Source organism: Aristolochia californica, unplaced genomic scaffold (assembly GCF_029961685.1).
Source record: "Aristolochia californica isolate CCGP_79_NKW_82.1479 unplaced genomic scaffold, dmAriCali1.0.hap1 SCAF_10, whole genome shotgun sequence".
NCBI lineage: Eukaryota > Viridiplantae > Streptophyta > Magnoliopsida > Piperales > Aristolochiaceae > Aristolochia > Aristolochia californica.
Window position 1 is genome coordinate 20106261 of NW_027181771.1, and position 144179 is coordinate 20250439.

Sequence of the window (144179 nt, forward strand, 5' to 3'; positions counted from 1 at the left end):
CGTTTACTTGATCATACAAGAGGTGGATTAGCACTTGAGCTTGCAAAATATTTGTTTACTTCAAGCTAGGATCTTTGACATTATCTCTCAGCTTGAAGAGGAGAATAGAAGGAGAAATATGAAGAATGAGCACATTAGAGATTGTTCAATTTATTGATTATCAAACAACACTTTGATCAACTTATTATAGGCAGTCTATTACTCAACATGACTCACTCACTCACTGTCAAAGCTAATATCTGCTATCTTCTACCAGCAGAACTCCGGCTTGATTATTACCTTGGATTATCCTCAGCTTATTACTTGGTGTATAACTTCCTTATTCAATGATAGACTTGATGTAGTTTATCTTATGTGTCCTTATATTTCTTAAGGACTTTTACTAACTAGTGGTTATCTGTTGCTATATAACTGCCTATTTGGTACATATTATTTGGGCCCATGCCCATTTCAGATGATGCTTGTGTCTCTTTAATTGAGATATTATTGTTGAAGAAAGGCTTATTGGTGGCTGATTTTCATCAACATTGGTGATGAAAAAGAAAGCACAAGGTGGCCCCAAAATATTATCTTTCGATGATTACCCTTTACCCCCTTATTTGGCATTTTTACTCCTACTATTTTAGAGTCGGTGCCTTGTGTTGGAACACCATGAAGGAGGAGCTTATTACTACACTTCTAAGCAATACTTATAAACCTACTACCTATAGAGGACAGGAGTGTTCCCAACATCTCGTGTGACTCAAATCTATTATCCACCCAAGAGGTGTTTTTTGAGCTACCCTGAGAAAGTGGGTAGACTCTGTGTCCCACAGTAGGGATACTTTTCTGCCTGTGAAATTGAACGGAAAGTATTTTAGACTATGACCATTTGACTGGAGTATGGAGTAATGTCTTTCAGCTGGAAGTGATTTTACTCTCTCTTATATTATGCCAGCTAGGTATCTTGATAAAGAACTGTCGGAAGATGGACTCAAGCCCACAAGCTCAAGGCTAGAATCCCACAAGTCAAAGGAGTGGCAAAGTGGTTATTTATTGTATATTCCATAAGGATGGCATGAAGATGTAAATACATTATTATGCACGTAATAACATTATTATTTTAGTTGTTTTTCTTCAATTTACTTTATTTTATTTCAGTTTTAGGCCACATGGGTATTTTTGGAATATTTTATTTATAGGGGTATTTCTATAATATTTTATCCCAAACCCTAACGGGGATCCTATTTAAGGGGTAAGAGTAATGAGAAATACAAGTATTGAGAATTAGGTTAAATCTAGCGTAAACAGGCTTGAGATCACCTTCTTGATCTCGAGGTTAGGGTTTTCCTAAAAAACTTACGTATTCTCTCATCATCCATTGATCTTCGTCTTCCCCATGTCTTCCTACTATCCCTACAGTAATTCATGGAAGACCCGTCACCCATGGCAGATCCCAGATCCTCCCAAAGAATCCTTGTGTCAGATCTGGGACCGTAACAATTGTTATCAGAGCGGGAGCGGGAACATAATGGGGGATGTATTCCCAAATTGGGAGAATGTACAAGCTCGCATGGAGAAGGTAGAAGCTCGCATGGACAAAATATGCAAAGAAGCAGGAGAACCACTAGAAGCACGAGCATTGTATGAAATTTTTATGGAATGTTGGACAAGTGAGCCACGCGTTGCCACGGAAAAGGTCACAAAGACCTAAAATTTCCGAGCAAGAGGTACGCAACGAAGAAAAAGCAACAAAAGAATTGAAAACTGGTGACGAGCCAAAAAAATTGAAAATTTCGTCACGTGTACCAGTCGAAATCCCTGCAGGGGCAACCTCAAATTTGTACGGGCGGAAAGGCCAGGTTTCAGAAAAATTCAAGATTTCCACCCAAGGAAATCCAAAGCCGACCAAGAACGATGCAGAGTTGGGGAAATCAGAGTGGTTTTCTGCAAAAATCTCTTTGGTACAAGCTGATTTGGGTTCAACCTCCCAAATCCCCTTCTCACGGCCAGCAGAATTTTTTTCCACATAGCAGACGAAAGCATTCCGATCTGTCTCGGTCACGGTGAATCAGTTAGGGCATCTCTCCTCTGTCTACGAACATCTACAAGCACCGGCAAACAAGAGTCCACAGGAAAAAGAGGAAGTGCCATCGTAAACAAATCTGGTGGGCTCTAGCTTTCAGATTCTCTTTCTCAGCCTCAACCTCGCCCTCAGAAGTCCAGTGGGGAACCGTCTTCAACGCCATTGGGGGTAAGCTTCGGAAACTTCCACAATTTTTAGACCAAAATAAGTTTTACAGGGCGTTTATGTGGCTCAGAGGGGCTGAGCAGCAGCAACGCTGCTCAAAAATTGGGGACAAAGGGTCTCTGGGTCGTGAAGAAGAGCATCGATGGCCAATTGAGAGAATTTCGGCTGGTGTGTATGAATTTTGACATAGAATTTTTCTGGGAATGCCGAGATTCCTAGATATTTTTTTCTAGAGACTGCTGAATTTTTTTTGTGAGGGGCTGTATTTTGCTGCTGATGCGAACAGTCCTTGTGCGTGTAATCCCCAGAAGGCTCTGAATCTTGTTCTTTGGGCAGCAAACTCTTTTGAAATACGTGTTGCTGGGAAATCCAGATTAGAGATGGTGTTGTATTTGCATGTGATAGCAACACTATCCTGCAGCTTGGGATAGTACAGTCAGGCTATCCCCTATCTTGGGCACTCAATTGAAAATCCCAACTTGCACGACGGTCAGTAGCATGCTCTTGCCAAATTTGCTGGCCATATGCAATTGGTTGACACTCATGCTATGGTCAGCCAACTTGCCAATTCCGTACAGTGTTATAAGATGGGCCTGGAAATCCAGCAGCAAGAATTGGGAGACACAGCTCCAAGGGTGGGGGAGACTTGCCGTGATGTAGTTGTGGCCCTTGTCCCCACACTTCAGTTTGATGAGGCCCAGAATTTATGCCAGACGACTCTTGATAGCCATAAAGATCATGGTACACCAGTCTCTCTTGCAGAGGCTGCTGATAGGAGGAGAAGGTGTAGCCATAAAGATCATGGTACACCAGTCTCTCTTGCAGAGGCTGCTGATAGGAGGAGAAGGTGTATGATTTGTGATACAAAAGAAGATCAGCCAAGCACACTTGCTGGGGTTGCAGCACAGATGAGTGTGCCAAGTGAGCATAGGAAAGTTTGGGACTCCTCATTGTCCTCATTAAAGTCAAGCAAAGTTAAAGGGGGCCATCATATCAACTGCAAGAAAGATTTACCGTGGAATTTTGCAAATGAAAGTGAATGTAAATATGATACAAACTTTGTCCAGAACTCTTTGGGTATGGTGAGGGATACATCAATATCAAATGTAAGTCCTGGAAGTCCGCAGCATATTACTTTTATGGTAGTTCATGGTGAGGGAAATACAGAGACTTCTTTTAAAGTTGTTGGTAATGCGGAAAGATCTTCCTTTGACTATCCAGTAGTCATGTTAATGCATATTGTTGATGATGTACAGCATGCACCGCTGCCAAAGATAGTTGAGGACTTGGGGGGCTCTATTACCTCTCATGGAAGTTCTTGCACCCATGTTATCACAGGAACAGTAAAAAGAACTATAACTTTCTGCACTGCCTTGTGTTCTGGTGCTTGGATAGTCTCATCTGACTGGTGGAAAACAAGCTTCCGGGAGGGGAGATCTATTGGTGAGTCATTGTTTGTCCTACAACATGAAGATTTTGAGCCTAAGTACAAGTCTGAGGTAGAGGATGCAGTTTTCAGAGCAGAAGCAAGCCGACATGCTTTGCTTAAGGGATATGATGTCTGCATAGACCACCATGTTCAGCCTCCAGTTGACACCTTAATGGCCAGTGTGGAATCTGCTAGTGGAAATGTTCTTTGTGGACTTGAAGACGTGAAAGAACCTGTGTGGACAATTTTCGTAGTGTGTGACTTGTTGTATGGTTTTTTTGTGGCTGGGTTGAACAGTAGGATGAAGGGTCCACTGGTGGCTGCTATTACAGTACTGCATGTGTCTGCTATTCGAAGTGCCTCAGTGGCGCCTGGAGAAATGAGGTGCTGCTCTACCAACTATTTGCGGTATTTCAGTGGATTCAAGAGTGCTGACTACTTCGCTTATGCAGATCGAGCAAATGTTTATTGGGCAGGATACTTCACAAGTAGACCAGCTATTAAGGGTTATATGAGAATGATGTGTGGCTACTACTTGGCTGCCAGTCAATTGGAGTTTCTTAAAGGGGGAGATGGTTCAGGGCTTTCAGGCCCTACAACAGCATCTCTGACTGATGCTCTGGCACTTGCTCAACATCATGATGGAGTCAGTGGAACTGAAAAGTAGCATGTGGCCATTGATTATGCAATTAGACTCTACACTGGCTATTCAGAGGCTGCAGAGTTGGTTGAGTCTTCACTCGCTTGCTTGACAGAGTTGAACAGGAGCTCTAGATGCAGAAACCCATCAACTAAATTTGCACAGTGGCCTCTTTTAAACATTAGCTATTGTCCTGCATCGGAGGCACAACTTGCCAATGGAAATGATCTGGTTGTTGTTGTCTAAAATTATCTTATATGGAAGAGAGCAGATATTGTTAGAATACCGATCACCAGTGCGTCAATTATTGTGAGTGATGCTGAGGGAAAATAAATTGAATCACAACTACTACCAATTGCTAATGTCGCATTGGGCATGCGGAACTTCTATGTCCAGGCACAGTTGGGTGTGTTGCCAATTGATATTCCCACGGATTGGCTTGCTTTTGCAGCAAGTGTACCTCCTCTAGGTTTCCGAACCTATGTTGTTTCAAGTTCCGAATGTAAAGGCCCAAAATCGATTCTATCAGAGGTTGAAATGTCTGTAGGAAATAACAGTGATTCTATACGTGTTGGGCAAGGACATCTAGTACTTACTTATGCTGTTGTTGATGGGAAACTAATCCAGTATCATCATACCACAAGCTCAGTGAAGGCATCTCTCTAGCAGTCTTATAAATATTATATAGGAGATGATGGCAGTGGTGCGGATCCTTAGGCTTCTGGTGCCTATATATTCTTCCCAAATGGGTTTGTTGCTATAAAACCGGAGCCAAAGGCAGGTTTAACTATTTTTCGGGGCACAGTTTTGGATGACGTGCGTTAGAGAATTAAACCATGGATATCACTGATCACACAAGTATACCAAGGGCATGACCATACTGAATTTGAGTTCCTTGTTGGGCCTCTACCAGCGGCTGATTTCATTGGCAAAGAAGTTGTTACTCAATTTAGGAAAACAATGATGACCAATAAAGTATTTTTCACAGATTCTAGTGGACATGATTTTATTAATAGGATTCGAGATTATATGCTAGCTTGGGGCCAGCAAGTATCCCTCGATTTGCCTTTTCGCACTACTTCTGAGCTTGAGGACAAACTCGTTCTTCCAGGGGGAGTGTAATGTTATGCACGCAATAAAATTATTATTTTAGTTGTTTTTCTTCAATTTACTTTATTTTATTTCATTTTTAGGCTATAGGAGTATTTTTGGAATATTTTATTTATAGGGGTATTTTTGTAATATTTTATCCCAAACCTTCTTGATCTCGAGGTTAGGGTTTTCCTAAAAAACCCACGTATTCTCTCATCCTCCATTGATCTTTGTCTTCCCCATGTCTTCCTACTATCCCTATAGTAAAGCATGGAAGACCCGTCACCAATGGCAGATCCCAGATTTTCCCAAAGAATCCTTGTATCAGATCTGGGACCGTAACATACATTGTCTTAATATGTCTTTTAATCTATTGAGTTATAACCCTAAGGGCTTTGTAACACTATAAATAAGAGCATAGGCTAAGAGGTAAGACATTCTAGCCTTTTCCTCTCTTTGAGAAATCTTCCAACCACCCTCTCTTCTCCCTTGACGCATTCTCTCCTTCCCTTAATCCAAACTCTCCTCTCTAACATCCTTCTCCTTTCTCCCTCTTCTCTCTCTGCTCTCCTTCTTCTTCCAAGTTAACCTAGAGTCATTCTCATGCGGTCCTAACTTCTACATGGCATCAGATCATGGAGGTTAGGATCCCTATTCAAGTAGTTATGTTATCCATTCAAGCAGTTGTTTATAGAAGGAGTTCTACCATGAAGAGATAGTGAAAATATGGTTTCAATTCTTTTTCCCTCTTCTTGAATTCTTGATTCACTTCAAGGCAAGATAATCTTCATAAACATTGTGAAGATCATCTTGTATGACTAAAAGGATGTTGTAGTCTTGATCATCTTGTAGAAAAATTACATGATTGATCAAAGGTTATTTTTTTCTGTTTGTTATTTGGATTCGGTTACCTTTATGTAACAGGAATCAAACATTGTTGATATGGGATTTCAGCATATGTTGTTGTCAATTCTATAATCTAACGTTACTCATGGGAGTGTGTTATGTTGTTGGATGACTGTTATGTGTTTGATGAAATTCCAACACTCACTTATCCCCATTATTTTTGCGTTTGAATTTCAAAAATTGAATCTTTTTTTGTGTTGAAGTATTCCCATGAGTTGGAATATATTTTGCCAAGAAATTTCTCTCGGTTTGCCAACAAAGGCCTTGTCTAAAGTTGCTCTCAGTTTTGTGGTTGAGTTTGGATTAAGGATAAGAGTTGCATCTATTCTCTTCTCTCTATTTTTTTGATAAATATAAGGGAAGTTGAGTAGTGGCTGGTTCTTATTATCACTTGACAAAAGCACCAATTTTTTCATGATTTGGTGCTTATTCTCGTGAAAATATTCTCTACTTATTTTTTTGTGTAATTTGGTCTGCGGGTGCTTCATATTACATTGTGTAATTGTTATTCGAGCCCCTTTGACAATTGACCTCTCTAGTTGATTTGCGTCAAACATGGAGAGTGGACATATGAGTAAGAAGAGTGACATACTCCGAATTACTATAATTCCACTAAGAGGTCTTTCCAATTACCATAGCTGGTCACAATTGATACGGAGGGTTCTCATTACTCGTGACCTTCTCAATCATGTTATCAAAATCCCTCCTTCGATTGATGAAGAAGATTAAGTCTACCATAACTGGGTCCAAAATGACAACATGGTTATTAATTGTCTTATTAACAGCATGGAAGAGCATGTCGCTAAAATTGTGGTCCACTTGGAAACTTCCAAGGATATTTGGGACACATGTGCTAAGCTCTATTCTAGTATATGATGTTTTCCAAAGTATGTTGGCTACCAAACAAGGAGATAATAATCATGAGTTTCTGGCCCGATTTTGTGGCCTTCTCCAAGAATGGAAAATTGCCCAACCATACTCTACTGACATTGTTGTTCAAGAAAAATAGCACGAGCCCCTGGCAATGGCTATTTGTCTTACCAATATTAAGTCGTATCTAGAGGTGGCTAAGATTTAGCTTCTTGGTTCCTCTGTTCTTCCCTCTTTTGATGACATCATTGCTACATTGTTATGGATTCCTGATCCATCTCCTCCTTCTCTGATTGATGCTCCATCAACTATGTTCTCTAGTAACCAAAGTACATCATCCCCATTTCGAGGACGCATCAGAAATACAAGAGGAGGCAGTAATAGAGGTGGTCGAATGGGCCCAACCAATTCTTGCACTGAGCCTCGATTGTGCACTTACTGTGGTGGTAAGAACCACCTTTTGGATTCATGCTGGAAACTTCATGGCAAGCCTGATTGGGTGACAGCCAATCCAGCCTCAATTAATGTTGAGAAAACAGAGGATAGGATCGATTCTCATTCCGAGAATGTGACTATTTCTGTGGAAGACTATGCTGTAATTCAAAAGCTGAAATCCTTATTGGATAAGTCCTCTACACCATAGGCCCTACTGCTGCCACTCCCTTTGCCTCAAGTATGCTCTCTTCTACTACAACCCCTTCCTCTTGGATCATTGACTCCGGGGCTTCCGAACATTTGTCAGGTAACAAACATGCTTCATTCATTGTGTCCATGTCTTCCTCATAAATTTTTCACTGTTGATAATGGTTCCCAAACCAAGGTGCTTGGCAAGGATTCCTCCTCTCTTACCGTGTCTATTCCTCTCCAAGATGTGTTATTTGTTCCTCGATTTCTGTTAAATTTTCTCTCTGTTAGTCAATTAACCAAACAATTAAATTATTCTTTCACCTTCTCACCATCTTCGTGTTTACTATTTTACTCTTCCACCAGTAGCTGCTATTTCATCCACTAATTCCGAGGCTCAATTGTGGCACAACCGTCTTGGTCATCCATCCACCTCATCACTTCGTTCTAAGTTTCATCTCTTAAATCTTTGTCTAATTTCAACTGTGACGCATGTCAATTAAGGAAGCATGTTAGGAGTACATATTCCCCTCATCTTACAACTACTAGTACTGCTCCATTTGTATTAATACATTCTGATGTATGGGGCCCTTTAAAGGTCTCTAACATTTCTCAGGTTCAATATTTTGTTACTTTTGTGGACGATTTTACCCGAGTGAATTGGTTCTTTTTGTTTAAAGAACAATCAGAAATTATTTCTATTTTTAAAAAATTTCATGCAATGGTTCTAAAGTAATTTTGAAAAAAAATCAAATCCTTAGATCCAATAATGCTATGGAATATTTTTCTAGTGAGTTTAAATTTTTTTTGTGATGGCAATGGGCTTCTTCTTCAAACATCATGTGCTTATACCCCTCAACAAAATGGTGTTGCTGAAAGAAAGAATAATCACCTCCTTGAAGTTGCTCGGGCCTCCTCTACTCCATGAAGGTATCCTACTTTTATTGGCCTCATGCTATTCTTACAACATGCTTTCTCATAAATAGGTCACCTTCATCAGTTCTTAGAAATCAAACTCCGCATTCTATTTTGTTTCATGGTGAAGGTTCATTTTCTCTTCCTATTAAAGTATTTAGTTGCACATGTTTTATTCATGGTACTTCACCACATAAAATTAAACTTGATACTCGGTCTTTGAGGTGTATTTTTTTTTGGGATATTCTCGAACTCAGAAAGGATATATTTTTTATAATCCTACACTTCTGAGGTTGATGATATCTTGGGATGTGACTTTCTTTTAAGACACTTCCTTCTTCTCCTCACATGAGGCTCCTCTAGGGTTTACATATCCTCCTACCACTCCATGCCCGCTTGTGCCATTTAATGACGATATTACTCAACCCCCTGAAGCACCAGCCGTCCCTTCACCTATGGAGTTGTCCGATCCACCTGAGGCAAGCATTTCTCCTCTTATGTTTGGGCCTGAATTTGATACTCGGCCTATTGCATTACGAAAGGAAACCCATTCTTGTACTACGTCTCATCCAATTACCTATTTTATGTCTTCTTATCGCTTATGTTTAGTTTCTTGCTTCTCTTTCATTTGTTTCCATACCACAAGCCTATCAGAAGGCCCTGAAGCAACCAGAATAGAAGGCGGCTATGGATGAAGAAATGTATGCATTATATGAAAATCAAAGGCTATACTTTCGACATTGGCATCGCTCCCAAAAGGTAAAAGACCGGTTGGTTGCAGTTGGGTTTTTTCGGTGAAACACAACCAAGATGGGTCAGTTGCTTGCCTTAAAGCACACCTTGTTGCAAAAGGTTATACTCAGTGCTATGGGATAGATTATGAAGAAACTTTCTCTTCGATTGAAAAACTGAACACGGTACGTATCATCCTCTCTATTGCTACTAACTCATCATGGCTAGTATATCAGCTCGATGTAAAAAATGCATTTTTGAATGGTGATATACACGAAAAAATTTATATGGTCCAACCACCAAGATATGTGGTTGAGGAGGCGTCCGTATGCCGGTTAAAGAAATTTTTATATGGCGTAAACAGTCCCCTCGGGCCTGGTTTGATAAATTCAGTCAAACGCTTCTACGATTTGGCTTTCATAGGTGCTCGGTTGATCACTCAATATATGTTAAAGATACTATCAAAGGGAAGATATTATTGGCCTTGTATGTTGATGATATTATCTTGATTAGGAATGATGCGCATAGTATACAAGAAGTGAAGAATATGATATGTCATGAGTTCAAGACTAAAGATTTGGGTAAGCTCATCTATTTTTTGGGTATAGAAGTCACCAGTTGATACACCTATGGATGCGAATGAAAAGTTGGGTGCCACAACTAGAGAAGATGTTGACATTGGAAAATATCAAACACTTGTGGGAAAATTGATCTATCTCATGATAACCAGGCCAGATATATCATATGTTGTGAGTGTGGTAAGTCAATTCATGAACAAACCACAAATTACTCACTGACAAGCATTGGAGAGAATACTACGATACTTAGAAGGTGCTCCACGAAGAGGATTGCTATATAGACATGGTCACTTCAATATAGAAAGCTTCTCAGATGTCGATTTGGCTGGATCATCCAATGATAGAAAATCTACGTCTAGGTATTGTACCCTTGTTGGGGGGAACTTGTTCACATGGAAAAGCAAAAAGCAAAACGTGGTTGCAAGATCTAGTGCCGAAGCAGCATACCGAGCTATGACCCACACTGTAAGTAAACTTTTATGGATAAAGACTCTTGTTACCAAATTGGAATTTTATAAAGAAGGCTCTATGGGCCTACATTGTGATAATCAATTAGCTATTCATATTACGTCAAATCCAGTCTTCCATGAAAGAACTAAACATATTGAAGTGGACTGTCATTTTCTCTTGAAGGAATAATTTCTCTTAAGTATGTTTCATCTCAAGAGCAATTAGTTGATATCCACACCAAACTGGTTACATCCAAAATTCTATCTTATATAGGTGGCAAGCTGGGTATTTATGATGTATTTTCTTCTCCAGCTTGAGGGAAAGTGTTTGAAGATGGGCTCAACCCCACAAGCACAAGGCTACAAGCCCACACGTCAAAGGAGTGGTAAAGTGGTTATTGATGGTATGTTCCATAAGGATGACATGAAGATGTAAATACATTGTCTTAGTATATCTTTTAATCCATTGAGTTGTAACGCTAAGGGCATTGTAACACTATAATAAGAGCATTGGCTAAGAGGTAAGGCATTCAAGCCTTCTCCTCTCTTTGAAAAATCGTCCAGCCACCTTCTCTTCTCCCTTGACGCATTCACTCCTTCCCTTAATCCAAACTCTCCTCTTTAATGTCCTTCTCCTTTCTCCTTCTTCTCTCTCTTCTCTCCTTCTTCTTCCACGTTAACCTAGAGTCATTCTCAAGGGGTCCTAACTTCTACTAGAACAAAGAGACCACCAGCTTGAGGGGGAGTATTGGAAGATATGATGCACTGCCATTTTATACAAGAAGATCCTATACACCATTTGTAGCAAGAAGGGTGTTTATGATGTTCTCTCACCCCTAGCTTGAGGGGGAGTGTTGGAATATGGGCTCAAGCCCACACAACCAATGAAGGTCCACACGTCCAAGTGTGTTAAAGATGGGTTCAAGCCCACATACCAAGGAGAAGGCACATAGGCCCACACAATGGTGGCATGATGAGAAATAAAGAATCATCTCATAAAGATGGCACTGATATAATTATTTTATGATTTATGTCTCTTATTCACTCTTTACTAGGGTGAAGGGTATTCTTGTAACATCAGTACTTTTGATATCTATAAATACAACTTAATGGGGACGGTCTGGACAAGTCCACAACCCTAATTCTCCAACCTCTTTCTTCTCAAAATTCGTTACTCTTCTTCTTCTCCTCCTAAACCTTCTCTCCACAATTCTCCTTCTTCTTCACACCCATCATGGAATCCTAAGTTTTAACACTATAGATAAAAAAATTATAAAGAAGCATGATAGGGTCTCTACTCTACTTGATAGCTAGTAGACCAGACATGATGTTTTAAGTTTGCATATGTACAAGATTTCAATCTAATCCTAGAGAATCACAAAATAGTGGCTATAAAAATAATCTTTAGATATTTACTTGGAACATCTAACTTAGGAATTTTTACTCAAATACCTCAATCATAGATTAAAATGGATGCTGATTTGACTAAATATAAAATTGATAGGAAGAGTACTAATGGTAATTTTCAATTGCTAGGTAATATGGTAGTTGCTAATTTCTAGGTAACATGTTATATTGTCCAAGAAACAACATTTTGTGGCATTACCAACTACCAAGGCTAAATCCATAGCAATCAAGAGTCTTTTTGCAAATCTCTTATGGGTGAAACAACGAATGGAAGAGTATGTTTTCAACAAAGTTGAAATGTATATATTTTGATGATATGAGTGTTATTAGCCTAAGTAAGAATTTGATTCACCACTCTAGATTAAAACATTTTGAAATTAGACACCACTTTATCAAAGAGCTGGTTTAGACCGGGATGGTAAAAATTGAATTGTTCTAACTGAAAATCAATTAGTGGATTTTTTAAAAAAACCTTTAGGACTTAATTGATTTTCAAATCTTAGAGAAGAATTGATGATGAGAAACCCTCCATCTACCTAGGTCAAGATTTATGATATTGAAATTTTTTATCCACTAAAATGTTTTGGAAGATATGATGTAATTAGGTTGTCATTGATGTAATTAGTTTATGTTTTTTTATCTATTGTTCACTCTTACTAGGGTGAAAGGCATAATTGTAATATTGTAAATAGAGTTTAAGGGATAGAGTTTGGAAACAAGTCTACAACCTCATTCTTCCTCCATTTTCTTCTCCAACGTGTGTTTTCTTCTTTCTCCATGATGTAATCCATGGAGTCCAGAAAATAAATATGGTATCAGAGCATGATTTTCATGACTCATAGCTATGGTGTTTTAGAATTCCAATCTTGCTATTGCTCGGATTATTACTGCTGCCAATTCCTCTACCCATATTGTGGGTTCTTTAATCCTATTGATCAGTTTAGACATTGCTGGGATTTTTTTGGTGATAATGAACTTTCTCCTGAATGCCTTGATGGAGCACAAAGATTCTTGGAATATGATAGAAGTTACATTGCTGGAATGCTCCTGAGTGTTGGAAAATGGGCTCTAGCCCACATGACCAAGGAAGACACACATATCTAAGAGTATTATAAGATGGGCCACACAACCAAGGAAGACCCACAAGATGGGTCCAATCCCATAAAAAGTAGGACCCACCATGATTACCACGAGCTGACATCTTTATCACATAAGTTGGAAGATCAAGGACTCACAAAGGCATTTTTATCTTATGGTCACATCTTAGAAGAGTTCTAGTTTGAGTTATGTTTTTCTTTGATCTATATTGAGTTTTTTAATTATGCTAGGACTTATCTTTAAGTGTTAGAGTTTGGGTGTAATTGAGACAAATGTAGTTTTATTGTAATTGGACTCTACTACCTACCACTATTATAAATAGAGGTTCATGTACTCTGATTATAATAAGTTGATGAAATATATAAAGTATTTCTCATTTTCATAAATTCAACATGGTATCAAAGTAGGTTCTGTGAGTTGACTTTGTCTACCCACAGAGGTAATGTGATCATTTTCTCTAAACTCTAAACCCTAAGTCTAGGTAGTATATCTTTTCAATCCCTACACCAGTTAGTTTTATTTGAATTTTCACCTCTATAATGAGCTTTTTATATTTTAATATGAAAATATATTTGAGTCTAATTTCCAAAGAAAAGAGAATTTTTCCAATCGAAGTTATCTACAGAGAGATATCGATATTTGAATGAGTGACGGTCAGATTACAAAAAGGTTCGAGCAGTATCAGAAAGCTTCCACTTCCGAGGTATTCTATGCAATCAAGAAAGAGACTTTTTATGGAGAATTATATATTAAAAAAAATATATGTAAGTCTATTTTCTTACCTATTCAACCAATTCTCTCTAGGATTTTTTTATTAGGAGATATTGATCTTGGAAGAGTTAATGGTCATTCTGGAAAAAAAAAGGATAAACAATACTTAGTTCGGCCAGATGATAGAGACTGAAATCTATCAGATTATCTATCTTCTGATAATTATATTTTATGAAGTTAAGTTATACTTGGATGAAAGGTATTTAATTCTAGTTTCAGACGAAAGGTATTCGCATTAGAAGAATCAAAGGTCATGCTAGTATTCTATTGCATGGAAAAATCCAAATTTAAGTCCATTGTTTTGCTTCACTTTTTGAGTTGATATATCAAGAAAATATCTCACTTATCCCTGGTTTGAGGGATTATCTATACATCTCTGTTATTTGGGCTTATGGCTACATCTATAATATTTGGTTCAAGCTGGGATCACTGGCATTACTTCCCAGCTTGAGGGGGAGAAGTAGAAGAAGTACAAGGAAGAGGTATTATATTCCATATGTTGTGGATAAGTTTTATGTGACCATAATATTCAAGAAATTTGGAGCACAAAAGATGAAGCTTATGTATCTAAGAAAAAAATTTATACTGGATTATGATTATTTCCTGGGTCCTTCTACAAGGTTTATTATTTTGGTTCGTGTTATATATGTTGGAAGATGGTCGTGTTACATTACAACTACTGCTATTATGTCTCTTTGGATGAGACATTATTATTGAAGAAGAGGTGGCCTCAGTACCTTTTCTCATACCATAATTTATTTGACTCTCAAAAATATCACGGTTGGGACACCATGAGAGTCGGTGCCCAGATTGGGACACCATGATAAATTTAACTCTCAAAATATCACGGTTGGTATACCATGAGAGTTGGTGTCCGGATTGGGACACCATTATAAATAAACCCACTACCCCCCTGTAATGGTTTTTATTACTCCTACCACTGGAGAGTCGTTGTCTTGTGGAGGGACATGGGGGTGGACACTTTAGAGCAATGCTGATAAACACACTACCTATAGAAGACGGAGTGTGCCCTACATCCAGCATTAGCACTAGAGTATGGAGCAATGTCTTCCCAGCTAGGAGTGATTTTTACTCTCACTTATATTATGCTAGCAGGGCCTCAGGGAATGACGTAACATCATGAAGGGGAGTATTGGAAGATGTGCCATTTTATACAAAAATATTCAATACGTCATTTGCAGCAAGCTGGGAGTTCATGTTATTCTCTCACCCCCCCAAATTGAGGGGAAGTGTTGGCAGACGGGCTCCAACCCACATGACCGAGGAAGGTCCACATATCTAAGAGTATTATAAGATGGGCCACATGACCAAGGAAGGCCTACAAGATGGGCCCAAACCCATAAGAAGTAGGACCCACCATGATTTCCACTAGTTGGCATCCTTATCACATAAGTTTGAAGATCAAGAAGGACTCACAAAGGCATCTTTATCTTATGGTCACATACTAGAAGAGTTCTATTTTGAGTTTTTTTTTCTTCTATCTATATTGAGTTATTTAATTATGCTAGGACTTATCTTTAATTGTTAGAGTTTGGGTGTAATTCGGACAAAGGTAGTTTTATTGTAATTGGACTCTACTACCTTCCTCTATTATAAATAGAGGCTCATGTACTCTGATTATAATAAGTTAATGAAGTCTATGAAGTATTTTTCTTTTCCATAAATTCAACACTGAGAAGGCTGATATTCTAGTTTTATGTGATCTGAAGCAGAGTTCAAGTGGAGCTCCTTGGTTCCCAGACTCCAGCATGGGTGCTTGATGACTTGCATAATTTAGTATATTTTATCACTTATGAACTTTAGTAAAATTTTATTTATTTTTATCAATTTTAGGCTTCACTGTTGTCATTTAATTTTATTTCAGATTTGAAGAAAAAAAGATTAAAAGTTCACACGTGCTATTTAAGAGATAAAGATCAAATTGACTTGATCTTTGAAAGATTACATCGGGGGGGGGGGGGGGGGGGGGGGGGGGGGGGGGGGTGGGGGGAGATTTACGTTGGTAGTTTTGGATTTATGAGAGTTTCATGTCTTTTGGTTATTTGACTTGGATTTGGCAAGCACAAAAAAAAAAAGATTATTCGGTTGAAGGGAGAGAAAAGGAGGGATTTAGAGGAGTTTTTCATGAAGCTGCGACAAAAACAAGGGACGACAAAAGGATTTTTTGGTACTATTTTTCTTCTATTCCCCTCAAAAAGAAAAGTTGGTGAGTTCGTTTATGTTGAATTTAATTTTTAGTATGAACTAATTTTCTTTATTCTAGGAAAATAATGTAATCTTGTTTCAAATTATGCTTGATTTTCTATGTTAATTTGAAGTAATTCTCTTCTATGTTTGTCTGATTTATTCTGGGCTTATTGCTTCTAATCGACTGGCCATTAATTAGATGATTTTGATCTTGCGATTTTCCATCGAAATAGGGAATTATAGGGAAGATTTTTGATATTTCAACATAGGTAAATATAGAGATTGAAAGGCTTGTATGAACCTATATAGTATTAAAATCGTTGATGTTAATGCTTTCTTGTTTTATTAATTTGCATACTCTTGTGTAAAATGATGAACAAGAATATTTCCAATTGACTATCGCAATAGGCTTTTGGATGAGTAGGATACTAGCTAACAAACAGAGAGAATTGAATTTAATTAGTTAGATGAGTAAAGCATAGTGAGAGATTAGGTGAAATTGATTTCCTAGAAGTTTTCTTTCTCATTAATTTTATCTTCGAACAATAGCTTTCTTTTCCTTTGAGTATTTTCTTTGAATTGATTTTATTTTAAACTGCAATTATAAAAATCTTAGTGACTTCTCTAAATAAATTCGAGATTAATATAATTTTGGTCTTTGTCAAAAGTAAGTAACCAACCCCTAAGGACGATATTTTTCTCATTACTTTTCTATAAAACTACGATATTGTGCACTTGCAATTTTGTATCGATGAAGTTTTTTGTGCTGTTGCTAAGGATTGATTTCTTCTTAGTTTTGCCAATATCTATACAAAGTAATATTGGTTTTAATTTAGAATTTTTTTTTTCTCCAGGTGTGTTTTTGATGTTGGATGCACCATACTAGAACTCGTGGCATTACTCCTTTTGATCCGGAGATTGAAAGAACTCTTAGATTATAAAAAAAGAAGAAATTACTAGCCATAGCTGATAGACAACATGATGCACATCCATGCCCCTTGAAGGATTATGTACGACCAGTTGTGAATGACAACTACTCGGGTATAAAATGCCAGACCATTAATGCCAACAATTTTGAGCTCAAACCAGCCTTAATTAGCATGGTGCAACAAGCCCAATTCAGCCGATCGGATGATTCCAATATTCATTTGGAGATGTTCTTAGAGATTTGTGACACTGTAAAGATCAATGGTGTTATTGAAGACACCATTAGACTGATATTATTTCCTTTTTCTTTGAGGGACAAGGCAAGATGTTGGTTAAAATCTCCACTACCGAGAAACATCACTAATTGGTAGGACATGGCTGAAAAGTTTCTTGCTAAATTCTTTCCACTAGCAAAAACAGCCCAACTCAGGAGTGAGATTGGTCAATTCAAGCAAAATGATTTCGAGTCACTCTATGAAGCATGGGAAAGGTACAAAGATTTGATTCGACTCTACCCTCAACATGGATTGCCGGATTGGTTGCAAGTTCTGATGTTTTATAATGGGTTAAATGGGCAAACTCGGACCATAGTTGATGTTGTTTCTGGTGTAAATTTGATGTCAAAGACAGCTGAAGTTGGTACCTCTCTTTTGGAAGAAATGTCCTCAAACAACTATCAATGGCCATCCAAAAGAACTATGGCTAAGAAAGTTGTTGGGATTCATGAATTGGAGCCGTTTGCTACCCTTTCTTCTCAAGTTGCTTCTCTATCTCATCAGATTTCAGTTTTGACAAACCAAAGGATACCACAAAGTGCAGAATATGTAGCAGCTATAGGTATGACAGTTCCGAGAAGCATTCCCCGATGAGCAATTGTTTGCATGTGAGATCAAGTTTCCTTGGTATGCTGATATTGTAAACTACCTAGCTTATGAAGTACTACTACCAGATCTCACTTACGACCAACGCAAGAAGTTTATGCATGATGTGAAATATTATCTTTGGGATAAACCTTTGCTATTCAAAAGGTGCCCTGATCAAATTATCCGAAGATGTGTGCCAGAAGAAGAGATGCAAGCCATTCTCCGTCATTGCTATTCATCATCATATGGAGGACACTTTGGCAGCTAAGGTTTATTTAGCATGAATAAAAATCTGAAAATTACAAACTAAGTCTAAATCACCATTAAACCAGGGAGATTCCTTTCATTTCTTCAATCTTTCTCACTTTTGCATTACAATGAGGAATTTTTTTAGTTTAAGTTTGGGGGTGTAAACTCCTATAGTTATTTTGACTTCTTGATTCCGTTACCAAGCATGTATTTGAGTATGATTGAACTCTCTAGGACTCTAAAATTTGTGATTGAGGACGGGACTGAGAAAAAATTTCAAAAATTTCTGTAGAATTTATGGAAAAGACAAATACTTCATTGACTTCTTTAACTTATTATAATCAGAGTACATGAACCTCTATTTATAATAGAGGAAGGTAGTAGAGTTCAATTACAATAAAACTACCTTTGTCCCAATTACACCCAAACTCTAACACTTAAAGATAAGTCCTAGAATAATTAAATAACTCAATATTTATAAAAGACAAACATAACTCAAACTAGAACTCTTCTAGGATATGACCATAAGATAAAGATGCCCTTGTGAGTCCTTCTTGATCTTCCAACTTATGTGATGCCAGCTCGTGGTAATCATGGTGGGTCCTACTTCTTATGGGCTTGGGCCCATCTTGTGGACCTTTCTTGGTTGTGTGACCCATCTTATAATACTCATAGATATGTGGGCCTTCCTTGTTCGTATGGGGTTGGGCCCTATCTTCCAACACTCCCCCTCAAGCTGGCGGTGAGAGAACATCCAGAACTCCCAGCTTGCTACAACTGATGTATAGAATATTTTTGTATAAAATGGGAGTCCTCCAATCTTCCAACACTCCCCCTCACGCTGGCGCTCTCTTCCTCCGTCATGGTGTCCCAACCATTGACATTTGATATTTTTATGGGGTATTAAGTTCCTCCGTCATGGAATCCCAATCGTTAACAAATTTTGATATTTCTGACGGGGTATTTAGTTCCTCCGTCATAGAATCCCAACCATTGACATTTGATATTTTTTACGGGGTATTAAGTTCCTCCTCATGGAATCCCAACCATTGACAATTTTGATATTTTTGACGGGGAAAAATAAATAATGGAATGAGGCCACCTCTTCTTCAATAATAATGTCCCCAAAGAGACATAATAGTTGCAACTAAATATAACACGACCATCTTCCAACGCATATATTACGAATCAAATAAAATTTTTGTAAAAGAACCCATGAAATAATCCGATATAAAAATTTCTTCTTAGATGCACAAGCTTCATCTTTTGTGCTCCCCCTTTCTTGAATATTTTGGTCACATAAACTTATCCACAACATAAAGAATAAAATACCTCTTTCTTGTACTTCTTCTACTTCTCCCTCTCAAGCTGGGAAGTAATGGCAATGATCTCAGCTTGATCCAAATATCATAGATGTAGCAATAAGCCCAAATAACATATATGTATAAATAATCCCTCTAACCAAGGAGAAGTGAGATATTTTCCTGATATATCAACTTAAAAAGAAAAACAATTGACATAAATTCGGATTTTTCAATACAACAATATACCAGCATGACCTTTAATTCTTTCAATGTGAATATATCTTTAAATATAGATCAGATTGACATGAAATTTTCTCATTCTAAAACTAGACTTAAATACCTTTCATCCAAGTATAACTTCTCTTCATAAAATATAATTACCAAGAGATTAATAATCTGATAGATTTCGGTCTCTATCATCTGGCTGAACTAAGTATTGTTTCTCCTTTTTTTTCCAGAATGACCATTGACTATTCCAAGATTAATATCTCCTTATAAAAAAATCATACCAAGAATTGGTTGAATTGGTAAGAAAATAGACTTAGGTATCTTTCTTTTTATATATAATTCTCCATGTAAAGTCTCTTTCTTCATAGCAAAAAATTCCTTGGAATTTGAAGCTTTCTGTTGTTGCTCGAATGTTAAGCACCTAGCCAATACTACCCAAAAGATCGGTCTGTTAGGAGCGAAAGGCATAGGTACTTAACCCAGGACCATAACATCATACCCACCTTCACAAGTCGACGTCCAAGACAGCCCACTTGTGATGGCCCACTCTAGCGACATTGGCCCGACCCACCTTTTGTGACCCTACCAGTAATTTTAATCCAGCCACTAGATCGCCCCCTCCGCTAGGTCACCCCCTTCCGCTAAGTTTGCTCACACTGGGATTCACAACGTGGGTGCCTGCTCTGATACCAAATGTTAAGCACCTATCCAATGCTACCCAAAAGACCTGCTTATTAGGAGCGGAAGGCATAGGTACTTAACCCAGGACCATAACTCATTTTCAATCTGACCTTTGCTGCTTCCAATATTGATTTATCTTTTTAGATAACTCAAATAAAAAATTAGTTGAATAGGTAAAAGAATAGACTTACAGAAATTTATTTTGGTATATATTTCTCCATATAAAGTCTAGTTCTTGATAGCATAAAATACCTCAGAATCTAGAGCTTTCTGCTACTACTCGAACCTTTTTGCAATTTGTCCTTCGATCATTCAAATATCGATATCTCTCGGTAGATAACTCCGATTGGAAAAAAATCATTTTTCCTTGGAAATTAGACTCAAATATATTTCCGTCAATATATAATTTGAAATATGAAAATCTCATTATAGAGGTAAAAAACGGAGAAAAAAAATTACGAACCTAGACTTAGGATTTAAGGTTTAGAGAAAAGGATCTCATTATCTTTGTGGGTTGACCAAGTCAACTCACAGAACCCACTCTGATACCATGCTGAATTTATGGAAAAGAAAAATACTTCATTGACTTCTTTAACTTATTATAATCAGAGTACATGAACCTCTATTTATAATAGAGGAAGGTAGTAGAGTCCAATTACAATAAAACTACCCTCGTCCCAATTACGCCCAAACTCTAACACTTAAAGATAAGTCCTATCATAATTAAATAACTCAATATTTATAAAAGACAACATTCTGGTCAGCTGACATGATGCTCGTAGACCCGGCAGGTAAACGATGTGAGGTGCCCCTTAAACTGCCCATACCCACAACTTCTTTCACATTGTTGGCGAGAAAAACAACACGGTTACCTGCCTCTGTGTTGTTGCTGGAGCTTTGTCCCCCCACGGCTGCAAGATATCCCCGAATCCACTGTTCCAACGTGATTGTTGTCCAGCACTTTAATGTCCTATGTGCTAATTGTTCCAAAACTTGTTCTAGCAATCACTGCCCCTGTGTCATTGAAGTATGCATAGTCTAGGTACCAAGAGGTCATTTCAAATGAACCGAATGCAATAACAACAGTGATAGATGATTTAATAATGACATCTTTTGGTTTCCTCCAGGTAGACAGTAAGTCACCACTGAAAGGTGTATTCATCCCATATGGCCACGTAGGGCCTACAACATGTCTACTGAGGACTTCCCCTTGTCTGCAACCTTCATGCTCCTTCAAGCATTTCCTTCCTTGAGACACACAGGCAGCCACTACAAGGGACCTATCATAATGAGAAGTGGCAATTTCTGTCCCCTCCTCTTTTGTTATAGAAAGAGTATCAAAGTGAAAACCAATTCCCATCTCTAAGATATGCCCAAGCATAGTTGATGCTAAAATCATGCTCTGTCGGTCAGATGGAATTTTTTCAAAAGTAACTTCCACATCCTCTTCGAACCCAACAACAAACATTTGGTCTACTTCATCAAGCACCAAATACTATACTTCTTCAAAAATTCTTGTGACAGCAACACACACAATAGGGGACACAGAGAACTTCATGGCTTGAATTGGGTGAGCATCAACTTCTTTCTCACCAGTCAAAGTAGCATTTTTGGTAATGAACTGATCCAATCCAACCAAAGCAACTATGCTTCCACAAGGAACATCTTCAACAGACTCCTGCTTTTTCCCCATCCAAATGACAGTTCTCTGGACGTTCTTCACATAAAGATCTTTCATCTGTCTTGGAACATAATTTGGACCCATAATTCGGACCTTCATACCAGTGCAAACCTTACTAGCAAAGACACGCCCAAAGGCAAAAAATCGACCTTTACTAGTGGCAGGAAGCATTTTAGAAACATAAAGCATAAGTGGATCATTAGGAGCACAATTTCTGATGGCATTGGCATATTGGTTATCCGATAGACCTTCATACAGGTTTTCAACTATGTATCTCTGAGCCTTTGATGGAGAAGATCATCACTTCAAGAAGTGCATCGTTGGCAGGTAGCTATGTTTGCATGACTTGTCATCAATGCTTTCCCCATCAGCTCTTTCTCATCAGATTTCATGGTCATACCAAGCTTTGCGCCAGTGCTTATCCTTCTGGTCGTTCATGCAAGTATTGATGATTTGTTTAATTGGCTCATAACAGAACTGGACAAAGCCACACTTCCATGTTGGAGTACCTGTATTTCTGGTCGTCCACTTCTTTGTGGTAGGATCAAAATAATTTTCACCCTTTCTTTTCGGCCCTTTCTGAAATAGAAGAGGAACAATTTCGTTGACCCCATTATCAAACGCATTCAGACGACCAGCGACTACGGGCCCCTTCTGCTTCCGCTGTTTGCGCCCTATGCAAGCCGGAGGATTTAACCTACATGTCCGCCCTGATAATTCTGAGCAGCATTGTTGCTGCTCAGCACATTTGAGTCCCAACAACCCCATGGGAGCTGCATTTTGATTGAAGATTCGAGGACATTTTATAGACTTAACCCCAAATGTCTTCTTGTCGATGCTCACCGGTCCCAATTTCCCCTCTTGCTGTCACCCTTTCCATTTCTCCCATTTTTTATTCATGCTACAGTCTGGCTGTTCCCGGCGGCGAATAACAACAAATCGGGGCTGAAGTTTCAAAAAGGGTTGGTGCTCGTCGGACTGTTCCGAAGCATTTTGTGCCCCATAAGCTTCAACCCTTGGATTTCCAGGCTCCTTCTCGAAGATTCTCATGGTTCCCAATTTCGGATTTGAGGTCGCACCCAAATCATCCAGTGTTAGTTTTTACGTCGTCTGTGGAAGACGTATGGCTTCCCGTGAGACGGGGGTTGTGGAATACCCCTTCGATTTCCAAAAATCGGGGTCCCCGCCATCTGATTTCAAAAGTTCGGGGGGCTTTTACGAGACAGAGAGCTCTTGGAGTTCATGTGTCTTCTATTCGAGGAGACGTATGGCATCCACTGAGAAAGGGTTTGATGCCAAACCCCATTCAGGATTTTCTGACAAGGGTTTTGCTGAATACCCTTCCGAATTCGAAATTTATGAGTCCCCAATTTTGGATGTCCCTGCCGCTGGAGTGATAGAGGACTCTTGGAATTCTTACGTCTCCTGCCCATTCGAGACAGTGTCTCGAGTGACTGTGGTAGCAAGGTTCTCTATCACAACAATTAGTTGAGGCCAAGTGACCTGTTCTCCGGCAGAAAATTTAATGGAAGATGCACTCCATCTTGCTCTACACCATGCACATATTTCTTCCAATTGAGCATGCATGGCGATCCATTTTTCTCATGACATAGAATGGCTCATTGTGTTCCTGCTTTGATACCAGATGTTACAATCTCGGATCTGATACCTAGATTCTTAGGGAGGAAGAAGAGAAAGACGAAAATCAAGCCAAAGGCATGCTTGAAAAACCTAGGTTCCTTTAGGAGAACACACACCCCCGAGCTTGTTAAATTGCCAACGGAGGTGGACCCTTAAATTGTTTTTTTATCTGAGTTATCTACAAAGAGAAATCGATATTTGAAGTAGCAAAGGTCAGATTGCGAAAGAGGTTTGAGCAGCAGCAGAAAGCTTCAACTTTCGAGGTATTTTATGCTATACATAAAGAGACTTTATATGGAGAATTATATATCAAAAGAAATATATTTAAGTCTATTTTCTTACCTATTCAACCAATTCTTGGTATGATTTTTAATAAGGAGATATTGATCTTGGAAGAGTCAATGGTCATTCTGGAAAAAAAAGGGAGAAACAATACTTAGTTCGGCCAGATGACAAAGACTGAAATATATCAAATTATTTATATTCTAAAAATTATATTTTATGAAGAGAAGTTATACTAGGATGAAGAAACTTATTTAAGTCTAGTTTCAGATGAAGAAAATTTCACGTCAATCTGATCTATATTTAAATATATATTCGTATTGGAAGAATCAAAGGTCATACTGGTATTCTGTTGCATTGAAAAATTCGAATTTAAGCCCATTGTTTTGTGTCAATTTTTGAGTTGATATATTAGGAAAATATCTCACTTCTCCCTGGTTTGAGGGCTTATCTATACATCTCTATTATTTGGGCTTATGGCTACATCTATGATATTTGGTTCAAGCTGGGATTACTGCCATTACCTCTGAGTATGAGGGGGAGAAGTAGAAGAAGTACAAGAAAGAGGTATTTTATTCCATATGTTGTAGATAAGTTTATGTGACCAAAATATTCAAGAAATGGGGTGCACAAAAGATGAAGCTTCTGCATCTAAGAAAAACTATTTATATTGGATTATGATTATTTCATGGGTCCTTCTACAAGGTTTATTATTTTGGTTCGTGTTATATGTGTTAGAAGATGGTTGTGTTACATTACACCTGCTGGTAAATATTCAAAAAAGGGGGTGCACAAAAGATGAAACTTCTGCATCTAAGAAAAACTATTTATATCGGATTATGATTATTTCATGGGTCTTTCTACAAGGTTTATTATTTTGGTTCGTGTTATATGTGTTGAAAGATGGTCATGTTACATTACAACTGTTGGTATTATGTCTCTTTGGATGAGACATTAATATTGAAGAAGAGGTGGCCTCAATACTTTTTCTCATACGATAATTTATTTGACTCTCAAAAATTTCACGGTTGGGATACCATGAGAGTCGGTCTTCGAACTGGGACACCATTATAAATAAACCCACTACAGCCCCCCCCCTGTACTGGCTTTTTTTACGCCTACCACTTGAGAGTTGTTGTTCTGTGGAGGGACACAGTGGTGGACAGTTCAAATCAATGCCGATAGACACACTACTTAAAGAAGATGGAGTGTTCCCTACATTCAACATTAGGAGTGGAGTTTGGACCAATGTCTTATCAGCTAAGAGTGATTTTTACTCTCACTTATATTTTTGTCCTGAGGCATCACACTCGACCTCAAATAACTCCTTAAAATTGGAGAGTTGGTGAATTGGTGCAAATGCAAGAGCTGATTTGAGATTGAAAAAAGACCAAGTAGCCCGCACATTCAAAATAAATGATTTTTTGAGGAGGTTTGTCAATGGTGCAACAATCTGTCCATAGTTTTTGATAAATTTCTTGTAATAACCTGCCAATCCCACAAACCCTTGCAAAGTCGAGGTATTCATAGGTTGCGGCCAATCTGCAATAGCCTTAATTTTCTCAGAATCCACTATGACTCCATCATGTGAAATAATATGGCTGACAGAGGCCACATGTGATGTTGCAAATGAGCATTTCAATTTCTTTATATATAATAGATGTGCACGTAACAGTTCAAATACCAAACGTAAATGCTCTAAATGATGATGTCTAGATTGGCTATAAATGAGTATGTCATCAAAGAAAACCAGTACAAATTTATGAAGATAGTTGCGGAATACCTCGTTCATTAATGCCAAGAATGTGGATGGGGCATTGGATAACCCAAATGGCATGACCACGAATTCAAAGTGGCTATGATGAGTATGAAAAACCGTTTTCTCGATGTCATCTGGGTCCATACAAACATGTTGATATCCCGAGTGCAGGTCCAATTTGGTGAATATATGAGAACCGTTCAATTCATCTAAAAGATCCTCCACCACATGAATAGGGAACTTATCCTTCACAGTTTGGTTATTTAACTCCCAATAATCAACACATAAATGCTATGTACCATCATGTTTTTTGATGATGAGGACTGGTGATGAGAATGGGGAACGACTACTGCGAATAAGGCCTTGTTGTAGCATTGTTTAGCATTGCCATTCAATTTCATCTTTCTGGAGATGTGGGTACCGATAAGGTCGAACGACCACCACTTCTGATCCCTGATTTAAACATATCGATGGTCACAATGCCTCAAGGGAGGCAGACCCAAGGGCTCTTTGAACAAGTCTGTGAATTCATCCAAAAGATTATCTATATTGTTGTCTAGATTGTCCTGTGAATGCATCATATGAATATGATGGGGTTTGTCCATATGACTGCCTTGTAATACTTGTTGTCCACCCATTGCAAAAGTCATAGTTAAAGCAGTTACATCCCATAAAATAGGGTGGAGTGTTTGCAGCCATTTAATACCTAAAACCATATTGAACCCAACTAGAGGTATGACAAAAAATTCAGGATGAAAGAAAGTCGTACCAATTGAGAACTTAACTTTTTTGCTGATGCCGTAGCTAGGAACTTTTTCTCCATTGGCAATCAAAATAGTTGTTGTGTATTGTGGAAGTATCTGGATTTGAAGGTGTTGAGCAGCGGTCCAACTGAGAAAATTAGGTGTACTTCCTGAATCCCCCAAGCTGACAAGGTCCTGGTCCATATTCGAGTGCGGACTTGCATCGTTCTAGCAGATTTCTGTCCTGTAATGGCATGTAGAGGGATTTTCGGCGGATCCTCCTCAGCAGTATCAATCTGGAGTGGCTCTAGGATCTCTTTTGTGACTTCATTGACCTCTAACCAGAACAACCGTTTATACTGTTGGCCTGCCTTTTATGTTTCATCACAATTGTTACATAAGTTCTTTGCTCTACGCTCTGCCATCTCCCCACTAGTTAATTTTTGAATATACTGGGTGGGTGGGTTGTTGGGCCGTGTATCTGCTGTAGGATTAATACTGGGATAATTTCTGACATGCCCTGCCTGAGAAGCTAGTTAAGTATTATTGTTGCACCTCCCTTGCCAGCTAGTGGAAGTGTTCCGGTCCCCTTGCCAAGCTGGCCTCCTGTTTTAAACTTTTTGTCGAAGTTCTAGTGAGCGAGCTAGATTCATTGCTCGAGCTAAGTCTGAAGGTGCATGTAGCTCCACACCTCTAACCGTAACGACTCATTAAGACCCGCTATAAATAAATTGACCTATAGGTCTACGTGAACCATCCGGCTAGCTCTTGCCAATTTTTCCTGGAACTGTTTTTGATAGAGCTCCACTGGGCTAGTTTGTCGTAACAGCACCAAATCCCCCAAGGGGTTGTTGTGGGCTGGAGGACCAAATCGTTTAGTGCGTAATTCTTTAAAATCTTCCCAATCCAGCACTAATCTATCCGACTCAACTTGATAAAACCAAAGTTTTGCTTCCTCAAGCAAGTTGAAAGCGGCCAACCCTACCATATCATTAGTTGTTGTTCTTTGATGGATAAAATTTTTTTGCACCTATGGTACCAAATCAAAGGGTCTTCAGACCCATTAAAAGTAGGAAAATCAAGTTTTGTATACCTTGGTACTGTGCCTCCTCCTTGGTTGAAGTTTCCAATCTGGCCAAGAAAAGTAGTGCGCCTAGCAAACTCATCTCCCACTCTGTTATGCGAGTTGTCCTCTCCTCTTTGTTTCAGAATTGAGTTTCTTTCAGTCGACATAGTTCCCATCATCCTAGAAAGTCTCGCAATTTGAAGATTCATATTATAAATTTGCTCCATGATTTGAGAAATTTTTCTGTCAGTCTCTGTCTGACCACTAAGCATCAATTCTCTTAACTCATTAATGTTGTTCTCCACCGTGTTACCCTGCTCTGATACCAAGTTGTTATGGTCTCTAGCGATGGATCTAGTAACTCAGTGAGGTAATTGTGAACCCAACACTGTTTTAGGGTTCTTGGTCACGGTAATGAAGAAAAGAACTCACTTTCTTTACCTGTTATCGTTATGCTTGAAAAGGAGTTTCTTTTTCTTAGTCTTTGGCGAAATAAAATACTTCTCCTGCTCTTCTTGGCCAGGAAGGGTTAAACCCTTTTTGCTGCTCACGTCTAAGAGGGTAGGGACCCTCTAGAAAGGTCGTTGCAGCCCACATAGGAGAGATTAGGACTTCCTAACCCTCCCTTACTTGGTTAGAGGCTAAAGCTACCTCTTTTAGTGTGCTGCTCGATTAGGGAATCAAGCCTTCTCTTTTCTTGCTCATATTGAAGGGAAATTCTTCCCTCTTGCTGCTGCAAGTGTGGAAGAGGCTAAAGCCCCTCCTTGAACTCGAAAAACAGTATTCAAGACCCTCTCCCTTTATCTTGGATAATCTCAATGCAAAGCAGAATTCAAAGAGAGAAGAAATAAAACTCAAATCAAGAGAACCATATATGGAGGTCGTCAAGGAGACCTCCCAACCCTAGAGCTTGTCAAGGAGAACTCCCAACCCTGTTTAACCTAATTCAATACTTGCCGTTTCTCTATTGCTCTACCCTTTAAATAGGGTTTGACGTCATAAGTGTTTTAGGGCTAAAAATGACAATTCTGGCCTTGTGTTCTTGCTCATTACATAATTAATGGAAAATTATACTGAAAGAAATATAAAATATGAAATTTAAAAGTAATAAACTCAGTGAGTCATTTCCTCCTCTTTTGGGTGACTTGGTGTGCTATTGAGCCCTCAACATCTGCCTCCACCCCCCCCCCCTCCCCCCCCTACCCCCATGGAGAAAGAGCTTGTCCTCAAGCTCGTAAAATGGGTAGACCTGTTGGAAGTTGGCTAGTTGCTCCCATGTTGCATCTTCTTTTTCGGTGTCCTTCCACTGTACAAGAATCTCCCATTGGTTATCAATCTGACGGGCCCACAATATCGAAGCTAGAGTGTAGAATTTATGATCTCATGAAAGAAACTTTAGATCAACGAGGAAGAAAAAGAAGAAGAGAGAAGGAGAGGAGAAGAAGAAGGACGTGGAAGGAGAGAGTTTGGATTAAGGGACAAGAGGTTTGCGTCAAAGTGAAAGTGAGGACTGGACGAATTTGTGGAAAGAGAGGAGAGTGCTTCAATGTTCTACATCTTAGTCAATACCTTTATTTATAGCCTTTACAATGCCTTTAGGGCTACAACTTGATGAAATAAAAGACATAAAAAGAACACATATTTACACCTCTATGTCATCTTTAAGTGAAGTATCATATTTCACACATGTGCAACTCCTTTGACGTGTGAGGTTCTTGCCTTGAGCTTGTGGGCTTGAACCCATCTTCCAACACTCCCCCTCAAGCTGGAGGAGAAAAGACATCATAAATACCCAGCTTGCCACATATAAACAATAGGATTTTAGATGTAACGGGTTTAGTGAGATTATCAGCTACTTGCTCTTGAGATGACACATGTTTGAGAGAGATTATTCTTGCTTGAAACTTCTCTCGTATAAAATGACAATCCACCCCAATATGTTTAGTTCTTTCATGAAAAACTGGATTTGACGTAATATGAATGACTGCTTGATTATCACAATGCAGACCCATGGACCCTTTTTTATAAAAACCTAATTCAGTAAGAAGGGTCCTAACCCATAAAAGTTCACTAACGGTTGGACCATAGCTCTGTATTCTACTTCGGCGCTAGATCTTGCAACCACATTTTGCTTCTTACTTTTCCATGCAACCAAGTTTCCTCCAACCAGAGTACAATATCCTGATGTAAACTTTCTATCATCAGGTGATCCAGCCCAATCTGCATCTGAGAAGCCTTCTATGTTGAAGTGCCCATGTTTTTTATACATCGATCCTCTTCTTGGAGTTCCTTTTAGGTAATATAATATTCTCTCTAAAGCCTGCCAGTGGGTAATTTGTGGTTTGTGCATGAATTGACTCACCATACTTACAACATATGATATGTCTGGCCTAGTTACCGTGAGATAAATCAATTTTCCCACGAGTCTTTGATATTTCCAAATATCGATATCTTCTTCATTTGTGGCTCATAATTTTACATTTGTATCCATAGGTGTGTCGACTGGTCTACAACCCTTCATTCCTATTTTTTCAAGGAGATCCAAGACATATTTCTTTTGAGACAATATTATCCCATGTTTGGATTGAAGAACTTATATACCAAAAAAATAATTAAGCATACCAAGATCTTTAGTCTTGAATTCTTGACATATCATCTTTTTCACCTCTTGTATGCTAAGATCATCATCACCGGTTAAGATAATATCATCCACATATACGGCCAACAATATTTTCCCTATGACAATATCTTTATAATATACGGAATATCAACCGAGCACCGATGAAAAAGTGTTGGACTAAATTTATCAAACCAAGCCTGAGGGGACTGCTTAAGACAATTAAAATTTTGTTAACCGGCATACTGACTCCCCCTCAACCACATAACTAGGTGGTTGAACCATATAAATTTCCTCACTTATATCACCATTTAAAAAATCATTTTTAACTTCCAATTGATAGATGGGCCATGATGAGTTAGCAGCAATAGATAAGATGATGCGTACCGAATTCAATTTTGCAACAAGAGAGAAGGTCTCCTCATAATCTATCCCATAGCAATGTGTATAGCCCTTAGCAATGAGTCGAGCTTTAAGACAAGCAACCTATCCATCCGGATTATGTTTTACCCAAAAAACCCATCTACAACGAAACGGTCCTTTACCTTTTGGCAATAAGCTGAGTATCAAATTCAGGCCCATACATAGGAGGAGAAGGACTTACCTCTGGTGGATCTGACAACTCCATAGGTGAAGGTACGGCCGGTGCATCAGGAGACTTCAAGATTGAAAGGCACAAGCGGGCAAGGAGTGGTAGAAGGACAAGTCCATCCTGGAGGAGCATCATGGGAGGAGTAGAAGGAGGTGTCCTCAAAGACGGTCACATCCCTAGAGATAAGCATCCTCCGAAGGGTAGGATTGTAATAGACATAACCTTTCTACGTGAGAGAGTACCCCAAAAAAATGCACCTCATAGACCGAGGATCAAGTTTATTTTTATGCGGGAATGTAACATGAACAAAACACATCCAAACACTTTCAAAGGAAGAGAAAAAGGATCTTCACCATTAAATAACACAGAGTAATGAGTTTTATGATGAAGAACTGATGAAGGTAACCTATTAATAAGAAAGCATGTTGTAAGTATCGCATGAGGCCAATAGAAATAGGGTACCTTCATGGAGTAGAGGAGGCCCCGAGCAACTTCAAGAAGATGATAATTTTTCCTTTTAGCAACACCATTTTGTTGAGGAGTATATGCACATGAAGTTTGATGAATAAGCCCATTACTCTCACAAAATGATTTGAATTCATTAGACATGTATTCCTTAGCAATATCAGATCTAAGGATTTGAATTTTCTTCCCAAATTGTGTCAAGACCATAGCATCAAAATTTTTAAACAAAGGAAGAATTTTTGAATGCTCTTTAAATAAATATAACCAAGTCACTCGGGTAAAATCATCAACAAAAATGACAAAATATTTATCTTTGGGAAATATTTGAGACACATAAAGGTCCCCATACATCAAAATGTATTAGCTCAAAAGGAGCAGTACATGTAGTTGTAAGACGAGGAGAATATGTACTCCTAATATGTTTACTTAATTGACAAACCTCACAACTAAAATTAGAAAGTTCTTTTAAGGATGGAAGCAAAGAACAAAGTGAAGGGGTAGACGGATGACCAACTCGGTTGTGCCAAAGTCGGGCCTTGGATGTAGTGGATGATAATGCAACTAATGGTGGAAGAGCGAAGTAGCACAGACCCCCCCCCCCCCCCCCCCCCCCCCCCCCCCCCCCCGCTTTTCATGGCCGCCACCAATCACCTGCTTCATAGTGAGATCCTGAAATACACAAGAAGACGGTGAGAAGGTGATAGAGCAATTTAATTGTTTGGTTAATTGACTATCCGAAAGCAAATTTAAAGGAAATTGAGGGACAAACAAAACATCTTGAAGGGGAATAGGTGAGGTAAGAGAGGAGGAACCTTTGCCAAGGACCTTGGTTTGGGTACCATTAGCAATAGTAACGAATTTCTGAGGATAACAAGGCAATAAGGACTACAACAAGTGTTTGTTACCTGATAGATGTTCGGAAGCCCCGGAGTCGATGATCCAAGAGGAAGAGGAAGAAGAGGAAGAAAGCATATCTGAGGCAATAATAGGAGCAGCAGTAGATGATGAGGGAATAGAGGATTCCGTGAAGGACTTCATTTTTTGAAATGTAACATAGTCTTCAGCAGAAAGAGTCACATTTTCGTAGGATGATTCAACTTATCTTCATGTTTCTCAACACAAACAGAGACTGGGTTAGCCGTGGCCCAATCAGGCTTGCCATGAAGTTTCCAGCATGTTGCCACAAGGTGGTTCTGACCACCACAGTAAGTGCAAAGTCGAGGCTCAGTAAGGGAATTATTCGGACCCGTTTGACCTCCTCTATTTTCAGCCCCTCTCATAGTTCGACCCCCTCTCATATTTATGCCCTGTCCTTAGTATGATGTAGATGTACCCCGATTGTCGGAGAACATCGCCGATGGGGCATCATAGGAGAAGGAGGGGATGGATCAGGTATCCGAAGTAATGTAGCAGTAATGTCATCGAAGGATGGAAGAGCGGAAGAACTTAGAAGTTGAGTTTTTGCAAACTCAAGGTAAGGTTTAATATTCGATAAGCAAATGGCTGCTACCAAAGCTTCTCATTGTCGTTCTTGAATGGAAATATCAGTGAAGTATGGCTGAGCTATTTTCCATTCTTGGAGAAGGCCTCGAAACCGAGCCAAAAATTCGTGAATATTATACCCATGTTTTGTATGCAGCATATTTTGTAAGACATCATATACTTTTTGTAATGAGGCAATACTTGAGTAAAGCTTAGCACAAGTGTCCCATATGTCCTTGGCGGTTTTCAAGTGGACCACATTGTTGGCCACATGCTCTTCCATGCTATTGATGAGCTAACTTATCACCATGTTATCATTTTTAACCCACTTGTGGTAGGTCTATTCTTCTTCATCAATCGGAGGAGGAAATTTAATAACGTGGCTTAAGAGGTCACGAGTAATAAGAACCCTCCGAACTGATTGTGACCAGCTCATATAATTGGAGAGACCTCTTAGTGGAATCGTAGTAATACTGAGTATATAACTCTTATTACTATTGTGTCCACTCTTCATGATGAGGCAAGTCAAATGTGGAGGTCAAGGGAAGGGGCCTTCTTCAAATAACAATTACTCAATGTAATTTGAAGAACCCGTGGACCAAATCAGTCACCAAAAAAGGAGAACAAGAACCAATTTATTTCACGAGAGCAAGCATCAAATTATCAACAAATTTGTGCCTTTAGCAAGTGAGAATAAAATCCAGCCATCACTCAACTCCTCTTGTATTCTTAAAAACAAAGAGAAGAAGGTAGATGCAACCGATTAGGCCTTAATCCAAACTCCAACACAAACTGAGAGAGAAAAAAATATTTAGAGAAGATTTAAAGGCAAATCAAGATACTTGGAAGAAATTTATCTTCAGCTCATGGGATACTTCAACGTAAAAAAATTTCAATTGTTGAAGTTCAAAAGAAACTACAAAGGGTAAATGATTGCTGGAATTTCACCAAACATATAATGGGCATCCAACAACATAACACAAACCCATGAGTAACATTAAGTAGGAGAAGTTACAGCAAAATGTACTAGAATTCTACCTCAAATGAGATTGATCCAAGTTACATAAAGGTAATTGAATCTCACTCATCAATCTTAATAAGACGCAAATAGCAAATGATCTTGATCATGCTTGTAATTGATTTACAAGAAGATCAAGATTATAATATCAATTTAGTCATAAAAATAAATCTTCACAACATATAAAGATTTATCTTGACTTGATGTGATTGAAAGTTCAAGAAGTAGAAAAAAAGTAAAGAGGAGTATGTAAATAAGGAAAGGAAACAAAATGTAGATAAGAAGAGAATGAACGTATCTCTTCATGATTGAACTCCTTCTTTTACAACTTCTTGAAAATATTCCATAATAACTTCATCAAGAGGGATCCTAAACTCCTTGCTCTGATACCATGTAGAATTTAGGATCTCATGAAAGGAACTTTAGATCAACAAGGACGAAGAAGAAGAAGAGAGAATGAGAGGAGGAGAAGAAAGTCGTGGAAGGAGAGAGTTTGGATTAAGGGAGAAGACGTTTGCGTCAAAGTGAAAGTGAGGGCTGGACGAATTTGTGGAGAGTGATGAGAGTGCTTCAATGCTCTACCTCTTAGCCAATGCCTTCATTTATAGCCTTTACAATGCCCTTAGGGCTACAACTTGATGAAATAAAAGACAAAAAAAGAACAAATATTTACACCTCTATGCCATCTTTAAGTGAAGTATCATATTTCACACACGTGCAACTCCTTTGAAGTGTGAGGTTCTTGCCTTGAGCTTGTGGGCTTGAGCCCATCTTCCAACATGGAGTAAGAATAACCTGTCCATTGTCCACCGGAGGAAGAGACGGAATTGTCGACGGAGGTGACCTTCACAGCAACATCGACAATCGATTTTTTTCTTCTACATTGGTTCCATAAAATTGTCTATTACTCGGTATACACCCTAGTAGACCGGTATCATCTTCGTTGGCTCGTCTTCCTTCCAGCACTGCTCATCTTCTCCTGCTTCCTGGCATTACTCTACCATTTTTCTGTTGTAAGACTGCTGCAACTAGATTTTTTTCCATTGCAACTAGCCCTCAATTAAAATAGCTAGAAGACTGCATACAACTAGAATACTACCAGAATCACAGCTCCAGTTGGCATCTATGGAATGAAGGATAGGATTGACTATGTTTGGATTTCCTAGTATCTTTGTTGTTGTTATCTTGGACGGAAACTCTACCTGCTCGACTGGCTGGCTTATCTCTGGATCACATTCCTGCTGGACCTTGTTCAGTTCTCTTTCATCCAACCTAGCCATCATTCCAAGTTGATCCCATCCAGCCCATGGCTCCGATTATCTTTGTTGTTAATCTAAGTCTTAGTGAGTCCGATTAATGTAGTCGACAACGAAGCCATCTCCACTGTCATCCAGTAAACTCACACGCTGACAGAAGTGTATTCTTGAAAAAACATTTGAGATTCTCTCTACTGGAATTACTTGATTCCAGGTGCTGCTTGGCTGGGATGTTTTAAAACTAGAAAATTGTTGGTTCATCATTGATGTTGTCTAATACCTACCTGATTTTTGTTGCTATTTTTTGCTAATTGATAATAGCGTTAATCTCGTTGTTCTTCGCTAGCATATCTTTGTGTTGGGTGTCGTATCTTGTTGTCTTCAATCTTACTCTTTGCTGGCATCTTCCCCTAATCCCGAGCAAATCTCTCTGCATTGTTGTCCATCCATCCTGAACATTATTGTTGTCAATTCTCCATCGCTGCTTCATTGCTGTTTCTAGAGGACGACGACTCGGTCTTAACTCAGCTTAGCATCTCATCCTTCTTCTCAAGCCAAGTTATTATTCTTGAGAACAAACTCTGCTATTAATTAGAGTCACATAACCATTACTGGTTGGAAGATTTTTTGTTGAAAGTATAGAATGAGTTGTTGTTGGTTCTACTGTTCGATTTATTGCATTTCCTCATTCAATCCAAAATCATAATCTGGTGAGTTACTATTGTCTGAGTTACTACTTATTACTATTGTTCTACTGGATTAACTTGCATTGAGTCAACTCAGCCCACTTGTTCCCTACCTCTGGTATACTGGTTTGGGTCCCGAGTTATATACCGATTCCACCTACGACTCGGCTATATTGGTCTGACATTAACTTAGTCTAACTCGATTATGACTCGGGCTCACTCATTCTTGACTCAGATCCTTGCCTTTTGCTTGATTATTATCTTGGATCATTGGCAGCTTATTGTTATAATGTGGGACCCACCATGATTGAATGAGTTGGTGGGACCCACCATAAGAACGTGAGAAGCCAAGAGAAGTCAACACACAAGCTAGCACGAGTAGGCAGAATTGAAGATCTAGTGAAACCCACGAAAGATACCATGAGCTGTTATCTTTGACACATGAGCTGGAAGACAAAATATATTACACATGCTGTCAAATCCAGCTAAGAGATCACGTCCTTATGGAAGACTTAGAATTTAAGTAAGTCACAAATTAAGGAAGTTAGAATTTGGGTAAGTTCAAAATTAAGTTGAATTATATTAGGAAAGTGTACATAAATTCTATCACTCCTCCACTATAAATAGAGGAGCTTGTATTCATAATAAATCATCAAGGCAAGGAGTTCTTTCCTCTCCCTCTCTCGTGTAGAGCTTCTTCTTCTTTTTCTTCTTGTTTCACCTCTACCTAAAAGCACTCTTTCTCCTTCTTGGTTTTTCCCTTCTCTCTCTCACCTTGCTCGAGATATTATTTATGGGGTCCTAAATTCAACATGGTATCAAAGCTACCAATTTAGGATCCCACATTAAAGAAATTCTCTTTGAAGATATAATGAAAGATGCTCATAGAAATCTCTTTATGAAGCAAGATTGAAACTCATGAGATAAGTTGTCTTCTTCAATGTATTGATTTATGCTACTGGTTTTTGGAGATTAGAATATTTTTTAAAGATGTCTTTATGATATCCTCATCTTATAAGATTGTATAAATAGATGCATCTTTGATTAGAAGAAGTTACCAAGGTAGTTTTTGTCGGTTTGCAAATTTTTAACTGAGAGCAGTTCATGTTGAGTTTTTTTTAAAAACACTATGGGAACAAGATTCCCGGACTAAGAAGAATGATATTGAATGTTTTATGAATGATTATTCACTCCACATAACCACTTAGATTTTATTCTAAGCCTGTCCACTAACTGAGTTGGTTAAAGACCTCTACATGGTTTGTTTTTTATTGGAGAATTATATTTTTTTGGTGACTTGCCTATTATGGCTGAAGAAAGCATGAGTCACAAGCATGACATACTCAGAATTACCACTATACCCTTGCGGTCCACATCGTTTTGATGGTTCCTTATCACAAAAGACCTCGTTGGTCATCTCACCAACTGTGGACCACATATTGATGAAAGTGATATTGTTTATACTAAGTGGTTGAAGTATGATACGTTGATTATTTGTTGGCTTATTAAAAGTATGGAAGAACATGTCTCCAATAATATTATTCATCTCTTGACGACTAAAAAAATTTGGGAGACATGTGTGAAGTTGTATTGTAGCTCTGGCAATTTACACAAGCCATATGATATTCTCCAACGAATGCTTACCACCAAACAAGGCGACAATATCCATGAATATTTGACTCACTTTGAAGGACTTCTTCAATAATGGAAGCTAGCCGAACCTACCTCCATGGACATCTCTGTCCAAGACAAACAAAAAGAGGCCTTAGTCACTACCATATGTCTTGCTAATATTAAACTGTGTCTTGAAATTTCAAAGAGAACTTCTTAGCACTTCCGTGGTTCCCACCTTTGATGATGTATGTGCCACACTTCTCCGTATTCCATACGCTTTTTCCCCTAATACTGAACTATCATCCGCTATGTACTCTGGACATAGGGGAATGTAAGGTTCTTCCCGAGCCATGGATCGAGTCACCCTTCTTTCCTCTCTTCCCTCCATATTGGTTCTTGACGCGGGAAGAGGATTATTGTTCCTTGAACATGGAATGATGGAAATAGGAATGGAATGTTGGAGCTTTGATGGAAGCTCGACCTGGACCTCAGAGGGAGAATCCGACCTAGACCTCTGAGGAAGAATCTGACCTGTTTAATTCTAATTTCTCAATACTTGCTTTCCCTTCACCTTGACGTCCGCCTAAATAGGGTTGAGGACAGAATTACAAAATAGACCCATGGATCAAGTGGTTCACACCACATTACATCTAAACCAAACCAAACCAAACCAAACCAAATGAAATTACATTAAAAGTAAATTGACATAATTTAATTCCTATGCCTGTGGATAACTCGTGATGCTATGGAGTCCATAACATCACCCCCCTCCGGGAGAAAGAGTTTGTCCTCAAGCTCGAAGTAGGGGTAGAGTGTGTGGAACACAGCTAATGGCTCCCATGTCGTGTCACACGGATCAACATCAGCCCATTGCACTAGGATCTCCCAATCACCCTGAATGCGGCGAGCCTGTAATACCTGTGCTGGAGTAGAAAGTACACGTCCCTCATGTAGTGGGGGTAGAGGTGTGTGTAGCAAGGGAGAGTCACCCTGGAAGGCCTCAATTGGGAGACATGAAACACATTGTGAATTCTGGCCTCTGGTGGAAGTTGCAAGCGGTAGGCAATTGTACCAATGTGGTCCATAACCTGAAAGGGACCATAATACTTCGAAGAGAGCTTGTCGAGTTTGGAGGCTGTCAGTGACAGCTGCCTGTAGTGTTGGAGACACAGCCATACATAATCTCCTGGAGAGCAGAAGACTTCCCGGTGCTTCTTGTCATAATACAACTTCATAGCATGTTGTGCCTCTTGGAGATGAGTGCGCACCTTAGAGAGCAAGGTGTCTCTTTCTGCTAATGCTTGGTCCAAAGTGGCAACCTTGGAGGCAACCGGTTCATATGATAAAAGGCTGGGCGGGTCTCTATCATATACTACCTTGAATGGGGTTGTTCCGAGTGTGCTATGGTAGGAGGTGTTGTAATAGAATTTAGGCCAGGCGAGCCACTTAACCCACCGTTTAGGTGAGTCCCCCACCAAACAAAGAAGATACATCTCAATTGTCCTGTTGATGACCTCTGTCTGACCATCTGTCTGCAGATGGTAGGCTGAAGAGAATGCTAACATTGTGCCCTGCAGCTTGAATAGTTCTTTCTAGAATGTACTGGTAAAGATGGCATCCCTGTCACTTGTAATGGAATTAGGCATCCCAAGTAAGTGGACAATATTATCCATAAAGTGTTGAGCTATGTGAGCTGCAGTGTAAGGATGTGCCAGAAGTATGAAATAGCCATACTTTGAGAAATGATTAACCACTACAAAGATAATGGATTTGTCGGACGATGAGGGAAGTCCATCTATGAAGTCCATTGAAGTATCAGACCAGACCTGTGACGGCAGCTGAAGGGGTTGGAGCAACCTAGCTGGACTTAATGATTCAGCTTTATTCCGTTGACAAATCTGACAAGCCGCTACATAATCGGCTATACTGCGCTTAATACCCCTCCAATAAAATTCCCGACTTATTCGAAAATATGTTTTTTGTCGGCCCTCATGTGTACTATCATGGAAGGAGGCTAAAATGTTGTGAATCAGTGGTGACGTGTGATGTAGAAAGATCCTATTTTTGAAGAGGACCAGATTATCCTAAACCGTCCAATGGTTTGCCGTTGTTCCCTGTTGGATCTCATGATATATAGCAATAATTTTCGGTTACTGTTGTGTCTCTTCCAGTATAGAATCCAACAAGAGAGCTATGGGCTGACTTATGGCATGTAATTGCAGCTCTGAAATGTCCCAGCGAGATAAAGCATCAGCCCCCACATTCAAACTCCCAGGTTTATACTCCACAGTAAAGTCAAACCCCATAAGTTTACTTAACCAATGCTGTTGTGGTGAGGAAGTGAGGCACTGCTCAAGCAAATACTTGAGGCTGAAATGATCAATGCAAATCAGAAAAGGGCGCCCCCAGGCCAATGTTGTATGACTTTCACTAATACGATCAGTTCCCTCTCATAAACTGCTAACTTGTGGTAGTGCTGGCCAAGTTGGCGGCTAAAATATGCAATCGGGTGTCCCTATTGGTGTAACACTGCACCAATACCGCCCCCCGAAGCATCACATTCCACCACAAATGACTCATCAAAGTCCGGTAGCTGTAAAATTGGGGCGGATGATAAGGCCTCTTTCAACTGCTGAAAGGAATGAGCCGCTGTCTCAGACCAGGTAAAGGCATTTTTCTTGAGTAGGTTGTTGAACGGTGCTGCAATCTTGCCATAGCTGTGAATAAATTTCCTGTAATACCCAGCTAGGCCCAAAAATCCCCTTAATGTTGTAATGGATGTGGGAAGAGGCCAATCTGTGATGACTTGTATCTTACTCTGGTCGACCTTCACCCCAACTACTGAAATAACGTGGCCCAACTGTGTCACTTCTGAGGTTCCCATAGAACATTTGGACTGATATAAAACCAAATGATGTGAGCAGATAAGAGTAAATACCTGGTGAAGGTGCTGAAGATGCTCTTCCCAACTATCGCTATATACCAAAATATCATCAAAAAATACCAAAACGTATTTCCTCAAGAGAGAGGAAAATACCTCATTCATGAGGGCCTGGAATGTGGAATGTGCATTGGAGAGACCAAATGGCATTATGAGGAACTCGAAATGATCGTGGTGCGTGTGGAACGCTGTTTTCTCCACATCTGATGGATGAACTCAGATTTGATGATAGCCAGATTTCAAATCGAGCTTGGTAAAAATAGTAGCACCATGTAACTCATCTAGCAACTCATCCACCACTGGGATGGGAAATTTATCTTTAATGGTATGCGCATTGAGTTGCCTGTAATCCACACAAAACCTCCATGACTTATCATGCTTGCAGACCAGTAATACCGATGAGGTAAAAGGAGACCTGCTGGGCTGAATAATCCCCTAGGATAACATCTTTTGGCACTGCCTTTCAATTTCATCCTTCTGTAAGTGGGGGTCACAATAAGGATGCACCACTACAGGTTCAGTGCCCATTTTCAAACGGATACGGTGATCACAGTGCCTAATTGGCAGTAGAGCAGTAGGTTCCTGAAAGATATCCCCAAAGTCTGTAAGTAATTGAGATAACTTACAGTTGGCCGTGCTCTGGACCTAAACAACCTAAAGTGCGCAAGGCACTGGTGCTTGTGTGCCATGCAATGTAATCTAACGGTGGTCTCCTATAAAGGACATGGTTAGAGCGTGAAAATCCCATAATATTGGCCCCAACAGTTGTAGCCATTTAATTCCCAGTACCAAATCAAAGCCGGACAGTGGAATTACCAGGAAATCTGCAATAAGTGCATGTCCCTCAATATCAAAGTGTGTGGCTGGAGAGATGCCCACACTGGTAATTTTAGCCCCATTGGCTAATGATACAGAAAGGCCAGTCTGTTGCTGGACTACTAACCCAAGTTGTTATGCTTTTGGCGGACTGATGAAATTATGTGTACTGCCAGAGTCAACTAAAGCAAGTAACTGTAGATGATGTAACTGAGTTTTAACTTGCATGGTACTAGAACTGCGCAGACCAGTCATAGCATGAAGGGAAATCTCTGGACCCTCTTGGTCTGTTTCTACAATCTCCTCCTCTGGTAGTATGTCTTCACCATCCTACCACAGGCATATACTAAATAATCTTTTGCATAGGTGACCTTGAACATACTGTTCATCACAGTTAAAACAAAGGCCCTTCGCCTTTCTCTGATCCATCTCCTGTTTGTTCAATTTTTTAAAGTAAGGAGCAGGTGGAGTCGAGTTAGAGCTGTCTGGGTGTGGTGCTGCACTGGCTCCAGAACGTGGAGGTCCATCATAAGGGCTTGGCGCAGTGGCATTGTACCTTCCTGGCCAAGCTGGTTTTCTGACCAGTGAATCCTTTAGCACACACTGCTTATGCTCAATTGACCTGGCTAAATTCATCGTGTGGTCCAAATATGTAGGACCATGTAATTCAACTTCCAGTCATAGAGGTTCTGTCAAACTAGTAGTAAAAATGTGAACATACTGTGTGTGACTGACAAACTCATTAGCGCGTACCAACTGTTCCTGTAAGGTCTTTTGATATACCTCTAGTGATCCAGTCTGCTTATAATTGATTAATTCACCCAATGGATTGCTACTAGCAGGAGGACCAAACCTCACCATGCATGATTGTCTAAAGGTTACCCAATCCTGAGCCAATTGGTCATTTCGGAATTGGTGGTACCATAGAACCGCTTCATTGGTAGGCGGCCAAATAAACTTTCTCATCCGCAGGTGTTTTTTGATGATAAAAGAATTGATCATCAACAAACAAGAAAACCCTTCATGATGATGAGTATGAGTTATTCCAAAAAATGAAATCATGATTGGGTTCTTCTCCAAGTTCATCGTCCACTACTACTACTATCGCTGCTTTAGGTATGCTATCTGGCTCTTCTTCATCTTGGATAATTGATACAAGGGCCTCCGAGCATCTCACAGGTAACAAAAATTTACTACACTCACTGTCTCCTAGTCTTTCACAAAAATTTGTTACCCTAACTGACGGGTCTCAATCTAAAGTTCTAGGTAAACGTTCCACTTCTGTTACACCATCACTTCCGCTAACTGAGATAATTTTTGTTCCTATCTTTCCCTTAAATCTCTTATCAGTTAGTCTGCTCTCCAAACATTTTAATTGCTCTATCACCTTCTTACCCACTTCATGTGTTTTTCAGGATCTTATAACGAAGCAGGTGATTGGTGGAGGCCATGAACAAGGGGGGCTCTACTATCTAGATGTGCCAAGAATAAATATTGTTTCCACTAGTGAAACTACGACCAAATTATGGCACAACCGGTTGGGACATCCGTTTGCACAATCTCTTCATCATATGTTTCCTACTCTCAAAGAAAGGTCCGAGTTCTATTGTGAAGTCTGTCAAATGAACAAACATTAGAGGTCTGCATACTCACCTCGTCCAGAAGATAAAAATGTCACTCCCTTTTCCTTAATTCATACTGATGTATGGGGACCCTTGAGTGTCTCCAACATTTTACAAGTTAAATATTCTATCACATTTACTGATGACTTAACTCGTACCACTTGGCTATTTCTATTTAAAGAGCGTTCTAAAATACCATTGATATTTAAATCTTTTCATGCTATAGTACTCACTCAGTTTGGTCAGAAAATTAAAATACTCCGGTCTGATAATGCCAACGAATACATCTCCAAAGACCTTGACACCCTTCGTAAAAAAAATGGCATTATTCATCAAACATCATGTGACTACACCCCTCAAAAAAATGGTATAGCCGAGCAAAAGAACCATCATATTCTTGAGGTAGCTCGAGGTTTACTATATGCCATGAAAGTTCCTTACTTTTATTGGCTACATGCAATCCTTACTTCATTTTTTTCTTATAAACCGGTTACCATCTTCTGTTCTTGGTAATAAATCCCCTTACTCTATATTATTACCCAATGATGATCTCTTTTATCTGCCCTTGAGAGTCTTTGGGTGTCAATGTTTTGTCCATATATCTTCCCCCAAACATAGTAAACTTGATCCCAAATCTTTCAAGTGTATCTTTTTAGGATACTCTCGTACACAAAAGGGTTTTGTTTGTTATAACCCCACTCTTCAATGTTTACTCGTGACAAGGGATGTCACATTCTTTGAAGACTCTCCATTTTATTCTGACAATGCTCCTCCGGGTTTATCTTCTGTACCAGGGTCTCCTTGACCGGTTGTGCCCCGTGCTATAGACACTACTCAGCCCCCTAACACTTTGGCTGACACCACACCTATTGAGTTTATGGATCACACAGAGGTAAATCCATCTTCTCTAGTTGTTTTTGGCCCATAGTATGATACTCGTCCTATTGCCCTCAGAAAAGCACCCTGATAATGCACCAAGCCCTCTACTTCTCATCCCATAACAATTTTTGTGTCTCATCATCGTCTATCTCCTATATGTAGTCAATTTTTCTATTGTATTTCTTCCATCTCTGTACCACAGTCTTATCAAGAGGCTCTCACGCATTCAGGGTAGAAGGCGGCCATGGATGAAGAAATGCAGTCCCACTACCATAAGACAAGAAACATGTCGGTTGCAAATGGGAGTTTACTGTGAAACACAATCCAGATGGGCCCGTGGCTTGGCTGAAGGCTCATCTTGTTGCTAAAGGCTATACACAATGCTATGACATTGATTATGAGGTGTTGGAAGATAAGATCAAGGCCAAACAACCCAGGAAGGCCCACATATGTAAGATTATTATAAGATGGGCTACATGACCAAGGAAGGCCCACAAGATGGGCTCAAGCCCATAAGAATTAGGACCCACAATGATTACCAAGAGCTGGCATCCTTATCACATAAGTTGGAAGATCAAGAAGGACTCACAAAAGTATCTTTATCTTAGGGTCACGACCAAGAAGAGTTTTAGTTTAAGTTATATTTGTCTTTTATCAATATTGAGTTACCTAATTATGTTAGGACTTACTTAAGTGTTAGAGTTTGGGTGTAATTGGGACAAGCGTAGTTTTATTGTAATTGGACTCTACTACCTTCCTCTATTATAAATAGAGGTTCATGTACTCCGATTACAATAAGTTATTGGTGTCAATGAACTATTTCACTTTTCCATAAAATCAACATGGTATCAGAGTAGGTTCTGTGAGTTGACTTGGTCAACTCACAGAGGTAATGTGATCCTTTTCTCTAAACCCTAAACCCTAGGTCTAGGTTCGTAGTTTTTTTTTTAGTCCCTACACCGGTAGATTTCATTGCGATTTTCACTTCTATACATAGTTTTTCATATTGCAAGTTATATATTGATGGAAAGATATTTGAGTCTACTTTCCAAAGAAGAATGATTTGTTCCAATCACAGTTATCGATAGAGAGATATCATTATTTCAATGAGCGAAGGTTAGTTTTCAAAAGGGGTTCGAGCAGTAGCAGCAATCTTCAGATTCCGAGGTATTTTTTTCTATCAAGAACTAGACTTTATATGGAGAAATATATATCAAACGAAAGATCTGTAAGCCTATTCTTTTACCTATTCAACCAATTTTTTATCGGAGTTATCCACAAAGAGAAATCGATATTTGAAGCAGAAAAGGTCAAATTATAGAAGAGGTTCGAGCAGCAGCAAAAAGCCTCAAATTTCGAGGTATTTTATGCTATCAAGAAAGAGATTTATATGGAGAATTATATATCAGCAGAAAGATATGAGAAACAGTATTTAGTTCGGCTAGATGACAAAGACCAAAATATATAAGATTATTTATCTTCTGAAAATTATATTTTATGAAGAGAAGTTATACTTAGATGAAAGGTATTTAAGTCTACTTTCAGAAGGAAAAAATTTCATGTCAATCTGATCTATATTGAAGGATGTATTCGAATTGGAAGAATCAAAAGTCATGCTGGTATTCTGTTATATTTAAAATCCAAATTTATGCCAAATGTTTTGTGTCACTTTTTGAGTTGAAATATCAGAAAAATATCTCACTTATTTATACATCTTTGTTATTTGGGCTTATTGCTACATCAATGATATTTGGTTCAAGTTGGGATCACTGCCATTACCTCCCAGCTTGAGGGGGAGAAGAACAAGAAGTACATGAAAGAGATATTTTTCCTTTTGTTGTGAATAAGTTTATGTGACAAAAATATTCAAGAAATGGGGAGCACAAAAGATGAAGCTTGTGCATCAATGAAGAAATTTTTATATCGGATTATTTCATGGGTTCTTTGACAAAGTTTACTATTTGGTTCGCGTTATATGTATTGGAATATGGTCGTGTTATATTCAGATGCAGCTATTATGTCTCTTTGGGGACATTATTATTGAATAAGAGGTGGCCTCATGTCATCATTTATTTTACCCCGTCAAAAAGATCAAATTTTTTTTGTGGTTGGGAGTCCACGACGAAGGAACTTCATCCCCGTCAAAAAGATGAAAATTATTTGTGGTTGGGAGTCCACGACGGAGGAACTTCATCCCCGTCAAAAGATGCAAATTATTTGTGGTTGGAAGTCCATGACGGAGGAACTTATGATTACATCTATGTGATCCCCCCCCCCCCCCCCCTTGTAATGGCTTTTATGTCTTCTACCACTTGAGAGAGTCGTTGTCCTGTGGAGGGACATGGTGGTGGACACTTCAGAGCAATGCTGATAGACACACTACCGATAGCAGTGGAGTGTGCCCTACATCCAGCATTAAGACTAGAGTATGAAACAATGGCTTACTGGCTAGGAGTGATTTTTACTCTCACTTATAATGCCGCAAGGCCTCATGGAAGCATGCAACAACGTGAGGGGGAATGTTGCAAGATGAAGGTATTTTGGAAGATGTGCCATTTTATACAAACATATTTTATACATCATTTGCAACAAACTGGGAGTTCATGTAACTCTCACCCCCAGCTTGAGGGGGAGTGTTGGAAGATAAGATCAAGCCCAAACGACCAAGGAAGGCCATAGATGAAGAAGTGCAGGCTCTTCATGAAAATCAAACATCGGCACTAGTCCCACTACCATAAGACAAGAAACATGTCGGTTGCAAATGGGTGTTTACTGTGAAACACAATCCAGATGGGCCCGTGGCTTGGCTGAAGGCTCATCTTGTTGCTTAAGGCTATACACAATGCTATGACATTGATTATTAGGTGTTGGAAGATAAGATCAAGGCCAAACGACCCAGGAAGGTCCACATATGTAAGATTATTATAAGATGGGCTACATGACCAAGGAAGGCCCACAAGATGGGCCCAAGCCCATAAGAATTAGGACCCACAATGATTACCAAGAGTTGGCATCCTTATCACATAAGTTGGAAGATCAAGGACTCACAAAAGTATCTTTATCTTAGGGTCACGACCAAGAAGAGTTTTAATTTAAGTTATATTTGTCTTTTATCAATATTGAGTTACCTAATTATGTTAGGACTTACCTTAAGTGTTAGAGTTTGGGTGTAATTGGGACAAGCGTAGTTTTATTGTAATTGGACCCTACTACCTTCCTCTATTATAAATAGAGGTTCATGTATTCTAATTACAACAAGTTATTGATATCAATGAAGTATTTCAATTTTCCATAAATTCAACATGAGGAAACCTCCAGTGGAAAAAATGAATTCGGTATGTGTATTATTATCTCTGGCCACTAACTCTTCCTGACAGGTCTATCAACTCAATGTCAAAAATAATTTTTTGAATGGGGATATAAAAGTAGAAAATTTATATGTAGTAACCACCTCGGTATGTGGTTGAGGGGGATTCCCTATGCCAACTACAAAAATACCTTTATGGTTTGAAACAATCTCCTCGTGAATGGTTTGAAAATTTTAGCCAATCACTTATAAAAGTCAGATTTCATAGATGCTCTAGAGATCACTCCGTATTTATTAGAGACACACCGAAGGGCAAAGTTATTTTGACAGTATATGTTGATGATATTATTATAACTGGTAGTAATCTTGAGGGCATCCAGAAAACAAAAGAAAGGATATATGCTGAATTCAACACAAAGGATCTCGGGCTGCTCAAATATTTTCTGGGTATTGACGTACTACAATCCAGACAAGGAATTATATTATCTCATAGGAAGTATGCCCTAGACCTACTGGAGGAGACAGGAATAATAGGATGCAGACCAGTAGAAACTTTTATGGATCCAAATACAAAATTATGTGCATGTACTAGAGAAGAGGTAGATACCGAAAAATATCAAAAATTGGTGGGAAAACTTATTTACCTCTGTGTAACAAGGCCGGATATTTCATATGCACTCAGTGTGGTAAGTCAGTATATGCATAACCCACAACTAAGTCATTAGCAAGCACTAGAAAGGATATTGCGATATTTGAAAGGAGCACCAAGAAGAGGGCTTCTCAATAAAAATTGTGGTCACTTCAACATCGAAGGATTCTCATATGCGGACTGGGCCAGATCCCCGGATGACAAAAAATCTACTTCAGGATATTATACGATGGTTGGAGGTAACTTGGTTACATGGAGAAGCAAGAAACATAACGTAGTTGCACGGTCCAGTGCAAAAGCAAAGTATAGAGCCATGGCATACATGGTCAATGAACTCTTATGGATCAGGTCTCTTCTTACTGAATTAGGATTCTACATAGAAGCTTCTATGGTCCTATATTGTGATAATCAGGTCGCAATACACATCACATCAAATCCAGTCTTTCATGAGAGAAAAAATCATATTGAAATAGATTGTCATTTCATCCGAGAAAAATTCACTGCAGGCATCTTATCTCTCAAGCATATATCATCTCGAAACAAGATTGCAGATATTCTCACCAAACCAGTCACTCAAAATATTTTGTCCAACATCTGCAGCAAGCTAGGCATCTACGATATTTTCTCACCCCCAACTTGGGGGGGAGTGTTACAATGTGGGACCCACCATGGTTGCATGAGCTGGCATGGCCCACCATGAGGACATGAGAAGCCATGAGAAGTCAACACACAAGTTGACACGCGTTGGCAGAATTGAATATCTAGTGGGACCCACAAAAGATACCACGAGATGGCATCTTTGACACATGAGCTAGAAGATTACAAGGGACCCACAAAATATATTACACGAGCTGTCAAATCTAGCTAAGAGATCACGTCCTTATGGAGGACTTAGAATTTAAGTAAGTCACAAGTTAAGGAAGTTAGAATTTGGGTAAGTTCTAAATTAAGTTGAATTATATTAGGAAAGTGTACATAATTCTATCACTCCACCACTATAAATAGAGGAGCTTGTATTCATAATAAATCATCAAGGCAAGGAGTTCTCTCCTCTCCCTCTCTCTTGTAGAGCTTCTTCTTCTCCCTCTTCTTCTTCTTTTTCTTCTTGTTTCACCTCTACCCGAGAACACTCTTTCTCCTTCTTGGTTTTTCCCTTCTCTCTCTCACCTACTCGAGATATTATTTATAGGGTCCTAAATTCAACACTTATTACTCGATTCCAGCTTATTATTTGGTGCATTGTTTCCTTATTCAAGGATGGACTCACTGTGGATTATTTCACGTGTTCTTATTACTCTTAAGGATTTTCATTATTCAGTATGTGTTATTTGGGCATTGACCCATTTTTTATGCTACTATTTAGACATTATTACTGAAGAAGAACTCCTCGGTTGGTTGGGTGGGGTTCGTTATTTGTTGACTATTGTTGGTATTTGTTCATAAGTTGGAGATTTGAATTATTTAAGAAAATAAAGCACATGGTAGTGCCAAAATCTTATCTTCCTTTGATTCCCATTACCCTCATATCATTTGGTAGCCTTTCTCCTACGTCTATTATTTGACTCTCACTTACCCCTTCAACCAACCCTTTTTGGAGCATTGCTTTGGTTGGTCCTTTTATTTATGTGGGTGTTTTTGAGTATTTTGAGACTTTTTATTAGTACCCTTGGTTTTTTATCGCCTTCTTCTGAATAACAGGCATTTCCCCCTTTAGTGATTATTATCACTATATTTGTTCGAAATCATTTGAGGTTGGTTTCGACTTCTCACCAATTTCTACCCTTTGAGAGTGTTGTGCACGCAATAACATTGCTAAGTTATTTAGAGTCTAATTTTTTTTTCTTTACTTTACTTTATTTTATTTCAGTTAAAGAATTAATAGGCGATAGGGGCATTTTTTAATATTTTATGTTGAACCTTGTAAGGGTGAACCCTATTTAAGGGGCAAGAGTAATGAGAAAAAGGCAAGTATTGATTTAGAGTAAACAAGGGTTTTGAGTTCTCCTTAACGAGCTCAGGGGTATGCGTTCTCCTTAACGAACCTAGGGTTTTTAAGCTTCCCTTCAGCTTGATTTTTGTCTTTCTCTTTTTCTTCCCTATGAATCCCTGTGTTAGATCCAGGATCATAACAGAGAGTCTATGTCCCGTGTCATACTTATCCTTGGGAGACCGTGATGGAGGAGCTTATTACTATTTCTATGTTATTTCTTTCAAGTTGGGATCATTGTCTTTACGTCCCAGCTTGAGGGGGAGTGTTGGAAGATATGATGTAATTAGGGTGTCATTACGTCCCAAATTAAGGTGGAGGGTTTGGAAACAAGTCCATAACCTCATTCTTCCTCCCTTTTCTTCTCCAACATGTGTTCCTCTTCTTTCTCCATGATGTAATCCATAGAGTCCTGAAAATCAACAAAAAACATTCAAGGAAATCATTTCTAAAAATATAGATCAACCTTGATTGATTAATTCTTACAATGCATGATTGATCATACCTTGGTTGATTGATCAACTTTTAGAAGGATTGATCGATCAACCTCCCTTCGATTGATCGATCAATGTCATAACAATGAGAATTTAGACTCACTTAGGCTTTAGTTCTATCATTTGAAAATCATTTATATATCACTGCTCTAAATCCTAAAAATCTTGCTCATATTGGCCTAAAAATATTGGTTTTTGGTGAAATTCTTTAGTGGATTTGATCCTCCAAAGCTCTCCAAAACCCTAATCCAAACCTAAATGCCCTTCTACTATTTTTATCATGGGTAAACCCCTAACTTGGGTTTATCCTTTCCTCTTTGGCGTTCTTCCCTCTTAGATTGACCATGGTGAGGACAAAGTGGACAACACAACATGAAATACCAAGTGACCCTCCCAAAAAATCCCAATAGGAAGTGGCATTTCCACACAAAAACTACTAGAAGCCAATATTTGGAGTTACTTGGTAAGCATAGCATGGTGGTGCCCTCTACATTGAACATAAGCTTTTGCTAAAGGGAGTTCCCTCAATTTGATGATATTTTTGGTGCATACAAGGCTTTATCAGCCTGGAGGAAATTTCTCCAAACTCTGTAAATCGTTTCTATTCCAACCTCAATCTTGTGGAAGAATAAGGAGAGTCAACATTCACCTCCTATGTCAAGAGGGTTGAGATCTCCATGATGGTCAATGAGCTTAACTCACTACTCCAAACAAAAATCAATGGGTTGAGAAGATATATAAAAGAGATTTAGCCGATGGACATTGAGGATACTCATCCTCAAAATATTCAAGATGCAATTCACGAGTTCTACAGAAATATGTCACTAGCTCATACATCATCAATATCAAGGACTTGAGCATATCGTTGAGCTCTATCTTCTAAAGTGTAGCTCGACTATTCGGATGATGGATGTAGCTAGTAACCCTAGGACTGACAGTTTGCTTTCAAGCAACTTATTACACTGATTTTGACGCACAAAGTTGTGGACCTCACCCTTGAGCATACTCTAGTTTTTCCGAGGAAATTGATCCTTGATGATGTCATATATAGAAATTTCAAGTTTGAGAAGATTCATGGCGAATGGGTCCCCAAGCAAACTAGGGGTAAGAAGCCTCGTATAGAAGAAGCTTCCAAAGATGAAGCAAACCCAGTTCGTGAGCCGACGGAGCAACTTGCCTTCATTAAACGAAAGAGAGGTGAAGGCTGTTATAGCTTGGACCGCATGACTCGACTAGAAGAAGATATGGCATTTGTATCACTTTTTTTAGCCTTAATCATGCAACAAAATTGAATTTATAAATTACCCAATAGCATAATCAATCGAGTTGTACAAGGTATAATTGATCATTACATTGGCAACAAACTTGTAGCATACAAGCTTGATCGATCAACCCTATTATAAAGAATGATCGATCAACTTCTTTAGGCATGATGGGCCAATAATAGAAGATAGTTCTTGATGCAACATGACCGAACACACCCAGTTGGTTTTAAGGTTTCATTTATGTTACAATGTGGGACCTACCATGAGAACGTGGGACACCAAGAAGAGTCCTCGCCCAAGCTTACACGAGTTAAGGAGTTAAGAAGCACAAGCTGATATGAGTTAGAAGACTTGAGGATCAAGTGGGACCCACAAAGATACCACGAGTTGGCAACCTTATGAATATGAGTTAGAAGATCATGTGGGACACAAGGATAAGGCCACGAGCTGGCCTCCTCCCTTATAATCACGTGATTGAAGAAAGAGTTCTAGTTCAAATCATATTAGTCTTCTAGTAGATTGTGTTGATAGACTTATCTTACGGAGTTAGAGTTGGAATGTAATTAGGAGATTGAAAGGCTAATTGTATAAGGACTCTTTCTCTTCCTCTACTATAAATAGAGGTGTTGTAATTTGGAATTAATCAAGTTACACATCTCCTTCTTCAGTTAATCTCTCTCTCTCTCTTTGCTTGGCGCACACCTCTTTTTTCTCTTCTCTTTTTCTTCTCTCTACCCGAGAGCTCTTCTTCCCTTTTCTTCTTTTTCTTTCTTCTTTCTCTTGCTCAAAATATTGGAAAAGGGATCCTAAATTCAACAATTTACTTGTTTGGTATTAAAAATAATTTATTTACATTTTATAATTGATGGGATAAGAGTTAGCAAAATTGGAACATGAATAAACAATTGAACCCGGCAAGAACAAGGTTTGTGTCAAAAGGAAATATTTGAAGCCATGTTAGTGCATTTTTCCAGGAAACACTGGAAAAGCATTTTCAGGGACCATTAGTGCCCAATTTTTTTAAGAAAAGCTTATCCATCTAATTCTTACCTGGAGAATCATATGAGTTTCCAACCAAAGCTTTCCAATCAAGTTAGGCTAAAAAACATGGAAAACTGTCTTGCTTGACCTAATCTAAAGTTTTCTCACGACTTTCCTTTTCCTCCCCTAGACACCACCTCCCCCAACATGTCAACCTCCTCTCAACATCATATTTGCCTATCTTCTGTTAGATGTTGAACTGAACCATACCTTTATAGTTGATTAAGGGTGGTATTTATACAATTTAGAATACAAAAGATAAGTTTTACATGAGAATATAATAATAACATGGGATAAATACAATGACATCTTACCCAATAACTGAAGTGATTATGTTAATCATTTATCTTGCCCTTCAATATAGGCCATTGTTAGAGAGGCCAATCTTAACTTGTAGCAACTAAAATTGTGAGCTTGGCACTGGCAATGTAAGGAGATTTGTTTCTATGGTTCTTGGAAGCAAAAGGATAGGAACAGCAGCGGCACAGGTAGCGGTTGGGGCGGACGGAATCAGACATACCGCATCGTTAAGTGAAGAGGTGTTTCAAGGGTTCTAGGAAGCAAAAGGATTGGAAGAATAACGACACTGGTAGCGGCTGGGGCAAACGGAATCGGAGAGAGCACATCGTCCAGTGAAGAGATGTGGAAGAGCGGTGATACTGGTAGCTATAGGATTGGACGAATCAGAGAGAGTGTATCATCCGATGAAGAGATGTGGAAGAGCAGTGGCACTGATAGCGGTTGGGGCAAAATCGAAGAGAGTACATCGTCCGGTGAAGAGATGTGGAAGAGAAACTTGCTGGGACTGACGAAATTGGAGAGAGTGCATCGTCCGATGAAGAGATGTGGAAGAGCAACGACACTAGTAACGGCTAGGGTGAATAGAATCGGAGAGAGTGGATCTTTTAATGAAGAGATGTGGAAGAGCAGCGGCATTGGTAACGGCTAGGGCAAACAGAATAAAAGAGAGCACATCGTCTGGTGAAGAGATGTGGAAGAGCAACGGCACTGGTAGCACCTGGGGCGGACAGAATCGAAGAGAGTCTCCCACAAGAGATTTGTTTCGAGGGTTCTTGGAATCAAAAGGACGGAAAGAGCTGTCTTTGACTATGAGGTATTTTTTCTCATCGCACATGCAAGTTTACTCGGTGCATAGAGGGGATTAATTTCTTCCCCTGAACTTAGGTCTCCCGTGCTTGGTTCTGCTAAGAAGCCTTAGGGAGGAGTCTAGTACAACGCTGGAGAGGAGCTTTGGGAGATGATGGTAGGTGGCGATCTGATTGGCTAGTCGGCGGTGAGGGATGTATCGTCAACGGGAATTCTGACGGACAAAAATGGAAGGAAGAATAGTCGTCGGAAGTGATGGTCTTTGGTGATGGAGATGGGAGAGGATTCAGATGGACTAGTGGTGATGGTAGGAAGAGATTCTGGGTCGGTGACGGCATCCTGCAAATGTAAGGGTCGGGAAGGTCCAACTGCTCTGGCTGGAGTACAGTGAGCCCACAACATGAGATTTGGGGGAGGGAAAGAACCCATTGGTGAGAGGTGACGATGGAAATTTTGAAAACGAAGGAATGAGCTTGGTGCCGATGAGAGGTGCGACGAGCAAAGGACGGGCCCAGTGCAATGGTGGGAGAGATCGAAGCAAATGGAATCAAGAGTGCATCTTCTAGGTGGTTCAGCTTGGGCGGGTGTGGCAGAGAGCGAATTACGGGAGGAGATGCAGAGGAGGCTAGAAAAAAAAATTAAAGGATGGCAGATGCAAAAGATTGATTTGCTATGATATCATATTAGATGTTGAACTAAACCACACCTTTACAATTGATTAAGGGTGGTATTTATACAATTTAGAATAGAAAAATAAGTTTTACATGAGAAGATAATTATAACATGAGAAGTTTTTTGATAACTAAAGAGATTATGCTAATCCTTTCTCATCTTCAATCTATATTGGCTAACAGGTACCTTTCTTGCTCTTCTCCCTCACCTCTCCTCTATTATTTTTCTCTCCCCTTGTCTCCTCTCTCTCTAGAAACCTATGTGAGCCACTCTCATTTTTTTCTCCATATGAATCAACCAAGCAAATTGTCTCACCTTTGTCACACTCCCGTGGAAGCTAGATTCAGTAACATTTGCGTAAGAGGAGTATTGAGTTCGTGTTTACCAAGTATGACAAGAAATGACACTATGGGTTACTTGCAAAGAATGTGGATGATTCCAATAGTTACGTTAGCTTCGACTGCCATCATCACTTTTAGTTACATGAGTTGTCTTCATTGATTTTATCAAGGAATAGTCCCACATAGATTAGTGAGTATATAGATCTTGAGGTTATTAGTTAGGAAAGAGGATTCCTAAATTGGCTAGTCATTATGAGATGGGCCTTAGACCCAACTTTACATGGTATCAGAGCAAGTACTGATATGTGGGTCTCCACCCAAATTATCCACATGTAGAGCCACAAAAGAGCGCTTACACCTGTGGAGTGTTAAGGAAGTCCCACATAGATTAGTGAGTATAAATATCTTGAGTTTATTAGTTGGAAAAAAGGTTTCCAAAGATGGCTAATCATTATGAGATAGGCCTTGGACCCAACTTTATAGATTTGAAGTAAATGCAAGCCTGCATCAATGATCTAGGTTACATTCTTAGTGACAAGATAGAGATGAGAGATGGATAAAAGGATAGCTTCTGCGAGATCTATCTCGGAATCGAATAGGTAACAAAGTGTTTGTTTAATTGAGGTTTTCTAAGAACTCGTTAATCTTATATGAAACTACGTAATTGTTTAAATCTAGTTTTGAAGCTTAAAGAATGAAGAGAAGAGTTTCAACTACAGCAGTCGTTTGTGTATGCTTCTTTATCTGCTTCTCCGTTCATCAGATCTCAGTACTATGGATTTCTCCGACAATTACATCAAAGTTAAAAGGTAAGTTCAATTCCTGTTCTTTTTGCTTCTGTTATAGGATTTTGTTAATTTTTTAAATTGCAACAGTAATTTGAGCTCACCTTAGATTACTCCACTTTTTTGTCGATAGTTATGCTCCATTTGATTAGATATTTAAGTTTCAATTTTCCTTTCTGGAATGGATTTTGCTCTGAATTGATAAGATGGCAAATACTACAAAGAAGATGAACCAATAATAATGCAGTCATCCCAGTTCCCTACTAACCGTCCCTAGGAACCCACAGAAAAGAAAAGAAGAGAAGAAAAAAAAGAAAATCATTGAAGAATGGATACACTTAGGCCTATTTAGACCCCACAGAAAATAAAAGATAATAAAAGAAAATGAGAAGAAAAGGTATTTTTTATTGTTTGGCAGGAAAAAATCATTAAGAGGAAAAAAATAAACAAATGCAAAAATCTCCGTTTTTGTGTGTGTATGTGTGTGTGAATGGAAATCTGTCTATGAAAAGTACAAAATAAACAATTTAAATAAATTTGTTGAAATTGTTCGTAGATGGATGAAAGGAATCACTTTACTATACTTAGTAAATTGTCTTTAACTCAGTGAACAAGTTTCAATGGGTCCCATATCTCTCCCCTTCTCCTAGTCCTAAACAAGAAAAACAAGATTTGGTTTAAAAAAAAAAATTGGCCGCCCAACAGGATTCTAAGTTAAAACCACAAACGGACTGACGTGAAAAAGAGCATCTTCCTCCACCAGCCAGCAGTCCACTTATAGAACACGCTTGACACAAAAATAGTATATACAGTGCAGATAATTCGGTGAAAGATGGTTGGAGTACAATATCAATGGGAAGCTTATAAACAGAGTAGAAACGAGATAATTTACAGTATAAAGTTGGAGAGCATGTTCCAGGGACACGAGCAAGAAACCTTCCATCTTCTGAATTAAATAGGATGAATGGATGAAGCCACCATCTGTTCTTCCTTATTTCTCGGAGGATCACCCAATAATGAGTCAGTATCATAAATCATGAAAGCTCGATCAAATTGTTGTTATGTAATACGTAAAATGGTTGAGGCATTGATCAAGGACCTAAAATTTCTCAGCAGAGCCCTGTCGGGTTTGTAGGAACTGTTCCTCAGAACCTCATGATTGTATGGTTCTTAAAATAGGTACAATTAGTCGGTCACTGGTCGAAAGAGCCCTTTGGTCTCATCATAAAACCACCTGCAAAACAAATTTTTATTAGAGACAATATACAGGAAGGCCAGAGGCCTGGACAGCAGAATATACTAATAGCATGGAAGGCTTTAGAGGCTTCTGAGGGGGAAAATAATCTGTATTAAATAAAACAAAGATCAGCAGAATATGCATGTCGTGACTGTCCTACAGCTATTAAAATTCCCCTGCGCAAGCCCTAAATCCTTTAATATAAAGGACGAGGAATTACAAATAATTGATATTACTAGCACGTTAGACTTCTTATCATCATCAAAATCTGTCTTAACTATGCTGCTGACTTCATGGAGAGTTTCTCAATTTAAATCTCCCATAAGACAAGGTTCATTCTCTGATTCAATCCTCTTTCTCAGACTATCTCATACATCTGTTAGTCTATCAATAATCTTTTTTATCATGCATAAAAAAAAAGCAACCTTTTTTTATCAGTGCACTGCCTGACCACCAACATAAGCATGTTGCTCTCCCATCTGTTAGTATGTTTTTTTTTTTTCAAGAGAACCTGTTAGTATGTTAGTGTCACTCATAAGCACGCTCTATTCTGTTTATCTCTAGTTAATCAGATCCTTCAATGTCAATCAGTGGCAACATTGAAGCCATGGAACATTTATGTATGGACCAAAATCAAGAGTCTAATACAAGCCGAACTATACATTAGACATGACAATCACTGAAGTATACCCAAAAACCCCTACATATCAGTATACCTAAAACAAACAAGAAAGCTACTGAGGAGCAATGAAGTCAAGCTGGCCTTTTTCACCCTTGACTGCATTCAACATGCCTTTTTCACCATTCAACATGAAAATTTTCTAGAAAAGTTAACCCAATCAGAAACTACACGCATACATCTTCTCTTGATTATCCATATAACAGCCTAAATATTTGCCTACCCCTGGGTTTACCCCCCTGGTCCTTCCAATACCAATGTGACCATTGGGCCAATGGGCCAAGACAAAAATAATAAAGGCAAAAAAAAAAAAAAAAATGATTAAGTGTTTTATAATGTGGGCCTCTCAGTATATCAATCAACACAGGCCCCTTGACTAATGTGAGACCCATTTTAATAACAGCATATTAAAGTCAGCTTCAAGAGGTTTAGGGCTCAAGACAAGGGTTCAAATGGTAGTTGTTGGATTTAAGATCCCATGACAAGGTCTTCGACCAAGATGGTGAGAGAGGAGAGGAAAAAAAGAGGAGAAGAAATGAGAGGAAGAGAGAAGAAGAAAGAGAGACGGCTAGAGAGAGATGGAGAGAGAGATCTTGAGAGAAGAGAGAGACTAAGGACGAATTTGAGAGAAGAGGGGAGACTTATGATCTAGCCCTTGCCTTGAGCCTCTATTTATAGTTTATAAAATAAAGTTACAATAACTACAATTAATTACTTCATTTAAAAAAAAATAACTACAATGCCCTCGTAGGTGTACAAGCTTTCAAAAGGAAAGGACATAAGTAGACATATATCATCTTCTTTAATTACACCCTTATACCATCTTTATGAGAAGAACATTTAATTACACTTTGTGTCACGTCTTTGACGTGGGTAAGGTTATTACCTTAATGCCACTTGAGGTGGCTTCCAACACTCTCCTAGAGCTGGTGGGGAGAAAACATCATAAATACCCAGTTTGCCACATATACTAGTTAAAATCTTGAATGTGACTGGTTTTGTAAGAATGTCTGCCACCTGCCCTTGTGATGAAACATGACTGAGAAATAAGATATCAACCTGAAATTTCTTCCATATAAGTGGCAATCTACCTAGATGTGTTTTGTCCTCTCATGGAAGACAGGATTTGAAGTGATATGAATGGCCGCCTGGTTGTTGCAATATAATTCCACAAAAGCTCCTTTATAGAATCCCAATTTAGTAAGAAGTGATCTGATCCATAGAAGCTCACTAACTGTGTAGGTCATAGCACTGTACTCTACTTTTGCACTGAACCTTGCAACAACATTATGCTTTTTACTTCTCCATGTAACCAGGATACCTCCAACTAAGGTACAATACCCTGAAGTGGACTTCCTATTATCAGGTGATCCAACACAATCTGCATTTGAGAAATCTTCTATATTGTAGTGGTCATGATTCTTATAGAGAAACCCTTTTCCCGAAGCTCGTTTTAAATATCTTAGTATCATCTCTAAGGTTTACCAACGGGTAAGTTGTGGTTTGCGCATATACTGACTCACCACACTTACTGTATATGATATATATGGTCTGGTCACCGTGAGGTAAATACGCTTTCCCACAAGTCTCTAATAATTTACCTATATCAACATCTTCTCCAATTAGTATCCATAGAAGTATCTGTAGGTCGACTCCCCATCATCGTTGTGTCTCGTATGTCCTCAAGACATACGTTCTTTGAGATAATTTAATCACATGTTTTGACTAGAATACCTTAATTCCAAAAAAAATAATTAGAAGTCTAAGATCTTTTGTTCTAAATTCTTGGCATACCTTTTCTGACTTCTTTTATGTTGTCCGCATCACTACCAATTAAGGCGACATCATCCACATAAACTGCTAGTAATACTTTTCCCTTTTAAGGTATTCTTGATAAAGACAAAAATGACCTATTGAGCACCAGCTAAATCCAAACCGTAACATTGTTTGGCTAAATTTGTCAAACCAAGCCCGAAGAGACTGTTTAAACCCATAAAGAGACTTTCTCAATTTGCATACAGACTCCCCCTCAACCACAAAACCAAGTAGTTGATGCATACATATCTCTTCTTTTATGTCCCCATTCAAAAAAGCATTTTTGACATCCAATTGAAATAACGGCCAAGAAGAATTAGCAGCTAGAGATAATAAGATGCGTACCGAGTTGAATTTAGCCACTGGGGAAAAAGTTTCTTCATAATCCACTCCATAACACTGAGTGTATCCCTTGGCAACGAGTCGGGCTTTGAGGTGAGCAACATAACCATTTGAATTGTGTTTGATTGGTAAAAACTCATTTATAGCCCATGGGTTTCTTGCCAAGAAGAGGAACAAGGGCCTAAGTTTGATTCTCATATAAGGCATGCATTTCTTCTTCCATGGCAGCCTTCCATCAAAATGAGCCTCCTGATAGGACTATGGAACGGAGACGGAAGAAATAGATGCAAGAAAATGATAGTATGAAGAAGACAATCGATGGTGAGAAACACAGTTTGAAATAGGATGAGAAGTAGAGGGCCTAGTGCCAATCTGAGGTTCATTCCGTAGAGTTATGGGCCAAGTATCAAATTGTGGGCCAAATACAATAAGAGAAGATGGACTTACATCGAAAGGATCCGTAAACTTCACAAGTGTGGGGTTGGCCGAGTCTTCAAGGGCTGAAGTAGAACCACATCAAGTGGCACAACGGGCTTCAGAGCTGGCTGAACTGATGAAAGACCTGGGAGGGTGCATCGTTTGAGGAATAAAAAGATGTGTTCTAAAAAAAAGTAACATCCCTAGAGACAATTAACTACTAAAGAGGGATTATAACATACAAAGCCTTTTGGGTACGAGAGTAACCCAAAAAGATACACTTAAGTGATTTCGGCTCAAGTTTACTCTTTGGAGGGGATGTGATATGAACCAAACATGTGCAACCAAAAACTTTCAAAGGAAGGAGTCTTCATTCGGAAATAATAACGAGTATGGGGATTTATGGCTAAGGACTGAAGAAGATAGCCTATTAATAAGGTAGTAGGCTATAAGAATGGGATGAGGCCAGTAAAAGTAGGGCACCTTCATAGAGTAGAGTAGGCAACGGGCTACTTCAAGGAAATGTCGGGTTTTTTCTTTCAATTACACCATTTTGTTGAGGGGTGTAACAATGCGTGACTCGGAGGTCTCAGCGACTTGGGAGTCACAGTCCCCTCCCTCCCTCTCCCTTTTTTCTACTCGAAAGGATGATCTCGAGTGTCGTCTCGAGAAGGGGGAGAGCAGCGCACGGATCCCGTGCCCCAGTGTCCCAGCCTAAGAGCTCTCGACGGGAAATCAAGACCCACCTGCGACACTACTAGTTAGCGACCTCTCACACGATTCCAAACTGGATGGAAATCGCGACGAAAAGGGTTGGACGATGGTTCGGGTGAAGAGAAGCAGAAGAGGTGGAGATTTTGGGTCATCGACAACATCTTTCTCCTTTGGCGACTTGTCTCTTGTTATTTGTTGAACTAGTGACAAATCTGGACATGTGATTCGAATAACAGTGCACAACGACGGGAAACGAGGCTGCTACATTGGTCGAAAGCCGCCGAACTTGATCCAAGGAGCTCCAGGTAGGTTCGATCTCCTTCCGCTGCTCCATCTTCTACTACCAGAGGCAATGAGAGTGCAAGATCGTTCAAAGCCAAAGGGAGATGATCATGTTGTGAATATACATTTTAGAATCAAAAGGTTCCTTCAGGTGGTCGGCATTCTGGGCGGCTTTCAAAGACTATGTTCCTGCAACGCTGATCTCCTACTTCTTGCCGCCCAAAAATTCCCAACCACGACCTAACCACTAGTGTGGCGACCTCCCCGCCTCTGCCAAAAAAGGTGGTGACCTTTCCACCTCTACCAAAAACTGCGTTTGTTGCCCCATCTCTGCCGAAATGTGCACCTTCTGCTCTGATTGCCACACCTGTGCTCTGTGACTCTGTTGAGTCGTCGCGGGTCATGGAAATCTATCTCCCACCAGATTCATTAGTGTGTGGGAGGTTGTTGTGAGCAACTAATGCGACGGTAACCATGATTGATCCAAGTTGGAACTCCATTGGCCTCGCAAACCAGTTCCCCACTCGGCTTCTCCTCAATTATCTGCCACGAGCCTCTTATCTTGGGTTGTTGGTCTGGCTGATCTCCTTAGCTTCCATCGACGACAAGGATAACGCCTTAAACGCTTTATCATGCTGGCAGGCACCGCTCGCTAGTTTTACTGATTGGGACCAAAAGACTCCCTTCACCCCGTATGGATAGTGGATCTCGAATTGGGGTATCCCAGTCGAGCTCTGATCAGAGGAGACTTTGCAATGAATTGCGGCCCACTTTGGTAGGCTCCTTTTGTTAAGCTGTGGAGTCTAATTAATGCCTTACACAAAGTCAGCACAAGGATCGTTTGAGGATTTCACATTTGCATTTCGGTTACCCTAGTTTTCTCCTAGCATTTGGAGCGCCATTATTAAGGTGATTGATGATCATGAGTTGTGTGTGAGAGGTTAGAGAAAAACACAGAGAGTTTGAGTGTGTTATTTCTCTTGTATACTTCTTCTTCATCATAGTGAATTATTGCAATGGCAGAAGAACAGGGCATAGTCTCACCTTGAGGCGAACCAGTATAAATATTATATGTTTGTGCTTAATTATTTCTTCTTTTGTGATTATTATTTCTCTCGATAGTATTGAATTAGGGTCTAATTCCTAACATGTGGTATCAAAGTTTGGTTCGTGATTGAGAGCAATGGCTAGCAGAGAAGGATCGGCACTTCGAATCAACAAGTTTGATGGTATGGATTTTGCATTCTGGAGGAAGCAGATGAAAGATTATCTATACAGTAAAAAGCAACACTAACCACTTTTGGATAAGAAACCAAAATGCATGAAAGATGATGAGTAGAATCTCCTTGATAAACAGGTGTTGGGAGTGATCCGATTGACATTGTCGATGAACGTGGCTCATAATGTGGCGTCAGAGAAAACCACAGCGGGAATGATGAAGATTATGTTTGATATGGTACATCTCATTAAAAAGTTGTTCAAGTCGAAGATGACAGAAAATACACTAGTGGCAACACATCTGAATGAGTTTAACATGATTGTCAATCAATTGACCTTCATTCAGATTAAATTTGATGATGAGGTTCGTGCCTTAATTCTTTTGGTGTCTTTGCCAAATATAGTTGGGAGCCTATGAGGGGTACAGTCAAAATTTTGTAGGCAACAGGGAGTTGAAATTTAATGATGTTTGGGATACTATTCTTACTGAGGAAGTTCGTAGAAAGGACTTCAGAGAATCGTCGACATCTAATTGTACCCTAAATGTTCATACTAGGGGCATGAACTTCAAGAGATTCTAACAAGGGCAACAGTAGATGGAAGTCAAGGAATAGAAGAAGCAAGTCTAAATTCGAAAGAAATGTGGAATGCTGGAATTGTGGTAAGTCTGGTCATATAGAGAAGAATAGCAAAGCACCGAAGAAGGATGAAAAGAAAAACAAAGTTGTAAATGCAGTGACTGAAGGAGTACAAGATGTTTTACTCTTGTCGGTTGATAACCCTATTGACTCTTGGGTGTTAGATTGAGGTTCTTTTCACATCACGAGATCGTGGAGAATTATGTTTCTCGAAATCATAGAAAGATGTATCTTGTTGATGGAGAACCTTTGGATATTGTCGGTATTGGTGATGTCATTTTGAGGGTCAAACAGGTCAGTGTGGAAAATTCACAAGGTGAGACATGTGCCAAAACTGATGCGTAATCTGATCTCAATAGAGCATCTTGATGATGAAGGACATAATGTGATTTTTAATGGTGCTGCCTATAAAGTCACTAAGGGAGCCATGGTTGTTGCATGAGGAGTTAAAACTGGAAATCTTTACATCACTTCCAGTTGCAGAGACACGGTTGCAATTGTTGACGCTATTACTAATTCTGATTTGTGGCATTATAGACTCAATCACATGAGTGAGAAGGGAATGAAAGTGCTTCAATTCAAAGGAAAGCTACCGGGGTTGACATATGTAAACAACAGTTTGTGTGAAGGCTGTATTTTTGGCAAGCAAAAAAAGATTAGTTTTTCTAATGCTGAAAAGGAGCAAAAGACAGCAAAATTGGAGCTGGTTCATACAGGTGTGGGGACGTTGAACTATTACCTTCCATGGTGGATCTAATTACTATGTGACATTCATTGATGATGCAAACAAAAAAGTATGGGTTTATTTTTTGAAAAAAAAATCTGATGTTTTTGACACTTTCAAGAGATGGAGAACAATGGTTGAGAATGAGACAGATTTGAAAGTGAAGTGTTTGTAGTCAGATAATAGGGGAGAGTACATAGACAGTGATTTCAAGTGGTACTATGGAATCAAGATGAAGAAAAACATTCCTAGAAAACCTCAAGAGAATGGCGTGGCAAAGAGGATGAATAAAACCTTGAACGAGCGTGCTAGGAGCATGAGATTACATGTGGGACTGCCAAAGATGTTTTGGGTTGAGGCTATTAGCACCGCTACCTATTTGATCAATAGAGATCCTTCAACGCCATTGGATGCAAAGTACCAGAAGAGGTTTGGAACGGCAAAGAGGTAAACATTTCATTCTTTTGTTTCTTATATTCTCATTGATTCTACTGTTAGAAGTAAACTTAATGCTAAACCCAAGATATATTTCTTTATTGGCTATGGTGGTACAGAGTTTGGTTATTGTTTCTGGGATGACCAAAGTCGTAAGGTTATCAAGAGCAAGGATGTGCTCTTCAATGAAGGTGCCCTTTATAAAGATAGGTTGAGAACAGATTCTGAGAGCACAAGTAATGAAGCTAAGAAGTCTGAAGTAATTCAATTGAGAGATCTTCCAATTATTGAGATGGAGAATATTGCTCAGAAAGACCAAGAAAACATACCACCAGAAGTAAATCAGAACATTTCTGTGACTGAACTCAAGAGATCTACCAGAACTAGCAGACCACCACAGAGATACTCCCCTAGGTTGAATTATATTTTGTTGATTGATAAAGGTGAACCAGAGAGTTAAGAGTAAGTTGTGCAAGTTGATGAATCAACCAAGTGGGAGATGGCCATGAGGGATGAGATGGATTCACTATTATCCAATCAAACATGACAGTTGACCGAGTTACCAAAAGGGAAGAAGGCTTTGCAAAATAAATGGGTTTACTGAATAAAAGACGAACATGATGGCACCAAGCGGTACAAAGCAAGATTGGTTGTAGAGGGCTTTCAAAAAAAAGAAGGCATTGACTACACTAAGATGTTCTCTTCAGTGGTGAAATTGACTACTATTAGAACAATGTTTGGACTAGTGGCAAATGAAGACTTGCACTTAGAACAGTTGGATGTAAAGACAGCTTTTCTTCATGGTGATTTGGAGGATGAAATTTACATGATGCAGCCACGGGGTTTCAAAGCACAGGGAAAGGAAAAAATGGTGTGCAAACTTCAAAACAACTCATATGGTCTTACATAGGCTCCAAGACAATGGTAGAAGTTTGACATCTTTATGAGTAGTAATGGTTTCTTGAGGTGCCAGGCAGATCATTGTTGTTATGTGAAAAACCTTGATGACTCTTACATTATTCTACTGCTTTATGTTGATGACATGATGATTGCAGGTGCTTGCAAATAGGAAATAGATAAGGGAAAAAAAGAGTTGTCCAAGAAGTTTGCAATGAAGGATTTGGGTGCTACAAAAAAAATCTTTGGGATGAGGATTACTAGGGATACTGATGCCTTGAAACTGTCACAAGAAGAATATGTGAAGAAGGTGCTGAGCAAGTTCAACATGAATGATGCAAAACCAGTGAATACTTCTTTGGCTAATTACTTTAGGCTATCTAAGTAGTCACCTTCTACAGAGCAGGAGCGAGCCTACATGGCCAATGTGCCTCATGTTTATGCCATTAGCAGTCTCATGTATGACATGGTGTGCACTAGACCAAACATAGTTCATGCAATGGGAGTTGTGAGTAAATATATGAGTAATCCAAGTAAACAGCATTGGGAAGTAGTGAAGTGGATTCTCAAGTATTTGAGAGGCGCTGCAGACTCAGCCTTATGTTTCAAAAAGTTAAGACTTGGGATTACAGGGTTATGTAGATGGTGACATGGCTGGAGACATTGATAGCAAGAAGAGTACTACTGAATATGTATACATATTGGGTGGTACAGCAGTTAGTTGGGTCTCTAAGTTGAAGAAGATAGTTGTTCTTCTACTACTGAGGCAGAATATATCACTGTGACCAAAGCTAGCAAAGAGATGGTATGGTTGCAATATTTCTTGGAAGAATTAGGTCTCAAGCATGGGAAGAATGTGTTGTTTTATGACAGTCAGAGTGCTATTCGTTTAGCAAAGAACCATGTTTATCATGTCAGAACAAAGTACATACAGATGCGTTATCACTTCATTAGATCGACTCTGGAGGATGGAGTCTTAGCACTTGAGAAGATTCAAGGGAATCAGAATCCGGCTAAAATGTTGACAAAGACTATTACGATTGAGAAACCGAAGTTGTAACTTCAGTTGGACTTCTCTCTGAGGATTGAGAAGTTGTTGTCGATGCAGAGGAGCTATTGATGATGGATTAGTCTCCAAGTGGGAGATTGTTAAGTTGTGGAGTCCAATTAACACCTTACACAAAGTCAGCACACGGATCGTTTGGGGATTTCATACTTGCATTTCAATGGCCCCAGCATTTGGGAGCGCCATTATTAGGGTGATTGATGATCAGGAATTGTGAGTGAGAGAGGTTAGAGAAAAACACAGAATTTGAATGTGTATGATTTCTCTTGTAAACTTATTCATCATCGTAAATTATTGCAGCGGCAGAAGAACAAGACGTAGTCTCACCTTGAGGTGAACCTGTATAAATATTGTTCGTGCTTGATTATTTCTTCTTCTGCAATTATTATTGCTCTCGATAGGTTCGCCTCAAGGTGAACCTATCCCTATACTTCCCCCCAAAAAAAGGACCCCCTGGAGACATCGCGCAGCCCCATAAATCCCCTACTTAGCTTGAGCACCCCCCACCTCTCACCCAACTCCAACCGTCCCACAGAAATGCCCACACCACCTTCCTCCCCATCCCAACCTAGCTCTGATTTGGATCTCTCGGACTCATAGTCAGCCACTGATACTGCTGCCCAGTTCGCAATTGTTGTTCCTATATCTTGTTAGTCGGGGAGCTCAACCACCCCTGCTCTTGCCACATATCAGAGGCGTCGTAGAGCTCCTACTCTTGCTCCCCCACCATGGGAATCTCTTGGGCATCTGCCTTGTCAACCTAACCAGTCTTTGGAGCACATCCCTTTCCTCTGGATGCTTGTTCGGAGAAAATCGTTGTCACCCTTCAGTCGGAGTGGCACCGATATGATGATTATACCTAGCAACAAATGATGAATCTTGCCAGACTTATGGGAGTAGTCCACAGAGGTTGGCCCATTATTAAGTAGGACATTTGTAGTCTGGCTAGGGGCTTCCACAAGGACGGTATCACTTTCACAAGCATGGGGGCTTTCTTTATTGCCTTAGTCCCGAAGAAGGTCAATGTTGAGCAGCCAGGCGACTTTCGGCCCATCAGTCTCATCTCTAGCTCCTACAAAATTATTGCTCAGCTCCTCGCTCGACGTTTGAGGACCTCTCTCCCCCTAGTCATTCATAATGGTCAAGGTGTTTTCCTTAGAAGAAGGAACATCTTTGACTCCTCCATGGCGCTCATGAACTCTTTGATCATTTCTCCCACTCTAGCTCTCTTCGCTTTGCTTTGAAGCTAGATCTAGAGAAGCTTTCGACAGGGTCAATTGGGACCTCTAGGACGATCGTTTGGGCCAGATGGGCTTCAATGATCATTGGAGGTTTTGGATCAGATCATGTGTTTCTTCAGCCACCTTTTCCCTCCTTCTCAATGGGACCATTTGTCTTCTTTAAGGGATCTAGGGGCATTCGGCAAGGGGATCCACTCCCCCTTCTTTTATTCAATATCGTGGTTGAGCTCCTCTCGGTCATGACCTATAGGGCAAAGGAGGTTGGCTGGCTTGAGCCAATTAGCAGCATTGAAGCCTTCGACGTTCCCCTCCTTCAGTATGTGGATGATACTTTATTATTCGGGGTCAGATCCTAGGATTATATTGTGAAGATCAAGGCCTTGCTAGGTCTCTTTGAGATTGTTTCGGGGTAGAAAGTCAATTGGCAGAAGACATCTTTGGCGGGGTTTAACATCAACGTGGAGGAACTTCAGTCCATGACGGATCTCTTGGGTTGCACTATCTCTACCCTCCCCGCCACCTACCTCGGTCTCCCTCTCTTTACCTCTCTCGCATCAGCAAAGACCTTTAGAGCCCAGTTATTGAGAGATTGGAATCTTGTTTGGCTACTTGGAGAGGTTGTCTCCTCTCTAAAGCTGGGAGGCTTACTCTTCTCAAGTCGTGTTTGGCTAGAATCCCGACTTACTCTCTCGTTTATGCACTGCCCTGCTGCGATTTGCCATCAAATCATCATCTTGATGCAGAGATTCCTTTGGCGAGGTATCTCTACTGATTTCAAGTACTTTCTGGTGAGGTGGAAGGATGTGTGCATTCCAAAATATAAGGGGGGTTTGGGTGTTATGCTCTCCAAGGGGGGGGGGGGGGGGGGGGGGGGGGCGGGCACCCGCGCCTCCATGTTGGGAATGGTCACTCGATCCGCTTCTGGGGAAACTGGTGGGTTAGCTTTGGGTCTCTTAAGGCCACTTTTGTAGCATCTGGCGGGCCACCACGCAGTGCTGCTTATCAGTTGTGGATGCTTGGGTTTTGGGAGATTAGGATCTTCGTTTGCATCGGGGCCTGGATGATGCTGATGCCCTTCTTGCCTCTCGACTATTGGAGGTGCTTTCCACCTCAAGGCCTCGTGACACTTTGGATGACTCGATGATTTGGTGACCTGAGGCTAGTGGATTGTTCTTTGTCTCGTTCGCTTACTCCCTCATCAAGGGATGGACCTCGGCTACCCCCAACCACAAGGTGGATTTTATTTGGCGTCTCTCTGCTCCCCCAAAGGTTAAGTTCTTCCTCTGGAGTGTTAGGCTTAACAGAATTCTCATTGCTATCAACCTCCATCATTGTAGTAATCTCAGCGTGTACATCCCGTGCCGCCTATGTGGCCTTAAGGAGGAGACTTCTTGCCACCTATTTGTGTCCTGCCCCTACTCGTGGTCCATTTGCTCAGCCAATCTGGTATTCAACTCTGCCTGCCAAAGGACTTCCTTCCGGTTGGGCGTTTACTTCTCGGGATTCCCCTCCCTAAATTGGAAATTTGATCATCTCTACTTGTTTTGCTTTCATCCCCTAGGGCATCTGGATGGAACGCAACAATAGGCGCTTCAACACCAAGCATCTTCCCCGTGACCTGGTCATCTCCTCTATTAATGGCCACATCTCTGCTTCGTTTCACTCCAGGAAGGAGTTTTCTTGCTCAAGGAGAATTGGAGCACCATTGCTCAGATGGGAGGCCCGTTGAAGTCTCCAGCGATGCAAGAATGGCAAACCCCTGATCCGGGCTACATCAGATGAACTTTGATGGCAGCTCCCTTGGCAATCCTGGCTTGGCCGGATATGGTGGTGTCTTTCATGATTCGGATGGTAATCAGCTTTTGTCCTATTCTGGACCTATTGGCATTTCTGACTCTATTACTGCTAAGCTTCAGGCCCTCCTCAAAGGCCCATCATCTTTCGTGAGCATTTCTCTGGACCGCTTCACATTGAGAGAGACTTTGCGGTGATTGTTGGATGGTTCACCTCTCCCTCTTCCCCGTCGTGGCGTCATTGGGACGTGTACTATTCTATTATGGATATTCTTTCCCGTTTTACCTATATTTGGTCCCACGTACCCAAATCTACAAATTTTGTTGCAGACAGGTGTGCTAAGTAGGGGGCCTCCTTCTATGCCCCTCTTGTTAGGATGAAGCCTGCCTAATATTGTTTGTTTTGTTTCTGGTTTAATAAATTCATCACTTTCTCAAAAAAAAAAAAATGTTGAGTGGTGTAGGCACAAGATGTTTGATGAATAATATCATTATCGTTACAAAAGGATTGAAATTCACTAGATAGGTACTCTTTGGCATTATCTGATAGAAACACTTATATTTTTTTTCCAAGCTTAGTGGACGCCATAGCATGAAAGGATTTAAATATTAAAAAAACTTCAGACCATTCTTTAAACAGAAATAGACATGTGACTCGAGTAAAGTCATCTAACAAAATACTTAACTTGAGATATGTTCGAGATACTTAAGGGTCCCCATACATCTGAATAAATTAATGAAAAAGGAGCAACACCTTTAAGTTCGGTTCGAGGAGAATATGATACCCTCTGGTGTTTACTCAACTGACAAACTTCACAATTGAAATTTGTTAATGTTTTGTAAGGATGGAAATAAGTGTTGAAACAATGTTGCGGATGGATGACCAAACCGGTAGTGCCACAACCTTGCCTCTGTCTGAGAAATGGCAATGAGTGATTGGAGGCAGGTTCAAGTAATAAAGGCCCCCTGTTCATGGCCGCCACCAATCACCTGCTTCGTTGTGAGATCCTGGAAGACACAAGAAGAAGGTGAGAAGGTGATGGAGAAATTAAAACGATTGGTTAACTGGCTAACAATTTTTTTTTAAAAAATTGAGGGACAAATAAGACATTGGTAAGCGGAAGAGATGATGTAACAAGGGAGGATCCCTTCCAAAGAACTTTGGTTTGGGATCCATCGGCAATGGTAACAAACTTGTTTGGTAGACATGGAGATAGAGAATGTAACAGACACTTGTTACCTTTAAGATGCTCGAAGGCCCCTGAGTCGAAGATCCAGGATGAAGAGGAGAAAGTAGTAGAAATCATACCCGAAGCAGTGGTAGCAGCAGTAGTAGTTGAAGGTGTTAGAGAAGATGGATGAGATACCATCAAAGTTTTCATCCTCTGTAAGAGGTCATAATCATCATTGGTGATAGTCTGCTTTCCTCGTTGTGACTCAGATTGGGCAACATTCTTCTCATTTTGAACTGAGGTTTGCTTGGCAGTGACCCAGTTCGGTTTACCAAGAAGCTTCCAACATGTATCCACCAGATGGTTCACTCCACCACGGTGAGTGCAGACACTGTTATCTAACCTTGAAGGACCAAAGCCACTTCTACCACCTCTTGCTCAGCCTCCTCTATAATTTCTACCGCACCTTCGGGTGGCAGAAGATGTACCCCTATTTCCTGAGTACATAGTAGATGATACTTTAATATGAGAGGTAGAGGAAGGATCTGGTATTCAAAGTAATGTTGCATTGATGTCATCGAATAATGGAAGTGCGGAGGAGCCAAGGAGTTGGATTTTGGCCACTTCAAGATATGGCTTAATATTTGACAAGCAAATAACAATTGCTAAGGCCTCCGTTTTGCTTTTCTTGAACTGATATATCGGTTGAATAGGGCTGAGCAAGTTTCCACTCTTGAATCAGCCTTCTAAATCTAGCCAAGAACTCATGCAGGTTCTCTCCTTGTTTTATAGTAAACATGTTTTGAAACACATCACATAATTTCTGTAAATTCTTGGTGCTAGAGTACAACTTGGAGCAAATGTCCCATATCTACTTTGTGGTCTCAAGGTGAACAATATTATTTGCCACATGTTTCTCCATACTGTTAATGAGCCAACTAATGACATATGTGTCATTCTTGAGCCATTTGATATAAGAACTATCATCCACATCTATGGGTGGAGCTAGTTTAGACAAATGTCCTAAGAGATCCCTAATGATAAGGAATCTCCTAACCGACTAAGCCCAACTCAAGTAATTTGATAACCCTCTCAAGGGTATTGTGGTAATCTTAAAATAAGTCACTTTTACCACTCATATTCACATAATCTCCATAAATCACTATGGTTAGAAAGTTAACTGAGGAAAGTCTTCAATTATGGGATATCATATTGATCCTCCCTTGCTTCAGATCATAGCAGAGACTTTGGGATGTCCGGTTGTGATTGATCCCACATACTATCTGGGCCTTCCTCTTACTGACAGCAGACCCCGAATGGGGCTATGGGCCCCGGTGATCGAACGGCTTGAGCGTCCCCTCTCCACGTAGAAGGGTAGGATGCTCTCCAAAGCGAGTAGATTGATCCTCTTAAACTCTTGCCTCGTGAGTATACCTAACTACTTCCTCTCCTTCCTGGCTTGCCCCACCTCTATTAGTCAGCACATTGACATGATCAAGAGATGTTTTCTGTGGCGTGGCACTAGAAATAAATTTCATTATCACCTTGTCAGTTGGGATAAAGTGTGTAAGTCAAAGTCTTTGGGTGGGCTTGGGATCAGGCAGACCAAAGAAATGGGGCATGCTCTATTGCTCAAGTGGTTCTAGAAGCTTAACTCTTCCTCGAGGGCTTCATGGAAGCCAATGCTTGCCTTCAAGCTTCGACGTGTTGGAGATAGATGGATCACTGACAAAAAATGACATCATCTCTCCCCCATTTGGAAAGCCATGTTTCATCTACTTTCCACTTTCCGCACTGCTATTCTGTTCTTTGTTAGGGATGGCTCCAGTCTGCGTTTCTGGATGGATTGGTGGTCGGGCGATGGCTCTCTTGCCTTGTCTTATCCACCTAGGCTTCAGCTCACCACTAGTCGCGACTTATCAGTCCCTGACACTTGGGGGAATGGTTCATGGAACCTTTGCCTTGGACACGCCCTTACTAATGAGGAAACCATTTTTGTTTGTGGCTTGATTGATAGTCTTGGCAATGCTCTTGTCCGCCCACAAACGGCGGACCGGATGATCTGGCTCCCTGATGACAATGGGCGATTCTCGGTCTCCTCGGCCTACCGCCATCTTATGGGATGGTCTCAATTGCCCGCCCCACACCCGGTTGCTTTTGTTGGGCGCCTCTAGACCTCGCCCAAGGTGAAGTTTTTTCTCTGGAGTACCTGCCGCAATAAGATCCTCACTACAGACAACCTTATCAGGCGTGGTAACACCACTCCCGATCCTCTCTTCCCCTTCTACGGGATGGAGGCTGAAACTGTGAGTCTTCTTCTCCACTGTAGTTTCACCTGGAAGGTGTAGACTTGCATGATTGACAGTATGGATCTCAGCTTCTGCATCCCACTTGACCTGAACACCATGTGTCGTTTCCCTTCTGAGACCAGCCTTCCCAGTCTGGGCAAGCTTCTGCTAACTGCCTGGAAGGAGAGGAACTCCAGACCATTTGACTATACTTTTCGCTCTACTGCTAAGGTCTCCTACACCGCCACTGGGCTCATCTCTACATGGATCCGCTCCCGGAAAGAATTCGCCTACCTCTCTTGTTTCCCGGCCTGCACCAACTGGAAGATTATTGCTCAAAAGTCCTTCCCCTCTGGCCCACACCGAGTTGTTGTTTGGGAGCCTCCCCCCACCGGACATTATAAGCTAAATTTTGATGGTAGCGCCTTTTGGAACCCGAGTTTGGCTGACTTTGGCAGAGTGATTTTTTTATCCAGGCAACCCTGCCATACTCTCTTACTCTGACCCTCTCGGAATTGCTGAGCTCTCTAGTCTCCTTCACGGCTTGCGTATCTTTCAGAACTGCTTCAGTGGTCCCCTTATTGTGGAGGGAGATTCCAATGTCGTCATCGGATGGTGCTCCACCTCATCCTTCCCCCCATGGCATCCCCCCCCTCTTCAATGTCTTGTTGTTAGGGGAGGCCTCTCTTGATGTATCTTCATTTTCTTTGTGTTAAATTGGGTCCAAGGCCCTATCCCAAAATGACTAGTAATTTTGGGATAGGGCCTTGGACCTGATTTAACAAAAAAAAAAAAAATTCTGGAAGAGAGGCAGCTTTGCTGCCTTGGAATCCGAGCCAAAAAGGCCCTTCCTGCTTCTTTATAATCAGGGTTTAAGTGAAATTTTACAATAGGACAAAAATGCCCCTCAATACTAAAAATTACATATCTCCTAAAATACATGTCTAAATTGAATGAAAATTTAACTAGAGATAAAATAAGACATTCTCTATCTAATAGCCATACTATAACAGAAAAATGTAATATTGAAAATTTAAGAAATGACAAACACTCCCCCTCAAGCTGGAGAGTAGATATCAAACAATTCCAGCTTGTCACTAAAGGATACATATTCACGTCTCCCCAAAGGCTTGGTATATACATCTCCCAATTGGTCTGAAGACTTTACATAAGGAGTTACCACCTTTCCCAACATAATTGCATCTCTAATGAAGTGGCAGTCAACCTCTATATCTCCATGTTAAATTGGGTCCAAGGCCCTATCCCAAAATGACTAGGGTTTAGGGATAGGGCCTTGGACTCAATTTAACAAATTTTTTTTTTTTTCTGGAAGAGAGGCAGCTTTGCTGCCTTGGAATTCGAGCCAAAAAGGCCCTTCCTGCTTCTTTATAATCATGGTTTAAGTGAACTTTTACAATAGGATAAAAATGGGGTGAAATTTCTTATGGTATTACCCATCAAACATCATGCCCTTATACACTACAACAAAATGGGGTGGTTGAACGTAAAAATAGACATCTCCTTGAGGTTACAAGGACACTATTATTGCATATGAATGTTCCTAAATCTTTTGGGGAGATGCAGTTTTAACTTCGTGCTACTTGGTTAATCGTATGCCCTCAACTGTTTTGAGTGGTCAAGTTCCACTTCAAATTTTAAAACCCAATTGTAAATTGTTTGGTATGGTTCCTCGTATTTTTAGATGTACTTGTTTTGTTCATATGCTTGGAACTTCGGTCGATAAGTTGTCACCTCGGTCTATCAAATGTGTTTTTTTGGGATATTCTCGTCAACAAAAAGGATACAAATGTCATGATCCTATTCGACGGAAAACATATGTGTCAGCCGATGTGACTTTTTTTTAACATACTCCATATTTTTCATCATCTATTGAGCTTCCTGTATCACCCGAATTTCCTTCAAACTATCCTGTGCCTATTGCAGTTTTGGATGTACCTATGTTATCGAGTTCTTCATTGCCTCTACGTGTTTACAGTCGTCACTCTCGTACTCCTACAATGCCTCCAACAGTTACCTCTACAGAACTCTCTTCTCATGATCCACCACCTTCCTCATTACTTGCAGATCCTGTTGTCTCTGATACCTTGTTAAATTGGGTCCAAGGCCCTATCCCAAAATGACTAGTCATTTTGGGATAGGGCCTTGGACCCAATTTAACATTTGAAATCATATTATCATCATTTCAAAAAAAAAAAATCACTAATGAATAATCAATGCACTGTTTTACCCACTTGAACCAAACCAACCACTCAAAGCAACTGACCCAACCGAGAGGGGAGAGGAACCAACCCGAGCTTGACTTTAATCAACAATCATTCATCAAATAGAAAGAATCTTTATCTAGAAACAATCCTGATGGTTTTAATCTGGAAAGGTGGATCTCATATAGTCTTAAATCCTCATGCATTAACCCTTAGCCGAGCAAGAAAAGAGTGCTTATTTCAGGTATCAAATGAGAGATACTTAAGGTAAGTTGAATGCAGCATCCATCTTGACTTAAGCAAGCATTCAAAGGTGGAAGGTTTGGGTAATCCACATATTATCATACCAAGCAGGAAAATACTCAATCTTTTAAACAAAATTAACTCCATATCAAATCTCTTTTAAAAATGCAACTTTCCTTCTACGTTGAACACGCCAACTTGCATGCCAACTTGTATGCCACCTTTAACTTTCCTTTCTCATTGAGAGATATTAGGCAAGATGATCCAAGAAATAGCTCAATCATGGGAGGTTTGAATTATTTCTTGATTCAAGCTCTTCTTCCACAAAAAAAAAGTCTTGGCAGCTTGTAACCAATTCAACAACTAGTCTTTCTTGGATGAGCAGCATATAACCAAATCAACAACTCAAAAAACATATCAGATCAATGAGCTTCGATTATGTAAATCATAAGAGCTTGTTCACACATATTTCCAAGCAACCAAATCAACTTTTATGCACAAGAACAGCAACATTACCGAGCTTGATTAATTGAACCAGAATTTGCAAACCGAGTATAAATATGCCATGAAAGAGTTACCACAAAAGCAAAAGAAATAACATTGAAGCTTTCTATCCAGATTAAACCAGAATCATCATCCCTTGCTCAGCTTTCTAAGATCAAAGCCTCAATACTAATGACATTGGAGAGAGAAGAAAAATAACAAGGCTGAAAAACTTATCTTGGTGCAGCCTAATCCTTGCTTCTTCAAAAATACTCCACAAGAAGCTTGATAATCTTAATCACCATTTTAATGGTGGGATCCTAAAACCACTGCTCTGATACCATGTTGGATTTAGGATAGCTTCGACCAAGGTGGTGAAAGAGGAGAGGAAGAAGAAGAGGAGAAGAAAGGTGAGGAAGAGAAGAAAAAAGATAGAGAGAAACGACTAGAGAGAGATGGAGAGAGAGAGCTTGGGAGAAGAGAGAAAGGCTAGGAACGAATTTGAGAGGAGGGGAGACTTACTGATCTACCCCTTGCCTTGAGCCTCTATTTATAGTTTATGAAGGAAGGTTACAATGACTTCAATGCCCTTAGGGCTACATGCTTTCCAAAGGAAAAGACATAAGTAGACATACATCTTCTTCTTTTATTACACCTTTGTGTCATCCTTATGAGAAGAGCATTTAATTGACATGGATAAGGTTATTACCTTTATGTCACTTAAGGTGTCTTCCAACAGTAGCAGTAAGGGTGATTAAGTGGATCAACACCACTACTAAAGCCTGAAATTAATTAAATAACTTTTTTTGTTTTGAGAAAGTGATGAATTCATTAAACCAAAAACAAAAACAAGATTAGACAGGTATCCCCCTTACAAGAGGAGCATGGAGGGAGGCCCCCTGCTTAGCACAACCGTCTGCAACGGAATTTGCAGATCAGGGAACATGGGACCAAATACAAGTAATATGAGGGAGAATGTCCAAAATGTAGTAAGCATCTCAATGACGCCATGGTAGGAGAGAGGGAGAGGAGAACCATCCAATGATCACCACAGAGTCTCCCTCAATGTGGAGCGGCCCAAAAAAATGCTCACGAAAGATTACGAGGCCTCTGAGGAAGGCCTGAAGCTCAACAGCAGTGGAGTCCGCGATGCCCATAGGACCAGAATAGGACAAAAGTTGGGTACCGTCTGAGTCATGGAAGGCCCCACCATAACCAGCCAAACCAGGGTTGTCGAGGGAGTTGCCATCAAAATTCATCTTGATGTAACCCAGATCTGGGGGTCGCCATTTCTTGCATTTTTGGAGGCTTCGACGGATCTCCCAACTGGGCCATGGTGCTCCTATTTTTCCTGAGCGAGAGCCCAAAGAAAGCAGGGAACTCCCTGGAGTGAAGCCAAGCAGAGATGTGGCCTGTAATAGAGGAGATGACCAGGCCACGAGGGAGATGCTTGGCGTGAAAGCGGCTATTGTTGCACTCAATCCAGATGCCCCAAGGACTGAAAGCAACGCAAATAGAGACGATCAGCCTCCCCAATTTAGGGAGGGGGGTCCCAAGGAGCAAACACCCAATCGCGAGAATGTCCTCTGGCAGGCAAAGCTAGATACCGAACCGGTGGAGGATGCTCATCCAAACAGACCACGAATAAGGGCAAACAGGTGTCAAGAGGTCTCCTCCTCCAAGCCACATAGGGGACAAGAGGTACATATTGTGAGATTGCCACGGCGATGAAGGTTGACAGCAGTGAGGATTATGTTGAACCCAACACTCCAAAGGAAGAATTTAATCTTCTGGGAAGAAAAGAGACGCCAAATAAATTCAACCTCATGCTTGGGGGTATCTGAAGTCCAACCCTTGATGAGGGTGTAGGCGGATGACACCGAGAAAATTCCACTCACCTTCGGCCACAAAATCATCGAGTCTTCCAAAGAGTCATGGGAAATTAATTCAATAACTTGTAGGACCTCTTAAAGTTACATTATTTTTAAGAGGGTATTCTCAGTCTTTTTTATGCCAAAGTTAAAGAGTCGCAAACAGAATGTAATGGCAATATGTCGGTATTTTTCAGGCTATGATAGGCATATCAACATATTAATTTGAAACCCTTATTTAGGTATGTATGCCATAGGGTACATGGTATTTTTAGATATTTCTTACACTTTCACAAGTATGCAGGAATGAACCCCTTTTTATAACATATTTCTCTGGAATGGCTTCAATATATAATTTCTTTTAATGTTATGACATATTTAAATTTATATCATGCTTAGTATATTGTTTGTACCATTAAACACCATAAATTAGCTCAATAAGCATACTTCCAAGCTTAAAAATTCTCCAGATTCCATTACTCTTGTACATGTTTGATTTTGGCATATTCTAGATTAATATGGATATTAATGCTAAAGGCATGAAATTCCCTGGCAAAACAAAGAAATTTGAAAACAACATACTTGGACAAGAAAACAGGATTTAGTCCATGGTTTGGTCCCCCCTTTCTCCTTTCACTCTCCTCCTCAAACTTGATAGGAGGCAGAACCTGGCAAGGGCCTTGTATTAAGCGAGCTGCTACTACATTTCCATGATTAGATTCATACACCTGCAATGGAAGAACATAGATACAGCATAAATCAAGAACAATGACTATACTTATGGAGCTTAAAACGAAAAACTTTGAGGATGTAACATCCAAATTGATGGGATTCAAACCACTAAGATAGATAGAGAGAGAGAGAGAGAGAGAGAGAGAGAGAGAGAGACCATGCAAACTTATCAAATAAGCGGATTGATTAAAAACCTGAACAAAAACATAGGCATATCTCAAAATTGGCATGCAAATTAGTTTGGAATTTCCATAATTCACTCAAAGCAGGATGACGGGAGAGAATCCAGCCAGCAGACTACACTCTAGGAACATACAAGTCCAGCAAACTTAGCTCCTATATGATATATCAAATCTACCCATTGAACAGGATAGAATAAAACTCCGCTACAAGAAACATAAACGGAAAAAGCACCCCAGAAAACAATGGCAAATGATTTCCTGCTGCTGTAGATTTGCGTCACCCTCGTCTTTTTTTTTTTTTTTGAAAAGGATGTATATATTAACAAAAAAACAAAGAATTACAAATAAACGGGGAGCAAATCCCTAACAACAAGAGATTGTAAGGAAGCTCCTGACTTGGTAAGCACATCTGCCACCGAGTTAGCAGATCTCGGAATGTGAGACCAAATACAAGAAAATTGAGAAGCAATTTCAAGAATCCCAATGCCGCCATGGGGGGGAGGATGCCTTTTCGCCCCAACCAATTACCACCTTCAAATCCCCCTCAATGCGAAGAGGACCACTATAATGGTCTCAGAAAATACGAAGCCCATTGAGAAGACCTTGAATCTCAGCCGTCGTTGAGTCAACAATTCTTAGTGGACCAACATATGACAAACACTGATTGCCTGAGGAATCTGAGATAACACCCCCAAAACCCGCCTTTCGGGGATTACCCTAAGAAGAACTATCAAAATTTAACTTTAGGAAACCAAGTTCTAGGGGGGTCTGTTCTTGCATGACCGGGGTCTTGGTTCCGCACCGCATTTTTGCAATAATGCTCCAATTATCGCGAATAGATGAACCAACAAAGGAGGAGAAAGAATTCTTTGTAAGGAGCCAATTAGAGATCTAACCAAACACACAATCTGCCACCCTTATAGCAGAATTACTTCAAGCATCAAAACGCCTCCGATTACGTTCATTCCAAAACCCCAGGGAATAAAACCAATGCATGCGGATATCAGAAGCTTTCCAAGCCCAGGGAGGGGAGTACCAATGAGCATCTTGCTAAAAGAAATCAGATCCACTGACATACAGAATTGCAACCCCGTCTTACTGAGGATGGAAGTCCATACGTTCTACGAAAAAGAGCAATGAAGCAGAATGTGATTGACTGATTCGACCTCAGAGTTGCATAGAGGGCAGAGGGTCAATTGTTGGGTGTCCTCTTCTTCTTAGCACGTATGTCGTGAGTATTTTTCCATGGCCGGCACTCCAAACAAAATTTTTTATCTTTGGTGGGGCGTAGAGACGCCATGAAAAAAGAACCTCATGATCCCTTTGGTTTGTATGCCAATCGTTGATGAAACTGTAAGCAGAGGACACTGTGAAAAGACCACTTTTATTAGGCCACCATATCATCTTGTCAACAATTAAAGGCCTCAATTTGTAGGATTGCAGAGATTCTATCAACCAACTTGCCTCCAGAGCCTCGGTATCAAAGAGACCCCTTCTAGGGTGTAAGTTCAAACCATTCTCTTCAAAAGCATCAGCAACCGATATATCTTTTTGCAGAGATAGGAGGAGGAGGTTCCTGAAAGCTGACTGTAAAGGCTCTTGACCTGTCCACCAGTCCTCCCAAAACTTTAAAGATCTACCATTACCAACGTAGAATCTGACGGCTGAAGAAACTTGGGGATAAGTAGATATAATGATCTCCAAATTAAAGAAAGACATCTCCGATTGCCACCTGAAATCCACCAAGGAGAAGGACAACCAAGTTTCGCAGATACCACTTCCTTCCAGAGATTAGAAGAAACATTGTTGAACTTCCAAATCCATTTTAATAGCATGGCTTGGTTCATATCCTTTGATTTCCGAATCCCTAAACCTTCCATATTTTTTGGCATGCAGACATCTTCCCATTTGACCAAATGATACTTAAAAGTATCACTCGATCCTCCATAGAAATCTTCTTTTTAGCCTATCCATGGTATTGCAAATCAAAACAGGACAGGGCATAAAGGATTAAAGCATAATTAGAAATACATGCTATACAAGACTTCAAGAGAATGAGTATGCTAGCTTTGCTAAGAAATCTGCCCTTCCAAGTTGCCAGATGGGTCTCCAATTTTTCCACCACCGGATTCTAGAAACTTTGGTTTATGCAGCCATTGAAGAGAGGAAGACCAAGGTAGGTTGATGGGATAGTAGAGGTTTTACAACCAAAGATGTTCGCCAGTTCCTCTAGTAACGCAAGGCAGATATTGAAGCCCATAACAGAAGTTTTCCCCTAATTAACTTTTTGCCCTGAGGAAAGTTCAAATAGGCCCAAGACAGCTTTCATCCTTCTAGCACCATCTATATTACTGCTCCCAAAAATGATAGTATCATCCGCAAATTGAAGAATGGGGATATTGAAAACCTGCAGAGAGCTGGTTGGGGGGAGCCACCCACGATTCACCGCCGAATAAAACATAGAGGAAAGAAATTCCCCAATAATGTTGAAAAGAAGCGGAGAGAGCAAGTCTCCCTGTCTGATCCCCCTTGTCCCTTTGAAATAACCGCATACGGCGCCATTAAGAATGAGACAGTAGGAAACCGAACCCACACAACTCTAATCCAAAATCTCCATTTTGGGCCGAATCCCATTTTTTCCATAAGTTCATCTAGAAGAATCCAATTAACCCGATCAAAAGCCTTTTCCAAATCAAGCTTGAGGGCAATTCTTGGCTCTTTGCTAACCTGAACTGATCAATGAGCTCATGCGCAGCCATTGTAGAGTCAAGAATTTCTCTCCCCTTAAGAAAAGCGCCTTGCCCACAATGGATGACGATCGGGTGAAGGGCTTTTAGCCGATGTGCCAGAATTTTTGCAATGATTTTGTACGCATTAGTGACCAGGCTGATAGGTCGAAAGTCTTCTGGCTTGTCAACATTGATCTTCTTCGGCACCAAAGTGATGAATGTTGCCCCAATGCTGTGAAAGGTGATACCATTCCTTTAGAAACCAAACAGCGTAGCGAAAATATCCTCTTTGAGCAATGGCCAAAAATTTTTTAGAAAGTCTCCATTGAAGCCGTCTGGGCCCGGAGCCCGATCACTTTATATTCCCATTACAACACGCTCAATTTCAGCAGCAGAGAAAGGGAACTCCAATAGGGAAGCGGCCGTGGGAGAAAGACGAGAGAAGCTAATGTGTTGAACTTTTGGCCTATCTGAACATTCCTCCGAATATAGATCTGTGAAAAAATGAATCAACACATTAGTTATCAAAGTCCGACACGAAGTTACCTCGTTATTAATACATAAAAAGGTAATTCGGTTGGACCTCATTCTTGTCGATGCCACGGCATAGAAGAATTTTGTATTTGCATCGCCTTCTTTCAGCCACTTAAATCTGGCTCTTTGCTTCCATCTAATTTTCTCTTGATACAAAATACTATTTAAATCAGAGTTCAGAAAAACTCGGGAAGAGAACTCAAAAGGGGATAGGTACCTTTGTTCTTCCTGGTCCAGATCAGCAATCTGAGAGAGGAGAGTAGCCTTCGGGGAAGCCAAAGAGGAACGACGACTTGCAGCCCATTCCTTCAAATTCCCTTTTAGAGAACGCAGTTTTAATGGAAAGGCCCACTCTCTTCTGCCAAAGCTCGGACCTTCACCCCACCAACCATCAATAAGGGATTCAAAGTTTTGCACAGAGAACTATGAGTTTTCAAAACAGAACGGAGAAGGCCCCCATTTCTCGAAGGAGGTAGATAGCATGATAGGCCAATGATCTGAGCCCATCTTATTAAGCACCCTTCCAGAGACGTTACCAAAAAGTTGAAGCCAGTCAAGGCAAGCCAAAAATCGGTCCAATTTCGAGAGGATGGGTTGTCTCTGGCTGTTGGACCAAGTATAGCTTTTCCTAGAGAGGAATCTCGTCAAGATTACACCCACCTATGAAATCTGAAAACCCTCGCATTGAAGAAGAAATATGATTTGACAGGGGTTTCTTTTCATTGCAGAACCGGATGGTGTTAAAATCTCCCGCAAAAATCTAGGGGAGATTCCACGACCGATTGAGATCCACAAGCTCATCCCAGAAAGATCTTCTCTCCCGATATCTAGTCGGGCCATAAACTCCACCTAAACACCATATACTGTTGGAGGAGTTATCTCGAAACTAGATTCTAATAGAGAAAACGCCCTCAATAATATTGATAGCATCCAAAATGATAGAATCCCAGGCTATCAGGATGCCACCGGAGTGACCAATGGAATTGACAGCCACCCACTTAACTAAAGGACATGCCCACAACTCCCTGGCAATGGAGTATGTCATCTCCTGACATTTCGTCTCTCGGAGAATCACAATTGAGGGCTTATACTGGGAGAAGAAACTTGAAATCAAAGTGCGCTTCCGAACAGAGCCAATACCTCTAACATTCCATGATATCAAGATCATTTGTTAGTCTTTTTTGAACTCCCGAATCTGAGTTGTCCCCAAGAAGCTGCCCCTTTTAAACTACTCCCATTAGCCGTGCCAAATTCATCATTTTTAGCCATGTATCAACATCATATCTATGACATTCAACTTGGAGTTCATCCACAAGCCGAGATGACCATTCACATGAAAGGGGTGGAGGAGGTTCTATGACTTGAAGGTGGGGAGGAGGAGGCTGAGTCCTAGCCAAACTAGCTTCATCGTGAAGGGTAACCCTCTCCTGGCGATGTCGTCTCCTTTGGTATGTTGCTAGAACAGGGGGAGAAGTACAGTGCTTGGGAATGGAGTTTTCAAGAAAAGACACAGGATTGAGATGATCAAGGTCTCTAGTTTCCAAATTAGGGTTAGAAGGGGAAGTAGGGTGTTGCACCATTTGGACACGTTGAGGAGCTGATTCTTGTTCAACGAAAGTACCGAGGTGGCTGTCTTTGGGATTTTGGTTCTCTGAGAGTTGGTTGTGCCCGTCGCCGAAGGAGGCAGAGCATAAAGAAAGGGGAATTCCATTGGGCCGATTTTCGATTCCCATAGAGGAATTTTTGTTCCAGGCCGAGTGATTCCCCAATGATCTGACCCTTCTGCAGAGGGACGACCTATGATCGAGGTTTGTGACCATAGAATCTTGCCAAATGACGCATGAGCCTCCTCCATTATCTCCTCGATATTGTGCCCAACAAGGGGGCTGATCTTGGGAAAAGGGTTTAGCACAGTTATCTCACCGATTTTCTGATTTTCCCCATCATTTAGTGGCTCGAGGCGCAGCTGACATTTTTGCAGTGAATTCGAATCCCGAGCAGTTGCGTCTTGGGTGGAGATGAGGAGACTAGGGGTGGGGGGACTTTTTTGGAAAACCTGGCATTTTTGCAGTGAATGTGAATCCTGAGCAGTTGCGTCTTGGGCGGAGAGGAAGGGACAGAGGGTAAAGGGCCTTTTCTGGAAAAGGGGATTTGTGAGAAGGTTGGTGACGGGACTGAACGAAAGGTTTGAAAAAAGAGGGGGAGAAAAAGTAGACGTTGCCATATTGGGATTCGGGAAAGCCTAGGGAAGGGGGCCTAACAAGGGGGAGGTTGAGAAGGTTGAGATTTCTGACAAATTTTGGGAAAATGGGAAAGATTTATGGAAAACTTCAGACGGGCTTCAAAGGTGGAATGATGGGAAGTTTCAGCATTGGATTTCGAGAAAGGGTGATTTGACAAGGGGACTGACACTGTATCCTTTTCCCCTTTTGTGAGGCCGGGATTCAAATTCGAATTTTCTTGTTGAAGAACGGGATTTGACTTTGAGACTGTGAGACAACCTCGGGATTTGAGTCAACCGCAGGAGCATACCTCGAAGAACTCTCCAAGAAATTCAAAATTGAATTTGAATCCGAGTTAGAACTTGGAAGGGAAGTTGACTCAACTGAGTTAGAGTTTCTGCGCTGAGTTGACACGGTGTTGACTCGGCAAGCAGACAGATCCTCGGGTTGAGAGAGAGAGAGAGAGAGAGAGTGTCCCTTCCGGCGCCAGGGACTCTCCAGTGGGCTTGAAATGCAGATTTCCCCAAACGAAATCGCAGTCCAAATGAACTTCTCGCTGATGGCGATCTTTAGGAAGGTAGGTTCGACCCACTGTGAGTTTGGAACCACGAAAGCCATTGCCACATCCAGGCAAGATCTTTCCAACGTGTGTTCCACCCATTTTATCAGAGTTCCAAAAGTGTTGAAAATGCGATTCAAAACGTCATCTGACCGTAACTCGATTGGCAATCCTCTGACCGAGATCCACTGTCCGAGAGGGCAACACATCGGTGTCTCCTCCCATTTCAACAGAGATTTCAAGTCCTCTTGCGACCACCCTCTGGTTTCGAGAGCACCATCGACCTCCTCCGTCAATTGGAGAAAGATTAGCCATTTCCGAGGGGCCAACCTTGCGATTTCCGGTGAGTATTCAATTTGGATTTTTTCTCGGACATGAGAGGCGAGGGTCACGGCATTCCAGTCATCAACCAAGGTTTCCTCGATGAAAACAGAGTTCAAAACCTTCCCTCCGAATGAGAAGGCGTCAGAGGGTAGGTGAATAGTGAGGTTATGCGTAGTTGGGTGGGGCATTTTCTGAAGGAGCGGAAGTGGAGGTCGTCTGTTTCTGGGGGAGCTGAAATCCGTTCCCTCAACCTTCTCCAATTGAAGGAGGTTCTGAAGACCTCAGGGAGATAGATGTGCGCCATTACAAGGGTTCCTCTTCTCTGGATGATTTTGAACTCTCTTATCCCCTTTTTTTGGAAAACAAAGAGGGAGAAAGATACTTCTCCAACTTGTATTTCATGTAACCTCGGCGCCTTTGCCGATTCGCCATCCTCCAAACATCAGACGAAATCATCCATTGCGGGCATCGGGATTGAGATGAAGGATCTCTTCATTCCGTTTCTAAGGGTTATACGAAAAACCTACTTGGCACGTTCTGGCTTTAGTTCCAACAGGATTTCAGAGTCCCCGCAGACCCACGAAGAATCCAAACCTCTCCTTTTTCCTTGTCTTACAGTACTCCTTCCTTTTACCTTCATCGATAGCCCACACTCCTCCAACTCCAGAGATTTTCCTTTGTCGTCGTTCCTCTTTTGCGATTCCGCAACAGCTGTCTCCTCTCCGTCGGCGATCCCGAACTGGGTAAAGGTGGGGGGAGAGGCGTCTGCCAATTTCCTTTTCGCAACCGAAGGCAGGGAAGTCCCGAAACTGGGAGACGAGGCTTTTCGGTGAGGGGCCCCGAGAGGGGCTCCATCCTCTCCGCATCCACGCATCCCAACTCTCGCTCTCTCCATCAAGTTAGATTATTTATCATTTGTTTGTGTTTCAAGTTCCCATTTGCGTCACCCTTGTCATCGTTATTATTAGAACATGGAGTATATATGTTACCAGCACTAATTTGCATCACCCTTGTCATCATTATTATTAGAACATGGAATATATATGTTACCTATAGCCAGCTTGGTTGAATGTTATGATAGGGAGCCTTCCAATAGAGATTATCAAAACATTCATTGGTGAGGGTTAATTCACATACGGAGCTCAAGTTTTTAGAAAGTAATCACTCATCCGATCTATAGATCTAAGTAGATGGAATATTTACCCATAAAAATTTGTTAGTGCTCTCTGTAACCAAAAATTTGCCATTTTTGCATGAATGCTTTACCTCTATGAATTATGTGGTTGCGATCCAGGGAATAATACGTTGTAAACCAGCCTATAACATCTAATACCCTTTTGTATTAAGTTCATAGCTGTTGCAATAAATATTTCTATTTGATGTTCCTAGAGGGAATAATCCCACATGGGTTAATATCAAGAAAAGTAATTTGATCATTAGTTGGAAAAAGACCTCCTAACTTGAGCCAATCATTTCGGAATGGACCTAGCCCTAACGTTAACAAGGTATCAAAGTAAAAAAATGCCTTGTTGGGCCCAGTTCAGTTCATAACCCATTTGTATCCTCATGTCTCGAACCTGTTGCAGTTTGAGCAGGCCTAGATGTGAGGAGTGTTAGTGAGAATAATCCACATGAATTAATATCAGGAAAAGTCAAATGGTTATTAGTTGGAGAAAAAGTTTTCTAACGTCAGCAAGTCTTGGGATAGAACAAGACCTAACTTCAACAAATATATTGTTTAAAAGAGAAAAACCTAGTCTCAACTTTGTACAAGGTAACTCAGCTAACCTTGACTGTGGATAACTCGGTTCTCCCACCGGAAACTCGGATTCGGCCAGATAGCACCGGAAACTCGGACTCGGACTCATTTCAAAATTCAAATTTTGATCCTGCCGGTGACAGAACTCGGACTCAGCTGCAAAGCAGCTGTAACCGTCTGAGGGAACTGCTATTCTGAGAGGTCAGGTGCAGCCTAGTCTTGTTGATTTCCCAGAAACTTTCCACTACAACCACCCTTCGACTACTTTACTAACTTTGACAGCATTTATTTCCCCACCACATCATCCACCCTTCATTTCCTCCCCTGCTCATGAACTCGTCCCCACCCTGTGTGGCTTTGAAACAACCCATCTCCTCATGCACATCCAGACCTAACCTCAAGTACCCTAATCATTTCCCCTAGCCCCACACCATCAACATCAAATAAACTCTATCACCCAAAACATAAATGCTGAAACCAGTGAGAACAAGACACCTCACACCCAGCAACCCCAAACCCTCTCCCCCTATCAAAATATTGCCAGCACAACCATTTTGGCTTTCTCCTGAACTTTTGACCAGAAAAAACCCACTAAGGCCACCCCTTCTTCCAAATCATACACCAATGAGGATGACAATGGCCAGTTTCACTTCAGGTTGCTATCCTCCAAGAGAATGTTCAACGAGGAGCTTGGAGAAATCGAAGTGGATAACTTTGTTGAGCAAGAACTAGCTGATGCAGCGAGAAGGTCCAAAGGAAAACGAGCTCCAACTAGGAACTCCTCACACGCTGAAAAAACCCAACCATTGACACTGCACATCATTCCTGGCCAGAATTAATCCAAAGTCTGTAAGGCAAATATGATGAGAATACTTGGGGCAAGATGATGGACTTCACTAATAAACTTCATAAGAAAGACAGCCAAGCAACTAGGACCCAAGGAATTTTGGACAAGAAGGGTAGAAAATGATCCTAATCTCTTGGAGCATTCAAGATTCATAGCTCTAGGAAGAGAGCTGTCATTAGACACCTGATTAATTCTAAGAAAGCTCGGGTAACTATTCACCAAGAAACAAAATCCACTCAAATACGGATTCGTTGATCTGTGACCTTTGCCCATTCTGCAGCAAGGGTAGATTGGCTTGGATTCTTCTGGTACTGCTGGGGGTATTAGTGTGATATGGGATAAAGCGCTTTGATCTTCAGGATAGTCAAATCAGTTCCTAACCAGCCTGTCTTAAATGTTTTGACAGAGTTGTGGGGATAACTTGGTGCTTTGGTAGCATCAATGGGCCCAACCAATACAGGCTCCGAAGGAACTTCTAGGATGAGCTCACTAAATCCATTAGTGAGAAACCCCATCCCCCAGCTACGATCATTCCATCCACAATTAATGAAAGGACTTCAGAGTTTCAAGCCCAGTGGGAGGAAGTGTTGCAATGAAGTTAAATCTCTTAAAAGGCAAATTAAAGGCATGGTCAAGGTCCAACAAGGCTTCCCTCGCTGCTCAAAAGGAGGTTCTTCAGCTGCAACTAGACATCCTCGATCTCCACGAAGAAGGTAAACTTTTGTCTCCCTCCAATGCTCTGATAGAGTTGCCATCTCAACCAAACTTCAAAACTTACTTCACCAAGATGAATTTACTGGAAGCAAATGGCTCAATTTCTTTGGTTAAAAGAAGGGAACGACAACCCCCATTTCTTTCAATCAATTGCTTCTGCCCAATGTCAATCCAATAGGATCAACTCCCTCCACGTTGGCAACAAATTGATCTCTAATAGGTCGATGATTACTACAAAGCCCTGTATACCTAAAAATGTGCTCAAGAGCCTACTCTTCACCAGCTGCTTTTCAATCAGTTGACTACCACACAACATGACAATCTTGAGAAACCGTTCACTATGGCAGAAATTGAACTGGCTGTGACAAACATGACATTGGACAAGGCATCAGGATCAAACGGGTTTAACAGCAAGTTCCTCCGGGCTTCCTGGCACTTCACCGCAATTGATATCAAGTCAATGATGGATGGCTTCTATGGTCAAGGTATTGATCATAGAAACTTGGGTGCATCTTTCATCGCCTTATAAGGAGTACATAGAGAGGGCATGGATTTTATACTATAAGTTTAATCTTGGGAGCATACAAGATTATCTCTCGTAACCTGGCCAATTGGCTGAAGCTCAATCTTCTTCTATCATTAGCAAGGTCCAGAACTCTTTCATAAAAGGATGGGTCATCTTGGATGTTGCTATGACTGTGCATGAAGTGCCTGATTGTTTCACGGAGTAGGATAGGCCAAGGATCATGCTAAAGCTCGACTTCGAGAAGGCCTTTGACTGGGTTAGCTGGGAATACTTGGATTCTATGTTGCTAAGCTTGCGCTTTGGGAAAATATGGCACAGATAGATTAATGGTTGTGTTGCATCTGCCTCCTTTTTATAAAAAAAATGGTGAATATTTTATTTCAAAGCAAAGCAAGAGAAAACATCTAAGGGGGTCTCCCCTAGCAACAAGAGATTGAAGGGAGGGACCCAATTTAGCACACAAATCAACAGCCAAATTGGCTGATCTAATGGGGGTGCATGTGGCTTCTTTAAGGATCTACGGGGTTGTGCCAAGGGGATCCTATCTCCCCTTTCCTATTCAATATTGTCGATGAGAGGCCCATGGGTCTTTTCAACGAGGCAGTTGGTTTAATTTGGCTCACTACCCTTTTCCCAGATGGAAGATTGGGGAACCCCATTGTGCAGTTTGTTGATGATACAATGATTTTTGGAGATGGAAATCAGGACCAAATCTTGGAAATCAACACCCTCTCAAATATATTTGAATTGGCTTCGGGCTAGAAGTGAACTAGCAAAAGACTACTCTTTGTGGCTACAACATTGACCCTTCAAACACCAGCTCTATGGCTTCTTCTCTCAGATACTCTATTAGTTCTTTGCCTAGTACTTACTTGGGACTTCCCATATTCTCTAGAAGGATTGACAGGTCTTTGTGGAATCCAGTTCTTGTGAAGCTGCAATTGTACTTATCTACTTGGAAGGGGTGGCTCATATCCTAGGGAGATCATTTGGCGTGTCCTGTTTTGTTGGCATTCCCTCATACTACCTATCATTTCTCCACTGCCCGATCAGTGCTACTAATGCTGTTGAAAAGTTAGTAAAATCCTATGGAGAGGTTCATCTGAAGGTTTTAAGCACCAATTAGTTAAATGTCTGGATGATTGTTAGCCAAAGGCATTTGGTCGTCTAAGAATTATGCACTTTAGAGAAACTAACAAGGCCTCCTTACCAAATGGTGTCGGCGCCTTAACACCTCTCCAAAACTTCTATGGTGCTCTTTTGTGACCTTCAAAATGGGCTTGTCTGATTGCACAACCTTTGATATTCCGATTCTCCAGTTTGCGGATGATACTATTTACTTCGGGGTTGGTACTATGGATCATATTAGAAAATTGCGTGACGTGCTGGGATTATTTGAATTGGCTTCCGGTCAAAACATAAACTGGGAAAAAACCACTCTTCTCGGCTACCACATTGATCCAGCTGGGCTTCGGATATAGCAGACTACCTGGGATGCTCTGTGGGAAATATGTCAACTACATATCTTGGTCTCCCACTTTTTGATTCTCAGCCTTCAACATCACTATGGTCCCCCTCATTGAGAAATTTGAAAAGAGGTTAGCCACTTAGAAGGGTAAACTCTTATCAACAGCGAGGTGTCTCACTCTCCTCAAGTCTTGTTTGGGGGGCTGCCAAAGTATCTATTATCATTCATGCATTGTCCGGCCTCCGTTTGCTCCAAAATTGATGTCATCCGTCGACGATTTCTATGGAGAGGTTCAGAAGATACCTTCAGATACCATCTGGTTAGTTGGAAAGATATTTGCATGCCTCATAATAGGGGAGAATTGGGCATCCGGCCTACAAGGGAAATGAACAAAGCTCTCATGCTCAAATGGATTTGGGATTTCAACAACAAACATAACAGTTTATGGAGGAATATGGTGAAATTCTACCTTCAGTTTTCGGGTGCCAGGTGGAGAGAGGGTGGCGCTGCTCGCCTTCTATCCCCGATATGGAAATCAGTTTGTACTCCTTCCAGTATTCAGAGATGCTACCTCGTTTCACATGAGCAATGGAAAGACCCTTCTGTTCTGGTTGGACGAATGGTGTGGCCCCCGATCTCTCTCGGAGGACTTCCCGGGGCTACATAGGGTGGCAAGCGACCTCTCTTGCTATGTGGCTGATTCATGGAGTGATCACTCGTGGAGTCTCCCGTTCCATCGGGGATTAAATGGTGAGGAATCGTTGGTTTTTTGCTCTCGTCTTACCAAACTCAGCAGTACTATTATCCGGGAGCATTCAATTGATAAACTGATTTGGAAACCCAGTAATAATGGCCGATTCACTGTATCTTTGACTAACTCTCATATCAGAAAGCAAGACTACAATACTCATGAGCACAAGGCAAATCTGGCTTGGAAACTCTCAGTACCAAGCAAAATCAAATTTTTCGTGTGGTCAGCCATCAGAGAACAGATTCTTACTTCAAACAACCTTCATAGAAGAGGCTTCACTGCCCCCGATCTTTCTTGTCCCCTTTGCGGTGAGTACAAAGAGACAGTCCAGCATGTCCTCTTACACTGGATTTTCGTGGCAAGTTTGGATGAAGATCTTTCAAAAAATCGGGCTCCAACTGGAGCTTACATCAGGACTTCTTTGGCACCTTTGAGATGGTTCAAGGGATTCTCCTTCCTCGACTGGCAAGTTAATTCTTTCAGCCAGTCTTGCGCATGTTCCATGGTGCATTTGGCTCAAGCAGAATAACCGGATATTCAACTCCAAAGCTAGCACCCCAGACAACATGACTTCTCATGCCGTTGGCCTCATCTCGAGTTGGCTTCATACAAAGAAGGATTTTGCCACTCTTATTGGGGGTTTCCCTTCAGGAAAATTGGAATTTGATCGCTGATATGTTTGGCCCCTGTAGAGCTCCAAGTATGGCTATCTGGGATCTCCCCTTTGCGACTGCATAAAACTGAATTTTGATGGTAGTGCTATTGGATGTCCTGGTCCAGTAGGAACAAGTGGTGTGTTCAGAGGTCACAATGGAGAACCTATTCCTTCTTATGCTGGTTCAGTGGGCATTGCTGATTCTAATACTGTTGAAGTTAGTGCTCTACTGTTCGGCCTCCAAATCTTCAGGGAACATCTCCATGGCAAGTTAATCATTGAAGGCAACTCAAAGACGATTATTATTTGGTGTTCCAAAGACAGCCTCCCCCCTTGGTGCCACTGGCCCATCACTGATAGTATTACTGACATTGTATCTTCTACACATTGCAATTGGAACCTCATTCCTAGATCAACCAACTCTATGGCTGATAAATTGGCAAAATTCGGAACTTCCCAGCAATCTCTCATTGTTTGGGAAGGCTTCCCTCCTTTGTAATATGCTCTCTTGAACTTTTGCCTTAATAAAAATCAGCATCATTTCAAAAAAAAAAAATGGGCCTATCTGGAGGCAATTGGTGGCTGGGAGATGGAACCCCTCGGTGTCTCTCAATTCTCTAGAGGTATATTCACAAGAATTTTTCCCAATTCGCAACTTGTATTCATTACTCTGTTGTGAATGGTTAAAAGATCATGTTTTGAACATCAAAATGCTTGTATGTGGATATCATGTTCCATGGTAGTTTTAATGGTGTCAACTAGAGTTCTCACTTTCAACATGCTCTCACCGACTCCAAAGCCATTGACATATGTGACCCGATCCGTGATTTTGAGCATGCTTATTTGCAACCTTTGAAGCCTCATTCCATGGTTCAGTGCCCCTTCAATTGTGTTAGAAGGTGGGACCAAACCCACCATGCCCACACGAGGTGGAATCTTCATGAGATGTCATCACATGAGGTGGAAGATTTGGTGATCTTCTTTGACTTATGTAATTGATTGATGTAATTTACCTCCCTCGATTGATGTAATTTATCTTCCTAGATTGATGTAATAAGGGATCCTAATTGATTGAGGAGTTTCCCTAAATATGAAATGGAAAAAGTATAAATAGGGGTCTTGGTTAAAGGGTTTCAATCGAGTCTCTCGCCCCTTCTCCAAATTCGTCCAAGCTCTCTTTGCCTAAAGGTTCTCTCCCTTTTCTCTTTTTCTCCCTTCTTTACCCGAGTTATCTCTTTGCTTCTCTTCTTCTATCCCTCACTTACTTTGCTCAAGGTTCTAATCATCGGATCCTAAATTTAGGATCCCCACGTCAAGATGATGCTCTGAAAGTTCTATGATAAAACCTACTCATGCAAGGCTCCTTGTGAAGCAAAATTGAAGCGTGTTGAGATAAGTTTCTTGTTCTCGCTATTATTATCTATTGATGGCTTCTTGATATCAGTTTTTTATCTTTAGAGGATGGTTTAGAGGTTATCCTCATCATCCTATGAGAATATTGAGATTCATATCTCTCGGTTTGGAAGAAGCTTGTAAAGGCTGGATTTTTTCAGTCGGTTTGCAAGTTTTTGGCTGAAATTGGTTATGTTGAGATTTGTTTTTGCATGGGAAGCTACAGTACGTGCATGCAAACTTTGTCTATTGAAAAGCCATTTTGTCATACTTGTTATAATCCAAGTTTGATAGTTTTTGGTCTTAAGAAGTTTTGAGGAAAAGCATAATACTTCTTCCTCCCTTGATGCACCTTAGAAGAGCGATTTTTTGAAGAACCAAGATTATTCAGTTTTTTTATTCAAAACTACTGGTAAAGCCACGAGTTTTCTTGCTCCTTTATCTCTCTACCATGTTGGAGATCATAGGAGATTTAATTGCACAAGGATTTCAAGGGGAAAAAAAGGCCAGAAAGGCCGTTTTTTGACTATTAAGTTTGGCACCATTCAAGGAAGGAAACTTCCTCTTTTAGAACCTCCTTTGGCCAGCCACGAATTTTGTGTGATTTGTTGGTGTTTGGAAAGATTACAAGAATCTAATTTGATATCCTTGAGTATTAAAATCAAAGAAAGATTGGATTTTTGGTAAATGGTGTCTAACTACAAGGAAATGCTCTAAATCATCCTTCGCTATACAAGCGTATCTCCTCTTCTGATGCGGATTATCTAGAACGCCCCTTTCAATCTTGAAGAAATCGATCTGGCCTCTCTTGGCCTTCCTAAGGACAAAGTCCCTGGTCTAGATGGTTTCAACGGTGAGTTCTATCACAAATTCTAGGGAGTAATAAAAAATGTATATGCATTTGTTCAAAATTTCCGCCAAGTCGATATCACTCACAAAGCAGTTGGTGCCTCTTTCATTGCATTAATCCCAAAAAAAACCAACTCAGTCTTTCCCCAAGATTTTAGACCTATCAGTCTCACCACTAGTTTTTACAAAATCATAGGTCAAATTCTTGCCAACCGCCTCAAATCCCTCCTTCCCAAAATCATCAACCCTTGTCAGAGTGCTTTTATTCGTGGTCGAAACATCCTTGATTCAGCTATGGCAGCCCATGAACTCCTAGATTCATTCAAAAAATCAAAGCTGCCCAGATTTGTCTTGAAACTTGACTTTGAAAAAGCCTTCGACCGTGTCAACTGGAAACTAATTGACCAACTTTTTGACAAAATGGGTTTTGGAACCCGCTGGAAATTCTGGATGAGAAGTTGTATCTCTAATGTGTCATACTCTGTCCTTGTTAACGGAAAACCTTGTGGTTATTTTAGTGCAATAAGAGGCATTCGGCAAGGGGGCCCTTTATCTCCTTTCCTCTTCACTCTCATTGCGGAACACCTGGCGTCTATGGTCGGTCTGATGACCACAGTAAAGATATTTCCCTACTTCAGTATGCTGACGACACCATTCTCTTTGGTGAAGGAACTATGAACGAAATTTCTCATATTAAAGCCCTGCTTAACTTATTTGAACTCTCATCTGGACAAAAGGTAAGCTGGACAAAATCTTCCATCACCGACTTCAATATTGATCCTATTGTGTTGAACTCTATGGCTTGTTATCTGAGATGCAAAATTGCTACACCTCCCTATACCTATTTGGGCCTCCCCATGTCGTCTACCCTGCCTTCCAAAAGCTCTTGGCATCCTGTTATTGAGCGTCTGGAGGGCCGTCTAGCTTCCTAGAGAGGAAGATTTCTCTCCAAAGCAGGTAAGTTTGTTCTTATAAAGTCTTGCCTGCATAGTATCCCATCCTATTTCCTCTCATTATATCGATGCCCTGCTTCTATCAATAAAAGAATTGAACTACTCAAAAAGAGATTTTTGTGGGGAGGACCGAACAACGAAAGGAAGTATAGTCTTGTGAAATGGGCTGAGGTATACAAACCAAAAATCCTCAGAGGTCTCGGGATCCGTGATACCGCTACTACTAATTCAGCTTTGTTGCGTAAATGGATTTCGAAATTTAATTTTGTTGGAAGATAAACTCAAGCCCACACGACCAAGGAAAGCCCACATATCTAAGATTATTATAAGATGGGTCACATGACCAAGGAAGGCCCACAAGATGGGCCCAAGCCCATAAGAAGTAGGAACCACAATGATTACCATGAGCTGGCATCCTTATCACATCAGTTGGAAGATCAAGAAGGACTCCTAGTTCTACTCAAGTTAGTTTTCTAGTTGTTTAGATAGACTTACTTAAATTGAAGAGTTAGAGTTGTAATGTAATTAGGATTGAATGATAAGTTGTATAAGGACTCTACATCCTCCTCTACTATAAAATAGAGGTTCATGTACTCTGATTATAACAAGTTATTGATGTCAATGAAGTATTTCACTTTTCCATAAATTCAACAAATTTGAATCCTGATCTCATTTGGAGGACTTTAGTTGCTGCTAAAGCAAATAAATTGTCTGTTGGTGGACTGAGGGTGGCAAACGTAATAGGATGTTCCCCGTGTGGAAATAAATGTAATATTGTTACCTGATTTCAAAAAGGTTGACAAATGCTACACTGGTAAGGGAAATCTGACAAAATTTTGGTCAGACTGGTGGATGGGACCCTGTAGTATCAACATCAGCCATAGTTTGATTTCAAACTTAGCCAGAAATATGGAAGCCTCTATCTCTGACCTGCGGACCAATTCTGGAGGATGGAACTTAAATCTCCGAAGAGCGCTTTCGGACTCAAAGGCTCTAGTGGCATCTAACCTCATCGCTAATCTATCCTTGGTAAGCCTCAGAAATATGCTTGATACTCTCATATGGACACCTTGCACTCAAGATACTTTTCCACTTCCTTTGCTTATAATTTCCTGAGCTGCCCCAACCCCCACAAACCAATCATCCTGCTGCCATCGCATGGACCTTGCTTGCCCCTCCTCGTGCAAAAAAATTTTATCTCGTGCGCATGTAGGAATAAAATCCTCACATCCGATTCTCTAATCCGAGGAGGAACCCCTGTCCAGAACCCCTTATGCCCCTTCTGCCAAATTTCCCCATAAACAACCACCCATGTCCTCTTACATTGCAACTTTGCCCACAATGTATAGACTAGCCTCTTCAACAAAATCGGTTTCCAATACTGCCCCTCTCAAAATCTCTAATCTACAATCCTCTCAGTTACTAATGCTAGCCTGCCCCTCTCAAAATTTCTCTTTTAAATTGTAATCGGAAGCACATTCCTAGGTCATTTAATCATTTAGCTGACACTCGGGCTAAATTAGGTGTTTCTCTCCAACACCTTATCGTGGAGGAAGGCCCTGTTTAGCTAGGTATTATAATCCTTACTCTTTTAATAGCTTATACATCTTCATTCAAAAAAAAAAAAAAAAAAAAAACTACAAGTGAAAGTTTCCTAATTTATATTTGGAAGTGGCTGATTTGAAAAAGATCTTCTAAAGATCATGATTAGGTGAAGAATTAGATTATCACTTTTTTTAAGAAAATATGAGTTTTTGGCCAGCCAAGAGTTTCCTTAATTCAGTGCAAGATTAATTGACTAATGTCAATCATTTAGTTCAGGTTGAAATTGGAAGATTGGGCTCGGATTCTTTCTTGAGCCAAGTTGGTTCTAGTTGACACTAGGGATCTTTTTGATTTGGTTCGGTTAGGCTTGCAAATTACTATCTCCCTTCATCCTTTACAAGTTTTACTTGCCTCCCATGGCTGAAAAACATACCACCCAATCTCTTCATCTTCTGTTTCCTATTTTTAAAAACATGTCAAGTTTAAATTATGAAATGTGTCAATTGAGCAAACACCAGAGGACCCCATACTCTCCTCGGCCTGAACTTAAAGGTGTTAATCCCTTTTTGTTGATTCACACAGATGTATGGGGACCCTTGAGCGTCTCAAGCATTTCTCGAATTAAGTACTTCATTACCTTCATTGATGATTTTACTCGTACTACATGGCTATTTCTTTTTAAATAACGATCTCAAATATCATCAATCTTTAAATCCTTTCATGCTATAGTAGTCACTCAATTCGGTCATAAAATAAAATTATTACGGTCAAATAATGCCAAAGAATATATCTCTAGTGACCTTGACTCCTTTTGTCAAGAAAATGGCATTATCCATCAAACATCTTGTGTCTACACCCCTCAAAAGAATGGTGTAGTAGAATGGAAGAACCGTCATCTTCACGAGGCAGCTCGCAGCTTATTATATACCATGAAAGTACCATACTTTTTTTTGTAATACTTTTTTTTATAAAGATGTATATATATTAACAAGAGAAATATTACAAAGGGAGATGAAGCAGATCCCTAACAACAATGAAAGTACCATACTTTTACTGGTCATATGCCGTCTTTACTGTCTACACCCCTCAAAAGAATGGTGTAGCAGAATGGAAGAACCATCATCTTCTCGAGCTAGCTTGCAGCTTATTATATACCATGAAAGTACCATACTTTTACTGGTCATATGTCGTCCTTATTACGTGTTTTCTTATAAATAAGCTACCCTCTTCCGTTCTTGGTCATAAATCCCCATATTCCTTATTGTTTCCACATGGTGATCCTTTTTCACTTCCCTTCAAAGTCTTCTAGTGCACGTGTTTTGTTCATATTACCTCACCACAGTGTAGTAAACTTGATCCAAAATCTGTCAAGTGTATCTTTCTAGGATACTCTCACATGCAGAAGAGTTATGTTTGCTACAATCCTACTCTCCAAAGGTTACTTGTGTCTAGGGATGTGACCTTTTTCGAAGACTCTTCATACTACTCAGAAAGTGCCCCTCCAAGTCTCTCCTCTATACCAACCTCTCCTCAATTGGTTGTGCCCCTTGCTGCAGAAACTGTTCAACCCCCTGACGCATTAGCCAACACCACACCTGCGGAGTTTGCGGATCCCATCGAGGTAAATGCATCTTCTCTTGTTCCTTTTGGATCACAAAATGATATTCGGCCTATCGCCTTAAGGAAAAAACCTAGAACTAGCACTAGGCCCTCTACTTCTCATCTGATATCCATTTTGTGTCTCACCATCGTTATCTTCTTCAAGTTGTCAATTTCTTGTGTCTATCTCCTCCATATCTGTCTAACAATCCTATCAGGAAGCACTGAGACATCCAAGGTGGAAGGCAACAATGGAAGAAGAAATGAAGGCACTCTATGATAATAGACATGGTCTCCAGTTTGTCTTCCTTTAAGCAAGAAACCCGTCGGTTGTAAATGGGTTTATACGATTAAACATAATCCGGATGGGTCAATTGCTCGCGTTAAGGCACACTTTGTTGCCAAAGGCTATAATCAATGTTATGGGATCGATTATGAGGAAAAAATTTCTCCAATGACCAAATTGAACTCGATACGTATCTTATTATCCTTCGCTACTAATTATTCTTGGCCAGTCTATCAACTTGATGTGAAAAATATTTTTCTCAATGGGGAAATAAAAGAAGAAATTTATATGCAACAGCCACCTGGATTTGTGGTTGAGGGGGAGTCGGTATGTCGATTGAAGAAATCCCTATATGGTCTGAAACAGTCTCCTCGTTCTTGGTTTAATAAATTTAGCGAAGCACTGATATGGGTCGGATTTCACGAATGCTCCATAGATCACTTTGTGTTTCTTAAAACAAGGGAAAGTTTGTTATGCACGCAATAACATTATTATTTTAGTTGTTTTTCTTTAATTTACTTTATTTTATTTCAGTTTAGGCCACAGGGGTATTTTTAGAATATTTTATTTATAGGGGTATTTTTGTAATATTTTATATTAAACCCTAACAGGGTGAACCCTATTTAAGGGGTAAGAGTAATGAGAAAGGGGGGATGGAAGTATTAAGAATTAGGTTAAATCTAGTGTAAAGAGGCTTGAGATCACCTTCTTGATCTCGAGGTTAGGGTTTTCCTTAAAAACCCACGTATTCTCTCATCCATTGATCTTTGTCTTCCCCATGTCTTTCTACTATCCCTACAGTAATACCTGGAAGACCCGTAACCCGTGGCAGATCCCAGATCCTCCCAAAGAATCCTTGTGTCAGATCCGGGACCATAACAACTGGTATCAGAGCAGGAACACAATGGGCTATTCATTTTCCCCAAAAGGATGGATTATTCTGGACAAGGTATACGATTTAATGGAAAAAGTGTGCAAAGATATGTGAGAAATACGTGCATCGTATGAATCTTCCATTGAAATTGTTGCAATTGAAGTTTCTACAATTCCCATTGAAATTGCTGCAATTGAAGTTTCTACAATTAAGAGGGCTACCACAGTCGACGCTGGCTCGGACAGGCAAGAGAAGCAAGCAATCAAAGACCTCTCTGTATCTCCGCCGGCGACAACCTCCGAATTTTGGGATTCAGAAATTCCAAAAATGGAAGGGTACCTTCGTCAGAAAATCGGGAATGGGAAATCTCCAAGCAGGAAACTCCAACGACGGCCCCGTCAAAATTGATTTCCGGATCATGGAAATATGACGAGCAAGACCCTGAACTCCCGAAATCGAAGTCGATAAAAACTCCGAAACCAGCCTCAGCACTTCCGAAATCAGACGGCGGGACATCAGATTTCAGGACATCGGACTGGTTTTCTGCCAAATCGTCAAATCAGACTCTGGGGACCTAGCAAATCTCCGAGGACCTGGGAAAGCCGAAATCGAAGAGGTATTCTGCTACACCCTCGTCGGCACTGGAAATACGTCAGACGCAAATATCCCGAGTTGGGCAATGGCACCTAGAAATTCTGAAATCAAACCTCCCCTGCTCAGGGCAAGCCACACTCCGTCCCGAACGGGAGAAGGAAAATTTTCCGGCCACTATTCCGACCAGGAAATATTTCCGAGGGCCCTCTGTCTCAGAAAATTTCCATTCGGCGAAGCCTCCAAGGGTTGTTGTTCACCACCGGAGAAGGGGGAGACTCCGTCGGCTCCGTCGGACAAAATTTCGCTCCACCTCGGCCTCGAAAGTCCAGCGAGGAACCATCTTCATCGCAATTAGGGGTAAGCTTCGGAAACTTCCTCGATTTGTAGATCAAAACATGTCTTTCAGGGCGTTGATGGGGCTCAAAGGGGCTGAGCAGCAGCAACGCTGCTCGAAAATTAGAGACGAAGGTTCTCTATGTCGTGACGCAGAGAATCAATGGCCAATTGATGGAATTTTGAATTGGGGTTATGCAGTGCAAGCTGAATTTTTTTGGTGGATGCCGGGATCCATTGGAAAAAAAATTTGGGGACCTCTGAAAAAAAAATTCGGGTGGCTTGGTTGTTTTGTGGATGATTTGGATGCTGCTCGGGCCCTGTTCGTGCTGAATGGGATGTCTTCGATTGTGGGGAAGGAATACAGCAGCAGTGTGGCAGTTTTGGGTTATTTTTGGGGAAATTGTGTGCTGAATGGGCTGTATTCATTGGTTCTTGGTGAAATTTTTACTGAGATCTCTTCCATGTGCAAAAAAATGGAGGCTAGAAAAATTCTTCTGTTACTCCTTTGTTTGGATTTGTCTTTCCTGGCCGTTATTGCAGTAGGGCCACATACTTGTCCTGTTGATGTTGATGCAAGATGTGATGATGGATCTTCGGATGAATGGGAAGGTGGATTTTTCCCTAGTGTTCCCCAAATTAAGTTTGAGGGTCCTACATTTACATGGTATACTGATGATGAAGTGCTCCTCGGGAACAAAATGAAAGATTGGATGAGATTTAGTGTGGCATTGTGGCATTGCTGCTACTACAACAAGCTTTCTACTCGAATATGATCTTTCAGGGGAACTCAAACTCAACCGTGCGTGTAACCATGCTACACTATCCAACCACAGTTATTTCCAGGAGCTTGAAACTGCAAGGATCAGTGGGTTGCATGGAAACATTGAGGCAACCACCGGCGACCCCCAGATTGGTGGGGATACTGATCAATTCCTCATGATCATCGGCGAGGCAACTCTGCTTGTGCGTAATGTGATGCTGAAAATTTTTTTGTGGAGGGCTCTATTTCACTGTTGATGAGCACAGTGGCTTGGTAGTCCTGCATGATGTGAGGGCCATATGGCTGCGCAATCCCCAAGAGGTTACTGCTGAAGAGTCCTACAATTTTTACCATTCTCCTGCAAAGGAGTTTGATGATGAAATGCCAATGGCTTGGAGTCACTTCATTGCTGAAGGTGATGTAGTGTTCAAAGCTGTCCTGTTTGTTCCTCCTCAGGCTTCACCTGATTTGTATGAGAGTTACTACACTACCAACAAAGACAATTTGAAGTTGTATGGGCGAGTCTTCCCCTCAAATGAATTTGATGAGCTTCTTTCAAAATATTTAAGCTTTTTGAAGGGTTTGGAATCAAATATTGGGCATGCCATGATAGTCAGATTCTGCCACCCAGGAATGCTGGGGAAGTACTGCGTGTCTTTAAGGAGAGGGCAAAACAGCAGGGGAGGAAACAGAAGGCAGCTGCTGGTTTTGCAGCCCTCAAGTTCTTCCACAACTTGTGGTGTGCTGCTGCTTTGACAGTGCAGAAATGGACTCAACTGACCACAATAGACCCCAGAAAACTTATTGATCCATCGCTAGGCCAGCAGCATAACCTTGTGTATTTGAAGTATGGTAGTTTTCCCTATTGTTCCAGCGCAATCCACTGCATTCATGGATTGTACAGCGCTGCTTTGACACTGCAGAAAACAGTCCTACCACTTGCAGGAACTCTTCTTTGGGCATGGTGCAAATTTTTGAAAGTTTCCACATCCTGAGGATGACCACGCAGAACTGAATGTGACTGACTTTCAAATCGGGTGCCCTATGAAGGACACAAAGGACCCAACGGAATGTGATGATACAGTTATCACTTCTCTTGGATTTGATAATCGAAACATGGAAAAATGGATGGGCGACGCAAATACTGCTGCTGACAATCCGGTGCTGCACAAAGCGCACGATGCTCAAGTTGGTAAGAGTTCCAAGGGTTATTTTACCATTCTGCCTACACTTCTTATTCATAATAGCCAGTGTCTAGGGACGTTAGAGGAAGGTGCTGTAATGAAGGCTAGTTGTGAGGGGTTTGAGGAAACTTTTGAAGCTATTGTTGGTTTGGGTAATGATATTCAGCACAATGAATGCTTGAGCATCAATGGGGGTTGTTGGCGAGATAAAATGGTGACTTTAACAGCTTGCAAGGACACCTTCCGTGGTAGAGTCAGTGAGTGTCCCTGGCTAGAAGGAGTGCAATTCAGTGGGGATGGTTATAGCCATTGTGCAGCAAGTGGGCTTGGACGATGCAAGCTAAACAATGGAGGGTATTGGCATGCTGCTCCTGATGGACATTCCGTCTCAGCTTGTCAGGAGGCTGAGGGCAGTAAAGGCCCATGTCCAGCTAGATTCAGGGTGGGATGCGTGGGGGTGTGCACATGTTCTTGATAAGGACGAGAGGTTTCACCAAAGGTACAACCTGGAATTGGTGGATCTTCACAAAGCAGGCGACCTCACTGTTGTTGACATCATGCTCAGTGTTACAGCCATGATACTTTCGTGGAGTATGCGGGGCAATTGGCTGAACATGGACTGGGTCAAAAGAATGAGGTTATCAGGGATAGGTTATTTTTTGCCAGTGCGGCAAATGCTGGGGCAGCTCCCCCAACAGCTGTTAATGTTGAATCAGCAGTTACCAGTTTGGCACAGGTAACAATTCCACTTGTTGTTCGTTTTCTTCCCGTATTGGGGTATGCTACAGCAAATGCAGTGAGGAAAAAAAATTAATAATAATAGCTCTGGTTTTGGGAGTCCAACGGGCGAACATAGCGATCACGGATGCTACTCGGCCACAGGTGAAGACGTTGGCATACAGATACTACTTTCGAGCTGAGGACAAGCTCGTTCTTCCAGGGGTGTAATGTTATGCACGCAATAACATTATTATTTTAGTTGTTTTTTCTTTAATTTACTTTATTTTATTTCAGTTTAGGCCACAGGGATATTTTTGAAATATTTTATTTATAAGGGTATATTTGGAATATTTTATTTACAGGGGTATTTTTGTAATATTTTACATTAAACCCTAGCAGGGTGAGCCCTATTTAAGGGGTAAGAGTAATGAAAACGGGGGGATGAAAGTATTAAGAATTAGGTTAAATCTAGCGTAAAGAGGCTTGAGATCACCTTCTTGATCTCGAAGTTAGGGTTTTCCTCAAAAACCCACGTATTCTCTCATCCATTGATCTTCGTCTTCCCCTTGTCTTCCTACTATCCCTACAGTAATGTCTGGAAGACCCATAACCCGTGGCAGATCCAAGATCCTCCCAAAGAATCCTTGTGTCAGATCCGGGACCGTAACAAAGTGTTTTTGGTCGTCTATGTTGATGATATTGTCTTCTTCTTATTTAAATGATGCTGAGTTTTATTAAATCAAAAGCTCAAACAAGCAAGATTACACAGGAGGAAGCCTTCCCAAACAATGAGAGATTGTTGGGAGGTTCCGAATTTAGCCAATTTATCAGTCAAGGAATTGGTTGATCTAGAAATGAGATTCCAATTACAAGGAATTGAGGACACAATGTCAACAATACAATCAGTGATAGGTCAATGGCACCAAGGGGGGGAGCTTTCTCTTGAGCACTAGCTGATGACAACCTCGAAGTCTCCTTCAATAAGCAGCTTACCATGAAAACGGTCCTTCAACATTTGAAGGCCAAAAAGAAGAGCACTCACTTCAGTAATGTTTGAATCGGTGAGACCACCGGCCCAGCATAGGAGAGAATAGAAACTCCACAGTTGTCTCTGAAAACACCACCTGCTCCTGCCAGCCCAAGACAGGCTTAAGCACTACCATCAAAATTGAGTTTGATGCAGTCGCTTGGGGGAGGCTCCCAGGTAGCTATAAGCAGAATCCTGCGAAGGCCTGTCATATAAATAATCAAGCTCCAATTTTCACAAAGGGAAACAACCAATAGAGAGGCAAATTCCTTTCTGGTATGCAACCAACTAAAGATTAGGCCCACTGAATAAGAAGCCCTATTATTCGGGGTATTGGTTTTTGAATTGAATCTCCGGTTGTTTCGCTCAAACCATAAACACTATAGGACATGCGCAAGGCATGCCAAGAGAATTAACTTACCCAATCTAGGAAGGTGAACTCCCATAACCATCTGACAAGTACCGAAGTGGTCCTGGTGAAGCCATATTTGGAGGCCAATCTTCTAAAAGATCTTCATCCAAACTTGTCAAGAAAACCCACATTGTAGAAGAACATGCTGGTCTGTCTCGTCACACACACCACAAAGAGGACAAGTATGATGAGGAGCGGTGAAGCCTCTTTTGTGGAGGTTGTCGGAGGTGAGGATCTGGTCTTTGATGGCAATCCATATGAAAATTTTGATATTGCTAGGCACTGAAAGCCTCCATACCAAGTTCGCCTTATGCTCAGGCAAGTTGTAGTCGTATTCTCTGATATGAGAATAGGCAGAAGCTACTATGAATCAGCCATTGATACTGGATTTCCATGTCAGTCTATCAACTGCATGCTCAAGGATAGTAATGATGCTGAGCCTGGAAAGGAGAGAGCAAAAATTTGCAGCTTCCTCATCATTTAGTCCCAGGCAAAATGGGAGACTCCACGAATGGTCACTCCAAGAGTCAACCACGGAACATGAAAGGTCTCTAGCCACCCTGGAGAGCCCCGAGAAGTCCACTGAGAGGGAGTGGGGGCTGCACCATTCATTCGACCAAAAGAGGAGGGTCCTCCCATTTCCAGTGTAAAAAGAAGTCACATCTTTGAATGCTGGGAGAAGCTTTTGAACTGATTTCCATATTGTGGATAATAGACGAGTGACGCCACCCTCTCTCCACCAAGCACCCGAAAATTGAAGATAGAACCTGACCATATCCCTCCATAGGTTGTTGTGCTTAACATTGAAGTTCTAGATCCACTTGAGCATAAGGCCTTTGTTCATCTCCTTCATAGACCGCATGCCTAATCCACCCCTATTGCGGGGCATGCATATTTCCTTCCAACTAACCAGATGGTATCTGAAAGTGTCTTCTGATCATCTCCAAAGAAAGTGTCGATGGATGGCGTACTATGCATGAATGATAGAAGATAATTTGGCAGCTTTGTCAAGCAAGACTTGAAGAGAGTGAGTCGCCCCACTGTAGATAGAAGTTTACCCCTCCAAGTAGCTAATCTCTTCTCAAATTTCTCAACAAGGGGGGGACCAAAGCGTCGCCGAAGGCTGAAAGTCAAAAAGTGGGAGTCCCAGATAAGTAGTTGGCAAGTTTTCTAAGGCGCACCCCAGGTAGTTTGCCCTGCCCAGAAGCACAAATGAGTCTATGTGATAGCCTAGGAGAGTGGTTTTCTTCCAATTAATGCTCTATTTAGATGCTAATTCAAATAAGCCCAAAACAGCATGCAACTTCTTAATCTGATCCATGGTACCAACCCCAAAACAAATAGTGTCATCTGCAAACTGAAGGATTGGAATATCAAAAGCTACACAGTCCATCGTGGGGAAAAGCCATCCCAAGTTCTTGGCCGAATAAATTAAGGAAGAGAGATATTCTACCACCACATTAAAAAGCAAAGGCGATAAGGGGTCTCCCTGTCTGATACCTTAGGATCCCTTAAAATACCCGCAAACAGTTCTGTTGAGAAAAACAGAGTAGCTAGCAAAGGAGATGCAGCTTTGGATCCAGAAGCGTCACTTTTCCACAAATCCCATCTTCCCCGGGAGAGTGTCCAAAAGCTTCCAGGTAGCTCTGTCAAAGGCTTTCTCGAAGTCAAGCTTGAGGATGAATTGGGGGCGCTTTACAACCTTGAAGTGGTGGATGAGTTCGTGACACGCCATGGCCGAATCTAATATGTTCCTTCCCTTATGAAAAACACTTTGGCCGTGATGAATAGCAATAGGAAGGACTGCCCGGAGGCACGCTATCACCTTGTAGATACTGGTGGTGAGACTGATCGGCCATAAGTCTAATAGGAGTTATGCCCCTTCTTTTTTAGGGATGAGGGCAATAAAGGAAGCTCTGATACTCCTATATCTAACGCCATGCTGATAGAAGGAATGAACCATGTGGGCTATGTCATCACTGATGAGGGGCCAGCAGCGACGGTAAAATTCACCATTAAATCCTTCCAGGCCCAGAGCACAATCTAGAGGGAGACCTAGTGTTGTTTTTTCAATTTCCCGACTAGAGAAGGGGAGTTCAATGAGGTTGGTTGCTGCCAATGAAATAGTCTAGATATGGACCCTTTGGAAGAAAGGGCGGACTGGCTGGCGATCAGAATATAGATCTGCAAAAAAATTCACCAATGAATCAGAGACAAGGGATCAATCCGAAGTGGTCTCAGCATTGACATTGAGCGTGGTGATGCGATTGGCTCTTCTCCGAGCAGAAGCGACAACATGGAAGAACTTAGTATTGCATCCCCTTTTGAGAGCCACTTAAATCGAGCACGCTGCTTCCAGTACACGAGATCGCTATGAGTGAAGGACTACAATTACCCTTAGAGGGCATATCTTTGGTTCGCTTCCCAGGGAGAGAGGCCTCTAGACTCCTCCTGTGAGTCTAAAGAGGCAATCTGAGCAAGGGCGGAAGCTCTCTTCGCCAAGGAAGAGGCCTTTCTTGCAAAGGCCCAAGAGCGCAGCATCGGCTTCAACAACTTGGGCTTTACCGGGAAGGACCATCTACTTGGGCCAGCAACGACCATCCTTTGCCAGAAGACTAGATATCGACCAATGATCTGAAACAACTCGATTGAGAACTTTGCCGGTGACATTGCTATATAGCTGGAGCCAGTAATTATTGGCTAAGAACCAGTCAAGCTTGGATAGGACGGGGGGCTGTCCACCATTAGACCAGGTGAAGGTCTTACCAGATAGAACGATCTCATCCAAGTCCCAGCAGCCAATAAAGTTTGCAAATAGCCTCATGGAGGTTGTGATTCTCCGAGAAGGTGGGGATTTCTCATGGCAGAAATGGGAAACGTTGAAGTCACCTACAAGCATCAAAGGAATAGGCCATTTTTTACAAGTCATCAAGAGGTCATCCCAAAGAGATGTCGCTTATTGTGTCTGGTTGGCCCGTAGACACCTACTAGACACCAAATGTTCCCCAAACCTTTGTCTCTCAGTTTGATTCCAAGGGAGTAGGTGCCACTGCAACGATCTAGCACCTCGATAGTACTGGTGTCCCCACACAAGTAAGATGCCACCAACCGATCCCACCGCATCCACTGAGGCCCATCCGGGCTCCTTGAGGGGCCACAGCTTGCGAATATAGCCAAGGGGTAGAGAAGTCGCCTTGGTCTCTTGAAGCATAGCAATGTTTGCCTTGGGAGAGGCAAGTAGGTCACAAATGGATGTGCGGCATCGCATGGACCCAATTCCACGAACATTTCAAGAAAGAACAATCATTGATCACTTCTCTTCTTCTTGGACTTCTCAGATGGGTGGTTGTCTCTCGGGAGAGGTTTTGTGAAGACAGTGCCCATCACCTTGGCCAGTTCCACTATCTGGGCCTAGGTTTCTAGGTCATATTTATGTTGCTCCGACTGAAGAGCATCCACAAATTTCTGAGACCTTTCACCCGGCTCCGAAAAGATGAAGCCCCCCGTTTCTGGATTGTAAGGGAAGCGAGTTTGAGCACTAGGCCCTCCCTGAAGAAGTTGTCTCGGTTGGCCTCTCTTGCGGCGTTGATAAGTGGCAAAGGGGTGGAGGAGAGAAATTCTGGGTTCTGTCACAGGGAGCACGCTCGCTGGTCCCTGACTCGGCGTCAGAGTGGTAATTCACAGGATGCGGACTTCTCGGAGGTGAAGGAGGAGAGTCCATTATGTGTGTGTGTCGAGGGGGGGGGGGGGTGTTGGATTGCAACTGGAGGTTGGGATATTGAGGGGACAGCTGGAATAGCATCAGCGCCATTTGCATGGTTGCCTAGGGGGGATCGAACCTGTTGGGGAGAGACGGAGACCGGGGGTGCTGCTCTCACGTACTAACTAGCTGAGGGGTATCTTGAGGTTCGACTATGGTGCTCGAGATCACACTTCTGAAGTCCTCCATATCAGCCAAGTCGATACAAATCCAAAATTGGGCATTATCCGCCATAATGCATCTACAGTAATGTCTTTCACAAGGACGGAGAGGATTGATGAGGATTTGGGCCTCATCAAAGCGGTGCCAATGTTCGGTAAGTGGGTCCAGGGCTATTATGGAACCAAACTCCGAGATGATGCTTGTGAAAACCTCTTTTTGTCATAACTCAGTAGGGAGACCTGTGACAGGAGCCCATTGCCCGTACTGACAGGAAGGCACAGAGGGGAACCATTTCGATGTCTTAACCGACAGTGATTTCGAGAGCATTCAGAAAACCAAGGAAAAGATATGTGAAGAATTCAAGACAAGATCTTGGACTACTTAAATACTTTTTGGGTATTGAAGTACTACAGTCCAAACATGGGATTATACTATCTCAAAGAAAGTATGTCCTTGATCTACTAGAGGAGACAGAAATGATGGGGTGTAGACTAGCAAAAACTCATATGGCTTCAAATACAAAATTATCTACAGGCACGGAAGAAGATGTGGATATCGGAAAATATCAAAGACTTGTAGGGAAACTCATTTATCTCTGAATAACAAAGCCGGATATATCATAAGCAGTAAGTGTGGTGAGTCAATACATGCACAAACCACTACTTACTCATTAGCAAGCACTGGAAAGAATATTGCGATACTTGAAAAGAGATCTAGGAAAGGGGGCTTCTCTATAAGAATCATGGTCACTTCAACATAGAAGGGTTCTCAGATAAAGACTAGGCCGGATCCCTGGATGACAGAAAACCTACTTCGGGATATTGTACAATTGTTGGAGGGAACTTGGTTACAAGGAGAAGCAAGAAGCAAAATGTAATTGCGAGGGCCATGGTACACATAGTTAGTGAGCTTCTATGGATCAGGTCCCTTCTCACTAAACTGGGATTCTATAAAGAAGCTCCTATAGATCTACATTGCAATAATCAAGCGGCGATTCATATCACCTCAAATCCGGTCTTCCATGAAAGAACAAAACACATTGATGTAGATTGACACTTTATACGAGCAAAATTCCAAACCGGCATATTATCTCTCAAATATATCTCCTCACAAGGACAAGTTGCAGACATTCTCACCAAACCAATCACTCGTAAAATCATGTCCACCATTTGCGACAAGTTGGGCATCTACGATGTTTTCTCACCCTCAGCTTGAGGGGGAGTATTAGAAGGTGGGACCAAACCCACCATGCCCACACGAGGTGGAATCTTTATGAGGTATCATCACATGAGGTGGAAGATTTGGTGATCTTTCTTGATTTATGTAATTGACTGATGTAATTTATCTTCCTAGATTGATGTAATTAAGGATCCTAATTGATTGAGAAGTTTCCCTAAATATTTAATGGAAAAAGTATAAATAGGGGTCTTGGTTTTAAGGGTTGAAATGAAGTCTCTCTTCCCTTCTCCAAATTCGTCCAAACTCTCTTAGCCTAAAGGCTCTCTCCCTTTTCTCCTTTGTCCCTTCTTTACCCGAGTTCTCTCTCTTCTTCTCTTCTTTTCTCCCTCTCTTACTTTGCTCGAGATTTTAATCATGGGGTCCTAAATTCAACAAACTGATGGTAGTTTCTCGGTGGCCTCTTGTTATGCCAAGATATTGAATCACACTCAGCTCTCATCTCCAACTGCCCCTGCATGATCTCTCTTGTGGCCTCCTAAGGAAGTTTTTTTTCTGTGGAATATTGTGCATGGAAAAATCTTAACATGAGACAACCTTATTAGGAGAGGGACTATGCTGCCAACGTGTCTTGCCCTCTCTATGGCCTGGGGGATGAAAGCATCAACCATTGTTTCAAAACTGCCAATACTCTTAGAGCATGTGGAATAGCTTTTTCAATCTCTTCGACCTCTTGTTCTACATGGCTCTCACTCTTAATGACGTTGTCTCCATCGGCTCGGGGTTATCAATACTGCTTCTTGCTAATCTGATGATGAAGGCATATGTAGCCTTTATCCCGTGGGAGATCTGGAAGGAGCTCAATCAGAGGGACAGACTTCCTCGTCTTGGCAATCTACTGCTGATGTCACCCTTACGTCAAGTGAGTGCTTTGCTATGTTCCTTGGATGTGTTTGATGGCATCAGCAGGGGTTCCCTTCAACACTGGTGGAAGCTTATTGCTCACCTTTCTGAGCCTCAGCAGTCTCCCTTTATTGCTGTATGGCAACCTCTGGAAGATGGAGTCATTAACTTAAACTTCAACAACTCTTCCTCGAAAATCCTGTACCCTCAAGGTTTGGAGGCACCTTTAGGAACTCCAAGGGGCCAAATTCTAGCTCCCTATGTTGGTCCCTTAGAATTTTCGGACTCCACTAGAACTGAATTGCAAGGGCTTCATCAAGGTTTGTGGATCTTCAAGAATCGCTTCCGAGGCCAATTGCACGTTGAAGGGGATCCCAAGAGTATCAGCTCTTGGTGGTTGGGCAAGAAGACCACTCCCTGGCAGCTTTAGCATTGCTTCCATGAAACTCAAGACCTCTCTTCTGTTGTAACCTCTTGGTCTCACATTCCTAGATCGGTAAATGGCCTTCCTGACTCACTATCCAAAGAGGGCATCTCCCTCCAACCCCTCATTGTAAGGGACCCCCCCCCCCCCCCCCCCCCCTCCTTAATGTATTTTCTGCCTTTTGACTTTTAATATAATGCACCCTTTTTAAAAAACATACAGATAGAGAGAGAGAAACCTACTTTTTCATTTGGGACCCTCATGGAAGCAAAAAATCTTGTGTATTTTTGCATAAAGAAATTGAATATGAAATTGATTCATTTCAGCCGGAAAGAAAGCTACCAAACTCCAAATAGCAGGCCATATACAACTTAATTTATATAAATACATGCTATTATTTTTTCTCAAAAAAAATAATAGCATGTATTTTATATAAATTAAGTTGGGTATAGTTGTATATGGCCCGCTATTATAAAACACAAAAAATAATAGCATGTATTTTATATAAATTAAGTCAGGTATAGTTGTTTATGGCCTGGTATTATAAAACACACTTTACATAAAACACGTACATGAGGAAAGTTAAGAAACCTAGTTTCAAATTTTCATAATCTCCATATATAGGAAAAGTTTACAAACAATAAACAGACTTCTAACAATGGAAATACCAGGAAAATAAAAAATAAGTGACATTTCACTACTTATCTATAGGTGGTAAAAAATTCAATAACAAAAACACAAATTGTATCCACAAACCTCATTGGTTTCAGGAGTACATGGTCGGCCAACAATATCTGGCAGTTCGTCTGGGAAGTAGCATTTGTTCAAAAGAGCCCACTTCAACTTTGTTTTATCATCCTCCCATAAACCCTATATAAGAAAAAATTGTGAATTCTTTTCTTGGAAAAATTTTATCCATAACAGGGCTAAAAACAATTATTTCAATAGAATCCATCTCAATCCATCAATGAGTACAACAGTTAACAACATGAATATGACTACCTGGAGGACAACAAAGACATCCTCAGGTACAATAAAACCAAAACAGAAAGTAGATACCTGCAGTTTTGATGGCAAAAGATCGTGATGATTTGAGGCAAAAAGAACATAATCTTGGAGCTTAAAAACCATCCCGTTGATGGAACAGGATACATGGTAAGTCTTCCCATCAAATACCCTGACTATGTCACCAACCCACTCAACATCAGGCAAATTCTGCATCGAAGACCTATTGTCTGCAGATCCATCAACATTTCCCCCTTCTGACACATGATTCCCTTCTCCCCTTTGGTCAACTTCACTGCTACTCACTGTAGCATTCTGTGAACTGTCTGGTCTATGTAACTCAGACATACTCTTGCTAGCTTCGGGTATTTGATTTTCAGAAACCTCATCATCAATTTGCACTTGCTGTATGGTATTGTCATGTGGACTAGAAAGGGATTCAGCATGAAAAGAGGCACCCTGGACAATTCCCACTAAACAATCAGACAAAGATCTGGTTTCAACCTTTGAAGTCCGATTATGAGGAACAATTGACATTTTCGTATCAAATGAAGTTAATTCATTAATTTGTGCAGTTTGATTATCATTTTCTTCCAACACACCAGGAGGACAAATTTCCTCAGCTCCTTCCTTTGAAGGATCATCACAAGTCCTGGTGCAAACTCCATCTTCCACACTCAGTATATTTGAAGTGATAGCTTGCAGTTCTGTTCTATTAGACGCTTTCATGTCCACAGTAAGTTCACCAGGGATATTACCTGCACTCCCGGACTGAGCAGAACTTAGTAAGGCAGGGTTTCCATTGGCTAGTAATTTCTGGTGAGTAAAAATCTTCTGATCAGTATTTTCCACTTTCTTATCAAGCAAAGCTTGAACTCCAGAGGAGGCCATCGATGCCTTTGTTGTAGCAACATTCCTACTAACACGACCATATTTAGGGGGCAAAGGCCGTCCATTGCCAATTTCCACACACTTCAAGCAATGCCATTCACCTTTAGGAATGACCTTTTGATTAAACGACTGAAGGCATTTTATGTGGACTCCTTTCTCACAAGCATCACAGATGAGAAGGCTCTCTACATCAGTTATTATTAGTTTGCACAATTCACAAGTCATGGGCTTATTCATGTAATCTATGGAAGGTGGGGTCCACTGAGGCTGATCAGGAACCTTAGGTTGCAGTATTTTCTGAACATTTCTAGCAATGTCAATGTGAGGAGTATAAAATGAACTGGGTTGCTGCACAAAAGTTAAGCCCTGAAAGGGTGCAGTTTGAACTGCAAAAGCTTTGGGGTTGGGATCGCTGACAGCTTGAGAAGCTACTTGAAAGGTGTTTGGTTCTTGCAATCTCTCAGATTCTGTTGGAGTATGATCCGCAACTTTATTTAGTACATCAACTTTAGGTAGTGCAACAGAAGGCAACTGGGAGGAAGATGTTGGAGTATTCTCTTGCAGGTTATCACCAGCAGTGCTTGCTGAGTAAAGACAATGTACGGTCAGTTGAGATTGTTCTGTGCAGCTGAGCTTAGAGAAAGACAGAATCATAAAACATAATCCTTGGATTCATATAAAATAAATGAATTTCTTATATGTGATGTAGTGCATGGCTCAATTGTCGAAGAAGAAAGACATCCAAAATATTTCAAGAAGAAAAAGAAAGAAGAAGACTGTTAAAGATAAAACTGTATTTATATTAACTTCTGTTAGCTTGCTCTTTCTCTTTATTTAGGAGTCTTTTATTTTACCCTTATTTGAACAAGGGAATTTTTGTCATATGTAATATTTTTCACTCAATATAAATAAAGAGGAAGAGAAGGGCTCGAGCTAATTCAAGGGAGCATCTTCTCCTTGTGCATCTTTACTCTCTCTCACCCTAACTTCTCTTCTTCTCTTCTTCTCTCTCAAGAACTCTGGTTGTTCTTCTATCTTTCTCTCTTCCACCACACTCACCTAAACTATGAGTGATATTGTTTAAGCCCAGGAATCTAACATAGTATAAGAGCAGGGGTTTTAAGGCCTATTTTAGCACTGCTCAAATTCTTATTACTGCTGTCCTAAAGGCAACATGGCAGCTACAAGGAGGTTGGCATCTTCCTCAACCAGATAAGTACTTAAAATAAAATTCTCTTTTTTTTTTATTCCATGGGTGGTGGTTGCTGTAAGTCTCCCTTATGTTTGCATGAGATATAAAGCTTAGTTTTCTGGTTATCATGCACATAAAAAATACCAAGTTTTTCATTTTGGAGAATGTCATGTTTGCTGTCTTCAAACTTCAGCTTATTAAATTGCTCTCATGGATTCAAAAACTCCTCTTTACCAGCCTTTGATTCTTCCTTCTTTGGCTGGAGTTAGTTGATATCTGATGTGAAACCCTAAATTAGGGTTTCAAGAATTTCAAATAAAATCTCTTCATGCACTAGTTTGTTTTACATGAGTACAACCAGAATATTTCAGTTTTTTTCAGCAAGTTGTTGCCTTTGTTTTTTCTGCCACTTCAATTTTTTTCTCAAGAGATTGCAGCCACAGCATGTGACTTCCTTTTTCAAAGTTACTAAATTTAACAAAACTCAAATAAGAAGCCCTTAGGACTGCCACAGTTGCATTCTTTGAGCGCTGCTTGCTCCTATGCTTGTTTCCTGTTGAGAAATCAAATTCTGGTATCTTTAACCAGTTTTACCTGAAATACAGCTGTTTACATTTGGGGAAGTTACTATTTCAGAAAAGTACTTTGCTTTAGTAGTTCTATCTAGAAAGTCAACACGTTTCCACTTTTAATAGTTGCATAGTTTGACTACACTCCCAAATAGGAGAATTGTTGGATAAAAAAAATAGGAGAGTTTTCTTCAAGGATAGTGTTTGGTTAGTAAGTTCACTTTATTACTAGTTGATTTAGGAACCTTTTAAAGTTAGTAAGCCTATTAGTAGTGTCCATCTAAGTTATTTTGCGGAATTCTTTCCAAGAAAGTGCTTTCAATTAAGAAGTCATGATTTAATTGTAAGTGGGAAGTTTAATCCAAGGAAAATTCTATTATAGTGATGTATCCTATTTTGGCAAGGTTATATGGTTTTAGGGTCTATAAATAAGGATATTTTCTGCAACCATTAATTAGCTTTGAAGATTGATAAAAGTTTTCTCTTAGTTGCTAGAGCAACTATGTTTCTCTCTCCTTTTGCTGAGAATAATTTCTTAGAGTCACATGAAGTAGCTAGTGCTAGATATAAGACACAAATCAAAAGTTCTTCTCTTTGAACTTGTTAACCAGAAATTGGCTAGAGTTTAGAAGATAAAGATTGAGTGATTCATATTTCACCTTTGCCTATCAACTATATTCCAATAGTTTTTCTATGTTAATTCTCTTGAATGTCATCAACAGAAGTATTTGCTGTGTAAAGACAATGTATGATCAGTTGAGATTGTTCTGTGCAGTTCAGCTAATAGAAAGACAAGAGTCATAAAACATAATCCCTAAATTCATATAAAAACAAAATAAAATTCTTATACACTTCAAGTTTGGTCAAATTAAAAAAAAAAATTATTGGTCACATTAATAAGCTTTACCAGGCTTCATTAGTATAACAACATAAAATAACACTTACAAAGAATGCCCAAGATTTGACAAAGGGAGAATATTCTAAAATATACTCTTAAAAGAAAATATAATCAAATTCAAGATGTCTTCCCCTCAAAGGATAAAGCATAATTAGGTCATAGAACTTTTTCAAAAAAAAATAATTAGGTCATAAAACAAACTATTATTGTTATGTGAAGTTCTACTTAGCTTCCCTTAAGCTCCATTGCAAAAAAATAATAGACAGGAAAAATGTCCAAGGCAGTGCTAGAGCTTTTGCTGGATCCTGAAGATATTGGAAGTCATAACAAATCAAGTTTCAGACTTAAGGAACTGAAGTAGCTTGTTGTATTATTAATCAACCCATTCTAACAGCAGAGAAATCTTTAACTTTTCAAGTATATCATCCGGCTGATTTTGCAACTGATCAAATGAACCAACTTATTATCCTCAACTGATCAAATGAACCAACTTATTATCCCTTAATCAAGAGCCAAAGGAGTAATGGTACTACATAGTTTCAATAAGTCCACAGTAAACATCAACATTTATGACCAGATAGATGTCCATTAAAATGTTTATTTCTTGTATAGCAACCTTCTTTGTGCCACAGCATTAATTGGTTTTTTTACTGCCAAAAAGGTAACTTTCCAAGTGACTTAAAAAGGGTGAGATAATGCCTGAGCTCTTGTCCGAGGGTAAGAGCATGAGTTGGTAAGAGGAGTGAACAGCCAAATGTTCCTATGAATATACTAATAAGTTGAACCACCAAAAGGTAATTTTTTTTTCAAAATGACGAGTAATAGACTTATCGCATAAGTCATTTATTCAAGGAGCAGCCGTAAAAATTGGCACCCCTGGATCAAAATAATTTTCATCAGAAAAAATAAATATCTCAGAATTCAATTAGAAAAAGGAATATCATTTCTAACACGTGAAAAGAAGACAGAGAAAGTCATCAAGGACAACTGGAAGTACTTAAATGAAAGTAGAAGAAAAAAAATGATAGACATGTAGTAAAGTATTTGACAGTGCCTAACCATCTTGTATCCCAAATATTCATCATAGAATTCAGACATAGGAAAACAGATGGAAACAAGGTAATATCTATGGGATAGTTGCTGTTATCTGTGAAACGTGTAGGCATAAATTATGCCTTCTCTGCAACAACAAAAACACATGGTATTGGCAAATAGAACATATGGAAACTACTTTCTTGGAGAGAAAAAGCAATAGCACAAAACCCTATAAAAATAGTAAAAAAAACAACATTCTGGCATCAATCTAGCTCTTTGAAAAATAAACAAAACAACCAAAAAACTAATAAATAAGTCATAAGATGTCCAACCTCGAACTTGAAATAAATAAGAAGGGCCATTATATGGCTGCTCCAATATGAAATGCGCTGGTTCTGTTTGAGGCAAAACAAATGAATGGGAATCATTTGCTGCTGAGTTACTAGATGGTGGATTCATCAGGATAATAGCAGGCTGTGCTTGCACTTCACTACTGACAGCGGGTGGGTTGAATGCAGACACAGGGACCATAGGAGAGGTAGTCTGGAAGTTTCCAGCAGATAAAGGAGCTGGATTTGGTTTGTCCAAAGGGAACCAATGGGATCCACCTGGATGATTCTGTGTACCCTGGCCATCAGTGTTAGCCCCAAGGGTCATAGTATGCATTCTTGATGTATATGAGGCTTGTGATGCAAACTTCAGTGCTTTTTCCATCTAAAGAAAAGAAAAGAGAAGAAGTATCAGATAAGAATTATACTCAAATAAAGTAGGATCACTCATAGACTTTTTGAACTCTTGATAAAAATATACTACAATATGATCAATGTTTCCATTGTACCAAGAGGAAAAATAACCTAATCTGTAAGACAAAATGTATCAAAAGGTTTGTCCTCGAGAAAGATTGAATGCAGATGAAGAATCTCCCAAAGAAATGTATGGTTTAACTCTGGTCACCAAATTCATAACTCAAAACAGTATGGTAACAGTTCCAGGTACACGAAGCATGACTTTACAATTGTCCAGGTTTTGTTTAGGTAGACAGTACCACCGAGTTGAGGTAGGACTTGATCGGTTTAGCAGCCCTGAAAGAAACTAATTTGCAGGAAAACAGTTTAAAGGAAAATGTTTATTAGATTGAGAAGATAAAATATAATCAAGATCTTCCCAGGTCCATAGGAAGATAAGAATCTCATGACTATTACGATATACAAGATTATAAATCGGTACAGATAAGAAGCTTAAAGAAAACCGAAGCCAAAAAGCCTCACAGAGTAATCAAAAATATTAGACTTGCGTCAAGAATACGCATTTATATAAATCATAATTTAATCATGCAGTTTCAAGACAATGAATACATAGATACAATTTATGTGTACTACTGATACTGAGGGGATTTGAAAGACAAAACGGAGAATAACTATAACCTTTCCTTTTGATAGAGAGAACCTCTGTGAAATGGAAAGTTTGGGGGGGCGAATCTCCATTGCCCACGGCTCCTTGATCTTGTGAAGCCCAAGATCTTCCATAACAATCCTAACAGCGTCTGTGGATAGAATGTCTTTGGGTGGCAAAGACTCGCACATCTCCGCCAGCTTCTCTCTTGCCTCAACCATGAGTCCTTTCTCCGCAGCGCTCGGGTTCCTGCCGGCCCGAATCTTCCCCATAGCAGATAAAACCATGATTATCTCCGCAACCCGCCTCAAGTCCTCACCATTATTAACCTTCGGTTTCTTCGGCAACCGATCCTCACTTTCCAAATCGCACACATCAGATGAGGGCATCTCATTGGCATGTGAAATTTCCATCTCCTGAACCCGATCGTTCATGGGGCCGACCGACACTGGAAATGTACTTACTGCAAGCCGCTGACCCCCAGCCAAACACACCGATTCAGCCAATTTTCCAGACTTTATAAAGCATCACATTGGAGAAGGACGTGAGGAGAGGGAACCTCAACAGCACAGAAAGATAAAACCACAGGAAAGTCAACGATGCCTCCGAAAGTCACTTGCTGCACGGAACCAGAACAGCCCAGAAAGATAAAACCACAGGAAGATCAGATCCTGAACCTGTACCAAGAAGAGAGGGAGAGAGGGGTGGAAAATAACGAGAAGGGGATAGTCGATACTCGAAAGAGAGGGAAGAGAGGGAAAAGAAGGAATTGAAGACAGCGAGTAGGAGGGAAGTGAGGAAAATTTGATTAGCGGCTTTTTGGCGGGTACTTATGGCTCAAAGTGAAACAGTGGGGATAGAGAAGGGCGAAGAGTGGGAGAGCGTTGCCACCGTCGAGAAAAGGAAATTTTATTAGCAAATTGGCTGAGCGGAAATCCAATAAACGATAGATAAATGTCCGCGTAGGGTTTTCATGCACGGTCATCGATGTTAGGAGACTCCTGTGAGAGCATTTTCGGAGGCTCTAATCCCCGCACTGGGGAGTTGGCTGCGTAACCCTCCCCGCCCAGTTAAACACGGATAGGTAATATATATTTTTCTTGCAAAACGGAACGGGTAAACCCTACTATCTTTGTATGAGGTTGTGGAGGTCGTGGAGGGAATAGGTGTTTTTTTTTTTTTTTGCCTCATGAAAACTTATTCTCACATAAATATATATTATATTTATTTTTAATTAATATTTTTATTGTTTAAAATAGTAATAGATTAAAAAAAGAAATATTTTTTAGTACTTTAGAAGTTCTTTTAATAAATATGTTTTTTTAATGCACATAAAGTTGAAAAATCAACCCAATCACAAATATGGAGCAAAGTAGGGGAAAAGTGGAACCCCCAAGGTGGGGTTGTAGGGTGGGGATAGAGATGGGCTTTTTAAAACCTGTCCCAAACCCTCCCCACCACCATCACTAGTTAGGAAGTAGGAAACATCGATGGTCTTTCTTGGAAAATTTTCGATAGCCAAGTATATGGATAATGGTTGCTCCAGGGGATTGTAATGCTATTATACCGCCTATTAAGGAAATTATAGGCTTGCCACCATCTTATGGCATACTTTATACAATTGTCGGTGGATAAAGATGTAACTATATTGCTTGATTTGAGAAAAGTAAAGTTAGTCTAGGTTTGTACTAGTGTTTGGGTGAGAATACACAAAAAGTAACATAACCATAAGTAAGGGTTTTGGTTGTCCTACTTGAACTTTGGATTCTATTAAATAGTTGTATTACATTTGTAAGATCAATCCTAATAATGACAAAATTAATAACCATTCTACCTATAAGGACTAAAGAATTTCTTATGTCCCACTTAATCTTGCATTACATTAATTCACTTATAAAAATATGATTCTTATACTACCTAATATAATACCTAACTTCCACTCTCTTACAAGTGTTCGGAAGAGGTTGGTTTCAAAACCCCCACTTTGTCCTAGTTTTGATGATAAGTAACAATTAGGATTAATCTTAATTTAGATGCTTTGAAAAAGCTTTGAACATATAGTTGAACCAAATTTAATTTTTTTATTGCAAGACATGTACAAACAATGTGTTGACTATTTGAACAATCAAGAAATGGAAAACGAAATAAAAGGTACTAGAAGTCAGATTATTCAAGTAGCTTGTCAAACATTCTAAATGTAATAGAGAATAAAACAAAAAGTAATAAAAGTTTGACTATTCAAACAATCCATCAAACAAAAGGTTGAAGAAGTTTGAACCATTCAAACTACCCCCAACATTCGAATAATACCTTAAAAAAGAAGAGTTCTATGAACCAGAATATGTTATGGACTCAATAACACTGAGTCATCTACTTTACTTTTATTATTTATGTTGATTTTAATTTCGAATTTTATCGATTTGTAATAAAACTTAAAGGTAGGGTAGAATTGGGTTTTATAACCCTAACCTATGTTGATGTTAATGACCCTATTTAAGGGGTAAGGATGAAGAAATAAAGCAAGTTCGGAATTAGCATAAACTAGAGTAAATTAGGTTAATCTAGGTTCTCTTCGAGCTCCCTCTTCTAAGGATTTTGGCTTGAACCGTCACTGCTATCTTGGTGTTTTCGTGAGGATTGAGAAAGGAGGAGAAAAGGAGAATTAAACCCTAACCTACGTGGTGAAGGGAAGGACTGGTTTTCTTCACGAAATCAGGGAGAAAAGGGTGGAGAAGAAGGGTGGTGTGGAAACTTTTTCTCAGCCAAGAAGAACGGTAAGAGGCTGTTGTATTGGAGGTCCTTCAAGAGGAAAGGGGCAGAGGAGGAGTTACGAATTCTGGGTAGAGGAGGAGTTTCAAATCTGGGCTGAGGAGGAGTTCCGAATTCTGGGCAGAGGAGTTCCGAATTTTGGGCTAAGGAGGAGTTCCAAATTCATTCAAAGAGGTAACTTGAGACTCTATTTTCCTAAGTACAGCAGGTTAGAATTCTGTTTTAATTTACCTGCGTGAATAGTGGTTAAATCCATACGTTAGACAAAAGGGATTTTGTTTTCAACTTACTTCGTGAACAGTGGTTGGAGACGAGATTCTTGGTTCCTTATAGTGTTTAAAAACCTTGTATAACGTGCTGGATTCATCAGTATCTCGCCGAGTTACTAGACCCATGGCTAGGGACCATAACAACTTGGTATCAGAGCAGGGTAAGCCAGCAAAGAGAAGCACCAATGAATACTTTGAATTGCTTGAAAGAAAATTTGATACAGTCCTAGAGAGGTTCTCCAAAATTGATATCGATATGGAGACCTTGAAGGGAAGGATGGATAGCATGGAGACTGGTTGTACTACTGGCAAGAAATTTGCTACATTGGAGGAGAAGTTCACTCTCAGTTTGGAAAGCTTGAAAGGAAGGATGGATAGTATGGAGACTGGTCTGAGCACTAGCAAGAACCCAATTCTGGGGGACCATTCACAGATCAGAGGGGGAGATGAGTTTACTAGACACATGAGTTTCTTGGGCCGGCAAAGACCCTTCATTCCGGGGGGACACCTCAACCAGGGGGGAGGCACTGTACCTCTCATTCCAGATCAGAGAGGAGGGGACCATTCGTATAATAGAGGGGGAGATGAATTTCCTAGGCGCACGAGTTTCTCGGGACAACAAGGACCCCTCATTCCAGGGGGACACTTCTACCAGGGGGGAGGCATTGTTCCGAGGTATACTAAAATGGAATTCCCTACTTATAATGGGTTAGAATACCTTTGATATGGCTATATCGATGCAAAAAAAATTTTAGCCATCAGCGAGTCCCAGCCTATGACCGAGTCAACGTGGTTGTTTTCCACTTACTAGGGGAAGCACAACTTTGGTACCAGCTAGTTGAGGTTGATAACGACGTGGTAGATTGGGATGAATTTAAGCAACTGTGCTCTCTCCGTTTTGGTCCTCCAGCTTACAGCAACCCTTTGGGCGATTTGGTTTTGTTACGCCAAACTGAGGCCGTGGAGCAATATAAAAAATTGTTCCAGGAAAAATTAGCACGAGCCAGCAGTATGGTAGAGGTGGATCAGCAAGTTGCGCTATTTACAACAAGACTGACTGAGGCGTTAAAGCTTGAGGTAGAGCTCTATGCACCTGTTAACTTATCCAGTGCTATGAATATAGTTCGTGCTTTAGAACTGCGACAAAGGGCACAACACAGACTACCTCCATGCTCAGGGGAGCGAAGCGCTCCATCCACGGGGCAAGGGGAGCGCATTCCTCCGAGAAACAACCCGGGTATTACTTTGACAGGGGATCCGAGATCTAGTCATCCTACACCTCCTTATATAAACAAATTGACAAGTGCTGAGATGGCGGAACGACGGGCTAAGAATCTGCGTTACAACTGTGATGAACCATATCGGGCTAGGGATCGGTGCAAAAGATTGTTTTTGATTGATAAGGTTGAAGATGAGGATATCGAGATGACAGAGGATATGATAGAGGAAAAACCATCGGACATCTCCCTGCATGCCATTACTGGGCAGCAGTCAGCCACAACTACGCAGCATGGGAGTAGCTCAACAACTTCCACCAGGTCTACCCAGCTTCCGAGCTTGAGGACAAGCTCGATCTCCAAGGGGGGACTGATGTTATGGACTCAATAACACTGAGTCATCTACTTTACTTTTATTATTTATGTTGCTATTAGTTTTGAATTTTATTGATTTGTAATAAGACTTAAAGGTAGGGGTAGAATTGGGTTTTATAACTCTAACCTTTGTTGATGTTAATGACCCTATTTAAGGGGTAAGGATGAAGAAATAAAGCAAATTCGGAATTAGCATAAACTAGAGTAAATTAGGTTAATCTAGGTTTTCCTCGAGCTCCCTCTTCTAAGGATTTTGGCGTGAACCTTCACTGCTATCTTGGTGTTTTCGTGAGGACTGAGAAAGGAGGAGAAAAGGAGAATTAAACCCTAACCTACGTGGTGAATGGAAGGACTGGTTTTCTTCACGGAAATCAGGGAGAAAAGGGTGGAGAAGAAGGTGGTGTGGAACCTTTTTCTCAGCCAAGAAGAACGGAAAGAGGCTGCTGTATTGGAGGTCCTTCAAGAGGAAAGTGGCAGAGGAGGAGTTTCGAATCTGGGCTGAGGAGGAGTTCCGAATTCTGGGCAGAGGAGTTCCGAATTTTGGGTTGAGGAGGAGTTCCGAATTCATTCAAAGAGGTAACTTGAGACTCTATTTTCCTAAGTACAGCAGGTTAGAATTCTGTTTTAATTTACCTACGTGAATAGTGGTTAAATCCATACGTTAGACAAAAGGGATTCTGTTTTCAACTTACCTGCGTAAACAGTGGTTGGAGACGAGATTCTTGGTTCCTTACAGTGTTTAAAAACCTTGTAACGTGCTGGATTCATCAGTATCTCGCCAAGTTACTAGATCCATGGCTAGGGACCATAACAGACTATTGGAACGATACCATAACCCATTCAAAAATTGCAAAACCAAAGTTGTAGAAAATATTTTCAAGCTTCAATTTAACCAAGACAAGTCCTCAAAATTTTTAAGTGGTATACCATTTTTATTAATAGCTTAAACTAATTGTTTTGTATACTTTAAATTTTGGTCAAGAAATTTATTAGCTTTTTCAAAAAAGTCTAAGTGTTTCATTCCTAAGCCAGTGACTTTATTTTGAGACAATAAAAACTACCATGTTTTAGAAATTTTCGGTTCATTTGAACTAAGAAGATTGCTACAATGAACTAAAAAATTTCTCAAGCACTCTTGTCCTTTGAAGTCATCTATGAAGATCAAATTTGTTATTCGAAATAACATTACGTCTTGTTTCAAAAATAACTAAGTACAACTCATCTTTATTTCAAATTCTTGATTGTACTTGGTGATTTCGTCTTGAAGTCATTTAAATCATGTGTCCAACTATCATTTGTGTGCTCAAAATTTTAAATTTACTTCTCCATTGAACTATTTGATGAGGTCTTTAATTTCAAAAGTATCTCTATGTTTTCAAAAGGGCATATATTTTCAAATCAAGTTACTTAGCATGGCATTGAATTGAGTCACTCTTCACTTTGAAAGGCATAATCAGGACTGACTTTAATATTTTGATTATTTATTATAAAATTTATCTATTGGAAGACATTATATGTTTAATTTGTAAAGTAGGTAACCCTTGCATTATTTCTTGGACAAGCTTTATGTAAGCAAAATCCCAAACCCATCTCATAATCATTGTAAAAATTTGTAGTTATTGTTGACGTGTGAGATTGGTTGTAGTGAGTTGATTACCAACTAAGTGATAGTCATTTGTTGCCTATGAGTTGTGGTTGATAGTTGAGCATTTATTGTTTTTTCTATTGAAAATGGGCTTAACCTGAGTGTTAGTTTGGCCCATGGCCTCATTGTTGTAACTTTTGTTAGGCTTGTATCTTCATGGTTTGAACTCCAAAGTATGGAGACAAGTGGATCATCAACTCAAGTTTGAGTTGTAACTACCATACATCTGTGTCACCTTTTGTCATTGTGTAAATTTTGCATATTTTTTGAAAACTCTGATTTTTAGTTATGCAAGGATTGAATTGCATTTTAGGAAAATATTTTAAAATTTAACATTAGAGTATACATATCTATTTGTTAAAGAATAAATATGGAAGAGTCTTACATAACTTTCACAGTAAGAAGTCTTATAGAGTCAAAATTAATATGGTGAAGTTTTATAGGATTTTTACAAAAGGAGGTCTCATAGAAGAGTCTCAATTAAAGGTGTTTTAGTTACTTTAGTGTTCTAATTATGTTTAGTTATTTAATTGTTATAAGACTTATCGTTGAAGGTCTGTTTGGTACCACTACAAAAGAAACTAAAAGAAAATAAAATAAAATAAAGAGAATTTGACTATTATTATTCTCAAAAATAGTTAATGAAAATGAGATAATGATCAAATTCTCCATTTCACTAACTATTTTTTGGAAATAATATTGGGAAAATTCTCATTTTCTTTTCTTTTCTTTTCTTTTCCAAGGGGTTCCAAACAGACCCTTAGTGTTTAACTTTGGGTGCAACTGGGATAAGGGTAGTTTAATTGTAATTGGATTCTAGTTGTTTCCTATGTTATAAATAAACACTCGTTGTACTCAGTTATGATCAAGTCAATGAAATTTTTCACTTTTCCAAAAATTCAATATGGTATCCAAGCTGGTTCTATGAGTTGACTAGGTCAAGCCATAGAAATAACTTAATCCTTTTCTAATCTATCATCTTTGGTAGTTTAGGTTCGAATTGTTTCTTTTTTCTTTCTTTCATGTCCTAGTATTCGTTGTTTTCTTGGCATTCGCACCTTCATATTGAACTTTTCATAATTCAAATTATCTATTGAAGGAAATATCTTTGAATCTAATTTCTAACTCAAGTAGAATTTTAGCAATCAAAGTTTTCTACAATGAGAAATTGATATTTCAAGCAGCAAAGGTCAAATTGCATGAGAGGTTCGAGTAGCAGCAGAAAACTTCAACTTTCAAGGTATTTTATGCCATAAAGAATGAGACTTTATATGGGGAATTATATGTCAAAAGATATATTGGTAAGTCTATTTTCTTACCTATTAAACCAATTTTCAATCTAAGTTTCCTAGAGGGAGATATAAATATCGAAAGAGTCAATGGTCATGCAAGTCGAAGAAAAATAGTACTTAGTTCAGCCAAATTAGAAAGTCCAAAATCTATCAGATTTTGTATCTCAAAATAATTATATTTTATGATTTAATGAAATTTTCAAAGTCTAGTTTCATAAGTAGATAATTTCATGTCAATCTGATTTATATGTAAGGAGATATTCGCATTGGAGTCGACAATCATCAAACTATAGAATAAAGAAAATAAAGAGGTCATAATAGATTCAAGAATGAATTTTTATATATAAATTTAAGTACAAAATTAAATCTCTTTGAGTCTAGTTTTTTAAAAAATAGACGGTTTGTGATTTTGATCTATATTGTGGGAGATATTGATATCGGAAGTACTAAAGGTCAGTTCTACTGAAAAATCTATTGTTTTCCTATTTTCTCTCCTATTATCTCACCATGCATTGGCGTGAATTGAGTTTTCTTTTCTCCTATAATACTTTTTTTAGCCAAATTTATCTTCTAATTAGAAATTTTTTGTTAGAATTAATCACTCCATGATGTGCTCAATCAAGGTATGCAAAATTTTCTTGCTTATATATTGTTCTCAAGTTTTAGGTTTTAGTTACTTGGTTGTGTCAACTTCTAAAATTGTGGTCACCCCAAAAAAAGTTATACTTGGTCAAATTTATTAAGTTCTACCATTATAGTCTCCCCTATTTTTTTTTTAAATATCATATTCTAGATTCATTTGGAAGAATGAGTGTTGCATAGTCACCTCCTTTCGATTAAAGTTTTTTTTCCTCTAGTATTTCTTCAGTTTATCATATTATTTTTTTATCACTTCTAAGCAATGCCTAGATCCACTTCTTATGGTCCTGGATTAAGTAACTATGCCTTCCGCTCCTAACAGGTCAGTCTTTTGGGTAGTATTAGCTAGGCGCTTAATAACGTGGTATCAGACAAGACCACCGTCGACGATTCTTCTTCTCCAAATGATTGGCACAATTTGTTGGAGGAAGTTCGGATTGAAGGACAGACCCAAACCGCCACAATCCAAACTGAAGTTATGGAGCTTTGGGAGACTGCTCTTCAAATCAATCTTCGACTTGGAGAGTTGCTTGCTCGGGATTCTGCTCTTCCGGGTAGTTCCAACAAGCCATCCGACCAACAGCCCCCACCCCATCCATCTACTATGCCTCCTATGCGTCCAACACATCATAACCCAGGGGGTGTCCACGGCCCAAGCCACTCCACTGTTCCTAGGTACACCAAGCTCGATTTCCCCACTTATGATGGGTACTTTGACCCTTGAATATGGTTACATCGATGTGAACAAATTTTTTTGGAATCAAAGAACTCAAGTGGATGACCGGGTCCCTTTACCCGCCTTCCACGTGCTCGATGAAGCGCAGCTATGGTACCATCAGTTTGACTCGGAACACCACATCCACGATTGGGACATTTTTAAGGACTATTGCATGTTGAGGTTCGGGCCCCCAACCCGAAGTAACCCTCTGAGGGATTTGGTGAACCTAAAACAAACCGGTTCCATTGAAGCTTATCAGAAACAATTTTAGAAATGGCTGGCACGAGCCAGCAAGTATGTGCGTCCTACTCAGTATGTTTATTTATTTAATGTTGGACTAGTGGAAGCACTAAATCTGAAAGTTGAATTACATGACCCACCGGACTTAGCTCATGCTATGAATCTGGCCCGTACCCATGACGCCAAGCAGAGGGTCTTGAAAGAGTTTCTGGGGTGTAGGCCCACATGGCAAGGCCGTGTGGCCACTGGTGCACCAAACACCACTACCTCCCCTCTGCGCCAAGGCCCAAACAACTCTCAAACATCAGAGGCACACAAATTAACACCACCCACCCAATTCATTTGCCGCCTATCATGAATAGAGATGGAGCAGCGGAGGGCCATGGGGCTTTGTTACAATTGTGATCAGCAATACCTGCCTGGGCACCAATGCAAACATCTGTTTTGGTTACAGGTGGATGATTCTGAGGATACCTCACCACTTGATGCAGTGGAAGGGCCCGAGGAGGAAGAACCAGCCATTTCCCTACATGCTATGACAGGGTGGCACAGTACCAACACGATGCAGGTCCACGCTGTCCTACAACACCTCACGTTGCTGGCCTTTAGTTGATTCGGGCAGCACCCACAACTTCATCAGCCATCCAACGACACAACAACTAGGCTTGCATATTCAGCAGAACTCTGGGACTTTGTTAGGTGCTCTCACCATGGACTGTGTAACCCTTCTTGAGGGGAGGTCTTCGACTGGCTCTGGTTCAGCTCTGTGGGAACGTGATGCCCCAGGTCGACCTATGATGTCTGTTACTGAGTGAATACGAGAACAGAGAGGAGCGTGAAAGATAATCAAGGGATAACTCGACTCTAAGGGAGTCCGAAACCTGGATTCCTTGGAGGAGGAGAACACCGACCCTGCAATTTGATAAAATCTGTCTTACCTTTTTTTCCCTTTTCTGAACCCTCTTAAGCCATCTACGATTTTGGCCAAGAGTCTGTTTTACATCCTTTTTACAACGCTGCCATTCATTGGCTTACAAGTTAAACTTAGGAAATAAATACATACATGTGCTGCTGGACGCTAGCACTTAAGTGGCATACAATCTCCCGTGTTGGAGTTACTGCTGTTGTTCACTTGTTGAATCAAAAGAATCAAAACCATACAAGCTCACGTGTTGGAGTTACTGCTGTTGTTCACCTGCTGAATCAAAAGAATCAAAACATAGCATACTGCTGCTGCTCACGTGCTGCTGATCTTCTAACTTATTGTTGCTGCTCAAGTGTTGCTGATCATGCTGAGCTTCCCGCGTCGACTCACCCGCGTCGCCTTTGGACGAATCGTCCTGCTATGGTGTCCCTAACATCACTCCCCGGTGGAAGAAAGAGCTTGTCCTCAAGCTTGAAGTCGGGCTAAGCGTGCTGGAAAATAGCGAGATCTTCCCAAGTGGCTTCGGTGGCATCTGTGTGGGTCCACTGGACTAGGACCTCTTTGTCATCGTCATGCTGTCGAGCACCCAATATGTGTGCAGGCATGAGTGAAACCTTACCATCTTCAATCGGTGGTAGTGCTGAAATAGAGGGAGGGGTGGGGCCCTTCAGAGGCTTGAGTAAGGAGACGTGAAAAACATTATGGAGTTTGGCCTCTGGTGGCAGTTGGAGCTGATATGCAACTTGTCCAATCCGCTAGAGAATTTTGAAGGGACCAAAATATCTAGGAGAAAGCTTGTGGAGAGTACCTGCAATGGAATTCTAGTGGTACGGGTGGAGGCGGAGCCATACAAAATCATCCAGACTGTACTGCACATCATGGTGGCCTTCATCATAATAGTGTTTCATTTGGCCTTGAGCTGTCCGGAGGTGTTGGGTAGTCGCTGCCAACAATTGGTCACGAGAGAGAAGAGCTTGGTCCACAGCCTCCACTCGGGTGGTACCACGTGCATAGGACAACAATTGAGGAGGATCCCGACCATATAGGATTTTGAACGGGGTGGCCCGTAAAGCTGTGTGGAACGAAGTGTTATAGCAGTACTCCGCCCATGAAAGGCAGTCTACCCACCTTTTGGGATTGTCCCCCACAAAACACCGCAAGTACATTTCAATGGTGCGGTTGACGATCTCTGTTTGGCCGTCAGTTTGAGGGTGGTATGCTGAAGAAAACTTGAGTTTAGTACCAGAGAGCCTGAAAAGGTCCTTCCAAAAGAGACTTGTAAATACCACATCGCGGTCACTGACGATAGATTTGGGAATCCCGTGAAGGCGAACAATATGGGCAAAGAAAATTTGAGCGATGGTGGCTGCTGTATACGGATGCTCTAGGTGTAAAATGGGCATATTTCGAAAAACGGTCTACCACCACCCAGAGGATTGATTTGAACGAAGTTTTTGGAAGCACTTCAATAAAATCCATGGAAAGGTCGGCCCATACCTGAGTGGGAAGCTGGAGCGGTTACAAGGCACCGACTAGATGCAAATGTTCAGCTTTGTTCCGTTGACACACTAGTCATTGAGCCACATATTGTGCAATGGTGGATTTCATCCCTGGCCAATAAAAATCATTCCGGAGGCGTTGAAGTGTGTTCTGCAGTCCTTCGTGGGTGCTGCCATGATAAGAGGAAATGGCGACAAGGATCAATGGAGAAGTAGAGGGCAAGTAGAGACACTATTTGTAGAGAATAAGGTGGTCTTGAACCGTCCAATGTGCTGATTTGGTGCCCGTAGCAATCTGGTGGGACAACACTTGTAATTCTGGTTGGTGCTGGTTGGCCTCTCAGATGGAATCGAGTAAAAGCGGAGTGGGGTGACTGATAGCAGCCAATTGCAGTTGGTCTTCAGTGCACCGGGAGAGGGCATCAACGGCTTTGTTCAAACTGCCCGCTCTATGTTCCACTTGAAAGTCAAAGCCTGTTAATTTACTCAACCAATGCTGTTGAGGAGAAGTGGAGATGTGTTGATCCAACAAAAAACTTCAAACTGTAGTGATCGGTGCGGATAATAAAGAAGCGGCCCCATAAGTATGGCCTCCAATGACGGACGGCCTTGGCGCGTCCGATGAGTTCTTGTTCGTATGCGGGAAGCTTATGTTGGTGCAATGCAAGTTGACGACTGAAATAGGTAATGGGGTGCTAATTTTGTTGAAGCACCACTCCAATCCCGCCTTAGGAAGCATCACATTCGACCACAAAGACTTCTTCAAAATCTGGAAGCTGAAGTACCGGGGCTGATACTAAGGCTTGCTTGAGAGTTTGAAATGAATTTTCAGCACTGACATTCCATTGGAAAGCATTATGGTGGAGGAGAGTTGTGAGAGGGGTATAAAGTTGAGCATAATTGTGGATGAATTTTCTGTAGTAGCCGGCTAAGCCCAGAAATCCTTTCAAGGCTGAAATATGTGTGGGCGGTGGCCAATTCAGAATGGCTTCAATCTTGTCCGGATCCAGTGTGACGCCTACTGCGGTAATAACATGACCATGATAGGCCACCTGCTGGGTACCAAACGAGCACTTGGAACGCTTTAAATATAAGTGATGTGTCCGTAGAAGTTGGAACACCACTTGTAAGTCGCGGACATGGTGAGTCCATGACTTGCTGTAGATCAGAATATCATCAAAGAATACTAAAACAAATTTTCTGATATAGTCTTGAAATACCTCGTTCATGAGTGCTTGAAAGGTAGAAGGGGAGTTGGAGAGACCGAATGACATGACAATGAATTCAAAGTGCTCATGGTGAGTACGGAAGGCGGTCTTTTCAATATCCGACGGGTACATTTTGACTGGGTGATAGCCTAAGCGTAAGTCTAACTTGGTGAAAAATGTGGCACCCTTCAATTCATCGAGGAGCTCATCGACGATGGGAATAAGAAATTTGTCTTTAATGGTCTTGGCATTGAGCTCTCAGTAATCCACGCAAAACCGCCAAGTATTATCATTCTTTTTGACCAAGAAAACGGGGCTTGAGAATGGGGACTTACTTGGCCGGATGAGACCTTGTTGGAGCATGAGGTGGCACTGAAGCTCAATTTCATCCTTTTGTATGTGGGGGTACCGGTAGGGATGCACAACCACCACTTCGGATCCAGCCTTCAAACTGATCCTATGGTCACAATGGCGCAGTGGGGGAAGAGAAACCGGCTCCTGAAAGAGGTCCTTGAAGTGCTCAAGCAAACTATCCAACTTGTTGTCCGCTGTTGTGTGCTGTTGCAGCCCGTGTAAATGGACTGGTCCTTCACACGTACGGCCCTGTAAGGTGACCTTGTTGTGGTCCACGGTGAAGCTCATCTTCAAAGCTGCAAAGTCCCACAAAATGGGCCCAAAAGTTTGGAGCCACTTAATGCCCAATACCATGTTGAACCCTGCCAAGGGGATTATAAAAATTATGCTGAGAAGTGCTGATTGTCAATCTCAAACACGACTGATAGCTGGTCACTTTTTCCCCATTTGCAACAGAGATGGAAGCTGCTGGCCGTGACTGAATTGGGAGCTGTAAGTACTTGGCCGCGGTGAAACTCAAAAAATTATGAGTGCTCCCGGAGTCCACCAAACTGAGGAGGGGTTGCTGATTGATGAGGGCAGAAACTTGCATTGTGGTTGTGGACTGGAGCCCGGTGATGGCGTGCAAGGAAATGGCGGGCTGTTCAACCTCTGGTGTGTCCAGTTCAGAATATGTTTCTTCTTCCTCTTCAGTGTCGAGTTCTAACCAGAATAGTTTCGGGCACTGGTGCCCAAAAGTATATTGCTCATCGCAGTTATAACACAATCCTTTCGCCCTTTGTACTTCCATTTCATACCTGTTTAATTTTTGGATAAAGGATGGAGTGGCTGGAGCAGATTTAGGGGCTGTAGATGGAGGGGCAGCAACACCCTGGTGGGGCTGGGGAGGAGCGTTAATTCTCCATGGTTGAGCTGTGCTAGGGATTGGCGAACTAGTCTTTGCCCCAGTCCAGACTGACCGTCTGATCTAAAATTTCTGTTTGGCTTCCAAAGCATGTGCCAAATTCATTGCTCGAGACATATCAGTAGGCGCAAGGAGTTCTACTTCCAGACGAAGGGACTCAGTGAGGCCAGCTGTGAATAAGCTGACGTGCTAATCTACCCGCACCACCTTGCTAGCTCGTGCCAATTTCTCTTGGAATTGCTTTTGGTACTGGGCTACACTACCGGTTTGGTGTAACAGTACTAGATTGCCTAAGGGGTTGTTGTAAGCCGGTGGTCCAAACCGTATGGTGCACAATTCCTTAAATTCTTCCCACTCTATGCCTAGCTGTTCTAATTCAATTTGATGTCCCCACATTTGCGCTTCATCGAGCATGTGGAATGCGGCCAACCCAACCTTGTCTTGTTGAGCTTTTCGTTGATTGGTAAAAAAAATTTCACAACGATATAACCGTAGTAAAGGGTCATCTGCCCCATTAAAAACCAAAAAATCGAGTTTGGTGTACTTTTGGGACGGTGCCATTGCTCTGGTCAGTGTCTTGACGTCCCACATTCGGACTGAAATGTCCCCCGTTCAGAGGTGCTCTGTCCCCTTCTCTCGGAGTGGGTGTGCGGCCTGCTGAGAGTCTATCACAGACTCGAGTTGCAATTTCTTCAACTTGTTGAGAGACTTGTTGAGCTATTCGACTGTCCATGAGGGCTGCTAAGTGACCCTCTGTTTCTTCCATGAGTCTTCTAAACATCTCTTCATGGTTTGAAGTCTCCCCCATAATCACCTACTCTGATACCAGCGTGTTAGCTGCTCTGACCATGGACCGTGTAACCCTTCTGGAGGGGAGGTCTTCGACCAGCTCTGGTTCAGCTCTGTGGGAACGTGATGCCCCGGGTCGACCTATGATGTTTGTTACTGAGTGAATACGAGAACAGAGAGGAGCGTAAAAGAGAATCTAGGGATAACTTGGCTCTAAGGGAGTCCAAAACCTGGGTCCCTTGGAGGAGGAGAACACCGACCTTGCAATTTGATAAAATCTATCTTACCTTTTTTTTTCCTTTTCTGAACCCTCTTACACCATCTACAATTTTGGCCAAGAGTTTGTTTTACATCCTTTTTACAACGCTGCCATTCATTGGATTACAAGTTAAACTTAGGAAATAAATACATCCATGTGCTGCTGCACGCTAGCACTTAAGTGGCATACAAGCTCACGTGTTGGAGTTACTGTTGTTGTTCACTTGCTGAATCAAAAGAATCAAAAGTATACAAGCTCACGTGCTGGAGTTACTGCTGCTATTCACCTGCTGAATCAAAAGAATCAAAACATAACATACTGCTGCTGCTCATGTGCTGCTGATCATTTGACTTACTGTTGTAGCTCAAGTGCTGCTGATCCTGCTGAGCTTCTCGTGTCGACTCGCCCGCGTTGCCTTTGGATGACTCATCCTGCGATGGTGTCCCTAACAGAATTCAGTTTCGGTAGCCAATGGTGAAAAGATTTCCAGTACTGGAGTTCGTATAGCAATACCCTTTGTTATTGAAGGACACACATTCGTGGCAGATTTCCTGGCCATTCCACTAGCATGATTTGACTTGGTGTTGAGTATGAAATGGCTGCAATAGTTGGGTCCAATTTTATGGGATTTCAAGTCCCTCACTATGAGCTTTACGTCTGACCAACAACCTATTACCCTTCATGGGACTCATGCACCGTCCACTTGCATCCTAAAACATTTACAAGTTCTGGACTCCACCCACAGTCAACTCCAGTCAGTTATAATAGAATTTACAGATTTATTTCAGGCGCCAATAAATCTCCCACCTATCTGAGCTTGTGATCACCGAATTCGTTTAAAATTGGGCGTTGAGCCAGTAGTGGTGCGTCCATACTGCTACCCCCATTTAAAAAAAGATGAAATCATGCAACAGTGTCAACAGATGTTGGAACAAGGAATTATTCAGCCCAGTCGGTGCCCTTTCTCTTCTCATGTCTTATTGGTAAAAAAACAAGACAACACTGGGGGTTTTTGTATGGACTACAGAGAACTGAATGCCAAAACCATCGCGGATAAATTTCCTATTCCAGTGGTGGATGAACTATTGGATTAATTACTTAGAGCACACTTCTTTACTAAACTGGATTTGAGATCTGGTTACCACCAGATTCGGGTACACCATTCAGATGTGCAGAAAACTGCCTTCCGCACACATCATGGGCACTTCGAGTTTCTCGTGATGCCATTTGGGCTTTCCAACGACCCATCAACATTTCAAGCCCTTAGGAATGAGGTATTTCACTCTCTCTTACGCAAGGACGTTCTAGTTTTCTTTGATGACATTTTGATCTATAGTAAGAAGTGGGACGACCACATTCTTCATTTGTGCTATGTCTTTCAATTGCTATGGTCCCATCACCTATCTCTCAAACAATCTAAGTACTCATTTGGCACCACCAAGGTGGCTTATCTCGGGCATGTCATATCTGCCTCTGGGGTGAAGGCAGACAACTGCAAGATCTAGCCAGTCGTCGACTGGCCTCCTCCTCATTCACTCACCGCCTTATGGGGTTTCTCTAGCGTATTTGGTTACTACAGGAAATTCATTCGAGACTATGGCCAGCTGGCTGCTCCTCTCACCAGTTTGCTGAAGCGACCTTCACTTGGTCTGAAGACACGACCTCTTCCTTTACCTAGTTGAAGCACGCCTTAGCCACAACCCTGTGCTCCAACTTCCAAATTTTGAAGAGCAATTCGTTGTAAAATGTGATGCTTCTGGAGGAGGCATTGGCGCGGTCTTACAATAGCAAGGTCATCCTATTGCATATTTCAACAGGCAATTGCCCACATGCCACCACAAGTTGGCCACTTATCAACGAGAGCTTATTGGCCTAGCTAAAGCAATTCAGCATTGGCGGCCCTATCTTTGGGGTAGACACTTCATTATTCGCACAGACCACTTCAGTTTGAAGTATTTATTGGAGCAACGCATCACAACTTCACCACAATAGCATTAGCTTAGTAAATTAATGGGCTTTGATTTTACGGTTGAATACAAGCCAGGGCACCTCAACCAAGCGGCCGATGCCTTATCTCGTCGGGAGATGTCCGAGCCACACCTCCATGTAATCAGTCAACAAAAGTTCCTTTTGCTGGATTCCCTTCGAGACGAAATTCTGGAAACTCCTCAGCTCACTGATCTATATGAAAAAATTGAACAACAACTTATGGACAGCAGCTGGAGTATCCAGGACCACCTCATTCTCTACAAGAATCGTATTTATTTACGGCCAACCTCAAGATTGCTTAACACCATCGTCTCTTCCTATCACAACAATACTCATGAAGGCCAGCAAAAGACCTACTTTAGGATCACCCGTGACTTCTACTGGTTAGGTATGAAACGCATGGTGTTTGATTATGTGTTGGCTTGCCAGGTCTGCCAAAGGAACAAAACCGAGAGCTTAAGTCCAACCGGGTTGCTTCAGCCTCTCCAGCTCCCTTCTCCGGTATGGGCGGATATTTCCATGGATTTTATTGATGGCCTACCTAAGTTGTCCGAAAAATCTATTATCTTGGTGGTGATGGATCGATTTTCAAAATATGGTCACTTCCTTCCTTTGTCGCATCCTTACACAGCGACCCACGTGGCTCAGATTTTTATGGACCAGATTGTTCACCTCCATGGATTACTTGAATCAATTACAAGTGACCTCGCAATGTAGTTTTCACTAGTACATTTTGGAAGGACCTTTTCCATTTACATGGCACCAAATTGACCTTCTCTTCAGCCTACCACCCCTCAGACTGATGGACAAACGGAAGTGGTCAATCGTACTACTGAGATGTATTTGTGTTGCTTCATGGAGGATCATCTGAAGAGTTGGGTCCGTTGGCTAGCTTGGGCAGAATTTTGTTACAATACCTCTTTCCACACCGCCCTCCGGGACACACCTTTCAAAGTGGTCTATGGTCGTGACCCTCCCTGCCTCTTATCTTATGTGGTTGGGTCTTCTCGTGTGGCAGCTCTCGATCAGGCTTTGTGCGAACGTGATCGTATGCTTGACCTGGTAAAAGCTAATTTGCAGCAAGAACAGTCTCGAATGAAGCAACAATATGACAAGGGCCATATGGACCTCTCTTATGCACTTGGGGACTATGTTTGGCTTCGTCTTCAACCCCACCGCTAACTTTCTCTCACAACTTCCAAGCGTCATAAACTCTCCCCAAAATTCTTTGGTCCTTTTCAGATTGTCGATTGTGTTGGCAGTTTAGCTTATAGGCTGCAACTTCCCCCAGATGCAAAAATTCATGATGTTTTCCACGTCTCCCTTTTGAAGCCCTTCAAGGGAGACTCACCTATGTTGTATACCCCCTTGCCGCCGTTAGAGGATGGTCGTGTGCTGCCAACTCCAGCTTTGGTTTTGCAAGCACGACGTGTACACGGTTCGTGGGAGATTTTAGTCCAGTGGGCAAAGACCGACCGTACTGAGGTCTCATGGGAACCGTTGGAAGCCTTCCGTGCTGTCTATTTCACCTTTGAGCTTGAGGACAAGCTCTTTCTCCAGGAGAGGGGTGATGTTATGGACTCCATAGCCAGTCGAGTAATTAGTAGACGTCGTGGGTAAATCATTTAATTTTCTGGTTTACACACTTGGTTGGTTTAGATGTAATTTCCTTTCTTTTGAGGGCCCTTGTTTTTGGCCTTTGCTTTGTACTCGAACCCTAGCCTTCTCCTATAACGGGGACGTAAGCTTCAATGAAATCAAGCATTGATCATTAGTTTAATTCAGAGATCGGATTCTCTCTCTCAAAGAGGTCCAAGGTGCAAGCTTCCTTCGAAAGCTTGATTCTTCTCAGCCATAGGTCGATCAAAAAATTCCAAGCCTCCCTCAAGGACAAATTCCAATTTGGAACCAAGAGGAGAACATCGGGACACTTGATCCATGGCAAGGGAGTTTAACATGTAGTATCAGAGCAGGCAATACATCATGAGTTCGACTCCTGGCGCGGGCGAACGTCTATGTGTGTTAATCTCGGACGTCGCACGAACAACTGTGTGTGTTAATCCCGAATGTCGCTTGTGTGAGAGTCACTGTGGACGTCGGCTCATTAAGGTGGGTGTGATGTAATGGTTTTGGGTTAAGATCCTATGCCTTCCACTCCTAACAAGCCGGTCTTTTGGGTAGTATTGGCTAGCTTCTTAACACCACTACCTAAAAAATATAGGAGTGTGTCCAACAACCAGCTTGGGTCAAAACAATACCTAGGTGGGGCTAAAACTTAACGAACAAAACTGTTCTTCAAACAATTTTCTGCTTGGCAATTGGTGGCGCTCTACCTTAAAACTAACTAGAAAGTAACCACCTAGCAGCTTATGATTTTGAGGTTAGAAGCTTCCATGTGGTTTTTCTGCACGTGCATCATTAGACTAAAGCACAATCATGATTTTGAGCATTGGTGGATTTGTCTTTTAACAGGGAAACTGGGGATGTTACTGTAATAATTTGTTTAAATTGTGGGTTGTTTGACATCCTACACTTGTTTGTTAACGTGAGCCTACTTTCCAAAAAATCTTTGGTTATGAACTTATTCAAGGCCTATAATTGCCCAATCACCACATCTTGATAAAAAATGAATCTTTTTAAAAGCCATCCCTATTATGATAATAAAAGCTCAATGGGACTGAGGTAGATGTGACTCAAGGTCAATGCAACTCAAGTTGTTTGGTTGGAGATTTGTAGTGCTATTGTTTGGGTTGAGGCTATTTGTATTATCAAATTTTGACATTTTTTTTTCACACAACTTGCTTCTAACCCACCCTTGTTTCTTTTGATTTATTTCTTATTCGAGACAAATCAGATGAATAGCTTTTTTTCATTAGAAATCAAACTTATTGGTCTTTTAGGTTATAATTTGTATGCAAAAACTCATTCTAGATGGGGAAAATTATTACTTGATTGAAGTTTCTTTCTATCTTTGACGATCTTCATCTACTCGAACTTTTCTACTTCTAGTGTAAAATTTCTTTGCAGAAAAATTAGAATAAGAAGGTGTTTATCAAGGTCAAAAGTAGTCATATAACGTTTTTAGTCAACCTATTATTTGAAATAGAAAAATCATGGAAGAAAAGACAGTCTATAAATAACCTTTGCAGAAACTCTAGAAATTGTGCTAGAAGAAAACTAGACATATTCTTCTACCAAGAAATGTATTCATCTTATGCTAATTGTTACAAATCTTTCTTGATTCTAGAGAAGAGAATAGGTTGGGATCATACTTGAGTTTTGAAAGAAGGCATAAAACATTAAACTATGTCTACCCTACTTAAACTTTATTTTCCATTCAATAGTCAAGTTGTGTCAATAAAATTAATCTTAAATGCTAATTAGTAACAACACTACCCTTGCAATTAAAATACTTCCTTTTATGCTTGTCGAATGGAACTAATTTATTTGGGCTTTCATTGTCCAAAGGTTACTTTGTTCAATGGTCGAGAAGGCCAAGGCGTAGTTAGAGAAAGACTAGATAGGGTTCTTGCAACTTATGATTGTATACAATTATTTCAAAACTATTAAGCTCATCAATCAACATGATCTTTTTCAGTTATCCAAATACTTTTATGTTACTAGACATTGCAAGACCAAAATTTTTGGATCCCCTTATTCTTTGAAGCTACACGGGCTACACACACAAGCATTTGTAAATGTGGCTCATATAACATAGAAATCTACCTATTGGATTCAACGTATGGCAAGATCTTGGTCCAACCATAGTCTAAATATTTTTATGTTACTAGCCCTTAAATAACCAAAATTTTTAAATGCCCTTATGCTTGAAGCTATGTGGACAAGATTTCAAATGTGGCTTCTTCACCACAAAAATCTACTTGCATCAATAGCAAACTTTAGCATATTTTAAAACATTCTTGAAAAGATTGAAAATCTTTTAATGACACATAAGTAATTGGTGGAATAGACATCTATTTATCAATGTGTGAATGTGTTAAGCACCTAGCTAATACTACCCAAAAGACTGACCTAGTAGGTAGCAAAAAGTCAAACACTTAACCCAGGTTCATAACATTACACACCCCTTGGAGAAAGAACTTGCCCTCAAGCTTTTACAAACCGATGCTCAACAAGCTCCTCCGTTATAAGTCGACGTCTACAGTGGTCTACTCTAGCGACACCGCTAGGTCACCCCCTGCTAGGTCACCCTCTCTGAGATTTGAACTCGCAACATAAGTAGTGGTTCTGATACCAAATGTTAAGCACCTAGCCAATACTACCTAAAAGACCGGCCTGGTAGGTAGCGGAAATCCAAATACTTAACCCATGATCATAACAAAATGTCTATGTAAGGTGACATCTCTAGATAAGTAGTTGGCAAGGATTCAATCACAACAAGCTACTAAGCCTCTCCAAAAATAAATTGCTTCCAAATTTGTGTAAAATTTTATAGAAGAGAAGTGTGGACGAGGTTCGCATTTAGATATCTCTTTTTTATTACATAAATAATGTTCAAAATTTTATCCTTGTGTTTACAACTTATATAACAACTTCTGACACTCTACCATAAGATAAAGCAGATAAACTCAGCTTGTTATAAAATAGTCTTACAATTCCACATTTAACGACATAAAAAAACATAAAAATGGTCTTCAAAATGTATGGCTTGTCAATACTTTATGGCTTTTATAAGGTCTCCGATTTCTTTGTGGCTTCAAATCTTGAACTTGTACTTATAAATGTTGGCCCAAGTGGCTTCTCATGAGGTGGGTGAATTGAGTGTTTCAAATTAAAAATTATTTAAGGCGTGTATATAAAGAGTCATGCAAGTTCATAATTTTCAATGAAAAATAAACATTCACACACCTTAGGACAAGGAGAGTTTCTATTATCGATGTTCCCCTATTGGTATTCACCACCCAATAACCCTTGGTTGGGAAATTCCACTATTTCAAAACTCTAATAGCTGGAATTTACACTGAGAGATTTCAGCTCTCTTTAAGCCACGTGTAGGTCATTGAACTCTTTTACAATAATAATCTCCCCAAGAGATTGACCATATTCTAGCTCTAGCTGGTACTTTCCATCTAGATTGACTTGGTTCTAGTTGAACCTTTCACAAAGTAAAATTAAAGAAAGGCAAACTTATACTTCTCTTTGAGATATCCAAACTTCTACTTCTTTAGCAGCATAATGTGGAGTGAGGGAGTTATCAAGTATGCAATGAAAGGAAAGGAATGGAAAGAGTAGTGAATTTTTAAGGCTAAGGTTTACTCTTTCACTCTAAAGCACTCCTGAGAAGTTTTTCAAGTTTGAGGATAAATGCTAAAAGGTTTTGCCAACAAATACTCATTAACATCTCAATGCATCATTTGGTGGGGTATTTATAACTTCCCCTAGCCAAACTAGCCATTTTTTGCCCATTTGCAAAAATCAGACCTTTGATGATTGATCAATCAATCGATCATAATGACTCTTTTTGTGTTAGGATCTAACTTATCGAGGGATTGATCAATCAATATGTTACTGTTGGTCTTGAAAAGTTAAGTTGATTGATCATTTTCAAGGGAGATCGATCAATTAGAATTCCCTGTAGTTGTACAATGCAAGTATAATCAATCGTGTTTTATGTTCTTAACTGGCAAGATTTTTTTTTGATCGATCAATCATGTGGGATGAACAATCATTCTATGTGAATTTCAAAGGGGTGGATCAGTCATTCCAAATGGGATATTCGATTATGTGTTATAGCATGATATGACCATGTTTTGGATGATTGATCAATCAACTAAAGTTTATCAATCCTTCTTTATAGTCTTGGCTTGCACACACCTGGATAATTGATCATTGGTAGAAACTAATTGATCATTCCAATACCAGTTCAACCAAGTTGACTTTTAAAACGTGTTGGATTTAGGATCCCTTTTCCATAATTCCGAGTAAGAGAAAGAATAATGAAAAAAGAGAAAAGGGAAGAAGAGCTCTCGGGTAGAGAGAAGAAAAAATAAAAGAGCAAAGAGAGGTTGCGCCAAGCAAAGGGAGTGAGAGAGAGAGTAACTCGAGAATGAGATGTGTAACTTGATTAATTCTGAATTAAAAGACCTCTATTTATAGTAGAGGAGGAGGTAGAGTCCTTATACAATTAGCTTTTCAATCCTAATTACATTCCAACTCTAACTCTCTAAGATAAGTCTATTTAAACCAAACTACTAGAAGTATAATATGAGTTGAACTAGAACTCTTGCTTTCTTCACGTGGCTATAGGGGAGAAGGCCAGGTCATAACCTTATTATTGTGGGTCCCTCGTGATCCTCCAGCTCATCTTGATAAGGTTGACAACTCGTGAGATATTTGTGGGTCTCACTTGATCTTCAAGTCTTCTAACTCAATTCTGCTTGTGCTTCTTGGTTCCTTAACTCGTGCTTGCTTGGGTGAGGACTCTTCTTGGTGTCCCACGTCCTCATGATGGGTCCCACTAGCTCGAGCATCATGGTGGGTCCCACATTGTAACATAACATGAGAATGATTTTGTCATGCTCTAACATGTTCTTGAGGACATATATAAAGGTTTTAAATATGTTTATATGCAATGTATGTCATAAAGCTCCATATACACCATTGTACTTAAAGAAGAGAGTTATGAAAGCTCTCTTATATTTGTGACTGAGTTTTGATATATGACTTTCACACTTAAAATCTAGTCTTCTCATTGTCTTCTTCCTTGTGGGTACTTTTTCAAGAGACGTCCTTCAATGTTGCTTGAGCTCTTGAGTAGGCTTGATCATTTTGAAGCTTTAGACCTTGAGATGCATTGATTTTTTAAGGTTACGTATATGAGATACTTAGTTTTACAAATTTTTTACTCTATTAAGGTTTTGTTATCATCAAAAGCAATAAGGGAGTCAACCTAATGTGTCATGTCTAGTGAGGACTAAAACTGGAGGGATTTAATTGGTTTGCTAAATTTTACTAGTAAATTTGATCCCTTTTTGGTTGGTTCAAGATCCTTATTGAGATTATTTTGATGATAACAAGTACTTAAGTCACTAATGGTATGCATTGGGAATTCCTTGAGACCATAAAGTCCCCAAAGGAAATTTTTAGCAGCATACTTAGGAAGAAGAAGCACAAAGACTTCTCTAAGTAACCAAAATTTGATGATAACAAACATAAGTATTTGATGATTTTGATCTAAGTGTGAACAAAAATTGACATCAAGTTGAAAATGTAATAAAAAGAGTGGACCCCAGATCATATAATTCGAGTACATATGTGTCGAAAGATGGGCTCCAACCCACATGGTCAAGGAAGACCCACATATCTAAGAGTATTATAAGATGGGTCACACAACCAAGGAAGGCCCACAAGATGAGCCCAAGGCAATAAGAAGTAGGATCCACCATGATTACCACAAGCTGACATCCTTATCACATAAGTTGGAAGATCAAGAAGGATTCACAAAGGCATCATTATCTTATGGTCACATCCTAGAAGAGTTCTAGTTTGAGTTATGTTTGTCTTTTATCTATATTGAGTTATTTGATTATGCTAGGACTTATCTTTAAGTGTTAGAGTGTGGGTGTAATTGGGACAAAGGTAGTTTTATTGTAATTGGACTCTACTACTTTCCTCTATTATAAATAGAGGTTCATGTACTCTGATTATTATAAGAAGTTAATGAAGTCAATGTAGTTTTTCTCTATACCATAAATTCAACAATATGCAAAAGGAAGCCTACTACATTAAAAAATTCACTGTCTAACAATTTAAGAAATAGCCTACTACATTCAAAAATTCAATGTCTAACAATTAAAGAAATACCCTACTACATTTAAAAATTCAATGTCTAACACTTTTAGAAATAAAAAGAGAGAAGCCCAAGGTGTGTGGAGTCAAGAACATACTACTATTGTTGAACATGGAAAGAATGGTAGGAAAATGAATTTGAAAAGTCATTACAAATAATGACTGGAAAGAAGTGGAGTCGAGCACATGCACATGTCAAGCTTATGTACATAGTCAAGTATATGCAATGGAGGCAAGCACACAAGTAATAAGATGAGTTTAGAAAAACCAATTTGGAAATCAAGCTTGTATTAAATCACAAAGAGGAGTCGACCCCATACAGTCAGTTGCAAGGAACAAGGAGTCAAATGTGTTGAATTTATGGAAAAGAGAAATACTTCATTGACTTATTATAAACTTATTATAATAGAGTGCATGAACCTCTATATATAATAGAAGAAGGTAGTAGAGTCCAATTACAATAAAACTACCTTTGTCCCAAATACACCCAAACTCTAACACTTAATGATAAGCCTTAGCATAATTAAATAACTCAATATAAATAGAAGACAAGCATAACTCAAACTAGAACTCTTCTATGATGTGACCATAACATAAAGATGCCAGCTCGTGGTTATCTTTGTGAGTCCTTGATCTTCCAACCAACTCGTGGTTATCTTTGTGAGTCCTTCTTGATCTTTCAACTTTTGTGATAAGGATGTCATCTCGTGGTAATCATGGTGGGTTCTACTTCTTATGTTCTTGGGCCCATCTTGTGGCTTTCCTTGGTCATGTGGGCTAGAGCCCATCTTCCAACACTCCCCCTCAAGCTGGGGGTGAGAAAACATCATGAATTCTCAGCTTGTTGCAAATAATGTATAGAATCTTTCATATAAAATGGCAGTCCTCCATGTCTTCCAACACTCCCCCTCATGCTGGTTCTTTAGTTCATGAGGTCTAGCTGGCATAAGATAAGTGAGAGTTAAATCACTTCAAGTCGTATGACATTCATCCATAATCTAGTCAAATAACTCATGCTGGATGTTCGACACCCTCCTATCATCTGTAGGTAGTGCCACTCCTATTAATGTAGGTAGTGGGTCTATACGCAGTTTGGAAGTGTACTAAAAAAACTCCTCCATCACCATGTCCCTCCACAGGACAACGACTCTCAAGTGGTAGGAGTAATAAATGCCAATTCATGGAGGTATAACATAGATTTAGTAATAGACTCTTCCATAACATAGATGTCCTTATGGGTAGTGGATGTAGTAATAAACTTCTCCATCACGGTGATGTAATATATATTGAGGCCACCTCTTCTTCAATAATATTGTCTCATCCAAAGAGACATAACAACTGCAGTTGAATATAACACAACCATTTTCCAACATATAACACAAACCAAAATAATAAACCTTGTAAAAGAACCCATGAAATAATCCGATATAAAAATTTCTTCTTAGATGCACAAGCTTCATTTGTGCTCCCCCTTTCTTGGATATTTTGGTCACATAAAACTTATCCACAACATATGGAATAAAATGCCTCTTGTACTTCTTGCACTTCTCACCCTCAAGCTGGGAGGTAATGGTAGTGATCCCAACTTGAACAAAATATCATAGATGTAGCAATATGCCCAAATAACAGATATGTTTAAATAAGCCCTCAAACCCAGGATAAGTGAGTTATTTTCCTGATACATCAACTCAAAAAGTGATGCAAAACAATGGGCTTAAATTAGGATTTTCCAATGCAATAGAATACCAACATGACCTTTGATTGACATGAAATTTTCTCCTTCTGAAACTAGATGTAAAAAAATTTCATCCAAGTATAACTTCTCTTCATAAAATATAATTATCACAAGATAAATAATCTGATAGATTTTGGTCTTTGTCATTGACTCTTCCAAGATCAATATCTCATTATAAAAAACTCAGATTGAGAATTGGTTGAATAGGTAAAAAAAAGACTTACAAATATTTTTTTGATATATAATTCTCCATATAAAGTCTCGTTATTGATAGCATAAAATACCTTGGAAGTTGAAGTTTTTTGCTGCTGCTCGAACCACTTTTGCAATCTGACTTGCATTGCTTCAAATATCAATTTTCCTTTGTAGATAACTCCGATTGGAAAAAAATCCTTTTTTTTTTGGAAATTAGACTCGAATATATTTCCGTTAATATATAATTTAAAATATGAAAAGCTAATTATAGAGGTGAAAAACATAAAACTACTAACGGATGTAGGGACTAAAAAGAAAAAAAAACATGAACCTGAACTTAGGGTTTAGGGTTTAGAGAAAAGGATCTCATTATTTCTGTGGGTTGACCAAATCAACTCATAGAACCTGCTTTGATACCATGTTGAATTTATGGAAAAAAGAAATGTTTCATTGACTTATTATAAACTTATTAAAATCAGAGTACATGAACCTCTATCTATAACAGAGGAAGGTAGTGGAGTCCAATTACAATTAAACTACCTTTGTCCTAATTACACCCAAACTCTAACACTTAAGGATAAGCCATAGCATAATTAAATAACTCAATATAAATAGAAGACAAA

The 144179-nt window shown here is 40.4% G+C and overlaps 3 protein-coding genes, 1 non-coding gene and 1 pseudogene across 5 annotated transcripts; 2 read left to right on the forward strand and 3 right to left on the reverse strand.

The window, feature by feature from the left end:
• Positions 1-1776: 1776 nt before the first annotated feature.
• LOC137941277 (uncharacterized) lies at positions 1777-5457 on the forward strand. The gene has a single exon (XM_068786615.1). It carries the CDS (start codon positions 2755-2757, stop codon positions 4324-4326), a length of 1572 nt encoding a protein of 523 aa, XP_068642716.1. The 5' UTR covers positions 1777-2754; the 3' UTR covers positions 4327-5457.
• An 11841-nt stretch (positions 5458-17298) lies between these two features.
• On the reverse strand, positions 17299-17405 carry LOC137943303 (small nucleolar RNA R71). Its single transcript, XR_011110640.1, has one exon. It is a non-coding gene; the product is annotated as a small nucleolar RNA R71 (small nucleolar RNA).
• Positions 17406-21696: 4291 nt separating this feature from the next.
• On the reverse strand, positions 21697-22932 carry LOC137942885 (elongation factor 2-like; annotated as a pseudogene).
• A 32649-nt stretch (positions 22933-55581) lies between these two features.
• On the reverse strand, positions 55582-117641 carry LOC137934798 (uncharacterized). Of its 2 annotated transcripts, none has more exons than XM_068779333.1 (6): positions 116759-117641; positions 115667-116048; positions 110804-112224; positions 110501-110614; positions 77369-77514; positions 55582-56243 (listed from the first exon to the last, which is right to left on the reverse strand). In XM_068779333.1, exons 1-6 carry the CDS (start codon positions 117158-117160, stop codon positions 56195-56197), a joined length of 2514 nt encoding a protein of 837 aa, XP_068635434.1. In that variant the 5' UTR covers positions 117161-117641; the 3' UTR covers positions 55582-56194. The 2 variants fall into 2 exon arrangements, with proteins under 2 accessions (XP_068635434.1, XP_068635443.1); XM_068779342.1 differs by lacking the exon at positions 116759-117641 and adding an exon at positions 116189-116207.
• A 17013-nt stretch (positions 117642-134654) lies between these two features.
• Positions 134655-135437, forward strand: LOC137942886 (uncharacterized). The gene is made up of 2 exons (XM_068788609.1): positions 134655-134969; positions 135060-135437. The coding sequence occupies exons 1-2, from the start codon at positions 134655-134657 to the stop codon at positions 135435-135437; spliced, it is 693 nt and encodes a 230-aa protein (XP_068644710.1).
• Positions 135438-144179: the final 8742 nt, after the last annotated feature.

What these genes read in the sequence shown, in the direction of transcription:
- LOC137934798 (XM_068779333.1), bottom strand. Translation starts at nt 117,160, where the DNA reads ATGAACGATCGGGTTCAGGAGATGGAAATTTCACATGCCAATGAGATG. An exon ending in TTTTGCCATCAAAACTGCAG is followed by an intron (nt 110,615 to 110,803) that starts GTATCTACTTTC and finishes TTTCTTATATAG; the next exon opens with GGTTTATGGGAGGATGATAA. An exon ending in GTACTCCTGAAACCAATGAG is followed by an intron (nt 77,515 to 110,500) that starts GTTTGTGGATAC and finishes CTTCCATTGCAG; the next exon opens with GTGTATGAATCTAATCATGG.
- LOC137942886 (XM_068788609.1), top strand. Translation starts at nt 134,655, where the DNA reads ATGTATTTGTGTTGCTTCATGGAGGATCATCTGAAGAGTTGGGTCCGT. An exon ending in CTTATGCACTTGGGGACTAT is followed by an intron (nt 134,970 to 135,059) that starts GTTTGGCTTCGT and finishes GGTCCTTTTCAG; the next exon opens with ATTGTCGATTGTGTTGGCAG.
- LOC137941277 (XM_068786615.1), top strand. Translation starts at nt 2,755, where the DNA reads ATGCAATTGGTTGACACTCATGCTATGGTCAGCCAACTTGCCAATTCC.